The sequence below is a fragment of the Jaculus jaculus genome, chromosome 6, assembly GCF_020740685.1.
Source record: "Jaculus jaculus isolate mJacJac1 chromosome 6, mJacJac1.mat.Y.cur, whole genome shotgun sequence".
Taxonomy (NCBI): Eukaryota; Metazoa; Chordata; class Mammalia; order Rodentia; family Dipodidae; genus Jaculus; species Jaculus jaculus.
In genome coordinates, this window is record NC_059107.1 from 161,735,766 (window position 1) to 161,879,514 (window position 143,749).

Here is a 143,749-nt window from a genome sequence, read left to right on the forward strand (position 1 = left end):
AATATTATTTTGGAGAGAACGAGGCATAGATAGAAAGGGAATGGGCACACCAGGGCCTTCAGCCACTGCAAATGAACTCCAGACGCATGCACCACCTTGTGTATCTGGCTAACGTGGGTACTGGGGAATCAAACGTGGGTCCCTAGGTTTTGCAGACAAGTGCCTTAACTACTAAGCCATCTCTCCGGTCTCTGTGTGGTATTTGATTGACCACCTGACCACAGCTGCTGGTGCATGGGTAGACCCGACCCCCAGGCTGCTTTGAAGTGCTCCGCAGGGTTTGAAGCGTGGCCCGGGCATCTGCATCCTAGCAAGGTGCCTATGGAAGCCCCAGGCTAGCAGCCGGGCTTACGTGCCCGAGAAGCAGAACCAACGGGCAATGCGGATGTGCCAAGAAGGAGAAGCTGGAGTGGCTGTCCGTGGGCTCTGCACAGCTACTGGCCCTGGGGCTTCTGCGATTTTCCATCACCTTGTCCCTGACTGGTGTAACTTCCAGGGCTGGGGCGACAGTGTGGAGAGAGAACTGGGGCTCTCTTGCTTCCCTCCTTTCCACGGGGTAAGGTGGGGCAACCCCGACCTTTGGCCTCTTTGACACCCACCTAGCTGTCCCAGGCTCCATGGGGACCTCTCATGGAAGACAAGCACACAGAACCACAGGGCTTTAAAATGGTCAATCGAGTTTTTAATGCATCATACAGAAGGAAAAACTACGTTGGCAGATTTAAGACAAACACTTTCTCTACCCTCACTATCCACTGGACGGTCCTCCTCAGTCCCCAAAAACTAACAGTTTCAAGACACGTCGGCAGCTACCCCTCAGGGTCCAGCCTTCCACATCCTCCCGTGATGTTTCTTAAAAAATTGAATTCAAGCCATCCAAGAAGAAAAGCAAGCCAACAGAAGAGGAACTTGAAGACATGTATATTGCCAGCCATGCACGACTGCATAATCAGCTTGACGTAACCAATATAGAAGACGTGTGCCTCACAAGGTTCACTTTGTTCATCAATAAAAGAATATAAAAATCTTGTTCAACCCAGTGTTACGTGTATTAAAATAGATCTGTATCGTACAGCACAGTTTCTCCCGGAGTCGTGAAAATGACAAAGAGGGACGGTGGCTGGTGGCGGGACCCCTCCCAGCCTCCCCGCTCTGCACCTATGTCTGCATGCACATGTGCGCGTCTGTGGCCACGCTGCCTGCACACGCACATGTGTGCTCAATGCAATTCGGCACCGTGTGATATGCTTGGGTGGAGCCTTACGGCTCCTGGATGCATACGGTTTGTGCTGAGTCCCTCAGGACAGGGAAGTGGGGGGCGGGCAAGATGGGCTGCATGGCTCACAGGGATGCTGGGCCCTGCTAACAGGGAGATGGGGCCAGGAGGGAACTCGAGGATGCACCCTCTCTCCCCGCTTCCCTGGGTAGCTAAAGCCCCTTAGGTGCCCTGTCTGGCCAGCCTCTCAGGGGAGGGTGCCCCTTCGTACCTTGAAGGAGAGACTACCAGACACGGAGGAAGGGCAGCAGAAGCGCTGTTCACATTACGTATCTTACAATAAAAACGCCATACAAAGATGTGAAGCGATTTTTGGCATAGTGTCTGTCACTGGCAAGAGGAGGGCTGGCTGCTTAGTGACTCTTCCAAAGGAGAGCATTGGAGGCTCCATCTTAAGTGGAGACCCACAAGACACGTCCCTTGAACGACAGCAGCTCCATCTCCCCTGGAACTCCATGAGAAAAATACATCGACAGCAAAAGCGTCCCAGAGACTCAACGGAAGGAGGCGGGGGCAACAAGAGTGCCAGGACTCGGGGCGCAGGCCCCACTACAGCGACCTGGGGGAGCTGGCCTCCAGCCTGTCTAAAGAAATGGCTGCAATTCTCACCCTAGTAATACTGATGGAAAGGGGCAGGGGCTGAGAGGGTGCAGGGAGCCCCAAGGCCACTGGAGAACTACCGAAGCTTGCTGTCCCCTCAGTCTCAGAGGCTCCCGCCACACCCATTCCCGAGCCACCTCAGTTCTCACAAGGCTACACAGAGCAGTGGGCCTTGTCTTTCAGAGGCAGCTCTCTTCTACAGGGATGACACAAGCAGAGAGCTGGCCACAGAGACCGCAGAACTTCAAGGCAGCCCCATGACAGCTGAGGGTGAGGACGGCCTGTGCCCTGGCCAGTCACAGCACCATTGCCCTCCAGGCATCCTCTAAGGCCAGGAAGGGTACAGGATTCCACCTCCAGTGGGTTTTGGCTCTGGGATGTTCACCCTACTCTTCCTCCCTTCCTCCTTCCTCCTCTGTCTGGTTTATTTTTTGTCTAAAATTCATAGAGTTTATGAATTAAGGCCAACAGAACCCCCAGGTTGAGAAACAGGGTCCTAATAACTTTTCATGGTATGACACAGGTCCCTGGGGTCAGTTGTGGCCCTGGGGATGCTGGAGGGTAGAGCAAATGGTTGTGGCTGAAGGCTTGGTCCAGGGCCCAGCCAGCAGTGGGGAAGGGCTGGTAGTTGCCATGGCGACCTGGAGCATCTGCTCGCCCTGGATCAGTCTCAGCAGAGTCCGGAGGCGGTCCAGCGACGACTGGGTGCCTCTCTGGCGGGCTAGGAGACTTGTCTTTAGCTCCAGGCATTTCTGTCAGGGGGAAAGGGGTAGGAGAGTGTCTTAGCTAGGCATGCATCCTGGGCAACCATCCCCATGTACCTGTCCTCCCAGAGCCTTTTCCCTTCATAGCAGAAACTGAAATAGGTCCAAAGCCTCACCACAACACAGCAGCCATGGAAAGTGAAACCAATCAGCGGCCAACCTACAGGAGACATCTGCCCTGGAATGTGCCGCTGTCCACAATGAGTAAAATTAATAATGTGCAGGGATGATCAAATCACCCTTGTTTATCCTCACCATCACCTCCAAGGTCACGACATCACAATTCACATCATCATCTCATTACCATGTGTTATCACCGTCACCACCACTGCCACCACCATCACACCATCATCTCATTATCACTGACTGTATCAGCGTCACCTCCACTGTCACCACCATCACACCATCATCTTATTATCACTGACTGTATCACCATCACCTCCACTGTCACCACCATCACACCATCATCTCATTATCACTGACTGTATCACCGTCACCTCCCCTGCCACCACCATCACACCATCATCTCATTATCACTGACTGTATCATCACCGTCACCTCCCCTGCCAACACCATCACTCCATCATCTCATTATCACTGACTGTATCACCGTCACCTCCACTGTCACCACCATCACACCATCATCTCATTATCACTGACTGTATCAGCGTCACCTCCACTGTCACCACCATCACACCACCATCTCATTATCACTGACTGTATCACCGTCACCTCCCCTGCCACCACCATCACACCATCATCTCATTATCACTGACTGTATCACCGTCACCTCCACTGCCAACACCATCACACCATCATCTCATTATCACTGACTGTATCATCACCGTCACCTCCACTGTCACCACCATCACACCATCATCTCATTATCACTGACTGTATCATCACTGTCACCTCCACTGTCACCACCATCACACCATCAACTCATTATCACTGACTGTATCACCGTCACCTCCACTGTCACCACCATCAAACCATCATCTCATTATCATGGACTGTATCATCACCGTCACCTCCACTGTCACCACCATCACACCATCATCTCATTATCACTGACTGTATCATCACCGTCACCTCCACTGTCACCACCATCACACCATCATCTCATTATCACTGACTGTATCACCGTCACCTCCACTGCCACCACCATCATCACACCATCATCTCATTATCACTGACTGTATCACCATCACTTCCCCTGTCACCACCATCACACCATCATCTCATCATCATCACTGACTGTATCACCATCACCTCCACTGCCACCATCATCACACCATCATCTCATTATCACTGACTGTATCATCACCATCACCTCCACTGCCACCACCATCACACCATCATCTCATTATCACTGACTGTATCACCTTCACCTCAACTGTCACCATTATCACACCATCATCTCATTATCACTGACTGTATCACCGTCACCTCCACTGCCACCACCATCACACCATCATCTCATTATCACTGACTGTATCAACGTCACCTCCACTGTCACCACCATCACACCATCATCTCATTATCACTGACTGTATCAACGTCACCTCCACTGTCACCACCATCACACCATCATCTCATTATCACTGACGGTATTATCACCGTCACCTCCACTGCCACCACCATCACACCATCATCACATTATCACTGACGGTATCATCACCGTCACCTCCACTGCCACCACCATCACACCATCATCACATTATCACTGACGGTATCATCACCGTCACCTCCACTGCCACCACCATCACACCATCATCTCATTATCACTGACTGTATTACCGTCACCTCCACTGCCACCACCATCACACCATCATCTCATTATCACTGACTGTATCATCACCGTCACCTCCACTGTCACCACCATCACACCATCATCTCATTATCACTGACTGTATCACCGTCACCTCCATTGTCACCACCATCACACCATCATCTCATTATCACTGACTGTATCACCGTCACCTCCCCTGCCACCACCATCACACCATCATCTCATTATCACTGACTGTATCACCATCACCTCCACTGTCACCACCATCACACCATCATCTCATTATCACTGACTGTATCATCACCGTCACCTCCCCTGCCACCACCATCACACCATCATCTCATTATCACTGACTGTATCATCACCGTCACCTCCACTGTCACCACCATCACACCATCATCTCATTATCACTGACTGTATCACTATCACCTCCACTGTCACCACCATCACACCATCATCTCATTATCACTGACTGTATCACCATCACCTCCACTGTCACCACCATCACACCATCATCTCATTATCACTGACTGTATCACCATCACCTCCACTGTCACCACCATCACACCATCATCTCATTATCACTACTGTATCACCGTCACCTCCACTGTCACCACCATCACACCATCATCTCATTATCACTGACTGTATCACCATCACCTCCACTGTCACCACCATCACACCATCATCTCATTATCACTACTGTATCACCGTCACCTCCACTGCCACCACCATCACACCATCATCTCATTATCACTGACTGTATCACCGTCACCTCCCCTGTCACCACCATCACACCATCATCTCATTATCACTGACTGTATCATCACCTTCACCTCCATCGTCACTTCCATCACACTATCCCCTCCAGCATCACTACCACTACTGCCACCCTCGCCATCACCTCATTGTCACTATCACCACACCATCGCCATCATCACCATCATCTTATTCAATCACCCCAGGTAGGACCATGTTCACTTTACACAGCAGGAAACAGGTGGAGGCTTGGCACCATCCCAGAGCTGACAGGATACCAGTATAGAATGTCCTCAAAGGCTGATAAGTATTTGTGGGTCACGTCAGATCTGCACCCTCGATCTACAGGGCAACGCTGGCAAGACTCTCTCCCCCTGGGCTCACTAAGGGGGTGGTGAGGCTGTGGGCGTCTGGGCAGTGCCCGCCTCGCCCATGCCCACCTTCACCGCCGAGGCCAGCTGCCGGTCCCGCTCCTCCAGCTGCTGGTGCTCACTGTGCAGCTCCCCGCCTCGCCGCAGCAGCTTCTGCTTCTCCTCTTCTTTGACTGGGGGGAGACAGGCCCACCGAGGGCATGTGAGCAGGCTGGGCTGGCATACAGGGGCAGCTCCACCCCTTCCCAGAGCTCCAACGTTTCACCAGCCTCCCAATGATCCCACATGGGGGTGGGGGGTTGGTTCCGTGGTTAAAGGAGCTTGCTTGCAAAACCTGCTAGGCCAGGTTCAAGTCTCCACTATTCATGTAGTGCGCATGCATATAGAGTTCCCTTGCAGCAGCAAAAGGCTCTGGCATACCCATTCTCTCTCTTTCTCTGCCTGTAATAATTGTTTTATTAAAAGAGCCCTCTTGCCAGGCATGGTGGCACATGCCTTTAATCCCAGCACTTGGGGGGGGGGGCTGGTGAGGTAGGAGGAGGATTGCTGTGAGTTTTGAGGCCAGCCTGGGCTAGAGTGAGATCCTACCTCAAAATACAAGCAAACAGGGCTGGAGAGATTGCTGAGTGGTTAAGGCACTTGCCTGCAAAGCCTAACGACCTGGGTTCAGCTCCCCAGTACACATGTAAAGCCAGATACACAAAGTGGTGCAGGCATCTGGCATTCGTCTGCAGCTCCGAGAGGCCCTGATGCGCCCCCCCCCCCCGCCACGTCTGCTTGCAAACAAAGTATTTTCAGAACAAATGAAATAGACCCCATAGGAGTCCAGTGGGGGTGGGGAGGGAGAGCAGGGCCTCTTCCCAGCCCCGGGGCCACCTCACCTGTCTTGTGGCTGACGTAGGAGTGGACGACGGCCAGCACCCCAGTCCAGGGCACCCCCTCTTCCTTCTTGAAGGCCTGGGGAGCAGATGGGAGCTGAGAAAGCAGGGCAGGCCTGGGCCCACCAGGACTAAGTCCCAGGTTCCCAGCTGGGGCTGGGGAACAGTGGCCACACTAGCTGGGGTCACTCAAGCTGCTCAATGAAAAGCTTCCTTGGGGACCCAGAACCTGTTGGGATGCTGCTAAGCACACCTGTAAGTCACAGGACAGAACTATACCACGATGGGTTATGTGTCCCAAGTGTCAACTGTCCTGAAGTTGTCAAAGTCCACTGGATACCCAAGTTTCTTGTCACCCTATGTCCACCCCGCCTCTGCCAATTCTGATCATCACCCAGGATGCTGTCTTAAATATGCTGGAGGGCTGGGTGCAGGGGGGAGGGTACTCCCGCCCACACCTTCTGCTGGCACTTGGGGCACACCCATAAGCCCTTGGGCGCCGTCTTGAGGGGCGGGTCCAGGCAGCTGAGGTGGTAGGCCCCTGAGCAGGTGCCGCAGGGCTGCAGGTTGGCCCCTCGCTTGCAGGCGGCACAGTATTCATCATGGGTGATCTCACCCTGCAAGAGAAGAGAGGGCGGGAGTGGCTCAGGCGAGTCTGGGCAGCGTGAGGGAGACTCCTGCAGCACGTGATCCTGAGGAAACATGCCGGCACCCCAGCAGGAGTTGGGTGCCCAACGGGGCGGGTTCCAGGGCACTGAGCGCAGGAGGGAACGGGCATGGTGGGCTCCAGCATTCTGAGGCTTCCTTGAAGAGGTCTGCTCTCTGGGCATGGCTACTAGGAAGGGCATCTGCTATGGTCCAGGAAACCACCCTGTGGGGCTCTGTCCAGGGAGTGGGACCCAGCAGCTGTGACTCATTCCTCAAGCAGCACCCAAAGTCCTCTCAACTGTGTGTCCATGTAGCCTGGGACCTCCACCCACAGGTGAACCACACACAGGCACATCTGAACAGGAGCTGCCCAGGAGCGCGGGGCAGAACAGCACGCAGCACCGAGGCGCCTCTGCCCAGGCCACCCAGCAGCACCAAGAGACAGGGCTCCTCACTCCCCCAAGGAGGCCTCAGCACAAGCCCAGGGACCGAGTTCCCAATCTCTCCCCCCACCCAATGGCCCGTAGCAAGGACAGCTGTGACTGTCCAAGGGGAGAGGCTCCTGTGACCTGGAACACCTGACCACCTGCCTGCCACCCACCGGGGCCCTTCTCTCTGCAATGTGCACATCGTTCAGACGCAAAGGTGAGGGGACCAGAAGGCTCTCGTCTGGGACACTATAAAGGCCTTGGACACCAGCTCTGTCCCCGAAGCAGTGCACAGCGCCTACAGACAAGGCTCCAGAGCCGCCCACTACACCCTCCATTCAGTGCCTGGAGCCACACAGCAAGTAGGGGCGGGGCTGGGAGCAGCACCCCTGTATCCTGCCTCGAAGCCAAGACCCTGCCAGGAACATGGGCACATGGGGGAAGGGCCTCTGCTCAAGAGTCTCCTGTTCCCTCACCCACATGGGCTGGGTGCCAAGTCACCTGGCACTTGTGATCACCACCACAGGGTGACTTCGTGAGGCATCCAGAGGGGGCGGCAAGCAGTTCTGGGCATGCATGAGCACTAGGGACTATAACATTTTTTTGGAATTAGATAAAACCTTGGGTGAGAAATGGCAAATCCTGAAGCCATGCATGGGAATGTAGTCCTGCCCAGCCAAGGCCAAGGTCACAGGAAGCAGGGATGACATTGTATGGGTGGATGGCGATACAGGGATGTGGACACGTTGGGTGAGACCCAGGAATTCGTACTCCCTTGGGATGGGAAATCAAGAAGCAGAGAGGGCCAGGTGCGCTCAGGGTCACACATGAGGCCAGATGGTGCAGTCTCAGCACTGGCGGCTTCCAGTGAGCCCTTTGTGGCTCCTGGGCCCCTACACCCTGCAGACTGGGCACAGGAGAGCTCCTCTGTCGAACTTGGCCCTCAGGTCTGCACTGATACACAGCTCTGCCTGGCAGCGAGGAAGCAAGCTTGTTGTGCCAAGCTGTGGTCACAGAAGGTAGGGTGGAGTGCTGATATCCACCTCTCCACCCACAGGTAAAGACAGGGCCACGTACCTTCCAGCAGGGGTCCTCATTGGCTGGCACAGGGAGGAAGGGTGGAGACATGTTAGCAGGCAGGAAAGCAGGGCAGGGCAGGGTCCTCGCCCCAGGGCATTGGGGGAAAAGGTCTCCGCCTTGGTCCAGGCAAAGACACCAACCAGGGACAGGTCCATGCCTGGACTCATGAGGATGGTGGTGTAGTGAGCTGGCTGGCAAGGAAGCAGTAACTCAGAGTGGCCTGCTTCCAGCTCTTTCTGGCTACAGACCCCTTGTATTTTAGGCTGTGACCTTAAGCCACATGCTGTAATGACCTTAAGCAGCATTTTCCTTTCAGGTTCTGGGTCAGACCCATCTGCAATGATGCCATCTGGTCAGGAGCTACCTTTCACCACCTCAGAGCAGGCAGACAGCAGCTCAAGGGCCAGGAAGGGGTCCTGAGGTGCTGAACACTACAGTGTCCCAGGAGGCGCCCAATCCTGCTTTCTGGACCTGTGGTGGTTTTCTCTCGTTCTTTCTTTTCTCTCATTTTTTGAGACAAGGTCTCACTATGTAGCCCAGGCTGGCCTTGAACTTGCAGTAATCTGCCTGTTTCAGTCTTTCACATGCCAGGATCACAGGCGTGAGCCACCGTGCCCACACTGGAAGTTTTCTAAGGGGAAGAGACAAGTGGGCCCTGGCTGCTGGTGTTCTCCCGACAGGAGCACAGCTGGCAGAAAGGGGGCTCCACTGAAAACTGGGATGGAGGCCTCAGGCTGTCCCTGTCTGTCAAAGCTGGGCCCAGCACCCCAGGGCTCCTAGACTAGACCAGCTGCCCACAGCTGACCCAGGAGGGAGGGCAGGAATGGGCTGTATGCCCTGCCCAACTGGGAGAACGTGCACACACACCAGGCAGCATGGGCTTGACCAACAGTGTGGGGCACATGCCCAGGCTAGATGGAGCGGCAGGAGGGACTCAGCCTCATCCCCCACGTGGTGGTTTGAACGTAAGATGTCCACCATAGCCTCGCGTGCTGGAGGTTAAGCTTATACTTCAGCCCCAGTTGCTGGGTTGTCTGGGATGCCTGTGGGGCTTTCAGGAGGCAGAACCTTGATGGAGGAGGTGTGTCGCTGGGGGTGTGCCATGGGGTGTTCTAGCCCAGCCCTGCCCGTGGCACAGCTCAGTCTCTCCCCTCCCTCCCTGGCAAGGTGGAGATATGAAGTTAGGTCAGCTGGCCCGGCCATCCTTTCCACTCCGTGGTGAAACGTCCCCTCAACTCTGCAATCTGGCAATAAACCCTTCTCTTCCACAAGGTGCTTCTGGTCAGGTGTTCTGTCCCAGCAAGCTCTAGCTGGCACTTACCTCGTGCTGTGAGGAACAGGGGGTTATTGAGATAGCTGGAGGCCAGTCGCTTCCTCTGCAGGTACAAAAAACACAAGCCCTCGTGTGGAGTCCTCCAGGACCCAGCCCTCCAGCCCCGGTGAGGAGCCCTCCTCCAGGACCCAGCCCTCCGGCCCTGGTATAGATGCTTGTTCGATGCTCAAAAATCATACGGCTTTGGGGCTGGAGAGGTGGTTTAGCGGCTAAGGCACTTGCCTGTGAAGCCAAAGGACCCAGGTCTTATTCCCCAGGATCCATGTAAGCCAGATGCACAAGGAGGCTCATATGTCTGGAGTTCGCTTGCAGTGGCTGGAGACCCTGGAGCACCCACTCTCTGTGTCTCTCCCCTCTCTCTGCCTCTTTCTCTCTCTCAAATAAATAAATAAAAATAAAAATAAATCATAGGACTTTGAGTTGATTGCTGAGTGGCTAAGGAGGTGGTTAGATACTGGCCTTGGACTGTGGGCTCTCTGGGGTAGGCTCTGTGTTCAAAGAGAGGACAGTCTGCCAGTGAACAAATCAGAGGAGCAGAACCTGCGTCCTCGGAGAGCAGTCTAGAACAACTTAAACTTCCCTCAGTGGTCTCCGTGTCTGAGCAGGACTTGCTGGCAGACCTGGGAGGACTCTGATGAGATAAACTCCCAAGTGGGGTCTGCTCGGGAGAGGACCAGAGAGAAAGGAGATGGCAGATGGGCTGACAGACACCCCCTCTCCCCTGGAGAGGCGAGCAGGGAGCTGGAGCTGACCACACTCTCCGGGAGAGCGCGCCCTCCCAGCTAAGTTCAAGATATGGACGTGGGACCCACGTCACGGGGAGGGCACATGGCTTCTCTTCGCCCTTCTCTGGATGCCGCTCTGCAGCCCTATTCCCTCAGGATGTGGTCCTGAGCTCAGAGTCTGAGGAGATGGCCTTTGGGGAGACAATGTCTGGATTTTAGCCTAAGAATCCAGTAATTCAGTGTGGGTTCATGCTTCCTGGGAGAGCCGAGGTGCTCCAAGGACATCTGCTCTGCTCAGTGGGTCTGTGCACCTCCTGAGCTAGAGGCAGGGACCTGGGACCGTGCGTGCTGGGGGCTGGGGGCTGGGGAAGGGGTGGTTTCTCGCCTTGGAAGTTAACGTGGGAGCAGGTGCACAGGCCCCGGTCGGCCTTCCTCATTCATCCCCTTTCCCTTGGGGACGGGAGCTGTCCCTGAACCACAGCTCACTGACTTAGCTAGATGTGCTGATTCCCCAGGGATTCCCTGACCACTTCCGGTGCGGGTGCAAGCACTTTACCCTCTGAGCCATTTCTCCAGGCCCTAGAAGTTAACTTCCCACTCCATTGGTGGTAGGGCTGGGGGTGGGGAACAGGGCCTGACCACTGCCCACCAGCAGCGTCTGGGGGATGAGCTGCGAACCATCATTTGTGCAGCTCGGGTCACCAGATCGTGGGCTTCCAGAAGGCCTGCAGCTAGCCATGAAGGCGAGCTCCTCTCGCATTCTGTCTCCCAGGGAGGAAAACAACATGGTGGGCCTGAAGAGAGGCACACAAGGTCACAGCGACCAGGCCCAACCTAATCCTTTCTGGCCCATTTTCTTTAGGGTTCATTTGTTCCACACTACACACATACTGGGCCGGGAGTGATTGGTTGGAAGCCCGGGGACGCAGCCACATCTCTCTGTGGCCACCAGGTGTGCCCGCTAGCTCATAGCCCAGCGCGCCTGACCTACTGCGCACTCTGCAGGGCAGCTTCTATTAGGAGCACAATGGGCACCTGGACTTGTTTGGTTTGATTTTGGGGCAGGGTCTCACTATGTAATCCAGGCCAGCCTGGAAGTCATGATTCTCCTGCCTCAGCCTCCCTGCCGCTGGGGTTACGGTGTGCTCGTCTTTCTCTTCCAACCGGAAGAGTCATGTGCCGGCAGGCCAGGTGGGGAGGGACCCCAGGGACCCTTCCCATAGCTGAGCACCTCCCTTCCCAGCTCCAGGGTGGCCACGCAAAGGGTCCCACCTCTGTCTCCAGGAGGCCACTGTAGGCAGGATTGGCTGTACTCCTCCTCTTCCGCTCCTGGCGCTTGCTCTGGATTTCTGGAAACAGACACACTGGTCACGGGGTGCCTTGCCCAGCCCAGGGCACACCGAGCCTCCATTAGCACTACAGCCTGTCTGCGCTGCATCCTAGCCCCACAGGCCAGGGTGGCTCACAGCCCCCAGGAATGGCTCACAGCCTGTTCTGGGGGCCTCTCAGCTGAGCATCATGAGGGTGAAAGGGTGGTAGGGACCCACCTCCTTCAGCACAGAGCTCTTTAGCTGTCTCTTGGAACTCCTGGATGGCAGCAGAAGATGCCCATGGCTCAGATGCTGGCCTTGATCTGGCTGTGCCAAGTGTAGCTTTGTGGGGCTCAGCAGCCTCCACCCCGCACACAGTGAGTCTCCACCCTGCACACACTGAGTCTCCACCCTTCACACAGTGGGTCTCCACCCCACACACACTGAGTCTACATCCCACACACAGTGAGTCTCCACGCTGCACACAGTGAGCCTCCACCTTTACACACTGAGCTTGCCTTCTCCCCGCCCCCTTCACTTTCTTTTGCTTTCTGCCATGGGTGGGGGCCAGGGCATGTCTTGCTCTGCCTCTCTGAAATGTTCAGGCTCCCTTTCCCGGTCTCTGTCCGCCATCTTTCTGGCCTCCCAGGTTACCCATGTCTTCCTGTGAGGCACTGCAGACTCCATGGAAGGGTGCAGGGTCTGAGTAAACACCAAGGGGCCCTCCGGGGTCCAGTGGGGTCAAGGGGAGAGGCTTTCCAAATGCAGGCTATTTACTTCCTAGGCAAGTACTTTGCCCTCAGTGCCCACGACCACCCTGCACAGCGCAAGGGTGTGATGCCCTCTGAGCTGGACACGGGTCCTAGTGGGCAAGGAGCCTGACTGGCAAGCAGTGTGGCTGGACCTGGAACTCGGGACTTCAGCCTCGACGGGACTTCAGCCCCGCACGACCTTGGTAAAGACAGCTCAAGTTTCGCACCGACACACAGGAAGCCCCGTTCTCCTTCCAACCCCTGCACAACTGAGCTGCGCAGAGGGCCTTCCCTCAGGGCCAGGGCAGCCCACTGTCCAAGAGGGGCCAGCCTGGCCCTGCCCAGCCACATCGCTGCCTCGGCTGCTGCCAGGGAGCTCTGGGGCCCAGTGATGGTGAAGGCCGTCCCCAGGGGCGCCAGGGGACAAGGTCACCTCCCAAAGTGAAGGGCTCAACTAAGCCCAGGGGAATTTCTCTGACACTGACGTGGCCTCTAGCACCCACGTGACCTTGGCTGTCCCCTTCCATGGGCTCACCAGCTATGTCGGAAAGAAGTCTGCCTAATGTGAAAGTGGCTGTGCCCGCCTCAGGCACTGTGTCCTGCCAGGTCTCGGGACATGCGCTTCCTGCCCGTCTACCCTGTCCAGGTTTACTGAGCATGTTTTCTTTTTCGTTTTTATTTACTTATTTATTCATTTGACAGAGAAAGAGAGAGAGAGAATGGGTGCACCAGGGCCTCCAGCCACTGCAAACGAACTCCAGACACGTGCACTCCCTTGTGCATGTGACTTACGTGGGTCCTGGGGAATCGACCCTAGGTCCTTTGGCTTTGCAGGCAAGCACCCTAACCGCTAAGCCATCCCTCCAGGCCCCGAGCGTGTGTTTTCATTTCATGAAATGTCTTTTGCGGGTGACAGGGGTGTACTGTAGAGGGAATCCCTCAGAATTTAGAGCCCCACGTGGACTGGCTGTGTGACGTGGGGCAAGTGAGTCAGCCTCCGCATTTGTGCAACAGGAGGGGCTGCGTGCCAGGTCACTGGCAACTTCTCTCATCAGCAGGTAAACCGACACCTTCCTAAGAGCCACACTGACCTGTCTGCTCAAATAAACTCATGTCCCCACGTCCCTGGTGCCTCTGGTCTAAACCGAAGTCCCAGAGCCAGCTCCACTGCACTAATGCCCACGCCGTGCGTGGCTGGGTGCTGGGCCCTGCGCCTGGTGCGTCACAGCAGCCCCGCGAGGAAGACTCATTTCACACATAAACAAAGGAGTGAAGAAACGGAAGGGTGAGGGAGTGCTGAGCGAACGGTCTCGTCGCTCGCTGTGCTGCCCAGGGAGCGGGCGGGCAAGGAACAGGACGGCATTACTGTTCCACAGCCTCTGCAGCTGTGTGACACGGAGCCTCTCTGCTTTGCCCTCGACGACCACACCCCTGGTACCTGGGCCAGGGCTGCCAGGAGGCTCCGAGCAGCCATGACTAAGGGCCTCTGTGGCTCTCGGCTTCCGTCTGGACTACACTCTGCTCTCGGACATCACGCAAGCCCAGCCCCGCCCGCCCCGCGCCGTCCTCCCCCTTACCCTCCAGGTGCTCGGTGGTGACCAGCCCTAGTGCCACCATGAAGGCGATTTTCTGCAAAGGAAAGGGATGAAGAGGTGTTAATGTGGCCTGCCGCTCTCCACCAACACCTGCCACAAACTCCTCCATGAGCTGCGGGGCTGGCCCAGGGGTGCCCCAACCAGCAGTAGCTGCCCCAACACTGAGACAGCTTCAAGGACATGCAACGGACTAGGAGGTCCAGAGATGGGGGGCCCGATAGGGCTGAGCAAGTACAAATTTCAAACACACACTACAAAGGCTGCGGTGGAACAGACTGTAATCCCACTCTCAGGAGGTGGAGGCAGTAAGATCAAGAGTTCAAGGCCATTACTTGCCTGAACAGCAAGTATGAGAGCAGCCTGCGGTACCTGAGAAGGTGAAACTGGCAACAGCTCGGACCACTCCCATGGGCCGGCCCCTCCCCACCCCCCCCACACGCCCGCTGCCTCCACCAGCTGCAGACAGACTGCAGATGCCTGTGCCCCTTTGTGCATCTGGCACATGAGGCTGGACTCAGTAGGCTCTGCAAACATCTAGGGTGGTTAGGCTCTACAGGCAAGCGCCTTAACAACTGAACAATCTCTCCAGCCCTACTTTTGTCTTTTGAGCTGATGTTGGGGGCTGGCTTATTTTAGCATTTTAGATTTACAGAAAGTTGCAACCCTAATCAAGAGAGGCTAACCTAACCCTCACCCAAGTCCACTATTAATGACACACATCCTTCACAACTAAACAACTAAAAAACCGATATGGTGGTGGGAGGGATGGCTTAACGGTTAAGGCGCTTGCCTGCAAAGCCAAAGGACCCAGGTTTGATTCCCCAGGACCCACATTAGCCAGATGCACAAAGGAGGGAACACATCTGGAGTTCGTCTGCAGTGGCTGGAGGCCCTGGCGTGCCCATTCTCTCTCTCTCTTTCTCTGTCAAATAAATAAATAATAAAATATTTAAAAGCGGGCATGGGGCTGCTGCCCTCCCCTGGGAGGCGACGGTGCTGCCGCAGCAACTACGCGTATCAAAGCGCTGCCCAGTTCCCAGAGCCCCGCCCCCCGCGGCCCACGAGCCTTTACAAAACCCATGTCCATGGCTGGCCTAGTGGCCTGCGATCCCAGCTATGCTGACAGCTGAAGCAGTAGGATCACAAGTTCAAGGCCAGCCTGGTCAACTTAGGCCTTCATTCAAAATTAAAAAAAAAAATACAAAAAGAGCTGTGGATGGAGCTTAGTGGCAGAGTCTCTGCCTAGCATGCATGAGGTCCTAGGCTCAATCCTCAATACCGCAATGTCCCCAAATCCCATGACTCTTAATGGCCTGGGTTCCTGCCAGGCTCAGCCAGTGAAGTGTTCTAGGAGCATCCAACATTGTCACAACGTCCGCATTAATGGGGTCTATGGACAGCGGGCCTGTACTACCTGACTCCTGACCCGCTTCCAGAGCAACTTCAATAAGCATTGTTATGTCCCAATGCGTGGTAACTTCTATTTAAATCATCACACATATTTATGTTAATTATGTAGTTAGATGTAATTATACTAATTGTAAAAGGGCACAATAAGTGATGAAGACACACTTTGAGAGAATAGGGAGAGGCCACCAGAGAACCTTCCCCAACGTTGAAAGTGTGGAAAAAGCTCAAGGGAGGACGGGCGGGTGCTGGAAAGAGCAGCAGCATCTGGCCAGCAGGGCCTCACCATGAACACAGTCGCCCTGGGCTGACACTGATGGTCCTGCCTGAGGCACTGAGGCTGCGGCCAGAGGAGACATGGCTCGCACTACAGCCTCAGGTTCAACCTGATAGCGTTTTGTATATGTCAAAGGATAATAATAAAATTACTCCTGCTCAAACATTCTGCAGCTCCCATTACTTAAGTATCGAAGTCCCACTCTGGTGGGATGCATTCAGGTCTGGGATTGACCTCTGATGTCTGTCTCAGCCCCCGGGCTTGATACGTTTCATGTACCTTTCCCACTTCTGAGTCACTGCCCACACAGTACCCTGGACCTGACCCCGTCTTCCTGCCTTGAGCCTCTGTTACTTGTTCCACTGGTCTCTGCCAACCCTGGCCCTCTTCTGCACGGCTGTCCTCAGCCCTCCAGGAGGAAGCCTGGAGCCTGGCCGCCCGCGCCTCCCGCCGCCCGCGCCTCCCACCGCCCGCGCCTCCCGCGCCTCTGATGCCACTGCAAGTGCCAAGTCTGCCCTTGCATGCGACCTTCCCGGGGTGAGGACCACATCTGCCCACTGGGCAACTCTGCCCGTAGCACATGGCCAGGCAGGGAACAGACATAGAGGCCTGTGTGAATGGTGGGGGCGCGAGGCCTGGGAGGACGAGTGACTTCCCTGGGGTAACAGCTCTTTGACAGAGTGACCAGGAACTCAGGAGCCAGAGGGCACCTGGAAGGAGCCACGCTGAGCTGACTTTGGAAGGACGGAAGAAGGCTTGGCTGTGAGGGAAGGCTCTGCGTGGCAAGAGCTGCATGTAGTTAGCCAGTGTGTACAGTGGGGGAGTCCAGGGTGCAACTCGAGGATCCGCCTGCCGCAGCCAGGTCCCTAGACACCAGACACCACCCCGTGAACTCCTGTAATTGCATGTGGCTGCATGTCAACCCAGTGTTAGGACGGTTCCCTGAAAACTTGCCTCTCCCCTCTCCTCCAGGTAAGGAGCGGAGGGAGAGGAGGGGTCCTAAGAAGGGACGGGCTCTACGGCCGGGGCTCCTGGAGGTTGGGTGATGTACACTGGGGCTGGGGCTTGACGGCCTCCAGCAACTCTGAGGAAGGACACCGCACTGCCCCAGTGGACGCAAGATTGATTACGAGGGCGTCTGTCCCTGTCATGCTGAGACATGCTGTGGGACAGGGCATTGCTGGCACTCAGCCAGGCAATGCTAACCATGGCATAGCTCTGAGAAGGGAGAATGAAGACCAGCTCGCTGGGCATACTCTGCCCTAGCTCACTGGGCACACCCTGCCCTGGCAGCTCCCACCACACAGGAGCCTGGGTCATTGCCTGTCAGGACCTGTCCAGCGAGGCTGACCCCACCCTGCACAGAGTCACATCCTAGAGGGAGGTCTGGGCCTCCAGCAAGGTGGAGCTACCTCGGGGCTCTCCTGGCTCGGGGGTCGCTCCTCCTTCTTCTTTTTGGTGGCCTGAGATCCCTGAGATGGCTCCTCTGTGGACGGCCGGGACTCCGCTGAGCTCTCGGGCTGCGTCTGCACTTGAGGCTGAATGATGATGACCTGCAGGAGGTGAGGGGTGAGAGGAAGGCAGGTGATCCAGGAAGGGAGCCACGGCACAGAGAAACGGGTGGTGGGCCCCCACTGTGTCCAGGGCCTGTGCTTCCCGACAGTTCTTTCCCCCATGAGAGCATCTGCACAAGAGGCGGCTGGGTTGAGGAAGCACGCGCGCCTGGCTCCAACCCCACCTCACCCGTTCCCAGCTGTGTGACCTGCCGCTCCGAGCCCCAACTTTCTCATCCACTAAGTCTTGGCAGTGCCAGGCTCTGAAGGCTCTGGTAGTGGGCCCTGAGGGGGTGGGGGCTGTCTTGCTCCTCACTCAAATGCAGACAGATTGAACTTGGAGGGCTCAAACAAGTCTTGTGCCGAGACCACTGGGTTAGGAGGCAGAGGGACTGGGAGGCATGCAAGCCGGGCTGACAGAATCACCTGCCACCACCTCCCCTTGGTCCAGTCAGACCACTGCGTCTGTGACACTCAGCCCCTGCCAGAGGGGACAGGGAGGATGATGACCTGCTCCTCCCTCTTCCTCGAGGGGCCCAGCCCAGCCCTAGGGAGTTGGCAGGGAGGGCACTTGGGGCTGACCAGGGACCCCACAAGGTGGCCCCAGGCCAGCTGGTCTTCCAGCTGGGGTACATGTGGTCTGTGGGAACGTGTTCAAGCATAGGCTGGTGCCCGCTGTTCCGCCCTGCCCCTTCCGGGCCTCAGCTGCTTTGCCATGCCAGGGAGCTGGCACACTGGTCACCACTCAAAGGTCAGGGGCGGGAGTTCACCAGGAGCAGCCATCCAGCATCTGCCCTTAGCCAGGAACCACTTAGAGTTGTTTTTGGTTTTGTTTCCCTAAGAACACATGGGGTCTATCATGAATTGAAAGGGTCCAAGCAGGAAGAGAGGACATTGTGTCCTTCAATGGATAGACAGGAAACTCTCTGCACATTGTGTCACAGTGTGTGTGAGAGTGTGTGTGTGTGTGTGTGTGTGTGTGTGTGTTAAACGTGTATGTGCTTCTTTGCATGTGTGGGTGAACGTGTGTCCACCAGCACGCGGACGCATGTATGCCCTCCTCCGTTGTCTTTGTGGTCGTTGCTGTTGTTTTTGAGGCGGGGTCTCATTTTGGCCAAGGCTGACCTGGAACTCATTCTACCCCAGGCTGGCCTCGAACTCACAGTGATTCACCTTTTCTTTCTGCCTCCCAAGTGCTGGGACTAAAGGCATGTGCCCCCCATGCCCGGCTCCATGTGCCCTCTTTGAGTCACATTTTAAAACTCCAAATTCTCTGTGTCGAATTATTTTTATGGTCATAGAAAGCAAAAAACATTGCTAGCTCTAGAACAGGGAAAAAAGGGGCAGCATAGCTCATGCCTCCAACCTTAGCACTTGGAAGGCTGATGCAGAAGGACTGCCGTGACTTTAGACAAGCCTGGACTACATAGCAAGACCAGTTTAAAAAAACACAGAAGAAGAAGGGAGGGAGGGAGACAAAACCCCCTGAGGCCAGGCATAGAGGGTTCAGGAGTCTTTTTTTTTTTTTTTTTTTTTGGTTTTTCAAAGTAGGGTCTCACTCTGGTCCAGGCTGACCTGGAATTAACTCTGTAGTCTCAGGGTGGCCTTGAACTCATGGCGATCCTCCTACCTCTGCCTCCCGAGTGCTGGGATTAAATGCGTGCGCCACCACGCCCGGCTGGTTCAGGATTCTTAAAGAGCAGAGGGAAATAGCCATGCTTAACAGTAACAGAAATTCAACATTAACAACAAGGGATCTATTTCTACATATTATGTAAACAAAAAGTGTTTAACATGCCAACACCAAATGCTGGAGTCCTCCAGCAAATACCCACCAGGCACTCCTTTCCATCAGGCCCCATGGTGAGCAGTACCTGCCACCCAGCCATGGCCCCCACGGACCTTCAGGAGCGGTTGCTTGGGGACACACCCCCAGCCTGGGGAAGTGGAAGGACATCAGCCACAAGCAAGAGGGGGATGGCTTGGCCGAGGGAACTGCGGGAGTCTTAAAGGGAAACAAGGCCACCATCTAGCCCTAAAGGCCTTACGCAGAGCCATCGTGGAAAACTGCAGTGGCCACAGGCAAAACCTATGAGCTTTAGTGTTAAATCCTGACAGGAAACCAGCCATGTTCCACCCAGACACCTGGGGCAGGAAACAGCCTTGACACCAGAGACTGATCACCTCTCAAAGGTCCAGGGGCAGGAATTCACCAGCAGAGATGGAGCACCAGTACTGGACTCTTGCATTTCAGCCACACATTACTACTTAGCTATTCCAAAGCTAATGAACAGTAATTCACTTGGGCTCATTTTTTTTTTAAATCCCACATTCATTCATCTGTACCGTGACTTATTCATTCCTGGAACTCACCCAGTTGGTCACTTATTCTTACCACCACGCGTACTGACATTCACTCCTCATTCATTCTTGCACAGATTCACACCCTTAACCATGTGCGCATGCTCTGTTCATTATTCCTTGGCACGTGACCACTCAGGCACACAGCTGCGCGGGACAACGGCCTCCTGGCCTTCGCGCGCATGCATCACCCACCTTGCTGTCGGCACTGATGAGGAGGGGCTGCACTTTGATGCTGTCACTGGCCACGGGCACGGCGGTGCTGGGGGCGACGGTGGCAGCATTGCTGGGGGAGGTGGAGATGATGGCGTAGGCCACCCCGGCACTGCTCAGGGGAGAGGTGATGGCGGTGGGCTCGGCGAGGGCCTGGGGCTGGCTGCCAGGCGTTGGCACATGGCTGACGGTGTTGTTGGCAGTGGGGAGGGCTGGGCTGGGATTCTTGATGCTGACCACAGTGGCCTTTTGGAAGGTTGGGGGCTGCTTAGGTGGCCGGTCCCTGCCGGGGGTGACAGGGAGGCTGTCTGGAATCAGAGTCTTTGGCCTAACCTAGGAAGAAGGAATGGGCACATGGTCAGAGAGACAGACAGTCATGTGACAGGGACATAACAGAGGGGCAGCCCTGAGTAGACACGATGCAGAGTCCCTCAATACAGGTAAGGGGACAGTACCCCCTAGGGATCTCCCGGAGGGCGTGACCGTTGCCCCTGAGAGTTTGGATGTTCTGTCCACCATTTCCAGGTTCTGCGTATGCACTGACCCTCTGACCTCCACTGGGCTTGGGAGAGTGGGTCTGAGTTCTTCTGATGCACAGGACACAGGCAGGAAGGAGGTGAGAGCCGGAGGGAAAGCCCAGCTATCATTGCTCCATCACATCAAGTCCTCAATCACAAAGCCACTCTGTGCCAAAGGGGCGGTGAGCACTGCCCTGGAGCAGGACCAGGCAGCCCCAGGGCTCCAGCGCCCTGTTCTGCCCCACGATCAGGTAGGGTGGCCCCTGACACTATGCACCTGCCACTCTAAGGCACCTAGTGGGCAACTGGGCTGCAAGCAGCCATCATGCAGTGGAGGCCAGGGTCAACTTGCCTGGAGCCAATCCTGGCTCTAAGGGGACCTCTGTGGTCTCAGAAACGCTGAGGAATGCCACTGGATTCAGGCCCCTAACCTGTGCACTGGAGATTACAGGACCCACCTGTGCTCAGGAGTACGTGAGAAGATGCCCAGTGTGTGCCAGCCGTCACCAGCCTCCTGTTGCCAGACATTCCCATCATGAAGAGCACCACAGAGCAGACCCCGGACCTCAACCTCACAAGTGAGGTCACCCTACGCCCAGGTTGTCTGAGTACCAGAGGCTAAGGAAGCCTGAGAAAGGACACAGTCCCACTGGCCATGAGAAGGACATAGGAAGGGTGTCCTGGCCATTCCATGGTGGGCAAAAGACTGGTGAGGAGAGGATTGCCCAAGAATGGCGGCATGGTAAGTGACATTGTCATGAGGCCCGTGGGGCTCAAAGCAGGACTGCTAGAGGCGTGCGGCATCAGTGAAGGCCACAGAGCACTATGCCAGCCACTTGCCTCCCCTCGCTCTACCCTAGTGACGCCGGGCGGCTCCTGCAGGGTCCTGCCAGTCAGCAGGCCACCAGACTCACTTTGCATCATACCTGCGAGCTCCTCTACTGCCCAACCGGTCCGATGGCCTTCCAGTTTCCGGCTGCAGTGGGCCCTGAGTTACGTGAGTCTGAACTCCCTGCCTCAGGGGCTGCACTGTGTCCAGGTAATGTGGCCAGCCTGCGGCTCTGGCCTTGTCCCGTGTCAGGACTGGTCCACACAGCCCCCACACACTGAGTGCAGCAACTGAGTCTTCCACATTACCTGTGGCCGGGCACAAACTGTATGCATGCAGCATGCACGACCAACTCTATTCTAAGGGCAATCCAGCCAGATTTATTCCATTCAAAAAAAAAAAAAAGCCAGGCGTGGTGGTGCACACCTTGAATCCCAGAACTGGGGAGACAGAGGTAGGAGGATTGCTGTAAAAGTTCAAGGCCACCCTGAGACTCCATAACACACTAAGGATTTCATAATTTCTTAGTTTGGGCTGGGCATGGTGGTGCACGCATTTAATCCCAGCACTTGGGAGGCAGAGGCAGAAGGATCGCCCAGAGTTCAAGACCACCCTCAGACTACATAGTGAATTCCAGGTCATCCCAGGCTGGAACAAGACCCTACCTTGAAACACCCCCCTCAAATAAAATTCTTAGTTTGACAAAACAGATTCCATGAACCCCAAATGTATCTGTGATGAATGAACAGGGGCCATTAGAGGAAGGGCACTGCCTGAGGGAAAGACGCAGCAGCGAGTGCTGGGTGGGGGGGGGGTGCCGGATGGATGGACAGACGCTTACCTGAGGTAGCACTGCCGCTCCTTGCCCGGCCAACCTCTGCAAGGAGCTGACCTGAGGACCCGTGACAGGCACTGCAGTGATGGTTCCCAAAGTCTGGAAGACAGAGAGCCGAACATGGCTGAGGTGGGCAGAGCGCGGAGCCACACCTGGGCAGGGTGCAGGGTCAGGAGAGATCTGACTGGGCGAGCTGAGTCCAGCGACTGAAGCAGGCGGGGCAGGGGGTGGGGGAGGGGAGGGGAGGGGGTAACAGAGATGATAGGCATGGCAAGGGTGTGACACAAGATCCCTCCCTTAAGGGCCGCCCTGCCTCCCAGTGGCTAACCTAGCTTCTCACACTCCATCTCCCAGCAGCGCCATAGGCAGGGGACCACACCTTCAGCTCACAAAGAACATTTCAGACCTCAGCCACAGGAGCCATCGTTTCAACTACACTTTAGCAACACTTCGAACAAACCCCTGCCTGTTCCTCTTCCCCAGTATCTCCCTCCATCCCCAGCAAGCGCCCAGATGACATGGTGGAGGACTAGGGCCCCACAGGTCACAGCCATTTCTCTAGATGACGATGAGATGTTTCCTGCTTCCACTGGCCGCCCACCCTGTATGGTAAGAACACTGACAGGCTCGGGATCAGCCAACCTGCGGTGCCTCTGCTGGAGGGAAATCACCCACATCCACTGGACTCTCCCTCGATACTGGTCAGTAATGAGCTGGGTGTGCAGGGAGGGCCGCACAGGCCTGGTCACAATCTGGGCGGCATCTCGACCCCCACAGCGACCTTCACCGCTCATTGGTGGCACCGCCTGGTAACAGCATGTGAGCCATGTCCTCGGCCCTTCCTACTGACCACTTTCCCAATGCATGGTTTGAAAGACAGGGGAAGCAGAGTGTGGTGGCTTCTGCCTGTATTCCCAGCAAGTAGGGGGCTGAAGCAGGAGGACTGCTTTGAGTTTGAGGCCAACCTGAGCTACAGAGCAAGATTCTGTCTCAAACAAACAAAAGCAAACACAAAAAGATGTGGGGTTGTGAGAACTTTCCTCCTGGGCTGGAGAGATGGCTTAGCAGTTAAGGCGCTTGCCTGTGAAGCCTAAGAGTTCATGCTTGAATCTCCAGGTCCCACGTAAGCCAGACGCATGGTGATGCAAGTGTGCAAGGTCGCACACGTGCACAAGGGGGCGCATGCATCTGGAGTTCGTTTGCAGCAGCTGAAGGCCCTGGCGTGCCCATTTTGTCTCCTTCTCTCCCCACTGCCTCTTTCTCTCAAAATAAAAAAAAAAAAAAACCTGTCTTCCTGCCACCACAGACTCCAGACCCATAGAGTCACTCGCACCTGTAAGGTGATGGGTGTAGAAGGCTGTGACGTCTCTCAGCCCAGATGACAGCTGATGGAACTAAGACAGCTTGGCCACAGTGAAGCCCTGGGCCCAACCCAGGTGGGAACGGGGCAAATGCAGCAGTTTGGCCAACACGCTTGGGGTGATTCCTGGAAGCATAGGCCTGAAGGGGGCGCTGCCCTCCAGTAGGCTCTGCCTCCCCAAGGGCCTTCCTGGAGGGGCCTCCCCACGATTCTCCTGGGAGCAGGAACTCCCACAGAGGTGGGGGGCCAAAGAACAGGGGGAACTGACTTCACCTGGTGCTGCCCACAAGGAGTGGAGCCACCTTTACTCAGAGGGGAGGCTTCTGAGAGCACAGTCCCCGTGGGCCACCGTGCGCGAACTGCTCTGGAGGGCACCACTCGTGCGCTGGGTGGTGGAAGGGCGCGTGTGTCCGTTTCTAGGGTACTTTCGTGCTGTCTCTCTGGGTATGCCCTGCGGCGCATGTGTTCCCTCTTTTCTGGGTATTTCTCTGGCTCTGTGTCAGTGTCCTGTGGCCCCAGGGTCTGGTTCTGAGCCTTTATTTCTGGATAGCGGCAGCTCCCGTCTGTCGCCTTAGGGATTTACACTCAGGAAGGGGAGTCGGGAGAGTGACCAGTGGCCCAGGGCTGCCCCGCAGGAGATGGTGGGGACAGCCTTGTGTCTGCTCGTGTTACAAACACAGCCTGCTGTGAGTGTGCAAGTGTGGGTGTGTACACGTGCGTACTGCGTGCCTGCAGCATCTCCGCAGAACAGTGAGTTGGCTGAATGCTTCCAACCGAGCTAAAGCTGTCTGACTTCTCCCACAGCTGCAGGACCACTGGCTGCATTTGGAGGGCCTGCAGCCAGCAGTCAGGGCTTCCTAAGTATGAGGTGCCTATGAGCACTAAGTCCCCCTGAGGCAGGCCCTTGGGAAGACAGGCTCTGCACCACCAGAATCACTGCCATTTCCATCACAGCCCACCACCCCCCACTCCGGGCATGGCGGGGCTCCTCCTGGGCCGGTCTTGGAGCCTTCCCTGGCCCAACCTTCCATCTCTGGGTGTGCTCTTCTCTGCTTCCAGACCTACCCGGGAGTGCGCTAAACCTCTCATTAACAAGCTGAAAAGACAGCTTGTCTGGCAAGGGCTGACCTTCCTGCTCCACACTGGAATTTATCGAAATGGCAGAAACGATCATCTCAGAGGCCATTTCACCAGCACTGGGTCGTTCATAGCTGCACTTTTGTCAAGATAAATGAGTTGCTGATGACGACATTTATAGCTCTGAGCATTTTAATAGGGAAAAAGGGGCCATAAAAGTCAAAGATAACTTCAACTTTTCCTGGATTTGCAGAGTCCTTTCAGCAGCCTGGGAAGCCAAAGGGGAGCCAACACATGCCCAGGACAGGAGGGAGGAGGGTGCTAGGCAGATCTGGTGGGGCAGAAGCCACAAAGAGCTTTGGCAAACTGTCTTCAGTGGACACTTCCCAGTGCCCAGGGGACTTGACCAGAAGACACGTGGACATTCTGGCTATGACGCCAGTCATGCAGGATCACTCAGCCCTTCAACCCAGTTGTTCCCATTGGCCACAGGAGAGTTCCTGCTGCTTGGGCCATGAGGACTGAAGGGAGTGGTCCCATGGGTGCTACACAGTGCCTGGGACAGGGGCACAGCCATGGAGGGAGGGGACAGTGGGGCAGTATGAGCAGGGCAGCCAGCATAACCCTCTGTCACCCAGAAGTGTACGTGTTAATAGGCTTCATCCCTGGGTGGTGTTTTGAGAAGGAACTAAGGGTCTTTAGGAGGTGGTCCTAGTAGGAGGTCTACAGGTCACTGGAACCCTGTCTCTCCCTCTTCCACATTCGTTTTTGCTTCCTGGCCACGAGGTGAGCAGTTTGCTGTACCATGCACCTTCACATGCCCCGGCACCTCTGCCAGAGACCCAGCGCCACCTTTGACCAGCACCTCCAGAAGTGTGAGCTGCATAAACCCATTCCCCTACCCACTATCTTGGTTATCTCGCAACTAGGACATGAAGCTAGAGAACACGACTCTCTGGTCAGAAAGCTGCAGCCACCTTCAGCCACTGCCTCCTTGTCCCTAAGGGGTTGGGGTCTACACACCTGCCCCAGCCCTCAGTGGCCCCAGCAACATGTGGGTCAGCAGGGTTCCTGCCAGAGGCCCATAGACACCTCTTGGATAGCTGCACGTAAGTCCAGCCTAGGGACTTAGTCCAGCTTGCAGTGTGCACCAGACCAGATGAACCTGCCACAAGAGAGGCTCTCCTGACCCGCCTCTGTCCCTTTTCTACGCCTGACAGCTTCCTGATGCGCAGACGCAGAGGCCTGCATGAGCCTCATCTCCAAGACCCGCAGCATCACGTCCCGTTGCCACCCGTATTCCGTGTGTTCCCACCTCTCACTGCTGCTGCACTCTGGGTCTCCCCTTTCCTAGTGACCCTTTGGGGACCCTCTGCTCTGCTGCTTGGTGGCCTCACCCACTTGTGTGGCTGCAGGTGCCTCTTCGAGCTGGTGGCTCTCCAGACCGTGGACTGCCCCGCAGTGACCTCTCTTTCCAACTCAGCAAGCACTGAGGCGCGTGCACGGTGGTGCGTGGCTCTGCTCAGCTGTTTCCTCCCAGCCCCCGGCTGCGGGATCAACACTGCCTTTCCCCTCTCTGCGCTCCGCAGGGAACTGGGTGAGGTTTCTGATGGACGTCGGTGAATAAGGAGCCCAAGTCTCCTGGGGGTCCCGCGGGTGAAAAGGCAGTACCCATCAACAGTTCCCCAGGACTCCACTCCACTATGGAGCCCACCACCCAGGCCACAGACCTCCAGATCCAGCTCCAAAGCTGCCCAATCCACAGAGCCACCCAGGCATCCTCCTCCCCGGGACCCCAGCCTCAGCTGCCCTCCCACGGGACCCTGCTGTATGTGCGCGTCACAGCGGCCTCCTCTAGAACAGGCAAAATGTCCTGGCTATGGGCGGGGTCAGCAGCTTCAGGGACGGCTCACTCCAGGATGGCCAGAATAATACCCACTCAGCACACACTTGCCACCGTGGCATCCTGGTGGTCAGGCCCAACAGCCAGTGCAGGGACAGCAGGGACCATCGCGAGCCTGCCGTGGGTGGCCACAGGGGGGCTCCTGTCACACCCTGAGCCCCATCCCCAGCCTGCGTTCCACAGGCAGGGGGACTGTCAGCCCCAGCCCAGTGGCATGAAGAGCCACGGAACTGTTTGGGAGGCAGACACCATCCGCCCTCGGTGCTTCAAGCGGGCACCTGCCTCTCCCATGAGCGGCCCTGGGGACAGGGCAAGTGAGAGCTGACTGCCTGCAGTGCCCGGAGAGTCACAGTGTGTCCCTTCGGCACGGCCCAGACCCTGCAGGGAGGAGGTTCTCTTTGGGGAGCTGAGGAGGAAGAACCCCACATGAAGTCAACAGCTGGGGCTGCAGGCAGGGCCTCGTCTGGGATGCCCTTTTCCAGAGCTTTCTCTACCGTGCAGCCCTTGCCTCCACAGATCCTGCGACTCCTGTCCCTGAGCCTCTGACAAGCCCCATGCTTGTGAGGGTGTTCCTGAGGCTTTCTGTGCCTCCGTTCCCACAAGTGTCTAAGGTGGCCCTACCCACCCGGACTATAGTCAGCTTGTACTACGGGTGGGTGGAAAGCATTCTGTTCACTGGGAAGACATAACAAACATCACCTCCCTGAAACAGTGATCTGTCCGTGTGCAAATCATTCTTTCTGTGCGCGCATGTGTGTGGTGTGAATGCGTGTGCAGGTGCACATGAGTGGAGGCCTGATGTCAATGTCACGTGTCTTCCACAGTTGTTCTGCCCTAGATATGTTTTGGTTTTTTGAGGTAGGGTCTTGCTCTAGCCCAGGCCGACCTGGAATTTACTAAGAGTAATCGTCCTACCTCTCCCTCTCAAGTGCTAAGATTAAAAGGCCTGTGCCTCCATGCCCAGCTGCACCTTATATTTTGAGACAAGCTCTCTTGCTGAACCTAGAACTCACATATCTGGCTAGTCTTAACTAGCCAGCAAGACTCAAGTACCCTCCTGATTCCATCTCCCCAGTGCTGGAATTTCAGGCATATGCCACCACATCTGGTATTTTTCTTATGTATTATTTTTTATTGATTTATTTGAGAGAGAGAGAGACAGAGACAGAGAGAATGGGCGTGCCAGGGTCTCCATCCACTGCAAATGAGCTCGACACATGCACCACCTTGGGCATCCAGCTTATGTGGGTACTGGGGGATGGAACCTGGGTCCTTAGGCTTCACAGGCAAGCACTAAGCCATCACTCCAGCCTGCCCACATCTGGTATTTATTTTTATTTCTTCCACATCTGACATTTGATGTGGACACTGGGATCCAAACGTGGGTCCTCGTGCTTGTGCGGCCAGCGCTGGCCTCGCTGGGCCACCATCCCTCCCAGCCCATCTGCAAGTCTCAATGAGAACCCTAACCCTGCACTTGCTGGTGTACAGTGGGTCCCCTCAGGGTAATGGGGTGACTGAGATGCATGTGGTTTGGACGCACCCCCAGACCTCCAAAGGCCTTCTCCTTACCCAGCCCTCCAGACTCAAGCTAGGTGGTGGCTTCCCCTGCCTCAGGTGGCGCACAGGACATCAGCAGCCACACTGGTAAAGCCACCTTGCCAGGAGCTTGCTAATGACAGTAGAAAGGAGGGATATCACCATGGCAACAGCCACCACAGCATCCTAAATGGACTGGGAATGTTGGGGTTGGGGTGAGCACGGGGGTGTTTGCTGTGTGAGTGTCTTTAAGTCACCTCCCAGGAATACCTGGCCCTCACGCCCCCACGGGGTTCCCGTCCATGCCGGTGGCGGGATGAGAGCCACCATTCCGTGAGCCGCAGTAGTCTCGGCGCCTTGAACGCCTCTCGGTAAGTCAGGAGGCGAAAGGACCAAAGCCACAGACGGCAGCTCTGAGGTCGTGAGACATGAACTTCTTGAAAAGTTCTATACTTCAAAATACCTAGAGCCCGGGGGTGAGTGACTTCTAACACAGTGGCTTGGTCGACTTGCAAAATAATTTTGTTCCCTTTCCCTTTAGAGAGGCAAACGAGCGGCCTGCAATTCTGGCTGTGGGGAGTTGGAAACATACCACCTTTCTCACTGGTGGACAGATGGGGAAACTGAGACACGTTCTTAAGGCTTTGTTGGTAAGCCAAAACCTCAGGGCCCTTCTCAGTCTGAGAAGTGACCAGAAGGGCTGTTCTCTGAGTCAAAGCCGGGCTCTGCCAGCCGTGGAGAATGACCCGCTCTGTGGGTGTCACCATTTGGCCAGATGGGCCCAGCGTGAGGCTCAGTCCTGCATGGCACACCACCCACACCTCAACAGAGATACCACATTGCCTGGGGTTGGTGAAATGGCCCAGTCTTGGGTGACTTGAGAATGGAAAATGGTTGTTTCAACAAGAGTCTAAGGGCAGGTGCTGAAGGCCGGCCAGGGGCGGCCTGGTCCAAGAGCTCTGGATGCTCGTCTCTCTGCCCGGCCAGAGCCCTGAGGCCGAACGAGGGAGTCATGGGCAGAGGTGGAGTAAGGGAAGGAGTGGGCAGGGACGGAAGGCAGCATCAGTGAAGGAGCCCCCAGCCTGTTCGGGGGGCTTGAGCGCTGGCTGTGGGGTGCACCGTGGCTGTAGGGACAGTACAGCTCAAACTCATGGCACACGGCAGGCCTTTCTGACCCCGCCGGGCTGTGCAACATGGTTACGACCACTGGGCTCCGAATGAGGATGTGCGCTCTGCAGGGACAGGCTGCGGGAGCAAGGCAGCACTACTGCCAGGAGTAGACGTCCCCTCCATCCCCACCTCCCCGCAAGGAGAGTCTGAGAGTTGATCCTGAGAATCTAGCATTCCAGCATGTTCTATGTTCCCTTGGTGAACCTGTCCCGGACGAGGGTGCCAGGCACTGGGATCTGGTCAGGACAGCTAAGGCCTGCGACGTTCAGTGACCGCGGCTCCCAGGACACCAGGGACAGGACCTCTCCGTGTCTGCTCTCCAGCTGTTCCCTCACCGTCTGAAACAGCACCTGCCAAGATGGCCAGGACCGGGAGAGCAGCTTTTTACGCAGTCTGAGGTGCCTTGGGTGGGGCGGTGAGGAAGGGACCGGAGGACGGTGGCCTTCTCGCCTCCCCCTGCACTGCCCAGCCACAGCGCACATAGCTGCAGAGCACCGAGGGTTACTTGCTCCTGGGCTGTGATTTTCCTGCATCTTTACGGAATGCCTGAGATGTGCTACACAGATAACCAGCGAGCTCCAGCACCAGAAGCTGCTAATAAATATTAATAGAACATAAGCGCCACTTCCCCTGTCGCGCGAACCCAAGTCATTATTCACAGAAGAGTCCAACAGTTGCCTTTCCCGCTGCTGGGCGGGCGGGCGGGCGGCCCACGCTACTGCTGCTGCAGCTCGCTGGAGGCCACCGGGCGGCTCTTTGCGCCTGTCTGATGTTCCCACTCCCGTCCCCCCAGACACTGACCTTCCATCAGGCCTCACCCACCAAAGCCGCCTGAGTCTGCATGAAAACCTGCACCTGGGTGCCAGCCACTCTTCACAGTCTTGCAAGACACAGTGGCAGCCAGGACCAGTGCGGGGAGGACACACTGGCCTGCGGGTGAGACAGCGGCATCGTCACCCTCGCCTCTCCATCTCTGAGGCAGAGTGGTGAGCGCTGTCTTCCTGATACCAGGCCCAGAGGAAAGGGCTGAAGCACCCTGGGCACCCAGCAGTGGGGCGGGCTGCTCCTATGACCCCGCTACCTCTGAGCGCCGTGGCCTCCCGGGACAAGGGCCACACAGCAAGGCCGCGTATGGTGGTCAGTGAGCGAGGGCGGGCCTGCACGGAGTCGCCAACTGGCGGGACGAACACCGCGCGCCCGGGCTGCGCTCTCCACTGAGCATGCTCTCGGGTGCCTCGTGCGGACGGGCCAGACCCGGCAGTCACAGCGCACCCACCAATCTGGGAAGTGTACTACTGTCCTGGGCAGGGGACAGATGACAGAGCATCCAAAACGTGCTGGCGTCCCGGGGCACCGGGCAGACTCGGCCAGGACGGTCTAGTACACATGCCCAGCCCCCAGCACAGCACAGCGCGGGACCGGACAGACGGTGGTGTGCAGCCAGCACAGACCAGGATAAGGGAAGGAGGGAATGGGGAGGACTCCTGCATCTGCTGCCCTCCCAAACACGGAGCAGAGATAAGTCGCCCACTGAGGAGACGGCATGGTCAGGTCTCTCAGGAGCTGGAAGCAAGCCCAGGAGGAAGCAGAGCCGGAAGGCTTCCTGGAGAAGGTGGTGTTGGGGTTGGCCCAGAATGTTCCAAGTGGCAATAAGGGAAACACAGTTGAAATGAGAGGTGGGACAGAGGCAATAGCAGCAGGATCAGCAGGGGCCAGGATGCTATAGTTCCAAGAGCAGGTGAAGGAGGAGATGAGGGACAGGCAGAGGTCCCCTCAGTGGGGCCTCAAATGCCGTACCCAGGAGCTTGGTCCTTCAGGAGGGGACGGAGCTGATGCAGGGTCTTAGCAGGTAGAGCTGGCTAGGTGTGAGGTTGCCAACCTGAGGTTGAGTGAGAGCAGAGCCTCCAGGGCAGGCAGGGCGTAAGAATGGCACACCCCAGGGCTGGAGAGATGGCTTAGTGGTTAAGGCAATTGCCTGCAAAGCCAAAGGACCCTGGTTTGATTCCCTAGGATCCACGTAAGCCAGATGCACAAGAGGCAAATGTGCCTGGAGTTTGTTGGCAGTGAGTAGAGGCCTTGGCGTGCCCATTCTCTCTCTCTCTGGTGAGAGGCCTGTCTGGACCTCCGTGTCCTCTCCTGCTGGGCCTCGGTGTCCTGATCCAGTGAAGTTTCCTCCCTTAAGGGTACTGCGAGTGACCCACAAGAAGAAGACAGTTGCCAAGGTGTGAGCTCTCTCTGGGACTCACAGGGAAATTCAAAGCTAGGACTTTAAAGCCAGAAGCTTTGAGTCCCAGGAAAGGAGTCATTTTCCACATAATCTGGGATACAAGCTACATGGGTCTCACTTGACAGAGAGAGCTAAAGGACAGTGACACCTGGCTACCACGATTTGGCTGTCTGTGCAGGTGGCCTGTGCTCCTGGTGACCCTGACCCCAAGACTTAGCCAGATGGGGCAAGGTGGCCGAGGCCACTCAGAGAACAGAGGAGCCCATGCAGGGGAGCAGTTCTTAACCCACACAGGAACACCAGCGAACACTCTCGGCTGACATTTAAAGCAGCCTTTTGGCAGCCCTCGGGTCATGGAGGAGCTTAATTAACTTGAAAGGATGTAATTTTATGCTATTTAGCACAAACACACAGTCTGAACGGCACCGCAGATTGAAGATGGGAGTGGGCTGGGAGGGTTGAGAGTGGGCAAAAAATGGCCACCGGTACTGGCCACCAGTTATGTGCTCTGCTGCCTGAAAAGGTCCCAGGGAGTAACAAGATGCGGGGTCTATCTTTGAGGGCTTGTGGTGTGGCAAGGGTCACAGGAATGTCCTATGACTGAGTCTGGGAGGTGGCCACTTTGATGGAGAGGCAATTTATGTCAAAATCTGCCAAGCCGCACACTTAGCCCTGCGCCTTCCACTGCGAGTCACTTGCCTCTCACTTGTCAGATTGGGGGCCCCTCCTTTGAGAGCAGGAGTTGATGGACCCTACGCCCCAGTGCTCCAAGCTCATTAGCCTGCAGTGAGTGAGCACTCTGTCCGAACCTTCTGGAAGGCTGGGGGGCTCTAGCCAAAGCCTGGTTTCTGCTGAGAACGCCTGGCTGTTCACTTTCCATGGGAAGCTATAGGACTGCCCTCCCTTCCACGACGCTCCGAGCCACGGAGCCACCAGCAGAGGTTGCACTGAAACTGACTGTGTCACTGTCCATCCACCTGGGCTTCCTGAGCGTAAGACTGTACGTACATGGCTTGTACAAGTGCAGCTGTGGCCCTTGGCGGCACCCACGTGACACACCACGGGCTGACGGAGCACCTGGAGTCAGGGTCGTAGTGGATCTCAGTAACCGTTAACAGGAAGGCAGCACGGTGTAGCTACAAGGCTGGCGGGGGCAGGGGGGGCTATGCTGGTTCGGTTTCCTCCTCTTGGGAAGGGGGGGGACAGCAGCACTTCGCTCCTGCTAAAGATCCTGACAGCCCATGAGGCAAGCGACCTGTGGGAGGAGCTCTGAAGCCCTCCTTACACCCTGGCCCATGTGCACCCTCAGGGCACCCACAAGGCTATGAGAACAATGGGTGTAGGTGTTTAGAAGGGTCTGGCACCCAGCGAGGTGCAGTGGACAGGACCCACTCAACGCTATGAAAGTACGGGCGGGCCTGCAGGGGAGAGGCGACAGCCATCACAGCGTGCTGTGCTGCCCGGAGTCTTCCTCGGAGACTCCACACCCAGCAAGGACAGGGTGGGCCCAGCTGGGCGGCGCACACCGGCAATCCAGGCTGCTTAGGAGGCAGAGGTGCGAGTGTGGAAGGACGGGCAGCCAGGGCCAGAGCGCACACAGCAGAGCCGCCCGCGCACAGTGAACGGTGCCCAAGCTGCCGCCCTCAGAAACATCACGTTCTCCTGTCTCCATGGGGCATCTTCAACAGGTCAGCATTTCCAGCTAGAACTGTGTTGAGAATCGACTTTCTTTTTATTTTTTATTTTGTTTGGTTTTTTTGAAGTAGGGTTTCACACTAGCCTAGGCTGACCTGGAATTAGTCTTAGGGTGGTCTCAAACTGACAGTGATCTTCCTACCTCTGCCTCCCAAGTGCTGGGATTAAAGGCATGCGCCACCACACCTGGTTTTGAAAATGGACTTTAGATCCTGAATAACCTGTGCTGACAGGGGAGAAGAAACCGGTCCAGCAAAGGTGACAGAAGACACCTCAGGAAAGCCCTCAACTCCAGCCGTCTTCCCCACTGGGATAAATGGCCACACCCTCTTCTTGAGAGATAGGGGACAGGGCCCATGAAGCCTCACTGGACCTCTGCCCGCAGGTCTGAGGGGACAGGACTGGGAAGCTGCAGCTTTGGCCAGCCTGGCTCTGGAGGCCAGAGAGCAGCTGGCCGTGGAGGCCCAGTGAGGGGCCGCTCTGCCCTTGCTGGCCTATGACCCTCACAATGTCCTGGCAGCCTCTTGACTTCCTGTCCCAAGTCCTCTCCTTACAAGGTCCCACCTGGATGCCCCAGTTCCCACACCTGTCACTGGTGAGCGCATGAGAGCGTGTGCGCTCCAGGTGTAAGACACACAAATCACAAAGACAGCATGAAAAAAGCAAAAGTCTCATTACTATTTTAAAACATTAATTACATCCTGAAATGATAGTATTTTGGGCATGTTGGGTTACATAAAATATGTTATTAAAGTCAATTTCCCTGTTTCCTTTTACTTTCCTTACTGATGAGGCAGGACAAGAGGGGTCTTCCGAGGTGATGGCAATACATCGCATCCAGATGGGGGTGTGAATTACCTGGATGTCTGCCACAGTCAAAACTCATCAAATGGTGCAATTAAGATCTGTGAATATCAATGCATGTAAATTATATATCAAAGAAGAAACTACATATTAAGGAAGGCAAGAGCTACAGCTCCCTTTTGGAAAGATGGGGGCTCTGGAGGTGCCCCTTGCGGGGAAGCACCACCCTTAGGGGAACTCTGATTCCTCCTCTTTCTGGGCAGCTGTTAAGCATTGGAGTGGACTGGATATTACTGGTTAATCAGTCAGGGCCTAAAACAAGGTGCTGTCTTTTGGAGGAACCAGAATGAGGGCCAGGAGTAGGAATGGGGGAAAAGATTTCGGGGTGGCACAGGATAAAGAGCTGGAGTCTACAAGCATCATTTTGCAAATGGGTCTGCCGCGTCCTCACTGATCGCCAGCACTGCCTTTGGATTCTTATTAAAAGTATGAGAAATTGGGGTGAGGGAGATGGCTCGGGGGATACACCACTTGCTGTGTGAGTACCCGAGTCCAGGTTCCCAGAACCCACATAAAAAGTGAGATGTGGGCTGGACAGATGGCTCAGTGGTTAAGTGTGAGCATGAGGGCCTGAGGCTACCCAAGTTCAAGTCTCATGCCCCACACAAACAGCTGGGCGTGGCCATGCGTGTCTGTAATCCCAGTCCTGCAGAACACAGCCCGGGGAATCATCGGGGCTCATGAAGCAGCAAGCTCCGGGATCGGTAAGCGACTCCAGCTCAGGATACGAACCGGTGGGAGGGGGATGGAGTAAGACACCCACACTGCGCCCGGGTCCCGCAGGCGAGCACACCGCACTGCTGGCCAGCATACGGGCGCCGTACGGAGACGCTTGCAGGCATGCATCACGGTGCGCACGCATGCACGCATGCAAAGCGAAAGTTGGACACAACGGCAGGCATTGGCAACCCCAGCTCTCGCGCAGTGAACTGGGAGCAGAGACGGAGAAATCGTTGCAGGGCAACAGTGAACGAGGTGGAAGGTGAGGAGCATCACCCAAGTTGTTCACGGACGTCCCCAGGTGTGCACACACACACGCACACGCACAAACACATACACAGAGTTCCAGAAACTAAAGAGAACAGAGAGCCGGTGAAGACGAGGCAACGTGAAGGCCTTTAGCAGCCCCCTCGGGCCCCAGTGGGGATATGGGGTGAAGTGTGGCAGTCGACTGTGCGTGCAGCAGTCACGGTGCAAACCTGCTCTGCGTCCTGCAAAATCACCCAGGAACCTTCAGTGGGAAACTCACACAGCTCAGGCAGGGCTGGGGACAAGGCCACCCCTGTGGAGTGAAGCACGGGACAGGCCGGGTGCCCGCAGGTACGGGAGGAGCTGCACCCGGCCACCATGTGGGCAGACTTCTCGACTCCAAGGAGGGGTGGGAAGAGAAGAAAGCACAGGAAGTCTGGGGTCACACGCCGCAGGACCACTGTGAGCAGCTGAGCGACCTGGCCGAGCCCGAGCCCTCCTCAGTCAGGGCTCGAGGTCGCTGCGGGGCTTAGGTAAGAACACGGAGCCATGCATCCAGTCAAGGCGATTCCCTCCCCTCCGTTCCCTCCAGCAGTGTTCCACATGGCACACCGTGGGTGGTGGAGCATTTGTGATATTCATGAGACCAAGAAGGGAATGGGCAGAGACACTGTTGGGACTCAGAGAGATATGGGAAGTCAAGTGGTGGGGACAAAGATACAAAATGAAGTCCCATCTTCAACACGCTCACAACCTGGGGGTCCAGGGTGGAAAACCTAGGCAAGCCCTATCTGAGCCTGGGCCGTCCTGTCTGAAGAGACACCAGGTGCAAATGCAGAAGTGTTTCTGAAAAACCTTACCGGGAGCCGGGCGTGGCGGTGCACGCCCAGGGGGGAGAGCCACAGGAAAGCGCCAGGGGCCCCTTAGCTCTGGGGTTGTCACCTTGCCTCCTTGGGCGGCTCTTATGTCCGCAGCCATCAAGGTGAGCTGCACAGCCCTGAGCAAGTGTCAGTCACTCTCAGTGGTGGCCCTGGGCAGCTGTGTCTTTCCCATGCTAATGCCAGTGACAGGAGGGACAGGCTGGTCAGAAAGCGTCGGTGACTCTGTATCTTGCTCAGTTGTTCCCTGTCAAACAGGCCCTCTGGCTCCGGCTTTACCTCCCCAACTGCCGTGAGGAGAAGCCCGGTCCTGGTGCCCACAGCTCCCCAGCAGAGGCTCAGACCCCACCGTGTGGGGAGTGCTGAGAAGAGGTGGGCAACGGGGGTCAGAAGGAACCAGATGCCAGGCTGGAAAGTGCTGCATGTTGGCCTGTTTCTGTCTTCTGCGGGACCCGCTACGGGCAGGACTGAGTGTGAACCGACCCTAAGGGAGGTGCGGGAGCTCCGCACTTCCTCCGGGGTGCAGCTCGCCCCAAGGACCCCTCAGGCCCCACTGTCCCATCCACAGTCCTGCAGCTCGCCAGCACTTTGGCCATGGTGCCACACTCCAACACTGCCCTCGGTAAGCCAAGGGGCAGCCTTGTGTCCACACACGATGCAAGACGCACAACATTTCCAGGAGCGAGAGGCCCACCTCCCTGCGGCCTGGCCTCCACTTCCACAGTCAAAGCAGCGGTGCAGCTTCTCTTCGCACCAGCACCCAGTCCCGGCCCAGTGGAGCCTCGGGTGGACGCAAACCCTGGGGCCGACACGTGGGGTGCTCAGTAAGGTAATCTTGGCCCCTGAGCTCCACAGCCCCTCCAGACAACATGCTGTGACCCCAAGAAGGTCAGGCCCTGGGGTGAGAAGCTCTGCCTTTAAGCTGGCTCCCGGCCTCCACCGCACCCTCACTGTTTCACCTTCTGTAGGAGGCTGAGCACTCATGGGCCTCAGTTTCCCCATCTGTGAAGTGGTAGTTATGCCACCACTGACTGTCAAGAAGCGAGCTGACTGGAAATGCTGGGCAGGCCGTGAAGGGCTGGGTGCCCAGGCCTGATGTGTCCCGGAGCTCCCGCTCCCAAGCACCTCATCGGGGGTCACACAGCCGGCGTGCCCTGGGCAGAAGCTGAAAACACATCACTTCAGGGAATTTGGGAGGAATCGGCTTTCTTCCCATGTGCAGCTCACTTGTAGGCCCTGAGGGTATTGGGTGTCTCCTGGCCTGGGTACACTCACTCAGAGAGGCCTGTGATGCCCACCGTGACCCGTTTCTCTTCCCTGCCCGTCCACAGCAATCTCCGGATCCTGGGGTGACTGAGATATGACAAGGGGTGGCCCATCGACCATTAGCAGCAGCCAATGGGCAAAGTTAGGGGCTCACCGACGAGGTTCAGCCCTGTCTCAGCCTCCCTGACTAGTGGCTCCTGAGTCGGGCGGCTTGTGCACGATGGGCAGGGTGTGGAGCAGTAGTGGGGTGGACAGGGTGTGGCAGCGGTAGTGGGGTGGGCAGGGTGTGGCAGCGGTAGTGGGGTGGGCAGAATGTGCCATGTGGGGCGCAGGTCTGAAGCAGATGTCAATTTGGAAAGCATCCTCAGAGCCAAGAGGAGAAACAGGCAGACAGCTCCCGAGGAGGCAATGAGCGAGGGAGTGCCCACCTTGCTCTCCCCCTTCCTGGTGACCCTCAGTGATTCCTGAACACAGGAGGGTCCATGCCTGCAGGAGGAAGGCCGCACCCCCAGCGGGTCTGTTTAGGAGGGGCCACCGCTCCCTTTCTTCTGGGGCACCAGGCAGGCGCAGGCGCTCTTCGGTTCCCACCCGCCCTGGTGAGACTTCTTCCGGGGCCCGCTCACCGGGGCCTCCAGCCCCTCAAAGAACCACGCTGCCCTCTCCTCTGGGCCAGGCAGGAGGCGCAGGGCCTCTCCTGAGCCCTCTGCCTGGGTACAGCCTCTGCACACCTCAGGCCTTTGGGTCCAAGAACTACTGGGCTCCTCTCCCTTTCGACGGAACCAATGCCACGACCAGGAGAAGCTCCAGTGAACGGCCACCTTGGAGGAAGGCGCCCCGGGTGCTGTGGGCTGCAGTCCTCCCCGGCAGTCCCTACAGCACGAGGCACTTCTGGGCTTGGCTCAATTTCACCATCTTCTTTTTAAAAATATATCTTATTTTACTTATTGACAACTTCTATAGTTGTAAACAATATCCCATGGTAATGCCCCCTTTCCCCACTTTCCGTTTTGAAACTCCACTCTCCATCATATCCCCTCCCCCTCTCAATCAGTGTCTCTTATTTTAATGTCATGAGCTCTTCCTCCTATTATGATGGTCTTGTGTAGGTAGTGTCAGGCACTGTGAGGTCATGGATCATTTTCACTATCTTCTGTTCCACCGCACCTCATCCTGAAATCACCCCTCCTCCTGAGCAAGTTGGGTCCCGGATCAAGAAGTAATTAGAGCACACGCCCGCCATACCTTAACCAAAGTTTCAGCAGCCACGTAAGCACCAGGCTGGCCAGGCTTGCCAAATCCCACGGCAGGCACAGAGACCCAACTGCACTGTGTGTCCAGGGCTTTAGAAGGGTTCACCATCCAGGGGTTTCCTGGAGTACGCTGGGCCCCAAAGTCAGGCTTGAGGACCAGGCAGATCTTGACAAGTGTTGTGGGTACCCCCTCTCCCACCTCTCCATACTTAGACATCAGAGTCTGCAGGCCCAGGGCTGACCCCAGCAGTCCCTTGGTCTCAGGCCTCGCGACTCTGATCGTACCTTGTGCTTCCTATTTCCTGCTCACAGCCAGCCTGTCCTGGGGTTTCTTCACCTTTGTAACTGCAAGACCAATCAATGCCTGGGACAAACCCCCTCACACTGACACACAGCTCCTGCACCTCCTGGCTCTCTGGGGAGTTAAGCCTGCCTAGTTGATGCTCAATGACTGTGTCAGCGTGACAGGTGTGGGGGACGGACAACCAGGGAGGCCAACTCCTGTGCTTACTTAATAAACACACAATATACCTGGGGTTATGTAAACGCAAAATCCCCCCTCCCAGAGATTACTGTTTGAATACTTAATCCCCGGCTGCTGGCACTGTTTTGCGAAGATTGTGGAACCTTTCGGAGGCGGAGCCTTGCTGGAGGAAGTGTGTTAAAGGGGGGCCGGGGTGGGCCTGGAGCGCTGAAGCCCAGTCAGCTTGCTCTGGCCACTTCCTCCCTGGCCGTGTGACGTGGGCTTCCAGCTCCTGCCGAGTTTCCCCACCACAATGAAAACTCCCCTTGCAACGCTGAGCTGAAGTACACCCTCTTCCTTCCAAGCTGCTCCGGTTGGGTAGATTGTCTCAGAAATGAGAAAGCAACCAATCTAGCCCCCCTGCCCAGGCCTGGCAGTGCCATCACACCACGTTGTGTGAGCCCAGACCAACACCGCAGCCCTCACACGCCACCTCACATGCCACCTCACACGCCACCTCACACGCCACCTCACACGCCACCTCACACGCCACCTCACACGCCACCTCACATGCCACCTCACACGCCACCTCACACGCCACCTCACACGCCACCTCACACGCCACCTCACACGCCACCACGACAGAGCGGACAGAGAAAGGTGTGGACGCGGCTGCTATATCCAGGCTAGCAAGGTCCTGGTGGGCTGGCCTGGGGGAGGGGCAGGATCTGCACGGGAGACCAAGAGTGCCTGGGGTTCCCGGGCCTTCTGCCCCCGACAGGTGTGTCTTTTCCTCATTACTGAGCCCTTAACGGGGTGGTGGTCAGGATTCAATGGTAACTGGTCCTCAACTCCATTATAGCCCCTGAATGATGCGCCAAATTAAATCTAACAGTCAATGACATTGTCGATATTTAATTTCCTTATCGCAGGCGGCAATTCACCCTCGTGACGTGCACCCTGGTGGCGGAAAGATTGGGGTTTACTGGTCACGGCACTGAGGGATGGACGGCCTCCCTCACGGGGTGGCTGAGTGTGGGGGGTGCAAACACCCCCACATACACACACGGTTCTGATGCCAGCTTGACCTTGACCAAGGTCATGGGAAGTCCCAAGGGATCATCTGCTACTGAATACCCAAGGCAGAGACTTCCATTTTGGGAGCTCACTTTGGAAACAGGAAGATTTGAAAGCATTGAGAATGGAGGTCCCACCTGGTGAATAAGGGGTTCCCTTCCCTGACCTCTGGCCTCCCTCATCAGGCTCCTCAGGGTTCAGATGGGGTGCTCCCAGGTACTCTAGATGCTTATGCTGGACACTCAGCAGTTACTAAATAAAGCTCTCCAAGCCAGTGACTCTCAAGTTTGCTGTTTCGTGACTGAAACCAGGCGACAGCAAGCTGGGCAAAGCGAAGCAGAACGCTCTTGGGCTGGGAGGGGCCCAGTGGGTGAGCACTTGGTGATACAAGATGTGAGAGAGATGTGCTGTCTTTTCTGTCAAAGAGTTAAAAAGACAGAGAAATTAAGGCTGGGTGTGGTGGCACACACCTTTAATCCCAGCACTCAGGAGGCAGAGGTAGGAGGATCACTGAGAGTTCGAGGCCACCCTGAGACTACACAGTGAATTTCAGGTCAGCCTGAGCTAGAGTGAGAACCTACCTCAAAAACCAAAAACTGGGCTGGAGGGATGGCCTAGAGGTTAAGGTGCTTGCCTGCAAAGCCAAAGGACCCAGGTTCGATTCCCCAGGACCCAAGTTAGCCAGATGCACAAGGGGGCGCATGCATCTAGAGTTCATTTGCAGTGGCTGGAGGCCCTGGCATGCCCATTCCCTCTCTCTCTCTCCCTCCTTCTCTGTGAAATAAATAAATAAAAATAAAATATTTTAAAATAAAAAGAAAAAAGAAAGAGAGAAATTCTATTTTGTAGGGACACTATTTTGTGGGAGCCCCCTTGAAACAGCTGTCCCTGAGACTAGGAGAGTCAACAATCCTTGAAACCAAACTTTCTAGTTCTGCATTTGGTGAAAGTCCCTAAATCCCCCATTTCTTGAGGCTTACCCTAGAGATGGCATCATTTTTATCTTCTAACCCTGCATGGGGTGTGCGGCTGTGCTCTGACCTGGCGACGCGGCCCTTGCGTTAGGAAGGAGGAGCGCGGCTGGCTTCCCGCTGCTGTGGCTGTCTGTGCTCCTCGAGGCCTGTGTCCTCCTGCGCCAGCCGGCGTTGCCCGTACACTCCAGACTGCACGGTTGTTCTCGGACGCCAGCGACTTGGACCAAGGCTCCTTATACCCGTCTGGGTGTAAGTTAGTCATCAAGTCTGGTTTATTAGATTGATTACTCTGAATGTACATGGGGATTTTCCACCCTTGGGGAATGTAAACTAGGCATCAGGTTCGGGGGTTGGGTTGGTTCCTTTGGATGTACATGGGGGGATCTTGATAAAAGAGGAACGGGGCCTAAGGGCTGGTGGTCAACTGACATCTGGGTGGGTCATGGTGAGTCATTGCCTTTTGCAATTCAGTCCATGGATTCTGCTACCTATATGGAATTATTAGTGATATTCTTTTGGGGCCCATAATCTTGACTACCCACAAAGTGGAGGCTATCTTACCTTTAGTTCCTGTCATTTCCAGGACCCCACCAGAAACCTCCAGCCCAAGCCTGCAGGAGCTCCCCTGAGGCTGCAGGACCCCCTCTCCCACAGGAGCTGCAGAGCCCCCTCCTTCACTTAGATTCTAGATGTTCAGGGTAAAACTCCTTTATTTCAGCACAGCACCTGTTCCAGAGGCTAAGGCAAAGTACGGGGCTGGGAAATTTCACAATGGTTAAAGGCACTTGCCTGCTAAGCCTGGAAGACCAGGTTCAATTCCCAGCCACCCATGTAAAGCCAGACAGGCATCCATTTGCAGCGGCAAGAGAACCTGGCACGCCCATACACATAAATAATAAATAAACAAACAAATAAATAATTTTTTAAAAGAAAGGCAAGATGAGGGGCTGGAGAGATGGCTTAGCAGTTGCCTACAAAGCCTAAGGACCCAGATCCAATTCCCCAGGACCCATGTAAGCCAGATACACAAGGAGGTACATGGGTCTGGAGTTTGTTTGCATTGGCTGGAGGCCCTGCTGTGCCTACTCTTTCTCTCTATCTGCTTCTTTCTCTCTCTCAAATAAATAAATAAACAAGCAAAGTGAAACACATGTTCTAAATTTGTGGCCACACAAATCTGAAAGCAGAACCTGGGTTGCAAGAGCAGCCCTCAGCACTGTGGGCCACAACACCAATGGCTTAGCTTCCACTACTGCGAGATGGCAGGTCCTGAGTCCTTCAGAGCTCATTGTATATTCCCTCTTCCTAGGTGCTTAAGGTCTTCCAAGGTTCTGAGTTCTGTATTTTTGTTTTTTGAGGTGGGGTCTCACTCTAGCCGAGGCTGACCTGGAATTCACTATGTAATCTCAGGGTGGCTTTGAACTCACAGCGATCCTCCTACCTCTGCCCCCCAAGTGCTGGAATTAAACGTGTGCACCACCAAGCCCGGCTCTATTTTGAAACACCATGGTGGGATGGTATCTTTTATAGAGACAGTCAGTCACACTTCCTGGATGGTGTTTCTCAGTCTCTCTGTCTCATCTAGGCTCCTTGCAGACATGGATCTCCCCATTTTCTTGACTTCTAATGGCACCCCTCCATCTACCCCACTCTTTCAGAGACCTCCACAGCCTCCCAGGCCTGCTGAGGATCAGTTATCCCCCATCATGCACCCTCTTTCCTGTGGCTCCTGCCAGCTCTGTGGCTGTCCCCTCATACCTACCTGTTCTGCCTGGGGGGTCACATGCTGCCTGATCCCTTGGAAGACCGCTGAATTTGTAAACCATCCTTGGCTTCCTGCGGCCCCTCCTCCTGCGCCTAGCTCTGTCTGTTCTCTTCCTTGCTGGAAGCCCCCCACAAATGTCCCACGATGCCCAGCCACCTTTGCCCATCGCTGGACGAGGCGCACCGGCCTTCTGGACAAGCCCCTCTTCTGCAAGACGCCAACGTGTTGTGCTGTGCTGACCACCGCGGGCTGCGCTCCAACTGTGCCAGCCGCCAGCACGCCCCGCGCAACCCACACACAGACTCACTGGGAGGAAGCTCCAACCTTCACAGGAGCTCTGCACGCACGCGCACACACACACGCACGCACGCACGCACGCACGCACACACACACACAGCACTGTCAGCAAAAGCTTTTCTAAACAGAACATGGGGGGCGCTCACTGTGGGCCAGGCGGCACCACACGGGCACACCCGCCCAAGCCTCCCTCCTTGTGTCACTGAAGTCCCGCCTTGACCTTGCTAAGTCCTGGGCCCAAGGTGCCTGAAGCTGCTGTCTCCTTCCAGTCACAAGCACCGTCTGCAGTTCAGTGAGCAGCGCAGCCCCGGGGTGGAAGGGGAGCGCAGATGTCAGGGGCTTTGCCAACACAAGGCACTGATCCCACCCTGACTACTACAAGCCTCACCCTGACTCTTGGGCCCCAAGATGTTCCTGATGGTGACCAATGCACAAACACCCCAGTGTGGAGCTCAGGCGGGGGACATTTACAAGAAGAGCCTCTGCTAAAGGCTCCTTTTTGCGTGGGGGACCCAAAGGACTAGCCCCAGGGGCATCTTGTAAACACCGATTTGACAATCACATGTAACCTGCATGCAACTCAAACCAGCCAGACCCTGGTAAGGGACAAGAACCCGGCTCATCAGAGAGCTGGCTCCAGAGCTGCCTGGCTGCCTGCAGAGATGTGTGTTGGGGGGGCTACCCCCCGTGATCTGAAGCCAAAGAGAAGGTGAGCTTCACAGGGATGCTGGGAAGAGAACACGGGTGCACCTGTTTACATAGGCAAATTTGAAGGCTTCATATGGTCGTTACATTACTGTGTGGGGGTGGGACCCCGGGCCTTGTGCATGCTAGGCAGGTGCTCCCCTGTGCAGCTACACCCCAGAAAACAACTTTCTTCTCTCTGTCTTTCCTTCACTTTTCTTCCTTCCTGCCTTCCTTTTCTTTTTTTTTTTTTTAATTTTTTTTGTTTATTTATTTGAGAGCGACAGACAGAGAGAGAAAGACAGATAGAGGGAGAGAGAGGATGGGCGCGCCAGGGCTTCCAGCCTCTGCAAACGAACTCCAGACGCGTGCGCCCCCTTCTGCATCTGGCTAAGGTGGGTCCTGGGGAATCCAGCCTCGAACCAGGGTCCTTAGGCTTCACAGGCGAGCGCTTCACCAGCCCCCTTCCTTTCCTTTTTTACTGGTAACATTTAAGACTCTGTTGCCCCGTGTGTGCCCCTTCCTGCTCCCCGTGTCACCGTCTCTCCATCGTCCTCCCCAGCACGGGTCCACACAGACAACACTGAGCCTTTGCTGATGGAGGGCCTCGGGCCTCGAGGGTGGGGACACTGGTGGTCCATACTTGGACACCTGTACAGTGAACTGACAGGTAAGGCCTGGTCACTTGTCAACCCTCGAAGACCCTTATGCACCTCTGCTCTTTAGCCAACATCAGTAGCCCCAGCTCCAGGGGAGAGATCTACTCATTGTCATGGGACATTTGAAGGAGCAGTTTACAGGAATTCCAGCCACAGCGATTAGTGGCTATGTCTCAGAGGGAGCTCCCCCAGGGTGAGGTCTCTGGGGGAAGACTGGGCTGCAGTAATTGTTCTGATTTGACTCAGCAAGAAGCAGTCCATTCATCCACCCGTCCATCTGTACATACACTTGCCCATTGGTCCATCCATCCAGCTATATATACATCTGTGCATTCACCTATCCACCCATTCACTCTCATCGGTCCATCAATCTGTCCATCCGCTCCCAGCTCCCACTCAACTGTCAAGCAGGCCAGCGTCCATGACGAAAGACTGGCCTGCGCCGGAGGTAGAGGAGAGGCCCAGACACTGCCCCAGGGAGTGCTGGCAGGAAAAGCATGAGGGGCTGAGGAGGGTGCCTGCTCAAGTCCCACCTGCTTGTCTCAGGGTGGGACACTTCTAGTCAGAGTCCCATTCTGAGGCACAGCAGTGAAGATCAAACCATAGTGGTGAGAAATCAAATGGAGAACAGTGAGACGCAGAGTCCAGAAAAGAAAGACGGCATGTGGCCTGGAATCCAGGAAGGAGAGGTGGCATGTTGCTAAGTTTTCTGGAAGAGGAGATGGCCCAGTATGTAGGAAGGAAAGGGGACAAGCGGCCCAGGAAGGAGCGTGGTCGGCAGGGGCGACCCGCACTCTCAAGTGGGCGCTTTATGCAGGTACACAGGCTCAGGTGGGTGTCCACAGAACACTCCCGGTCTCCTGTGAGCACAGTGAGGACAAGCCAGCACGGGCAGCCAGTGTCCACAGAGGGCCACGCAGGCCGTTCTTACCAGCCACCGAGTCCCCTTAGGTTGCACGCTATCCGCTTGCTCAGGGAGACGACCAGCATGCCCACCACAGCAATTAGATCTGTGCCCACCTTCCCTGTGGGGTCTGATCCTCTAGAAGGAAAGGAGTTCCAGTGGGCTTCAGCCATTCACCAAACACACCTTGCGCCCATCACCGGACCCCTCCTGTGATGCACAGCCAGGCAGGAGGCCGAGCCCCGGCCTCTATGAATGAACAAGGCAGCAGCATGGAGAGGCTAAGCTGCTCTGCCCGGCAGGGTGGGGTGTGAACTCCCGTGGGCTGCCCACGCTGCCTACACTGCATGTGTTCAGACTCACAATCACTGAGGACTCCCCTAGTGGAGTCTTGGGGGATCCCTGGCAGCAGGAAACACTAATGAGAGATAAAGGCTTAGCTTTGAAATTCAAATTCCTCTACGTTCCTCCTCAGCCTCTTACTGACACCACGATCCAGATTGTCTTCCCAGGCCCGTCGCTTTGATGCCCATGAAGATATGAAGTGTGATTAGGAACTTTCTTGTGGGAAAGGCGGTAATGAGCTGTGACCTGGGCGTCCTGGCCTGTGAACATTTCCACCAGGCGAGGAAGGAACCCTGCAGAGCCAGAGGTCTGAACCTCCTGAGTGCACCAAGAAAACAGCTGTCCATGTACACATGGACAGAGCCAAGCAGTGCATGGAGGGCTGAAAAGCCCTCGGTCAGCAGATGCCGAGGGGACACCTGCAGGCTGTCGTGGCAGAGCTGACCTGCCAGGGCAAGTACGATCGCACTCTGATCCTTCCAAAACAGGGAGCACAGCATTGATGTCTGTCTGTCTGTCTTCTGCAGATTACTCGGATCCTACCACAGACCTGGTGTCTGGTGGACTAAAGCAAGGGAGGCGAAGGAGACAAGAGGAGAGGAGAGGCAGGGGGCACTGCCTCTTCACCACTCTGGCTGTCCTCAGCTGGGAGAACCACCAGCGATGTGTCACTGCAAGAAGCCCCCACTCCAGGCCAAGGACTGTGGACTTGTCACCAGAGTTAGTGCCAACATTATGACTGGCTAATAATCTCAACCCTCCCAGGTCTGGACACCTGTCCCTAACACACTGCTCCTGGGAACTGCATGCCCCAAGATCCTCAGGTGTCACCAGAGAATAGAAGACCAGGGCCTCCCCTGAGGCAAAGAGCACCCTCCCTTCACTCCCTCCCTTAAGCAAGGGAGATCCTGGAAAACTGAAAACCAACAGCATTTCCCTGATCAGAGAACTGGGCCCAGGACCAACCTCCAGGATGAGGATGGCCGGGTACAGACAGAAGTGCAGCTGCAAAGATGAGGCGCGCAAGCCAGGGACGGCAGGAATACTTAAGGTAACACAACAAAGCACTCAAAATTTGAGTTAAAAATCCCCAGGGGTGGGGGGGAAGGGGCTGGAGATGGCTTAGTGATTAAGAGTTTGCCTGTGAAGCCTAAGGTCCCCAGTTCGAGGCTTGATGCCCCAGGGCCCATGATAGCCAGATGCACAAGGGGCACATGAATCTCAAGTTCATTTGCAGTGCCTTGAGGCCCTGGCGTGCCCATTCTTCTCTCCCTGCCTCTTTCTGTCTGTCACTCTCAAATAAATAAAAATAAACAAAAATGAATTTCACAAAAATCCCCAGGGGGCCCAGCCTAAAGAGAGAGGTGCACTTGCATAGATTTTACCTCAAGAACCCTACTAGATTCGCAGAGTGAAGAACGCATCTCCCTCCCGCTGGGTGGCAGAGGGAAATAGTCACTCACAGCTACACTGACTCTCACGGAGCGCCTGTTGTGCTCTCGGCCCCGGCACAGCGCGTCAGAGGCGAGAGTGGGGCACACGGGGGAGAAGGGTGTTCTCTGCTCCCACAGGCTGGGTGACCAGCTGAGAAAGACCTAGCCCAGCCCCATGAAGTCTGAGAAGACTTCTTGGAGGATGTAGTACCAAACTACTTCTTATAAAAATGTTTGTGTATTTATTTGTGTGGGGGCCTGTGTATAGGCACACCAAAATCTCTTACTACGGCAAACAAATGCCATCTGGCTTTACATGGGTGGCTGGAGGATTGAACATAGACTAACAGGTTTTGCAAACAAGTGCCTTGAACCACTGAACCATCTCCCCAGCCTCCCAAACTGCTTCTTAAGGGCTCAGCAGAAATGGCCCAGGCACAGAGTAGATGTCTGGAGTTTAGGGGTGACAATGTCCCAAGACTCCTGGCTCAGGCTGACCCAACTCACTCAGAAACACTGTGACCTGTGGGCTCGGGTGACAGCATCCGGGAGGCGGGTGGGAGCGTGACATCTAGCGGCCTTTGCCTGGAGGACTCCACGTGTGCTGTAATCACAGACGTTTACATATCTATGTTGACATATAAGGACACAGGACTGATGTGACACACATCTTCACACACAGCAGACTTGCTCATGTGCTGGCACCATGCTGCACAGGGACACACACAACTGTGATCCACTTTGAAGTTAGGTGGACACACCATGCCCAGAGCTGCCTGCTTTCCTGGCCAGAGGTCAAGGATGAGGTAGATGAGTGTACAAATCAAGCAGGAACCAAAGGAGAGAAGAAGCCGGCCTTGGGGGTGGCAGGCATCTCCCCCAGTGCTGGGACCGCAGCTCAGGCCAGAGCCGTGTGTGACTGTGATGTTGATTTAATAAGCCTGGCTGGTGACGGTGATATAGATGTGTCAGTGAAGAGCACAGCACTCTCCGTTATTGAACGTTTCGATCACATAGCATTGCTCGGGACCAGTCAGTGAACAAGTAAATCAAAATGAAGCATTGTCAGGCTTAATGCTGAGAGAATCCTGTCCATCTGGGTCCTTCCCAGCACAGAGCCACAGTGGGACTCCCGTCTCCTCCTCTCTAGCCACACTTCCTGCCCTGACCATTGACATCCTCAGCCTCGGGTCTTTGAGAAGAGAGAATCTTCCAGAGGCTCACATTATGCATCCAGCCCATCTTTTCTCTGGGAACAATCATTAAGAAAAAAACACGCTTGGGGCTTCCCACTTCCTCTCACTCTCAGAGGAAGACTGGCACTGTCCGTGGTTCTGACCCAGTAGGTGCCCCCAGCAATCAGGGGTCTTAGTCCGTGGTGCTGACCCAGCGGGTGTCCTCAGAAGCCTGGGGGTCTTAGTCCGTGGTGGTGTTAACCAAGAGGGTGTCCTCAGAAGCCAGGTGGATCTTATCTGTGGTGCTTACCCAGCAGGCTTCCTTAGAAGAGCCTCCCAGGATCTATCCATGGTGCTGACCCAGCGGGTCCAGCCTCCCAGGGAAGTGGTCCTTTGGAGGCTGGCCCTGGTGTTAGTGAATGAAACCCACCAGGGGCCCTCCCACTAAGGTCAGCCAAGCTCTTCCCTGCTTATCCAGGAGAGGGCGCTCATCCATTGTCCTTCATTTCCAGAGTTTAATCTTAATTAAAAACAAAATTTTAAATGTGGTCATTACGCCAGCCCAGGATGGAAAAGGCAAAATTACACCTTACATTCCACAATTTCCACAGCTGGATTCACACGCTGTTGAACACCCTGCCTTGCTCTGTAACTTACACAGCCTTCTCTGGGAAGCCGGAGGAGACAATCTGGAGACAATTCCTGTGTGGAGCTGCCTGCCCTTGGGCACAGACCCTTACCCAGACACAGCAGCCCACATCCACAGGCCCACATTAAAAATGTGTGCACTGATCTGGAGAGATGGCTTAGTGGTTAAGGTGATTGTCTGTGAAACCTAAGGATCCAGGTTCAACTCCCCAGAACCCACATGGAAAAGGTGATGCATGTGTCTTGAGTTCACTTGCAATAGCTAGAGGCCCTGGTGCACCCACTGTCTCTCAAATAAATAAATACAAACAAAATATTTAAAAATGTGTGCACATCCTATTACATACTGGAGATAGAAATTATAAAGCCATAACACTTGAAGAATAATAATGCCCAATTATGGACGGAAGCTGGCAGGCTTGGGATGAGCAGAACAAAGACACAGCCTTGGTCTGAGGCCGAGGACCTGGGCACTCCTGGGAGTCATGGTGGAAGCCTCTGTTGAAAGGTTAAGAAGTTGGAGTCTATGTTGTGGTGGTTTCAATGAATGGTCCCCAAAGGCTCGCATGTTTTGAGTAATTTGGTCCTCAGCTGCTGACAATTTCGGAAAGCTGCGGGACCTTTGGTAGGTGGACCCTTGCTGGAGGAAGTGTGTTTCTAGTGGGCTTTGGCGTGATATTGCTCAGCTCCATACCCAGTGTTCAGACTACTTCCTTCCTGTGATGTGCAGACCTGACCCCAGGTTCCCTTCTCAGGCCTGTCATGCTTTTCCTGCCATCATGAAACGCCTCCTGACCCTTGAATTTGGAAGCTGAAATAAACCAGTCCCTTCCTTCAGCTGTTTTGGGTGACGTGTTTTGTCCCATCCATGAGAAGGTAATTGCTTCAGATGCCCGTGGGCAAGGGCAGCCACAGGATATGTACTTGCTCAGGAAAGGTCCCATGTGCACTGGCTGGCTTCCTCATTTGACACCCCCCATTTTAAAAATATTTTATTTATTTATTTATGAGACAAAGAGGGGGGAGAGGGAGAGAATGGGCACTCCAGTGCCTCTAGCCACTGCAAATGAACTCCAGGTGCATGCACTACCTTGTTCATGTGGCTTACACGGGACTTGGGGAGTTGAGCATGTCCTTAGGCTTCACAGGCAAGCACCTTAACTGCTAAGCTACCTCTCCAGCCCTCATTTGCCTCCTTTTGTTCCCTCCAGATTCCCAGTCTATTGGACAGCACTGCTCACACTCAAGGCAGTTTCCTCCGTCAGCTGCTGCCCCACACGACAATCCTCTCGGGAAACACATGCAGACCACCCCAGAGGTGTGTTTGACTCGGCCCCCCTCAGTTGGCAGTGAAGACTAACATCACAGCTAACCTCTCAGCACTTTGTTTCTGAGGGAGGCAGAGAGAAAGAGGGGGAGGAAGAAAGAGAGAAAGAAGGGGCACACCAGGGCCCTCCCTTGCTGCAAACAAACTCCAGACGCACGCACCCTGCGGCAATGTGCAGCACGGCGCGTTCGTGTCACCGCGCCTGGCTACTGAGACCTGGAGATTTGAACATGAGTTTTAGGCAACCACTAAGCCTTCTCACCAGCCTATCAGCACTTTTTTTTTTTTTGATTCAAGTGAACTTTGCGTTACAGGAAAGTAACCTTGTGAGTGCACACCACTCAGGGGTATTTAGTATATGCGCAATGCTGTACAGCCACTTCCTCTGCCAGCCCCAATATACTTCCTCCCCTACAAAGAACACTTGGCTCCTTTCAGCACATTTGCACATCTGACCCCATCAAAAGACTACAGCCCCTGGGGAAGCAGGTACAGGGTCCTGTGAGTCTCCCCGTCTTGCTGCTGGCCAGTCACAAGTCTTGTCGGAAGTCAGTGCACCACTGTGCACCCAGCAAATGCACCCGCGGGTGCCCTCATACAGGACTTGCATCAGGAGCGAGCCTCCATTTCACCAGAGCACACAGCGTTTGGAAGTCTGTGATAGGACGGAGCTCTCTAATGAGATCATAGTGCAAAGGAAGCCACTCTCGTTGATGGTGTTAGTTCAGTATGGCTTGGGTGACTGGGGCTCTGCAGACCTCTCCAAACACCAAGAAGTCACTTTAAAAAATATTTTATTTATATTTATTTATTTGAGAGACAGAGGCAGATAGAGAAAGAGAAGGGGCACACCAGAGCCTTCAGCCACTGCAAATGAACTCCAGATGCATGTTCCACCTGTGTACCTGGCTTACAGGGTGTGATGGTTTGATTCAAGTCTCCCTCATAAACTCAGGTTTTCTGAATGCTAGGTCCCCAGCTGATGGTAATTTGGGAATTAAATCCTCCTAGAGGCAGTGTATTGTTGGAGGCGGACTTATGGGTGTGACAGCCAGCTTCCTCTTGCCAGTGTTTGGCGCACTCTCCTCTTGCTGTTGTCCACTTGATGTTGGCGGGGGGTGGGGGCTGGGAGGGGGCGTGATTTCCACCCTCTGTTCATGCTACTGTTTTCCTCTGCCATAAAGGAGCTTCCCCTTGAGTCTGTAAACCAAAATAAACCCTTTCCTCCCACAAGCTGCTCTTGGTCAGGTGCTTTCTGCCAGCAATGTGAACCTGGCTGCAACACATGGGTACTGGGGAATTGAACCTGGGTCTTTAGACTTCACAGGCAAGTGCCTTAACCCCAGCCCAAGAAGTCACTTTGTATTCAAATGGGTGCTGCTCACTGGTCTCCACCAAAGTGACTAATTAGCTGTTACTCAGACTTGACAACAACTGGACCAAAATCTGATACTCCGAAGTCCTTCACGAGGGTGGTGTGCCCTCTCAGCCGAACCCAGAGCCAGGAAGCCAGTCTGTAGCCCACACGGCAACTGGATTCATCAGCACACCTAATTACCCCTGATTGTAATATCGTTTCTGTCTTGCTGATAATACATTTAGACTTGCTAATCAAATCAAACCATTCCATCTTGCAGTGCAGTCTTCAAATAAACATTTCTGCAAAATGAGAACTAAAACACTTCTAGGATTTGCTGGTTTCTCTGTAGCTGCTGTCTGCAAAGACACAGGAGAGGACAGGGCTAGGGGTGACCACTGGTGCTGGGACCAAAGGCATCAAGAGTTCTCTAGGGATCAGGTTTGGTTGTCCAAAGCTTTCTCATTGGGCTGAGAAAGGAAACTGTTGGGAAGAGAGACTTGTAGCCTGAGAGAGAAAGAGGTGAGGAGCAGGTACAATGAGCTGTCCTGTCCAATAGACACCTGTCCTGTGCCACCACATCCTCCTTGGGGACAGCAGCCTCTTGTGATGCTCATAGCTACTTCTCAGAATCCGACCTCTGAGCTCTCCCTCTCAGTATAGTGGGATACTCGGTCTGCCTCTGACCTTGGTGAAGGCCCGGCCGTTCCTCTGAGTTCGCCTGGATAAACAGCCTGAGGGTGAGATGCACACTGAGAGCAGAGCTGCCTAGCACCTCCCATCAGCATGGTCTGGCCCACACCTGTGCTCTCTCAGGAAGGGGCAAGGGACTGTGGCACCTCCATGGCTGTGCACAACATTCACGCAGGGACCAGTGAAATGTGACCAGCGACAGGGACACCTAAGACACTCTTCCTCAAGGGCGTGCTGCAGCGATTCTGAGAATCCTGGAATGGAGACTGACAAGAGGTCGACCATGAATACAACTTAGTGTAAATGCATCAGTTACTATGGCAATCCTGCTGAGGAAGTGACTGGCTCTATCCAGCCAGCCCACTGACCAGTCCGGGCTGTGTAGCACAGGGGCTGAGCGACTCCACACCGTGGCCAACACTGACTCCCGACAGCCCAGGTCTGGAAGGAACAGGAGTGTGCTGGGTGGGTGCAGCGCTGGCCCAGGGGCAGCAGCCTAGGCATAAGTTAGACTGGGTTGCTCCCCACTCTAAGCTTATGGCTTTACCCAAACACCCTCCAACATCCTGGCCATCTCGGTTTCCAGTCAGTGTCTGTCTATCTCCCGGTGGAAGTGAGTGGGTGAGGGAGACAGTCTGAAGAGTGGGAGAAGGCGGAGCGCGGCATCAACGGTGAGCAGCCATGGGCTTTCTACCCCTTCCGCAAGCCGCCATCTGGTGCTGCTAACCCGCTGCAGAGGTGGGGAACCCGAGGCTGGGAGGTCAACTACACTAAGAGGGTGCAAGGTCACTGGGCAGGTGTGGACCTCTCAAGGCAGTGTCCTCACCACTCCTCCGCGAGGCCAAGCAGCTCGAATGTCCTTCTGTAGGCTCCTGGGCCCAGCTTCTCCAGGCCACTGCCACTATCCGCTATCCACGCCTCAGCTCCATAGGCGATCTAAGACAGGGGAGTGAGTCTGGCATCAAACGAGGCCGTCGATTTTAATTAATTCCAGACTTTGTATGTTTCTGGCAATTATTCGTAACAAGGTTTACAATGGGTATTTAAAATTAACTGTGATTTCCATCTAGAAATCAATGTGTATTCTTAAAGTGGCTTGTTAGGGGTGAGTTCCAGAGCATGTGGAAGGGCCGCTTTCAAGCACCAGGCCAAAGAGCGGGAATGGAGGCCTGTGAGGTTATTGGTGCTGTGTTCTGTGTCTGTGTTTTCCTGGGGACTGAGCCTAGGGTCGCACATATGCTAGGCAAGCACTCTAGCACTAAATTGTATCTTTCCCTCCTTTTAAAAGAAAAAAAAAATAATCTAGCCTAAGAAAATCTGCTGCTCCATAGCTTACTCCTAATGAGCCACTTTGACATGGAGAAGCATCTGAATCCCAGTCACTTAGAACACAAGTGAGACCAGAGTGATGTCGCTGACTGTTTGCAAACCGTGTCTTCCTCATGCTGCTGAGCCGCAGGCATGAGAGCAAGTGAGATGCCAGCGCCGAGTGCAGCCTCACCTGGCTTCACTCCACCCGTTCTTTGCCAGTCTCAGGACAGGAAGCACAGCTGGTAAAAGGACACATTCAGTTGCACCAAGAGAAAGTCATGATCAAAACTCAGGCTTTCAGAGCTGAGGAGGTGGCTCAATGGCTAAAGGTACTTGCTTAAAAAGCCTGCAGGCCAGGGTGAGATTCCCCAGGCCCCAGATAGAGCCAGATGTTCAATGTGGCACATGCATCTGGAGTTTGTTTGCAATACCAAGAGGCCTTGCCATGACCATGACCATTCTCATTCTCTCTTTCTCTCTCTCTCTCTTTCAAATAAACAAGTAAAGGGGTTTTATAAAAACTCGGGCTTTGGGCTGGAGAGCTAGCTTAGCAGTTAAGGTGCTTGCCTATGAAGCCTAAGGACCCATGTTTGACTCTCCAGATCCCATGTAAGCCAGATGCACAAGGTGGTGCATGTATGTCGAATTCAACTGCAGTACCTGAAGGCCCTGGTATGCCAATTTATTCCCTCTCTCTCTCTCTCTCATGAAAAAAGAAAAACAAACCAGGCTCTCAGAAACTCACTCAAATGTCTTAAGCTTTTAAATAAATTATTAAAAACAACAAGGAACTGAAGAGATTGCTGAGTAGTTAAGGCACTTGCCTGTGAAGCCTAAGGACCCAGGAAAGATTCCTCAGTATACACATAAGACAGATGCACAAGGTGGCGCAGGTTTCTGGTGTTCATTTGCATGGTAGCTACAGGCCCTGGTATGCTCATTCTCTCCCTTCCGCCCGCCTTCCCTCCCTCCTCCCTTCTTCTTTCTTACATAAATAAAAAAAAATAAAAGATAAGCAAACAAACAAACAAACAGGATCAGGATGGTAGAAGACCCTTTAGATTAAAAGAAATTGAAAAGACATCCAACTTTTTTCTCAGTGAGGTTATACTTTCAGGTGATAAAACTACCTCTAGAAAAATTAAGGAAAACAGTTAAAATAAATGTCAAGGGCTGAAGAGATGGTATCTGGAGCTCAATTGCCCTAGCACACTAATTCTCTCTCTCTCTCTCTTATTAAAAAAAAAAAAAAAAGCCCAGTCTATAGGGCTTGCCTTAAAAAAAAAAAAAAAAAGCCAAGACAGCTGCTTATGTCAACAGAGAGGGGTTATTTTGTGGGGCACATAAAAGAGACTTTGCTAGTAAAGTTCTAGGCCTTGATATAGGTAGTGTTTGTAACATAACTCATTAGTCCATTCTTTGTTGATGTGGTAACTAATACTGGAAAGATTTTTTAACTTGTAAAAACTCAAGTGTGGCCCTCTGAGTAAAATAATAAAACCATTAATATGTGCATAGGCCATTGTTTCTACTTCACAGATCAGGAGGATGAGGTTCAAGAGGGTTTCAGGCCTCACTTAAGTGTGTAAGGAAATATAAGGACCTAGAACTGGAGCCCTCTTCTCTACATAACCTCCTTAGTCTCCCCTTGACATGAGGCAGACAAGGCGGGCATCACTGTCAGTGTCAGTCATCAGTATCATCCGTGCCACTGGCATCTCCACCACCACCATCATCATAACCATCACCATCATCTTTATCCATCATCATCATCACCTTCAACACCATCTCTATCCATCGTCATCACCATCACCATCATCTCCACCCATCATCATCATCACCTTCAACTCCATCTCTATCCATCATCATCACAACAGCACCATCTCCATCCATCATCATCACCATCAGCACCATCTCTATCCATCATCATCAGCAGCAGCACCATCTCTATCCATCATCATCACCATCAGCACCATCTCTATCCACCATCATCACCATCAGCACCATCTCCATCCACCATCATCACCATCAGCACCATCTCCGTCCACCATCATCACCATCAGCACCATCTCCATCCACCATCATCACCATCAGCACCATCTCCGTCCACCATCATCACCATCAGCACCATCTCCGTCCACCAACATCACCATCAGCACCATCTCCGTCCATCATCATCACCATCAGCACCATCTCTATCCATCATCATCACCATCAGCACCATCTCCATCCACCACCATCACCATCAGCATCATCTCCATCCACCAACATCACCATAAGCACCATCTCCGTCCATCATCATCACCATCAGCACCATCTCCATCCATCATCATCACCATCAGCACCATCTCCATCCATCATCATCACAATCAGCACCATCTCCGTCCACCATCATCACCATCATCACCATCTCCATCCATCATCACCACCATCAGCACCATCTCCATCCATCATCATCACCATCAGCACCGTCTCCATCCATCATCATCACCATCAGCACCATCTCCATCCATCATCATCACCATCAGCACCATCTCCGTCCATCATCATCACCATCAGCACCATCTCTGTCCATCACCATCACCATCAGCACCATCTCCATCCATCATCATCACGCACCATCTCTATCCATCATCATCACCATCAGCACCATCTCCGTCCATCATCATCACCATCAGCACCATCTCTGTCCATCATCATCACCATCAGCACCATCTCCATCCATCATCATCACGCACCATCTCTATCCATCATCATCACCATCACCACCATCTCCATCCATCATCATCACCATCAGCACCATCTCTGTCTACCATCATCACCATCAGCACCATCTCCATCCATCATCATCACGCACCATCTCTATCCATCATCATCACCATCACCACCATCTCCATCCATCATCATCACCATCAGCACCATCTCCATCCATCATCATCACGTACCATCTCCATCCATCATCATCACCATCAGCACCATCTCCATCCATCATCATCACCATCACCACCATCTCTATCCATCATCATCACCATCACCACCATCTCTATCCATCATCACCATCACCATCATCTCTATCCATCATCATCACCATCAGCACCATCTCTGTCCATCATCATCACCATCATCTCTGTCCATCATCATCACCATCAGCACCATCTCTATCCATCATCATCACCATCATCTCTATCCATCATCATCACCATCAGCAACATCTCTATCCATCATCACCATCACCATCATCTCTATCCATCATCATCACCATCAGCACCATCTCTGTCCATCATCACCATCACCATCATCTCTATCCATCATCATCACCATCAGCACCATCTCTGTCCATCATCATCACCATCATCTCTGTCCATCATCATCACCATCAGCACCATCTCCATCCATCATCATCACGCACCATCTCTATCCATCATCATCACCATCACCACCATCTCCATCCATCATCATCACCATCAGCACCATCTCCATCCATCATCATCACCATCAGCACCATCTCTGTTCATCATCATCACCATCACCACCATCTCCATCCATCATCAGCACCATCAGCACCATCTCCATCCATCATCATCATGCACCATCTCCATCCATCATTATCACCATCACCACCATCTCCATCCATCATCACCATCACCACCATCTCTATCCATCATCATCACCATCAGTACCATCTCTGTCCATCATCACCACCATCTCTGTCCATCATCATCACCATCAATACTATCTATCAATAATCATCATGATCACCCTCTCTATCAATCAATTATCATGATCATCATCATCTGTGTCACCACCATCTCCCATCCAACACCATCAACACTATCACTGTCACCATCTTCATTATTATATCACAATCTATCACCATCACTACCATCTCTTTCATCACATTATTCACCACTGTCAAGATCCCAAGAGACAAGGGCTGAAGAAGCAGGACCATTTAACCCTATTCACTTTTTTAGGTGTACAAGCAAAAGGCTTACCTGAACTAGAGCCAGAATCTAGTGGACAGCCATTTAGAGAGCCCTACACCCAGTGTAGAGATTGTGACCCCTAGTGGTGGAGAGGCCCTAAGCCCTTACAGGTGCACAGAGCCAACATAATGCAGGCACAGACCTTCATGGGCAGGTGCTAAGGTACCCAGAGTGACACGTCTCTATGGTGAGTGAGGGACACACTGGAGAGTCACTCTATGAGAAGAGATTCTTAGGAGGATGACTCTGCATTTGCTTGGTTGTATGTACATTTTGCTCTAGAATTTATTAATTTAAATTGTGGGGTGGAAAGATTGTTCTAGAGCTTTTTATTTCCCCAAGAAAAATCACATTGAGACATATCCCATTGCTGTTATTTCTGTCTGGAGGCTCAGAGCTCCTGACGGGCAGCCACTAGGGCTGCAGCATCACAGCATCCATGACACTCAGCTGGTATGTGACCCACTAAATGACAGCGAGTGTCATAAAAAACAATGGCAAAAGCTCCAGATGTGCTTGCCAGAAAAATGTCACATAAGCATCTTTAAAGGGATGTGGTGCTTCAGTTATCTTGCCATTAGCTCTGAGGGGTTCTTGGGAGGGCTTCCTTCTGGGAAAACAGCATGCTTTCTTTCTTGGGACTCAGTGACTGTGCAACTCTTAAAAGCTGTTACTTCTGTACAGACACATGGAGTACCACATCCTCGGGGTCTGAGGCACTTCTACCCCAACAGCTCACACAGTGCTTCTGTGTCAGATGCAGCCTACCCCCACCTCACCTCCCTGACAGGACACGGCAGCTCAGTGTGATCCATCACCATCATGGCCACCACACCACCATCACCACCACCACCATCACCACACTACCACCACATCACCATCACAGTCATCACACCACCACCATCACCATCACAGTCACCACTACCACCATCGCCATCATGGTCACCATCAACAGCATCACCACCATACTTGCCAATACCACACAATCCAGTCCAGGTGAACCCAGAGGGCCCTTCTCAGGAGGTAAGAAGATAATTTAAGCTTTGTGCCTTCACATAGATCCTGGGTCTTATTAAAACACCACCACCACCAAAAAGGTCAACTCAAGTGGGAGAACTGCCATGGGCACAAATCCAGTGACTGGAAAACAGCCAACACTTCTGTGTCAGGAGAAGAAGCTGGCTGGGTGTGGAGGCACATGCCTTTAACCCCAGCTCTTGAGAGGCCGTGAGTTTGAAGCCAGCCTGAGACTGTGTAGTGAATTCCAGGTCATCCTGGGCCAGAGTGAGACCTTACCTTGCAAAACCAAAATAACTAAACAAAACCCAGTAGTTAGGAAGAAAGAAGACTGGTAAAGATAAACCTGAGGCCAGATCAGGACAGGCCCATCTGTCCACTGCACACATGCTGAGGTTTGACTACTCAAGTTACTGGCTTCTGAGCTGTGCTCCCCAGAACCCCAAGTGTCTCCAACATGGTCCCACAGGTGAAGGCCAGGTGGACTCCAGGCCCTGGTGCAGCCTCTAGCCTAGCAGCTCTTCCTCTCTGGGACTCACGCCCAAGCAAGAGGGTTAAGAAAGCACTTGGAATGACCACTGCAAGTAGTGGGGAGTTGGCAATGGAGTTTAAACATGAAGGTCACACTAGAAACACAGGAGTGGCAGTGTGGGGACAGATGCTGGAGGAAGAAAGCTTGCTCAAGAGCTGCCACACTCTTCCAGATGAGTACTGCCAGGAGCGGAGAGGGAAGCCGCAGAGGCAGGAAACCGAGACAGGAGATAAAGCAGGCTGAAGTTGGGGGCGGGGCAGAGGTGGGGACGAGCGTGCATGAGATGCTGTCATGGACAGCTGTCTAGCCTGAGGTTGAAGAAGACAATCTCCGGGTCCTTTGAGCCCAGAGCACCGGAGCCTACTACCTGTCACCACCCTGAGAGGCACGGACAGTGCATCCACAGAGCCTTCCAAGCGGCCTTGGTGCTCTGCAGAGATGGTATCCCCAGACGCTGCTTCCAGTTAAGCTTGGCAAGGGCCCAGTAAGTGCTCCGAGAGTTCCTGTGTGCTCATTCCCACCACTTGGGTTCCAAAGCAAGGCCTGGACAACTTTGACCATGAGGGGGGGGGTCCTCCTTATTCTGAGGTTGGCCAGATTCTATTCTTCTATCTATGATCCGTGGACTGATGTCTGATGACGGAGGGAAAGAGGCGGGAGAAAGAGACAGACACACACACAGAGCTCATCAGCCCCTCAACCTTGGTGTTTTCATTCATGAAGTGTGACATTTCAATGGGTGAGCACACATGGAAGCGCCTGTCACCGCCCGAGACACTGCCACACAATTGCTATTGTTTGGGTGAATGAGAGGACGCGGGCGACCAGCTCCACACCTGTGGTGATCATCATGGAGAGAGAACTGGGACATCAATCACATGGGGTCTGAACAAGCACCACAGTCACATCTTCCATGTCAGTGTGGACCTCTACTGGGACGTCAGTAGACATCACCAGACCCCCTCAGTGCACATAAAAGTGGCACCAGTGTGTCCATTTCCTCCCATACCCACACCCACAGGGTGGAGGAGACTTTCCAGAGGAAGCCATTTGGGATGTACACAAATTCCCTAGCAGGCAGTAACTCAAAATTATGGCTCTTGGGCCAGGGAGATGGCTCAGCTATTAAAGGCACTTGCTTGCACACCTGCTGACCTGTGTTCAATCCTCTTCAGTGCCCACAAAAGCCCAAATACAAAGTGGTGCACACATCTGTAATCCCAATGCATCTATGTCAATGGGAGGTGAAACCAGGAGAATCCAAGCAAGTAGCAGCAGGAGAGAGCCTGCCTTAAAGGAGGAGGGAAGGAGAGGACAGTCCTCCCAAGGCTGTCCTCTGCCCTCTACATGTGCACCATGGTGCACACATCCATACACACGTCACACACACCCAGACATATACACATAAAAGTAAATAATAAAAGTAGGAAAAATACGGCTTAGTAACAGAGTGCTAGCTAATGGAAGGTGGCCACTGCTTGGACTTCTCTCCCCTGAGTTTGTCCAGGAGGAAAAGCAAAAGTGCATTGCAGCAATTCTGCCACTGGGCACACACCCAGGACAGGAGACAGACACTCCTATGTCACACTCACAGCCCCGGCCGTCGCAACAGCCAAAAGGCAGATGGAACCTGTATCCACTGATGGCTGTCCACAAGGTAGTCCACCCACACATCCCATTTAGCCTTCAAAAGGAAGGAATTCTAGTGGGTGCTGCAAGGGTGAGCGTGGACGACGTGCTAAGTGAGATAAGCCAAAGGAGTCACGCGTGTGACTCTGTCGCAAGGTCCCTGGAGTAGCCCAGTCACAGGCCGAAGGTAGGCTGGGGCTGCCAGGAGCTGGGAGGGGCCTGGGCAGGTGAACGAGGGCACGGCTCAGCCCTGGCGGGTGCGGGATTCTGAAGGGGGATTGTGATCCTGGTCACACACGATGCGCATGGCCTAACGTCCCTAGACTGTAGACCTAGGAATGGTAAGGTGGCCACGCTGGCACACATGTTACCGCAATAAAAGTTTGTGGGCAATGTTAAAAAAGCTGGGGCATGTCACAAAGGAAAGAGGTCGAAGGCACGTCTGAGGATCAGAGGACAGTAACTGGTCCAGATCCCCAGACTCAGCAGCAGCCCTATGCCAGCTCCCTGTCCACCCTCTCCTCTCGTCCCTGGTGGGACCCCTGCATCTGCTTCATCCAACAGGAACTTCTCCTGCCTCGACTCCCCACTTACAAGCTGATGAGGAGGAGGCAAAAGTTGCACTCGTCCCCACTTCCATTGCCACGTCCACAGAAAACACCCAAGTCCAGGGGAGCACGGGGCGCAGTTCAGCATGAGCCCAGACCACATCCCCACAGTGAGTCTCTCCCCAGCCAGCAAGACCCCGGCCCCCAGGATCATGACTGTCTTTCCCATCGATTAAACAAAGCAGGGAGAAGCAAACACGGGCTTGGGAAAGGGAAATTGGTGGGTACGTTCTTCCCTCGAGTCACAGGAGTGGGGGCTGGAGGGAGGGGGGATAAATTAGTGCGCAGGTCCAGCCGCACGGGGATGTAATAAAATGTGTTGCTAAGATACAAGTACCAAAGAAGTTCATTAAAGACTGCGTCAGCCCTGGCTGCCAGGCTCTCCTTCCTTCCAAGGCGGCTTATTTGGTGCTGTCCCTAGTGTTTGTAATTAGATCCGTAGTACGAGAGGCTAGGCTGCCCATTCACGTCCACTCAGCAGAGCACATTAATAACATAACTTCAGCAAGAAACTGACTTGGGCCACAGCATCGGGTAGGGGTTGGGAGCTGCAGAAATATGTTTATCTAAATGATAGACAAACACCCTGGAAGAACCCTAACAGCTCTCTGGTTATGTGGCTGAATGTGTTCGCCTCATGGACTCTCACCAGGGCAGCGTAATTGTTAAACCTGGGAACTGAGGACACGACGCAGACTGCGTGCATCTTAGAACCCATGGTGGCAGAGCCCCAGCAAACCAGCCCCAGTGCTCTGCGGGGAGCCCCAGGTGAGATGCTATCACAGGACAAGAGGTGAGGGAGGGGGACACTACTGGGCACTTGTCAGCATGGTGGCGCTATCAAGGTACCAAGACCAGAATAACAACACCCTGACCAAGAGGTCAGGCGACTGCCCACACGAGCTAGGCCCGGATGAGGAAGGCCCAGGGAGTGAGGGAGGCTGGAAGTCAGTCACACTCACCTGCAGGAGTATCCCTCCTGGCAGCAGCCTCTGCGTCATTCATACAGCAGGAGGCTTCACTGAGCACACCTGGTGGTGGAGCTCCATGAGGCCATGTCACAGGGCAGTGCTGAGATCCACCCTCCCTGCTTAAGTCTGGGAACCTGGACTGTCATCTGGCCATCAAAGAACCCCAGAGACTTTAGGATTTCAGAACCTAGACTTCCGTATCTGGGAGAAACACCAGGCCTGGTCCCAGTTCTCCTATCAGGGCCACTTCTGCAGGGGTGAAGTGGGGGTCCCCAACTACTCCAATCCAGACAGTGTTCAGTCAGCACCTCCTCTAGCCTCCTACTTTGCACTAACGCTGTCCTCGGCCAGAACTTCCAGGTGTAACCTGTTGAATCAGCAGGTCTGCAGCTTAGTTTCTGTGTCCCTGTTGTATCAAAGGGTGTGCCCTGCACTGTTGGCCTCTCAGCCCATGCATGCATCCGTCTGCATCCAGAGTTTACATTTGGGGGTAAAGGCCTGCCGAGGTTATATGAGGAATGAGTCCCTGGCCAGGTGGTCTGCTTTTGAATTGTGCAAACGGACAGCCAACTGCCCTGGGCATCTAAGAACCTCTTTGAGACTTTCTAGAGGGTCACCTGGGACGCTTCCTTGGAGTCCTTACTGAAAGATAGCACACAAGGACATCCCATGTAGGACCCCACACTTCTGGAAGGGGCCGCCCTCCAGTGCAGGCAGGTTCTGATGGAAAGCTTCAGCAAATCAAATCCCATTGTGGAAATAAACACAGGATGCTTTTTTCCAGGCCACAGTGTAGTGGGTGGGATCTTTCTGCCCACCTCAACCTGTGTCCTCAGTTAGCCCTGTGTAAGGTGAGGTGTCCTCTAACATCTACCTCCCTTTGGTTGCTCACCCCCTTAAGCCACTGACCACATGTAGAGGACTCTGGGGTACACATAACGTCAATTTCTACCAAGTCTAGCCCCACTCCCAGCTCTGAACACATGGGAGTGTGGAGACCCAAAAGCAGCTGGGAGGATTCTGTCCCCACAGAATGCCGCAGCGCCTCTAGGCTCACGGGGCCAGCCAGCTCTGCGCTCCGTGGCAGCTCCTCCACTCAACCGCACAGCCCTGCTGGGAATCGCAGCCGGTATGTGAGACCTGAGGCCCCCCGCATCCTCAGGACCCCGTCTGAGCAGCAACACTCTCCCGTTGAGACCAGAGCCCAGACAGGTGCTTATTTTGGCTGAGGATTCAATTCTATCCTGGACAAAAAAGTATATTCCTGCTGGACATGGTGGCTCATGCCTTTAATCTCGGCAGTTGGGAGGCTGAGGTAGGAGAATTGCTTTGAGCTCAAGGCCAGCCCTGGCCTTGAACAAGAGTGTGTTCTAGATATGCTTTGGCTAGGAGTGAGATCCTGACTCAAAAAAAAAGGCAATCCCCCTCCCACGGGTGGGTAGCTTCCTCCTGTGTCTTAGTAAGACCTGCACCAGGACCAACCCAGAATCCAAGTGCAGTCCATCCGAGAGCCGGGCTGCGTGCTATTGGCCGGCAGAAGGAAGCTGCATCAGCAGTTTCTCCTACACTAGAGTGCTACCTCACGATAAATGCCCGCCAGGAAAACATTCTTAAGAAAGCACATTTGTTCCTTTGGAGAACAGAAGTTATTTCAAAACAAGAAGGTGATCCACCTTAAAGACAAACACTATAAAGTCAGTGATACCATAAAAAAGGAAACAGCAGCACCAAGAGCTCCCAGGGACCTCAGGCCTGAGCCACGGGAACACAAGGAGAGGGAGAGGGCAGGAGGGCAGGAGGGCAGGTGCCGGGGCTCATCACACAGCACAGGGACTGGCTGAGGCTGGTCCACCGCAGGCGGGCTGCCTGCGCCTCCGCACTGCCGTCTCTTTCCTGACCCGGCCTGCCATACGCTCCCCGCCTGCAACCAGGGGGCAGGCAGGTGTCAGGACAAAGAGAGATTCTGCTCAGATCCCCTGAACATTCTAGCGTTTTGTTTTGTTTTTCGAGGTAGGGTCTCACTCTAGCCCAGGCTGACCTGGAACTCACTATGCAGTCTCAGAGTGGCCTTGAACTCATAGCAATCCTACCTCTGCCTCCAGAGTGCTGGGATTAAAGATGTAAGCCACCATGCCTGGCTCCTTGAAAGTTCTAGAACTTTCTATCAAGAAAAATTCCCAGGAGAATCACACAAACGGCCACTTATTAGTAAGGGAATGTTGGGGGAGGGGTCATGTCTGACACAGACTCCACTCGCTTTAATCTGTATCACCTTCCACACTCAGCTTCTCACGTTCTTTGTATAAAGCACTGCCTTTCTGCCCACACAGCCAGCACATGAGTTAAGATCAAAACTCAACAGAGGGCTGAGAAGTGACACTGGAGTGTTCAGCACTGAGAATCTCCATCACACCCTCCAAGGCTCAAGAGCCATTGCAGAAGAGGTGGCGGAAAGAATGCAAGAGAAAAGGAAGGGAAGGAGTGCTTTGCACTGCAAACGTCCAGACACAAAGGGGTGGTGGTACCCATAGACCCCACAGTGAGTGACGGCTACCTACACAAGAGCTACAGCAGAGGAGGAAAAGCGCTGACATCCAAATAGGAGAGAGGAAAGAAGAGATTTAGCGGAGGGAGGATTTGGGACAGGAAAGGGGAAGAGAGAGGGTGGTGGGAGATTATAATCATGTTATATTGTCCATCATATAAAAGTTGTCAATAAAAAGTTAAAAAAAAAAACACATTAGGCAGCTGAGAGCTAAGACCCAAACTTCTCCACTCACTGTGCTGTGTGATCTCCACAGGACACTCAGCCCCTCTGAGCCTTGACTTCTTCCTGAACACAACTGAAATTACCAGCAGGCCTTCTCGGAGGGATGGGAGAGCCTGAAGGGGCACCACAGCACCAGCGTCCAATGGGCACGCCGTGGCTCCTGACCACGCAGCCTGGAAGGATGGCAGAGCCCAGAGCTTACAGCACCGTCACGTTGCCTCTGTAAACCACTTCTTGACTGGTACCCTGCACTCTGCTGTCAGACCTCCAATTTTCCTGTCCAAATGCCCAGCTTGAAAACCGGTGCCTCTCTGGTGCCAGCTTCTCGGAGATGAGTCAGAGGGCTTCAGAGCAGCCCTGCACGGAGAAGAGAGCTGGACTAGCAGAGACCCCACAGACCTCCTGGACCTGCCCCCTCCGGTGACCAGAGACCCTCCACTGCTAAGGAAGGGACCCCAGGACTGCTGCATGCTGCCATGTCAAACACCAGCTCACACAAGTGAAGTAAAGCGGCCGGAGCCCACGACGCTGTTCCCGAAGAGACAGCGATCTGGAGATGGCACTGCTCAGGGGCAGGGGCGAAGCATCATCATCGCCAGCAGCTCTAATGAGGCATCCTGGGATTACCAACATTATGATCGGCGTCATCTCACTGAAAACACCCAGACTTAATTGAAATCAGCGGCACAGCTCTGACAGCAGGTGCCTTAAGCAGCTCAAATATCAAAGCGAATTCTTGGGACTAGTCGAAAAGATGCCGCCATCAGCACCATCACCAGCAACAACCTTTCCCACGTGACAAGACGCCTCCCAGAGAGAAGGATGGCCCCTGAACGGGCCAAGCAGCAATGCACTTCTTGTGGTCCAGGCCAACCTCTCAGCAAAGCAGCAGCTCTCCTCGGCAGTTCGCCTTGACTTGTGGTGTCCCGGCACGCCCACCCAGCCACTGCTTCCCCCACCAGCCGCTGGCCGAGGTCTCGCCGCCCCTTCAGGCTGCGTTAGAGCCAGAAACCCTTTGCTAGGTTTACTTGGCCACAGCAGAAAGCTAGGGCATGAGGATTTGGGGACGAGGTTCTGCTCTTCTGGCTGATTATGTCTGCCCCCGGCGGTGTGACGATACCGGATGCTGGCTGGAGAGGACACCGATGCCTGAGGCTAACAGACAGAAGGGGCAAGTCCTTCGTTGGTGACCCCTTGTGCTCTGACTCTGGGAAACTGCCTTTCTTTGGGTTGTCCAGCAGAGTAGCTTCGCCAGCCCAACAGATCCGAGATCTGGGAGCAGGCTTACATCAGGAAGAATCAGCAGCCGGCCGAGGCTGTGTGCACACCTGCAGGGTGCCTATGGCTCCTCCACTAGTGCAAACATCAGATCTGACCCCAGCCTTCATGACAGCACACTGTCCCCTCTGCAGCTGGGGGCCAAGTGTCTCATGCTGATACCTCACTTGGGCATCAAGGGACAGGTAGACAATGCCTGCTTGACGGTACCAGAACCGCTGTGAGCAGAGATCACACAAGCATCCTGAAAGGTTGCGGATATGATGGGGAAATGGTTCCGGGTTAAGAGTAGGTGCTGTGCAGTCATGAGGACCTGAGTTTGATCCTTGTCGCCCAGGTGACACACGCCTGTGACCCAGTGCTGAGCGGGGTGAAGACAGGATTGCCCCTGGTCGGCCAGTTTAGCTGAAAAAACAGGAGCTCCACGCAACCTCGCTGAACAAGAGACTGTGTCATAGGGAAATAAGGCACAGAAATGATAGGGGACAGAACCTGTGTCTTCCCCTGGCCTCCACGGGCACGCATACACCACACACGGGTGCATACAACACACATACCATACACACCAAAAAAGGTGCATTCTTATAAAATAAACATCACTGTTGCTAAAACCATAGCACCCCATGACCTTCACATCCCCAGTGACAGGTGAGAGCCCCTTAAGTGACCATAGCATGAACTGGAGTTATTTCTAGCAGAGGTCCACAGTTCTCTGCCAAGCTGAGAACCAAGTTTAGGGACAGTAAAAATGGCACATCTACCTGTGTCTGAGAAAGATGTTAATGCATACGACAGTCATGTGCATGCACAGAACTATGACCAAACATGCCTCAGGACTAGCACTGACTGGCTCTTGGGATGGGTACACATGAGCTTCAGAGGGTTCAGACCTGTCCCACCCCACAGGCTCTGCTGCTGCTGAAGTAGAATTGCCAGTGATGTGGACTTTGCACATATGACCCCAGCACTCAGGAGGCTGAGGCAAAAGGAGCGCAAGAGTTTGAGGCCAGCCTGGACTATAGAGGAAGAGTCTTTCTCAAAAAAAAAAGATAAAAACAGGTGAAATTCTCCTTTATCCCTTAGCGGTTACTTCACAGAAGAGTAGTAACTATTTTCCTGATTTCAAAATCAGATCTTTCCTCTCATTTTAGAAACAATCTTGAGATGGTTTTACACGTATCGTTCTTCACATTGCCTTCACATTATCAACACAAAGATATTTTATCACTTTATACATTACAGTCAATAAAATAACAAAAGTGTAACTGGTAAGTACAGCTATGTATAAACATGTACGATACACATACTTATTTCTTTTTAACTGAGCAGTTACCCAGAGTTCCCCGGAGGCCTCAGTAACATCTCAGCTTTAAGCAAGAGGCAGGTCCTGCTGGCACCTCACCCTCCCAACTGTGCTGATCACCCAGGCTCTTGGTCCCCAGGAGATGCACAGGCCATGTGGCCACCGCAGGAACTTCCCACATGGACAAACATCGACTAGTTCACCCACCCAAGGAGCTCAGCCACACACACCCCCCCAGCAACTGCCCTCACACTACCGGACACACCCTTCTGCCCCACCGCAGGGGACACAGGCACCAAGTGCAGCCCTTTGGCCCGCAATGGGCGTTTTCCTTGCTCTTGCCCCAGCTGTCCCTCGCTCCTCTCTTGGAATTTTAACTGCCGGCAGCCTGCCTCCCCGCAGCAGGTTCTACTTGGGCCCTTCTCCTCCAGCAAGTGTGGCCACCAGCTTCACCTGGTCACATCTCAGTCCTGAGACGACACATCATCCAGGCAACCTCATCCAGAAGCCATCCTCAGGACAGAAACAATACAGGTGTTCCCACACCACCTTGGAAGGTCCATGATTCACCCTCTCTGGTGTTCGTGGGGATGAAGAGCTGGTCTCATTCATCTCTGTAGTAACTCACTTCAAAGACATAGTTCTTACATCCACCACTCGTTCCCTGCCCACCATAGCTAGTGCCCTTTGGGACCATCAGATCATCACTGCTAATCCCCTCCCATCCCAGAACATAGGGAAGGGGGGGGTGAGTGGACGCCTGCACAGAGCACACAGCCCAGCAAGAAGAGCCAGTGAGATAATGGTGGGCATGTGAGACCACGGCAGATGAGAGCCCCTATACCCCAGAGGCAATGAGGTACTGGGGTGTAAAGAGTTGTTACAAAGAGCCCACTGCCAAGAGGAGGGAGGATGATGGCCCTACAGAGGACTAACAGCAGAGAGTACCCTTAGGTTTTATCCGAGAGCAGTGGGTGGCCATGGAGAGCTGTGTCCAAGTATAACACACTCACTCTACTGAACCTACTAGGATGGGCAGATTTCTGCTGAAAGGGACAGCCCACCCACATACATGTCCACTGGCAGGCAAACAGTTAAAATGTGTCCACATACAGGCTATTTAGCCATCGGTAGAGGAACTGGGATGTGGCTCAGTAGGCAAGAGTGCTTGCCTTGAATGCACAAAGACCTGAGTTCCATCTCCAGCACTGCATCCAGTAAACAGGCTGTGGCAGTGCATCTCTGGTGTAGTCCCATCTCGTGGGAGGTGGAGATAGGAGGATCTGTTGATCCTCATAGTGAACGTCAGCTACATAGTAAGAGTCTGAGCTACATGAGATCCTGTGTCAAAAATAAGAAAGAGGAGGAACGGAGCTGGAGAGATGGCTTAGCGGTTAAGACACATGCCCGCGAAGCCAAAGGACCCAGGTCCCACGTAAGCCAGATGCACATGGTGGCACATGCATCTGGAGTTTGTTTGCAGTGGCTAGAGGCCCTGGCATGCCCATTCTCTCCCTCCCTCTACCTCTCCCCCTCTCTCTCAAATAAATAAAAATAAAATCTTTTAAAAACAAAAGAAAGAGGAGGAACAAAGCAGTGATACACACTGCAGTATGGTGACCCTAATGGGGAACGAAAGCAGGCAAGCACAGGAGGAAATGTATGCACACATAGTAGTTACATCATCATGTGATGGGCACACCCATAGTTACATCATGTGATGGGGACACCCATACTTATATCATGTGAGTTCAGAACAAGCCACTCCACATAACAGAAAGCAGATGAAAAGTGGCTTGAAGCTAGAGGAGCAGTGACAGCAGAACAGCTTCAAGGTAATGAAAATGCTCTCAAATGGATGGCAGCAGTGACTTGGGAAAGCCATCAAACATTGCACAGGTGACTGGAATGTGTTAGTTGTATCTCAATGGTGTGGGGGCGGGGGGCATCTCCTACAGTCCTCTAGGGAAGAACAACACTGAGTAAGTCCAGGGTGCTGGACAGTGGAAAGTAGGTCTCTGGGAAGGGCTCAGGTCATAGTGTAGGTCTAGGTGCTGACCAGTCCCAATCTCTTGTTTCAAGAACAAGGACCAGCACTCCCAGGAAGAGGATGGACGTTTGCTCTTGGAAGTGAGCAGGCTGACACGACCTTCCTGTGGCCGGAAGCTGACCACCTTGGGGTTGGGTACTCCTGGAATGAAGCCAGTACTCACCTTCAGGTGGAAACCTCCCAGCAGAGTCTCCGTGCCTTACACGGCGAGTAACTCTCAGAACATAACTCAGGGCCTGGGTGAGGGCCTCGTATGTATCTCTTTCAAAAAGACGGATTTTTATTGCTGCACTTAAGCACAGCCCCTTGATATCCACAGTCCATCAAATCACGGATCGGGCACTGCACCGGGCCCAAGTTCATCTCCAGGGTCTCTCTACCAGCCTAGCCCAGCATGAATGGCAAGTGAGAGGCCCTTCTAACTCCGGGGGACTGCAAGAAGCCAGAAGAGACCATGCACAGCATCTGAACACTGCAGAAATTCCAAGGGTGGGGAATGGAGCTTCCAGAAGTGTGGTGGGTCTATTACACCGAGTGCTTGTTGCTTGACAATTCAGGTGAAAATGTTGCTGCCTCTCTGCCCGTGCTGCAAATTTATGGCAGGAAGCCGCTGGGACCACTAATCAAGGTTTCCCACGATGTCTTGTTTAAAAAAGAGGGGTCTCTCCTCCTCTAAGCTGCTCCCAACAGCTCCCGATGCCAGCCCCCCCCCCCCAACACACACACCAAAGGAAAAAAGAGAACTCCCTTTTCAAAATGCAAGGTCCCGAACAGGTAGTTAGTTCTGTTTAACCCCTAGATCCCCATGTGGGAGGAAAATGACATAAAATAAAATAAAAACCTACTTCTGACCAACCATCTACTTTACTTCCACGAGTCCTTGCCACATTTGTCTCGGTTTCTAGAAGTGACTGGAGAAAAAAAAGAAAGAAAAACCTTGCCAAGGGCACGAACGGGAAATTGATGGCTGGGCCCTGATATCCTGCTATTGTAGCCTATGGGAGATGGATAACGGGGCCATCGTTCATTTTACTATCTAGTTTGCCATCTGAATGTGCGCTTTTAATTGAAACTTAACCTTTATATCTGGTGTTCCAAATGGGGGCAGCACCGAAAGACATCTCCTAAGGTGGAGACGTTTTCCTAAGTAACTCTACTGAAGAATCGTATCTTCAATTTTTTTTTTTTTTGCTGAACTAAAAAGAAAAAGTTATCTCTGACACACAAATTTTGTGGGGTTTTTTAATCCTCCCTCCTGCACTGCAGCTCCTCCTAGGGCAAGTTTTGGGGTGTCCAAGCTGAGACTCCTGAAAGCCCTGGCTCAGTCACCTCGGTCCCGTTCGATGACTTGGCCGCAGCCAAGCCAAGCCTCCAGTGAGCACCAGCGTCGCCCTAGGACAGCAGAGCAGGGAAAGTGAGATGCACCCAGCTCGCCGCAGGGGAGCCGCGGAGGCGTCCCCAGCCCGCGGGACCCGGGCACGTCCACCAGCAAGCTGAAGCCGGCCGCTGGGCCCCCTCCCCTCCCTCTTTATGAGCCCTTGTTACATAAAATGCCACAAAGGGGAACGGAAAACCAACACAGTTGCAGTCACAAACACAAGTTCCGAGGGCCAAACCCCGGCTGCGGACCAGATGTTATTTTTAGCCATCTAAGAGAAACATGTTTTAAAGGCCAGAGAACAAAAGTTTTCTTGTCCCCTTTCTTTTCAAGCACTCACACGCCGAAAAGATGGAGGGGGACAGACAGTTCCTTCGCAGGGACGGGTGGGAGAGCTCCTTCCCCCAGCGGCACCTCCACTTTCCAGCCATCGGGATGCTCAAAGGTTCCTTTCCACCCTGATCTAAATTCCGGCAGGCCGGATAATAAACACCTACTCATCTGCTGTGGTCGTGAAAATGCAAACGGCCGGGAAACAGTTGCCACAATACAGAAGAAACGAGCACGCCGAAGCCTGAAAGAGCCTCTCCGGAGTCAAACTCCGCCACCGAGCGCTTTCATAAAGGACATTGTCGCCGGGAGCCGCGGGCGACGGGCTCTTCTCCGCCGTCTACTCGGAGCCCCGGAGTCGTCAACTTCCCGGGAAGCGCTCAGCGCCCCGCGCCCCGGGCTCCAGCCCGCCGCGCCGCTGTGCTGGTGGTGGTGCCTTCCCTTCCTTCTCTCCCTCTCTCTCTTTTTTCTTTCTCTCTCTCTTTCTTCCTTCCTTCCTTCCTTTCTTTCTATCTATCTCTGTCTCTCTCCCTCTCTTCTTTCGGTCTTTCTTTCTTTTCTAGGAAAGTATCTGATTTGATTCCCCACAGTGATTAAACATCTTTGTGCTCCACCGAGAAGGGTCTCCCAACCCCTCCCCCTCCAAAAATGGCATCGAAGCAATCAAAATGGTAATGGCGAGCCTGGGGCCCCTCCCCCCGCGAACTCCCCGACTCCACTCGACTCGACTCGACTCGGCCGGGGCCGCGCCGGCCCCCCTCCGGCGGGAATGGAAGCTTCCACTCCGGGCCGGGGGGCGCGCAGCCGGCGGGGAGGGGGGAGGGGGGGCGGCACCGGCGGGAAGGACTTGACGCCTTGGTCCCCAGCCGGGCGCCCCGAGCAGGCGTCGACCCTCGGGAGCAGCCATCCTGCCCGCGGCCCCCTCCTTCCACTTCTCAACTTTAAAGACTCGGCGGGAGCGCGGAGGTCGCCGAGCCCCCTCCCGGGGCGGAGGGGGGGGGGTTGGAGCGGCGGCGCGCGCCGGGGCCGCGGGGGCGGCGTGGGGGAGGGGCGGCGGGGGGGCGCTCCGAGCTGCCCAAGTTTGGTGCGGGCGGGCGGGCGGGCGGCATTCCGAAGGAAGCGCGATCGATGCCGGGGGGCGCGGGCGGGGGGCGGAGGCGGGGCGCGCGGGGGGAGGGGCGGGACGGGGCACCGCCCCCCCTTCCCCGCCGTCTCGGAGCCCCGGGCGCGCGATTGGCTGCGCGGCTCAAAGTTCTCGGCTCGGCGGCGGGGAAGGCGCGGGGGCGCGCGGGGGGCGCGGAGGGGGAGGGGCGCGGGGGCGCGCGGCCGGCCGGGCTCCGGCATCTGTTCGTGGTGCTGAAACCCAGAGCGCTGAGCTCAGCGCAACTAAGTCACAATGGACAACTTTTCCTCCCAGAGGGGGCCGAGTCCTCTCCCCACCCACACACACCCGGCAGGACACTCTCGGGACTCCCCCATCTACCCCGAAAGCGCCCAAAGATCAAAGTTGGAGCAGAAGCGGGGTGTCCCGGGGGCGCCTTTCTTTTGTTCCCCGGGAGCTGGCTTCAGGTTCCAAGAATAAAAAGTGAAGCCGGCCGAGGAGAGGGAAAGGGAGGGGGCGGCCCCGTTTCAAAACCAGGTTTGTCATGCAGCCCAGAAATGGCTTCCAAGTAGTTTGGGGTGCAGGCCCAAATGACTGGGCTCCCTCTCCTACCGCAGTGGGGAGTGGGAACACTGAGCCGGGGGAATGTCCACGTTCCAAAAACATGTCTGTCCACCACTCAAAATGGACGCCGAGCTGCCGGCGCCTCGGAGGTGCAGCTCGGCTCTTTTCGGCCACTACCCGGGCCTGGCAGTCCCCCCTGGTCACCGCGACCCGGCTCTTTCTTTCCAGAAAGGGGGTGGGGGCCCGCAACTTTGAGAGCTGGCGACAGGCTCCTGCGAGAGTCGATAAGCGTGGCACCCACGCTGGCACTTTTCAGGGTGCTGCCAAAGTGCCCGGCGGCCCTCCCTGGTCCCTGGCCTGGGGTGTTTAGGGGGGGAGCCAGGCCCCCTGGCTTACTTGTTTGTCGCTGAGCGCTGCGATCCGCGGCTGCTTCTTCAGGTCGCCGTTCTGCGGAAACACGGAGGGAGGAGCGGGCTCAGCATCTGGTGCGCCCCGAACGCCGCGGGCCGCGCCCCCCACCCGGTGGCCCAGGCCGGGCCCGACCGCAGCTCTCCCCAAGTTTCCCGGGCCGCGTCCCGCACACGCGGCGAGGCAGTGCCGCTTACCTGTGGCAGCCGCCTCATCGGGGCAGCTCGCGGGGCGGGGCGGGGGCCCAGGCCACCCGGCGGCGCGCCCCGAGCCGTGCAAGTTTGCAGGCCGGGGTGCATGTGCGAGTGAGTGTGAGTGCGTGTGCCGGGGGAGGGGGGAGGAACAAAGAGCCAAGTAAACACTGCGAGTCCGTGTCGAGCAAAGCTCATAAATATTCAAGTCGCGTCCTAATCTCCCCAACACACACACACACACACACACACACACACACACACACATACACGCGCGCACGCCGCAACAGCGCCCGGCCACCGGCCGCCACGCCACCCGCTCGTCCGAGCGACAATCGCCAAAACTACTTTTGCGAACGTTGCAAGGCTGGAGCCGGCGGGGGAGCCCGGGAGGGGCCTGTCCGCGCTCCCCGAACCCCGAGGCCGTCTCTAGCAGGGGGTCCCTTCCCGACGCCCGAAGTCTGCAGACCTGCAGATGCCGGGCTCGGGTCCCACGCGCCCTTGACCTCCTAACGGTGCAGGATCGCGGGGGAACGGGGTGAAGAGGAGGGAACCCCGGAGGGGCCCGTGCTGGGCACTCTTCCCCAGCCCTGGGGCAGGCTGCAGGAGGCGGCCAGCTCCCGGCACCCCAGCCCGAGCGAAGGGCCCTTGTGACCAAGAGAGAGAGGACGCCAGGTTCGGGTCCCAGGAGCCCCAACTCCGCAGTGCCCCCTCCTTCCCTCCCTCCCCGGCCACCTACCTGGTGGCGAGCGAGTTCCACGGCGAGCGCCTCGGGCCGGCTCTGCAGCTCCATCCCGGCAACTTGGGCAGCACTTTGCGCTCACTTTGGCCCGGACTCCCGGGAAGTTGTGCGGGTTTGGCTGCAGCCGGACCGGGGCGAGGGTCCTCCGGGCCTCCAGGAAAAGAGGAACACAGCCGATCAAGAGCGGAACTGGCGAGGGGGAAGAAAGGCGACAACTCCTAGGGCTGCCCGCTAAGTTGTGCCGGGTCCCCGGGCTGCCGGCGAGGCCCGGAGCATGGTCCCCCCCGGGCGTCCGGAGCCCCGCCGCAGCCCCGCAGGCGCGCCCCGCCACCGCCCGCACCCGCCGCCCGCCGGCAGGGACTATATTTCCTCCGGCGCGCGCGCCTGGATCTCGCTGGGCCTCGGCAAAGTTGTGCCTCGGCACGATGCTAATTCGGTAGTGCCCGGATGGAACGGGCCGGGGCGGTAGTGGGGGCGTGGCCGGGACCCGCCGGCAGCCCCGCCCCCGCCCCGCCCCGCGCGTGCGCACTGCCGCCCCGCCGCCGCCGCCGGGCGCCCCGAGCCGAGAACAAAAGTGGCGGCGGGCGGAGCGCAGACTCGGGCTCTCGAAGTGGGGTGACGGGAGGTCCTCCGTGTTTCCCCAGCGGAATTCGAGGGGAACGGGGCGCCGGCCCTTGCTGCTGGAGTGCCCAGCCTGACTCCGAGCCGAGGACACTCCGGCGGGAGGGGACGCCCTTGCCCTGCGTCCCTGGGGCTCCGGCGGCGCTTTCTTCTCTCCGTCTTCTTTCCTCGCTCTCCCGGTTCACTTAAGTCACCTCCATCCTCTCCGCTCCTAAATTAGGCTTGTCGCCGTAGTCCCCACCGCCCGATGGCCCCTCTGTTGTTGTTAACAGTTTGAAAATTGATTAACTTTCTTTTTTCCTTTTTTTGAGACAGGGTCTCGTTCAGAAGCCCAGGCTGTTCTTGAACTCACTGTGTAGACAGGTTGGCCTTGAACTCATGGCGATCTGCTTGCTACCTCACCCTCAGAGTGCTGGGAGGAGTGCCACCAGGTCGGGCTTGAAAATTGACCTCTTGATTCTTCTTCTAATGATTTTTTTTTTTTTACACTCACAATTAAACTCTCAGCAGATGTCACTCGACTTTTAAAGACATTGTTAAAAGTCGTAAACATGCCAGGTCAATGTGGCATAAAACAATTATAACAACTACTGCTGCCCGGATCGCATTTCAAAACTCCCAGACCCTCAGCCAGGAGGTTAATGTCTCTGAGACAATGTTAACCCTGGCGGAGTTACTGTCTTCATCAATTAATGTCGTATGCCCTGTGTCTGTATTTGGAAAATGCTGGGAGAAAGGGGGCCGCCATATCTCAAATTAAGTGTTGGAACAAGTCACTGGTCATAATTTCCTCTTCCCACAGAGTACCAAAAAATACTCAGGCTCACCCTGTCACCAAATGCCCAGAAAGGGCCGTGCACCCCCCAGTTCCAGGGCAGGCTCCAGGTGCCAGGATGGCAACGCCTCTCGCATTTCTTCTGTTGTCAATCCCCACGAGCCCCCTCCAAGGGTCCAGTGTTATTAGGGTCTGTCAGAGGCATTTGCCATAAATGACTCACACTTCTGGGAGGAACCCATCCCAGGACAATGTCTCCTACTCGCTCTTGCTTACATCCAGGTGTGCTGGAGACAGAGGCCTGGCCTGGGCTAAGTGCATTTGTTGGGCTGGACACCAGCCTGATAAAGTGAGTGGCATTGTGGAGGGCATTCAGAGGCCCAGAGAGAGAGTGTCCATGCCAAGAAGATCCTTCTTGTTTTCTCTATAAATGTTACTGACATTTTGATGAAAATCCAAGGTAACACATTTTTGGGGGTAGGGGCTTCAAGGTAGGACCCGTTCTAGCCGAGGCTGACCTGGAGTTCACTATGTAGCGTCAGGCTGGCCACAAACTGACAGCGATCGTCCTACCTCAGCCTCCTGAGCACTGAGATTAATGGCATGTGTCACCATGCCCAGCTCCCAGGTAACTTTAAAATTTATTCATATGCTTATTTCTGGAAGGATGGTGCGCATGCGCAGGCCCATGCACACCAACGGGATCTCTTGCCACTGCAAATGAGCAGCAGACACTTCCACTACTTTTTTGCATCCAGCTTAGGTAGGCAGCTTGGCATTGAACGCCAGCCAACAGGCTTTGCAAGCTAGTGACTTTCATTGGCCATTTGTGGACCTTAAATCAACAGGGTGAACGTTCAGGCTGCCCTTGACTGGCACAAGCTCAGGCAGACGCCGGCCAGCCAGAGGAGTGTGCTTCGGTGGTGGAGACAAGGCTTGCTGGCTGCTGTTCACTGACCCTGGCGTCAGTGACCATCACCCAACACCCACAAGCCCCCTTGAGATTTCTTTTTCAAACATCTTATGTATTTGTTTGAGAGGGTAGGCATACCAGGGCCTTTTGCCCCTGCAAGCAAACTCCAGACAAGTGTACCACTTTATGCATCTGGCTTTATGTAGGTACTGGGGAAATGAACCAGACCAGTAGGTTTTGCACGCAAGTACTTTAAACCACTGAGCTGTTTCCTCAAGCCCCCTGTTTTCTGAAGTCACCTACTCCCCATGTAAACATGCCACAGGGTAGAAACTCTCCCAGAGTATCCAGGGCCTCATGCATGCTAGGCAAGCATCCTATTACTGACCTATATCCTTAGACCTCTCTCTCACACTCTCTCCCTCTCTCTCTCTCTTTTCTGAGATAGGGTCTCACTCTAGCCCAACCTGTATCACCATGCCTGGCTAGATCTATCTATCTATCTTTCTTTCTTTCTTTTGGCAAGCCCAACAGACTGGCCTTTTTTTTCAAATATTTTTTTATTTTTTTATTTATTTGAGAGACAGAGATAGAGGCAGACAGAGAGAGAGAAAGAGGCAGATAGAGAGAGAATGTGCACACGAGGGCCTCCAGCCATTGCAAACGAACTCCAGATGCTTGTGCCCCCTTGTGCATCTGGCTAACATGGGTCCTGGGGAATGGAGCCTTGAACCAGTGTCCTTAGGCTTCACAGGCAAGCGCTTAACCGCCAAGTCATCTCTCCAGCCCTAGACCTGTCTTTTTGAGACAGGATTTCACTGAGTTGCTTGGGCAGGCCCTGAATTCTCCTGCCAGCCTTCCAAGTAGCTATAAAGGCCTGTACCAAGTCTGGCAACAGCAGACAATCTTGTAAACTCAGAGGAAGTCCTGTGGCACTGGCTCTGCTTCCAGGAACGTGTCCTGCTGGCTCACACAGCCCACCTTTCTCGACTCCTGTTCATCAGCAGACAATCTTGTAAACTCAGAGGAAGTCCTGTGGCACTGGCTCTGCTTCCAGGAACGTGTCCTGCTGGCTCACACAGCCCACCTTTCTCGACTCCTGTTCATCCCGACATTCATTTCAGATGCCATTTCTGGGAGTACTGTCACTTCTGCAAAGGGTATGAGCCAGGATGAGGTCTCAGTGAGAACCAGGGGCTGATGCCAAGGACACGGGAGAAACTGAAGTACAGGTCAGTGGGGATGGGGCCCAATACACAAAGGAGGTGCCTGGCCTTGAGGAGGAGACCTTGAGATTCTGAGGACTGCGGCCCCAGCACAGAAGAAATGGGATGGGAGGTGGGAGGGGCTTGACTAAGCAATGTGTGGCACACCCACGTGAGAGAGTTCCTGGTAGGAATGGTAGTTTGAATGGATTACCCCCAATGGATACAGGAGTTTTATTCAAGCTTGTAACATAGGTCTCCAGCTGCCTGACTGGAGGAGGTGTCAACTGTGGGCTGATCCTAGGCTCCAGCCCTAAGGTGCATTTGAGGAATTCCAGTCTAAAGACATGCAAAGTGTTCGAGCTTTGCGTGGGGCTCTTGGAGTGTGCCAGCCTGTGTGTTGGTGGTGACTTTTCTCTCTGTGTGGACCTGTGAAAGGGGGCCAACTTCTTCTGCCATTATGGATCTTCCCCTCGATCTGTAAGCATCAATAAATCCCGATCCTCCCATAACTGCCTGGTCTGGAAGCTCCCCCCAGCCATGTGAAGCTGTCTACTGCAGAAGGGTATGTATGAATTTGACTCCATGATACTGCGGAAGGTGTCATTGATTGCCATCCTCCCACCCCCCAAGGCATCCTTTATGTGGTTTGGTCCTATGGAGGTAGATTCAACTATCCCCACTTTACAGGTGAGAAAACTGAGGCTCAGAGTGGTTCAGTAACCTGCCCAAACATCCATTCACATCAGGGACTCAGGGGCAGCCCCACCTATGCTTTCGTCATGGAGATGGACAGGCTTGTCGGGAACGGTTACAGAGCTTCCCCCCACCACCACCACTACCACCTGCCTCTTCCCCCCGTTTTCTTTGGCTCACTTTATGCCCTTTATCTCCACGGTGGCTGTAATCAGCAATGGCACTGTCTGGGGCCTGGGATGGCAGAGACTGGGTCCCACTGGAGTCCAGTCAGAGGGTCATCTGTGGCATCAGACTGTCACTCTCCCTCCTCTGGGCCCTGCCCTGCCCCTGATGCACAGTTTACCTGGGTGCTGCACAGACGATATAGACAGGCAACATAGACCAGGTTCACTCGGCAGCCCGGCTGCCCCGCACACTACCTTGCATGTCCCAGCAGCTCCACTGCACTGATACGCCTCTGGCTAAGCTCAGGGCCCCATGGCACCTGCACCTCCAGCTCACCTCCCGGGAATCTCTGAGACTCCTCTATCAGTGCCCGGAGTCCTCCTGTGCATAGAGGAGAATGCGTCTGGGCTTCACCGCTGGCTCCTGACATTTCTTGATGGGAGCGATGTCTGTTAGTCACTGGGCGTGCTGCTGGGTCCCTCCTGAGCCTGGGTTAAAGAGCAGGAAGAGAGGACTTGTTTTGGCTCACAGTCTCAAAGGGATGCTTCATGATGTCAGGGGAAAGAAACATGGCATGAGCAGAGGATGGGTGTCACTGCTGCCACACAGATGGAAAATAGTAAAAAGAAAGTGAGCTAGCTAACGCTGGCCAGCTAGGGGCTCACAAACCCCCAGCCCCAGCAACACGGCTCCTCCAGCAAGTCTTCCCCCTCCCCCAAGCTGCCATCAGCTGGGACCAAGCATTCAAAAACGCATGAATTTGGGCCGCAGAGATGGCTTAGCAGTTAAAGTCCATGCCTGCGAAGTCAAAGGACCTGTGTTTGATTCTCCAGGTCCCACACAAGCCACATGCACATGTGGTACAAGCGTCTGGAGTTCGTTTGCAGTGGCTAGAGGCCCTGGTGTGCCCATTCTCATCTCACACTCTCTCCCCGTCTTTGTCTCTAATAAATAAAAATAAATCTTAAAAAAAGAAATAAGGGGCATCTAATTCAAACTACCACACTCCACCCCTGGCCCCATCACTCATGTCCATCCATGCTGTCAAATGCATTCAGTCCAACTTTAAACATCCCCACGGTTTTTATCAAACATCCCCACAGTCCAAAGCCTCTTCGCTGAGGCTGTAAAACCACAATGCATGTTACATGCACACAAGGGCACGGAGTAAACATTCAAACTGCCAAAGATGGCACAGTAAGGAAAGATAAAACCAATGCAAGACCAAGAACAAGCAGGCGGCATGATAAATCCTGCAGATGCATGTCCATCTGCAACTCACAGCAAAGTCCCTGGGGTTCCGGTCCCACCCACATTCAGCCAGGCTCCACTTGCCCAGTGGAAATGCTGGGAACAAACACATGAGTCTATGGGGGACATCTGACTCAAGCCCCCACGGGGGCAATGCCACAGAGGAGGCCCCTGAGGTTGAGGGTAGAAGACCAGGGAGCCAGGCTCTGTACCACACCACATCGCAGCTCAGCACACCTCCACTTAGCTCACTTAACATGATGATCTCCAGCTCTTCCTGGTTTCCTGAAAATGACATAATTGCATTCTTACGTGTACCCAAATAAAACTCCATTGTTGGGCTAGAGAGATGGCTTAGCGGTTAAGCGCTTGCCTGTCACTCTCAAATAAATAAATAAATATAAACAAAAAAAGAAAAAAAACTCCATTGTTTTTATTTACCATGCTTTCTTTGTTCGTTTGTGCATTGATGGGCATGTAGGTTAATTCTTAAATTTGGCTATTGACTGCAAAGGGTTCCACAGTCAGCATGGGTGGGCAGGTGCCTTACCATAGCTGACCTTGACTCCTTTCAGTGTACATCCCAGAGTAACAGAGCTGAGTAATATGGCAGGCTTATTTTTCCTTATTTTGGTCATGGTCCCTTCCTGTTACTGTCCCTTGTCTCCTTTTTAATGCTTTGAGGGAACCTCCATACTGGTTTCCATAGTCAGCAGTACAAGTTTAAAACACAAAATTTAAACACTGGAGAATCTTCCTCCAGTCTCCAGGGATGTGTGGGGGAAAATCCAGCGGCTAATGGCAGACGAGTGTCTGTCCCAGCCAGCCAGCCGCCCATAGGTTCCCTGAAACTGTGGCTGTCTTGGGAAGATCCCCCCAGGCCTGCTCTGTGCTTCTGCGTGTGAGTGAGTTCCGTGCGGCCAGAGGCGACCTTCCGTGCTTATACAAAGTGCCCAGTGTCCTCCTCTGGGACCCCTGTTCTTTCTGCAGCCTCAGTCTTACAGCTTCAGATGGGGAGATTAGACATGGGATTAGGTATGTGAAAATGAAAGTCACAGCCAACACTACACACTGGTCACTAAGCGCCAGGTCCAGCTGCCTCTGCAGTGTCTAATCCTTCCAGCTGCCCCATTTGCAGATGAGCAAAAAGGCTGTAACGGGCTCAGCGACCTACCAGGCACACTTCACGTGCCCGAGTCCGGCTCAGCCCCACCCTTTCTGTGTAGACATCTGAGCAGAGAGGGGAGGACACACTGTCCTGAAATGGCAGAGGTGACCCTAGCGATGGAGCCCAACCTCGGATAGCAGGTGCTATCAGGATCCCTGTTATACCAATGTGGGTGCTGAGGCACAGGCCGCGCCCTGTACCAGCCGCTCAGCAGCAGAATGATGTCCAAGCCCTGGCTGCCCCTCCACTCCTGCACATGTGATGCACAGATGAGAGGTGGCTCTGAGCCGCGCAGGGGCCTGCTGCCCCGCAATTCCTGTTCCTAAAGGGGACAGCATGAGGAGCTCAGACAGCGGTGGGCAGGGAGAGAAGACCAGAGGCGGTGGCAGGCAAGGGACTAACGTTGACGGAGAGGACGGGGGGGGGGGGGGGGCAGGTGGAGCATATATGTGAAATGACAGTCAGCTCATCATAGCCCAATGTTACGCCCCTTTACAGATGGGGAAACTGAGGCCCCCCCAGCCTACATGTTGGGACCCCCTTATCTGAATTTAGATGAGATCCTCTAAAACATGTTCACCAAAATGTAAGAGATCTGTGAGAAAGAGCGGTGAAGCAGGAGGAAGGTTCTGCCCAGCCCAGCATGGGGTAGGCAGCGCACACCTGGAGCTCAGCCTCTGGGGAGTGCGGGGGGCCCCCGGGGGCTTCGGGCAGGCACCCCCGTGTAGCCTCCCCGCTTCTCCTCAGGGGAGGCAAAGACCGGAAGTGGGGGAGCCTCCATCCTTTCTGGAGTGCCTGAGGAACCTTGGAGAGAGACGCTGGGCTCGGAGGGCCGGCTGCAGGCCCTTTGCTTCACCTCAGGAGTCTGGGGTTCCTCCCAGCAGCAAAGTGCGCCACGGATGAGCCGAAGGAAGAGAATGCCGAGGAAGGCAGGGACCATGCAGCCACCAGCGCCCAGGCATTTCTCTGCAAGAGCCATGAAGACCTCGGGGCCCCAGGGGAGCCCCACCCTTAGTGCCACCTGGGGGTGCTTTGTTCCCAGGCTTCTATTATGGGAAGAGCCATCCTAATTAGTGCATTCACACCCACGTCACCAGAGATTCCAAATCAGCCGCCCAACTGGCTTCTGAGAATGAGTCAATGCGTCGCATATGGATGCAGGATGCACTTTGAAAGGAGAGAGGGCTCCTCCCGAACATGCGGAGGTAAGTCCTCCTTCCTCTCTCGCCTCTACCCAGAGCCCCTCTGAGCAGAACTTCTGCACATTTTCCTTCCCACGCTGGCTGACTTTTTTTTCTCCCCCACTTCTGGCCAAGCGGCAGTTTAGAAACGGAGGCTTTTTTTTTCCACAGTGAAGTAGTGGAAATCCTTTTCCCTCCTCCGTCCCCGAGCTGCTGCCTGGATCTCCCTTCACAGAAGCGGCCACGCTGCTCCTGCAGTGATCGCTGGGGAACTCAGTGGGGGGAAGTGGTTTCTGCTTCACCACCAGCCTTATCCTGGGTCCCCCGGTGCCCACTGAAGCTGCCCCTGAGCAGCAAGGGCAGACGGGCATCAGCTTCCTCCTCACAGACCACAGTCCCGACGTGAAGAGGGGCTGAGGAGGCGACACCCCGGGGGGAGGCCTCACCTCTTCTGCTCTGCACTGCAGCCCCTTAGGGCGGGCCTGGAGGGTGCCGGCACCATCAGCACCCTGCGTCTTGGAAAACCGAGGTTCAGAGTTGGTGGGTTGCTTCCAGCCACTTGCCTGGTTGTTGTCAGCAAGAACTTAGACCCTGATGACGTGGGCTTGAGTCGGAGCACTGCTTTCTGCAGAATTCCAGGCCCAGGAGCCAGGGCCACTCAGGACACGGGGACATTAAGCCTGGTCGAGTGACAGGAATGTATGGGTGGGCGGGGACACAGGATGACTGGACAGGAGGCAGTGTGGTGGCTCAGTCTGGACTGAGTGTGGCCAGGAGGCAGGCCTGGGAAGTCCTGGAGGAGGTGAGAATCCACTGAGAAACCGGGCGTGGCGGCGCGCGCCTTTAATCCCAGCACTCGGGAGGCAGAGGTAGGAGGATCGCCGTGAGTTCGAGGCCACCCTGACACTCCATAGTGAATTTCAGGTCAGCCTGGGCTACAGTGAGACCCTACCTCGAAAAACCAAAAAAAGAAGAAGAATCCACTGAGAAGGGCTGTGAGGTGGGTGCTTTGTGGACCAGACGCGGTAGGCAGTAGGGGGAGTGGGTTTGTGACAAGCCTCTTGACCGGTTCTCAGCCTGCCTTCTCTATACTGGGCTGCACAGTGTTTCCTCAGAACTCACGTCCTGCCAGGCTTAGTAGCACACACCTGTAATCGCAGCACTCAAGAGGCAGAGGCAGGAGGCTTGCCGTGAGTTTCAGGCCAGCTTGGGCTACAGAGTAAGATTCGATCTCAAAATAGAAAACAAAAGCAGAAGCTGGGGAGATGGCTCAGTGAGGAAAGTGCTTGCTACACAGGCCTGAGTTCTGGTGTCTGTAGCCCTGTCGCACCTGTGGCAAGACAGGAGGTTGAGGCGGGAGAATTTTCTGGAAGCTTGAAGGCCAGCTAGCTCGGTGAATGCAGTGGTGAACAACGAGAAACTCTGCCTCAAGTGGAGCGGGAGCTGAGGACCAATACCTAACGGTGTCCTCTAATTTCTACAAGTGTGCCATGGCACGCACACACGGGCCCACACTCACATACAGGCCCACGATCACACACATGAATGTGTATTACACACACACAATCTGCTCAGAGAACCTCGGATTGAGGCCTGGGTTGGAAATAGACTACGGCTGAACTGAGCTAAGATGGGGTCTTCCTGAGTTAAGGTGGGCTCTGTCCTGTAACAGGGTTAGCTGGGAGTTCAGGAATAGTCCTTGAACTCCAACCCCTGAGTTCATGTCTTCTTTTTAGCCATAGAATTGGATAAAACAAGACTGAGAAAGATAGTTATTAAATTATTACACTTATTGAGGGAAGTATAAAGCCAAGGGAAGGGAAATGGATACCTCCATGTGATCTGAGAGAGGCCATGTGAAGGGCCTAAAGGAAGCATGAAAAGGGATTTAGAGAGGATGGAGAAGAAAGTACAGCAAGCTCCGGCCATGTGGGGGGGCGGGGGGCAGCAGAGAGGTTAGGAGAGACTTAACAGGACTTAGAAGTTCAGGAGAGATGATCTGGCAGCCAAGAGACCTTCCCACCCCCCTCCCAGCGCCCATAAGCATCTCTTTATAACCTTATTGTGGTGGGCTCTACCTTCAGGCTGAGGTATTCCTAAGAGAGATCTGACTGGGCTGGGCTAGGGGCTAGCTCAAGAAGGAGCCAGCCATGATGCTAAGTTTGGGGCTGAGCTTAACCAACCACAATGTCAGGATCAGATTTAAATTCTAGGAAAGGGGAACTCTCTCCTAGGAGGGGTTCAGGGTGTTCATTGAAAAACAGATCTAGGTAACTTTTTTTTAAAAACTTCTTCTTCTCCTTCTTCTCCTCCTCCTCCTTCTTCTTATTATTATTAGTGAGAAGGAGAGACAGAATGAGAGAGAATTGGGACATCAGGGCCTCAGCCACTGAAATTGAGCTCCAGATGCTCAGGGCATCCACCTACAGGGCATGTGTGACCTTGCACTTTGCCTTACCTTTATGCGGCTGGCTAACATGGGATCTCGAGAGTTGAACATGGGTCCTTACACTTCTCAGGCAAGCGCCCTAACCATGAAGCCATCTCTCCAGCCCTAGGTTACTTCTTTAGTCAAGACATAAGGAGCGGAGAGATCCTTTTCTGGATCTCTAGTAAAGGAGAAATTTTCAGGGCACACTTAAGGACATTTCTGCCTTTGGGGCCCAGTCACCCTAAACTACCTAACAAAGCTTCCTGATTCTCTCAGACCCACAGGATACAGAAGACAGCAACGCGAGGACAAGGTCCTATGATGACAGCTGCCAAGAAGCTAAGGACTGTAGAGACAACAGAAGGTGAGAGTGACTTGGCGCACCCCCAAACCCTCGCCAGAGCAGCCCTGCCGATGCCTGGACTTTGGGCTTTGGCTTCCGGCTTCTGGAACCACTGCTGTGGGAAGCTGGCCAGCTTGTGGTAGACCTTTGTTATGCGGCCCTCGATAGCTAAGGGCTCTTTTACACTTGACCATCTCCAGCAGACCGGAGCCATAACCCCCTCTTGCCACGATGATGGGAGACGCCACTTTCCAACCAGACGAGCAGTAGTTCTCCGTTCCTGGGCACTTCTCCCTCCGTGCTGTGTGTGCTGCTGGTGCAGAAAGCCGGGTGCAAATGTTTATTTGTAGGCTCAGACCCGTTTTGTCCATAGTTAGTTGAAAACTTCTGAGGATTTGGGGGAATTAAAAATAAAAAACAAGAACAACAACTTCTGTTCTCTTCCAGTTACAAGGAGCCACATGCAGAAGCCCGGGGACAGAACCACAGCTAGCTTCCTGCTTCCCTTCCCCACATCCTGCCTCATGCCAGGCATGTGGATTCCAAGTAGAGAGCATTCACTAGGCACTGCCTGTGCCCACCACACGTCAGGCACCACGGAAGCATCTATCACCACCACCAACACCACTGTCTAACTCACTAATGCTTACTGAATGACAGCATTAAGAATACAAGGGGTTTCTGCGTTTTGTCGTGTTTCCCACCTTTCACAAAACCCCTCAAGGTAGGTGTTGCAGTTAGTTTCTCATGGCTGGGGCAAACACCCAACCAGAAACAGCTTATGGGAAGAAAGAGTTGATTTGGGGCTTACAAATTCCAGGGAAACATCATCAATGGCAGAAGAGGCTGGCTCACTGCCATAGATCCATGCAGAGAGACACCACCAAACACCAAACAGACAGGGCTCCAGCTGCTCTCCACACACCTTAGGGCTGGACTCAAGATTCACCCCGAAACACACCTGAGGAATGGACTCCAAAATCTGCCCCCAGTGACACCTCCTCTAGCCAGGCTGCTGGAGACTCAAGGTACAAACTCAGAGGGCCGGGTATGGTGACACACACTTTGAATCCCAGCACTGGAGAGGCAGAGGTAGGAGGATCACTGTGAGTTTGAGGCCAGCTTGAGACCTAGTGAATTCCAGGTCAGCCTAGACTAGAGCACGACCCTATCTCTAAAAGCCAAAAATAAAAAGAAACTCTGAGCTTATGGGACCACACATTCAAGCTGCCAGAGTAGGTATCACTGACCCCTGCATTACATGAGAACACAGAGGATGATGTGTGCTGGGTGACGTGTCTAAGTGAACACAGCAGCACTCTCACTTCCAGAGTGAAACCCAGGTCCTGCCTGGGCTATACCCTAATACCTACATTGTGCTATTACAGACGCTGGCCTGGGCAGTCTGGGGACAACGCTGGAGACTGGAGGCTGACCTTGGGATGACTCAGAAGGCACCACGGTGCTGAGAAGTGACAGAGGAGTGCTCAGCACTGAAATATCTCAATCACACTTTCCATGGCTCAGGGTCCATTACGGAAGATGTGGCAGAAAGAACGTTGGAGCCAAAAGAAGGGTAGACTCCTTACATGTACTCCTCCATACACAAAATGGGAAGAAAAGATAATGAATCAAAACAAAAGAGAGACTGATTGAGAGGGGGAGGGGATACAATGGAGAGTGGAGTTTCAAAGGAGAAAGTGGGGGAGGGAATTACCATGGGATATTGTTTATAATTATGGAAGTTTTCAACAAAAAATATTTAAAAAATAACACGCCCACAAAGTAATTTACAAATCACTCTGCAAAATCCCAGAGCAGAACATGTCCGGAGAGGGTGTGGGGTGTGTCTGGGGCAGGGAGTGAACGGTTTCTGCTAAATCCGGCTTGTGCTTCTGGGTGGCCAAGAGGCATGGCTCTGTTCTGTCACCTTTGATCACCCCAACGAGGAAAAAGAAACATTTCCTAGTATATCGGTGCATGGTCTTTTCAGCTATATTTTTATCCTTCAGACTCTATTTATAAAGCCAGTACTGCTCGGTGCTGAGCCCTGAAAATAAGCCCCACTCTGGTTCATTCACCCTCCCCAGCTCAGCCAGCCTAGCAAGGAACGGAAGGGACCTTCACACAGGGGCTCAGTCTGAGGTCTATGGAGATCAGCACACTGCCGTATACTCCCCAGAGAGCTCTCTGTGGTGGGCAGACAGGCAGACCGACATATAGCCTATATGTCCGAGCACTCAGTGGGTGGGGGTGTGGAGCTCGAGGCAGGGCCTTCTGTGAGGTGGAGCTGGAAGTGGGCAGGGCTGGTGGGGAGGATCCATGGCCCTGCAGTGTGGGTTTAGCATTCCATCATGCAGGTAAGGTTGGGGACGGCGTAGGTGTCGGGGCAGACAGAACCAAGGCCAGCACTTAGCCCCACTCGGGACATACGAACAAGGAGCAGGAGGAGCGTGGAGAGGGGCCTTCGGGGTCCTGCTCACTCACGTCCTCCCATCACTTGGTTATGAGAGCACATGACGCTCTGCAGCCAGGCTACTGTTTCCAGGCCTCAGTTTCCCCCACCCCAGACAGGCTGCATTTTCTGCTAGCACGCATGACAAGCACCACAGGCTGGTGACTTAACAGCACAAGGCTATTTTCTCACGGTTCTGAAGGCTGGAGGTTCAAGGTCAAGGTACCATCAGGATCAGATTCTTCAGAGTTTAGACAGCCCCCTCCCCCCGTGTCCTCACCTGGCCTTTCCTCTAGAAACGAGGAGCAAGCAGAGACAGAGAGAGTAGACATTGCGTCGCTATTTCTGTTGGCATGTGTATGTGTTATGTGTGTGCGTGTGTTCACATGTGTGGGGTGTATGTGTGTGTTCATGAGTGTGGAGACCAGAGGTTCATGTCGGGTGTCTTCTTGTTTGCATTCCACAGTTTTCTTTTCTTTTTAAAAGAATATTTTTATTTATTTATTTGAGAGAGAGAGAGAGAATAGGCACCCCTGGGTCCTCCACTCAGTGCAAACAAACTCCAGAAGCATGTGCCATTTGTGCATCTGGCTTATGAGTGTCCTGGGGAATCGAACCTGGATCCTTAGGCTTTGCACACAAGCACCTTAACTGCTAAGCCATATCTCTTGCCACATTCCACAGTTTTATTTTCTCTTTTTAAAAAATATTTTTATTGACAACTTCCATAATTATAAACAATATCCCATGATAATTCCCTCCCTCCCCCCACTTTCCCCTTTGAAACTCCACTCTCCATCATATCCCCTCCCCCTTTCAATCATTCTCTTTTATTTTGATGTCATGATCTTTTCTTCCTACTATGATGGTCTTATGTAGGTAGTGTCAGGCACTGTGAGGTCATGGATATCCAGGCCATTTTGTGTCTGGGGGGAGCACGTTGTAAGGAATCCTACCCTTCCTTTGGCTCTTGCATTCTTCCCGCCACCTCTTCCACAATGGACCCTGAGCCTTGGAAGGTGGGATAGATAGTTCAGTGCTGAGCACTCCTCCCCACAGTTTTCTTGAGACAGGGTCTCTTGCTGGAAGCCAGAGCTTGTTAATTCAGCTAGTCTAGCTGGCCAGCATGCCCTGGGGACTTCCTGTCTCCATCTGCCAAGTGCTGGGTTACAGGAGGGCAGCCACACCTGTGTGGCATTTATGTGAATGCTAGGGATCTGAACTCAGGTCTGCATGCTTGTGCAGAAAACACCTTACCAACTGAGCCACTGGCCCTGGCCTCTTCCTAGAACGTCACTGGATCTTAATTAGGTGCTCCACAGCCCAGCACCCATGCAGTTATACTTAGAGTTGAGGCTCAACACAGGAATCTTGGAGAGACACCTTCAGCCTATCGCATTCTGCCCACTGGCCACTGACATTCCTGATTCTTCTAGAGCAGCATAAAGCTGTGGACAGGACTTTGGTGTGAGTGCCTCATGGCTGCCACAACAACAGACCACAAACTGGTGGCTCCAAACAACACACTGTGGAGGTGAGAGGCTCAACCTCCAGGAGCCAGCAGGCCTATGGCCCCTGTATTCCCTCAGAAGGCTCAAGATAAGAAGCCATTCTCATCTCATCTAGCTTCTGGGGTCCCTACCAGCTTTGGGGTTCTCTGGCTTGAAACAACTCCTCTCCAGTTTCCCCTCTGTCTTCACACAGCCTCTCTCTTCTGCACCTGTCTCAACCTTCCAAGGAGCCAGTCATTGGATTCAGGACTCAGGTCCAGCCTGCTTCACCATTACTTCATCTTACCTCATCCTGTTTCTACCTTTCACTTTCTGAGGCTCTGGTTAGGCATGAATTGCTTCATCTCAGAAATCTCCTTAGAAAGACGGCCTGGAGCCAGGCACGGTGGTGCACGCCTTTAATCCCAGCACTGGGGAGGCACAGATAGGAAGATCACTGTGAGTCTGAGGCCACCCTGAGACTATACAGTGAATTTGAGGTCAGCCTGGGCTAGAGCAAGACCCTACCTCCTATATTAACATATCAAAACCTTTGGGACACAATGAAGGCAGTCCTAAGAGAGAAATTTATACCTTTAAATGCCTATATTAACAAATTAGAAAGGTGTCAAGTAAACAACCTAATGCTTCACCTTAAAGCCTTGGAAAAAGAAGACAGCTGGCTTGGAAGCCATTATTCCCATTGCGTGAGGCAGGCAGGTCTACAGAGCAGACGGTCCAGGCAGGGCTGTGAGGGTCTGTGTGCTGTCTAGAATGATGAGGGTGGTCCCTTGGGCCTGGCCTCCTGTGATTTGTGCATTATACCTTTGTTACTTGTGATGACCAAAAATACCTCCCAGCCAGGACAAGGAAGGGAATGCCTCCACACATGCCATATTGGTTGCTTCTGGAACTAATGGATTCAATCTTGCAGCTGGATCCTGAAGTTTGAGACCTCAGGGGCTTTGAGGGATGATAATGAGGAAGAGTTTGCATGCATATGAGGCCAGAGGGGAACCTTGGTGCTGCTCCTCAGGAATGCTATTTGCCTTTTTTTTTTAAAAGAAATGTTTATTTTTATTTATTTATTTATCTGAGAGTGACAGACAAAGAGAGAAAGAGGCAGATAGAGAGAATGGGCATGCCAGGGCTTCCAACCACTGCAGACAACTCCAGATGCATGTGCCCCCTTGTGCATCTGGCTTACATGGGTCCTGGGGAATTGAGCCTCAAATTGGGGTTCGTAGGCTTCACAGACAAGCACTTAACCGCTAAGCCATCTCTCCAGCCCCTATTTGCCTTTTTTAATACAAGGTCTTTTATTGGCCTAGAGTTCACTGATCAGGCTAGGCTGGTGCCCTGGCCAGCAGGGAGTTAAACAAGGACCCGAGGGGAAGTTAACCTGAATGGGAGAAGGCAAACAGACACAAGAAGGAGACCATGCTAGGTGTTTGTCAAGGTCTCGAGATTTTATTTTTACATGTAGGTTTATATAAGGTTGTAGGGGGAAGGGGACATAATCAGGCCAAAGATCTAAAGAACTAAACAATACACTACTAAATGATGAATGGGTCAATGAAGAAATGAAGAAGGAAATCAAAAAATTCATAGAGTCAAATGATAATGAGAACACAACATACCAAAACCTTTGGGACACAATGAAGGCAGTCCTAAGAGAGAAATTTATACCTTTAAATGCCTATATTAACAAATTAGAAAGGTGTCAAGTAAACAACCTAATGCTTCACCTTAAAGCCTTGGAAAAAGAAGAACAAGACAAACCAAAAATTAGTAGATGGGAAGAAATAATAAAGATTAGGGCAGAAATTAATAAAATGGAAACCAAGAAAACAATACCAAGAATCAATGAAACAAAGAGTTGGTACTTTGAAAGGATAAACAAGATTGATAAACCCTTAGCAAATCTGACCAAAACAAAGAGAGAATAGACATAAATTAATAAAAGTAGAGATGAAAAAGCAGCATCACAACAGATACCAGAGAAATTCAAACAATCATAAGGACTTACTATAAGAACATATACTCCACTAAGTTTGAAAATCTGAAAGAAATGGATGTTTTCCTTGATTTATATGACCTACCTAAATTAAGTCAAGATGAGATTAACCACTTAAATAGACCTATAACAAATATGGAGCTCCAAGTGGTTATCAAAAATCTCCCAACTAAAAAAAGTCCAGGCCCAGATGGATTCACTGGTGAATTTTACCCCTAGCTACAGATAACTGTGGGTATGTTCTAAGCAGGTGTCCTGGAGTATACAGTAGTTATCCAATAGGTGCTGGTCTGTGGTTCCCTCTGAGCAGAGCCTGAGAGTTGCCCTCAGGTGCATGTCGCCAGCCCTTGCTTGCCCATGCCTGATATCCCATGGCATCTCTGTGCCCTCTGTCCTCAGAGAGGTACCATTTTCAAGCCATACTCAGTATGTCCAGAGTGGAAGGACTCCTCTCTCTATCTCTGTGCATATATGAACACACATGCATGCACAGGCGCACACATCCTGACTCTAGATCAAATCAATTGGTGGTTGTGATGGTTAATTCCACTTGTCAACTTGAATGAATTTGAATTACCTAGGAGAAATATCCCTGGGCATTAGGGGCTTTCCAGGAGAGGATTAACTGAGCAGGAAGAACCACCTGGAATGTGGATAGCACCACCCTGCAGGCTAAGGTCATGGGCTGAAGAAAAAGGAAGTAATTGGGATCTGCAGGGGGAACCATGGAAGAGGTTGGAACATTTGGCTAGAAAAGCCCTACAGAGCTGTGAGCAGAGCTCCATAAGCCATTCTGGTGGGAGCTGTAATGTGGGCAGTGGAGGCCAGGCCCATGAGGTTTCCAGGAGAGCAAGGGTTCTGTCAGGAACTAGGCTACAGGCCATCCATGTAACCTGGCAAAGAATTTGGCTACACTCTACCTGTCAGTGAGGCTGAATTCACAAGCAATGAACTAGGGGCTGAAGAGATGGCTCAGAGGTGGAGACACTTGCTTGCAAAGCCTGATAACCCTGATTTGATTCCCTAGATCACATGTAAAGCCAGAGTCACAAAGTAGCACGTGCATCTGGAGTTTGTTTGCAGTGGCAAGGAACCCTGGTATTCCTCTCTCTCTGTCTCTCTCTCTCCCTATCTAATTGCAAATAAATAAATAATACACAATACCATCCTATTAAGTACCCCTCCCTTCCTTTCTCTTCCCTTTATATCTCTTTTCTAGCTTACTGGCCTCTGCTACTGAGTTTTCTTCCTACTCACACAGAAGTCCAATCATCTGTAGCTAGGATCCACATATGAGAGAGGACATGTGACACTTGGCTTTCTGGCCCTGGGTTACCTCAGCTAGCATAATCCTTTGTAGATCCATCCATTTTCCTACAAATTTCATAACTTCATTTTTCTTTACCGCTGAGTAGAACTCCATTGTATTAATGTGCCATATCTTCATTATCCAGTCATCAGTTAAGGGACATCTAGGTTGGTGCCCTTTCCCAGCTATTGTGAATTAAGTGGCAATATACATGGTTGAGCATGTACTTCTAAGGTAATGAGATGAGTCCTTGGGATATGTGCCTAGGAGTGCTATAGCTGGGTCATATGGTAGCTCTATCTTTACCTGTTTTAGGAACCTCCACACTGATTTCCACAATGGCTGGACTTGATTGCATTCCCACCAACAGTGTAGAAGGGTTCCTCTTTTTCCACTTCCTCACCAGAATTTATAGTCATTTGTTTTCATGTTGGTAGCCAATCTGACAGGAGTGAAATGGAAGCTCAACGTAGTTTTAATCTGCATTTGCCTGATGACTAAGGATGTAAAACTTTTTTTTTTCAGATGCTTATATGCCATCTGTATTTCTTCTTTTGAGAACTATTTAGTTCCATAGCCCATTTTTAATTGGCTTGTTAATGATTTATTATTATTTAATTTTTTGAGTTCTTTGTATATCCTAGATTTTAATCCTCTATCAGAGGTATAGCTGGCAAAGATTTTTTCCTATTCTGTAGGTTGCCTCTTTGGTTTACTCACAGTGTCCTTTGCCATACAAAATCTTTGTAATTTCATGAGGTCCCAGAGGTTAATCTGTGGTTTTATTGCCTGAGAAACTGGGGCTATATTCAGAAAGTCTTTGCCAAGACCAATATGTTGAAGGGTTTCCCCTACTTTTTCCTCTAGCAGTTTCAGAGTTTCAGGTCTGATGTTAAGGTCTTTAATCCATTTGGACTTAATTCTTGTGCATGGAGAGAGAGAAGAATCTATTTTCATCCTTCTACAGATACATATCCAGCTTTCCAAGCACCATTTGCTAAAGAGGCTGTCTTTTCTCCAATGAGTATTTTGGGCATTTCTATCAAATATCAGGTGGCTATAGCTACCTGGGTTTACATCTGGGTCCTCTATTCTGTTCCATTGATCTACATGTTTGCTTTTGTGCCAGTACCATGCTGTTTTTGTTACTATGGCTCTGTAGTATAGGTTAAAATCAGGTATGGTGATACCACCAGCCTTATTTTTGTTGCTCAATATTGTTTTAGATATTCAAGATTTTATATGATTCCAAATGAATTTTTGGATTGTTTTTCTATTTCCGTGAAGAATGCCATTGGAATTTTGATGGGGATTGCATTAAATGTGTAGATTGCTTTTAGTAAGATTGCCATGTTCACAATATTGATTCTTCCAATCTAGGAACAATGGATGTTTTTCCATTTCCTACTGTATTCTGCGATTTCTTGCTTGAGAGTTTTAAAGTTTTCATTGTAGAAATCCTACAGTTCTTTGGTTAGGTTTATTCCAAGGTACTTTATTTTTTTTTTTTTTTTTTTGATGCAATTGTGAATGGGAGTGATTCTCTGATTTCATCCTCTGTGTGTTTATTGTTAGCATATAGGAAGGCTACTGATTTCTTTGTATTTATTTTGTATCCTGCTACATGGCTATAGGTGTTTATCAGCTCTAACAGTTTTCTGATAGACTCTTTAGGTTCCTTTATGTATAGAATCATGTCATCTGCAAATCATGGTAACTTTATCTCTTCCTTTCCAATTTGTATCCCTTTTATGTGTGTCTCTTGCCTTATTGCTATGGCTAAGACTTCCAGAACTATATTAAATAAAAGTGGGACAGTGGATACCCTTGTCTTGTTCCTGATTTTAGTTGAAAAAAAAAAAGCTTCCAGTTTTTTCCCCATTTAGTAATATGTTGGCTGTAGGCTTGTCATAAATAGCCCTTATTATGTTGAGATATGTTCCTTCTATTCCCAGTCTCTATAAGACTTTTATCATGAAGGGATGTTAGATTTTGTCAAATGCTTTCTCTGCATCTAATGAGATGATCATGTGATTTTTGTCCTTCAATCCATGTATATAATGTATTACATTTATTGATTTTCATATGTTGAACCATCCCTGCATCTCTGGGATAAAGCCTACTTGGTCGGGGTGAATGATCTTTCTGATATATTGTATTCTGTTTGCCAATATTTTTTTTGAGAATTTTTGCATTCATGTTCATGAGGGAGATTGGTCTTTAATTTTCTTTTTTTGTTCTATCTTTGCCTGGTTTTGGTATCAGGGTGATGCTGGTTTCTTAGAAGGAGTTTGGTAGGATTCCTTCTTTTTCAATATTATGGAAAAGCTTAAGAAGCGATGGTGCTAGTTCTTCCCTGAAGGTCCGGCGAAATTTACCAGTGCATCCATCTGGACCTGGACTTTTTTTTTAATTAGGAGATTTTTGATAACTGCTTGGATCTCCATACTCATTATAAGTCTATTTAAGTGATTAATCTCATCTTTATTTAATTTAGGTAGGTCATATAAATCAAGGAAATCATCCATTTCTTTCAGATTTTCATACTTAGTGAAGTATATGTTTTTATAGTATGTCCCTATGATTTTTTGAATTTCTCTGATATCTGCTGTGATAGAGCAGTTTTCATCTCCAATTTTATTAATTTGTGTCTCTTCTCTCTTTCTTTTGGTCAGATTTGCTAAGGATTTATCAATCTTGTTTATCCTCTCAAAGAACCAACTCTTTGTTTTAATTGTTTTTTTGTTGTTGTTTGTTTGTTTCTATTTCATTAATTTCTGCCCTAATCTTTATTATATCTTCCCGTCTACTAATTTTTGGTTTGCCTTATTCTTCTTTTTCCAAGGTTTTAAGGCGAAGCATTAGGTCATTTACTTGAGAGCTTTCTAATTTCTTAATATAGGCACTTACAGCTATAAATTTACCTCTTAGGACTGCCTTCATTGTGTCTCAAAGGTTTTGGTATGTTGTGTTCTCATTATCATTTGACTCTATGATTTTTTTTAATTTCCTTCTTGATTTCTTCATTGACTCATTCATCATTTAGTAGTGTATTGTTTAGTTTCCATGATTTTGTGAATTCTCTATGGTTTTACTTGCTATTGATTTATAATTTGATTCCATTGTGGTAAGATAGAATGTAAGGAGTTATTTCAATTTTCCAGTATTTGTTAAGATTTGCTTTGTGTCCTAAAATATGGTCTATTTTAGAGAATGTTCCATGTACTGCTTAAAAGAATGTATATGCTGCAGCATTTGGATGAAATGTCCTGTAGATATCTGTTAGGTCCATTTCTTCTATGACCTCATTTAATCCAGATGCCTCTCTGTTTATTTTTTGCCGGGATGACCTGTTAATTGATGAGAATGGGGTGTTGAAGTCACCCACCACCACTGTGTTTGGTGTTATCTGTGACCTTAGGTCTAATAGCATTTGTTTGATGAAATTGGGAGCCCCCATGTTAGTTGCATATATGTTTAGGATTGTAACGTCCATCTGTTGTTGTGTGCCTTTAACCAATATAAAGTGACCTTCCTTATCTTTCCTAACTAATGTTGGACTGATATTAGGATATCAATCCTGCTTGTTTTCTTGGCCCATTTTCTTGAAACACTGTTTTCCAACCTTTCACCCTAAGATAGTGTCCATTCTTTGTAGAAAGGTGAGTTTCTTGGAGACAGAAAATTGAAGGATCCTGCTTTTTAACCCAGTCTGCAAACCTATGTCTTTTGGTTGGGGTATTGAGGCTGTTGATATTAAGAGATATTATTGAAAGGTGTGTATTTATTTTTGCCATTTTTGTTTTGCTGTTCTTCTGGTTTTACCTTTGCTCTCTTGTGTTAACTGGTATTTGAGTATTGTTTGTTTGTTTTTTTTGTGTCTTATATGTTTGTTTTTCTTTCTCTTCAGCATGGAGGATTCTTTCAAGTATTTTCTGTAGAGTTGGTTTTGTCTTCAAATTTTCATTTAGCCTGCTTTTGTTGTGGAATGTCCTTATTTCTCTGTCTATTTGAATGGACAGCTTTGCATGATAAAGTAATCTTGCTTGACAATTGTTATCTTTCAGAACTTGGAATACATCACTCCAAGCCCTTCTGGCATTTAAAGTTTGTGTTGATTAATCTGCTATGATCCTGGTGGGCTTACCTTTGTAGATAACTTGATTTTTCTTTCTGCTTTCAATATTTTTTCTTTGGTTTGTGTGTTTGGTAGTTTGATTATAATATGGCGAGGAGAGTTTCTTTCCAGGTTTTGTCTGGCTGGTATTCTAAAGGATTCCTTTATGTGCATTGGCACCTCTTTCCCAATTTGGGGGAAGTTTTCTTCTATGATTTTGTTGAAGATGCCTACTGTGCCTTTGGAGTGAAGTTCTTCTCCTCCTACTATGCCCTGAATTCTTATGTTTGATCTTTTCATAATGTCCCAAATATCTTGAAATTCCCATTCATACATTCCTATTAGTTTGTCTTTCTCTTGGTTGGACTATATTAGATCTACCACCTGACCTTCTAGCTTAGATATTCTGTCCTTCATCCATTCTACTGGTTAGATTTTCTACAGAGTTTTTTATTTCATTAACTGTGTTCCTCATTGCTGATAATTCTGACTGGTTTTTCTTTATTATTTCCATTTCCTTATTTATGTCTAGTATTGACCACTTTATTTCATTAAATTTATGTCCTGTGTCTTCTTTGATTCCTTTGATTTCCTCTTTGACTTCTTTTAGTATATTTACAATCATTCTTTTGAAATCTTTCTCAGGCATTTCCTCTGACTCATTCTCACTGGATGTTATTTCTGATGCATTAGTACTTTTTGGTGGATTTATATTGTCTTGATTATTGGTGTTTATTGTGTTATAATGTACATATTTTGGCATCTTGGATTAATGTAATGCTTGGATTTTCGAGTTAGCTGCAGTATTATTAAATGTATCAATCAATCTGATGTTATATATCTTCAGGGTAGGAGCTTAAGGTGGTAGGTTTGGCTTTCAAAACTCTCAGAGTATCTACAAAAGTGACCTTAGGTGTGTGTTTCTCTGCTATGAGAGTATTCAAGTAGGCTGAGTGGAACAAAATACAGGCAGATTCTAAAATTTAACTAAACAATGCACACTTTCAATGAAAAAGAGCACAGAGTATGCAAGAGTAGATATTATGACAACCAGATCCTCTAACAATATCACGGTCCCTTAGGGTTTGTGGTAGCCCACACCCTTAATCCTGTCAAGGAGATTAAGATTTCTGGTCTGTTGAGGGTTCCAAGTCAGCTTGTGACCAAGTGAGACCCTTCCTTAATGTACAACAGAAGAGGAAGCAAAGCCACTATAAATCAAGAAGCAACAAATAACAAACCCCAAATATAGCTTATTTAAGCATGGCAAATCTGACCATCCATCAGATTTAACATATAGTTTATTCTGATATGGAAGGTGCAATTAGCACTTCCTGTTCAGGCCTATATACCAGGTATATTAGGCGGGTGCTGAACTGGTGTAATCCCAGTTACCTTTTGGGATGATTTTGGTCTCAGTTATGCTGCGCTCCTGCTTGGGCCCCTCTTTGCTGCACTGTGGGTTCAAGTAGGCTGGCTGGGTTGTTGGATCTATGCTCTGGTCGCCGGTGCTGGGTGCTGTGAGCTCCCTTCCCCTGGTTTCTGGTGCTTGCTGGCGCTTGCGCTGGCAGTGGGTGAAGGGAAGCTGTGGATGGTGGCTCTAGTTTTCCCTCGGGTCCATGTGAACTTCTACCTCGTGATCTGCTCCTCCATTGTTCACTGTGGTTCTACACATTTATTGAATTTGTGAAGCGCTCCAGTGTGAGTGGAAAATCCCCTCCCCTGGCTTTTCCTGCACCTCAAGCTGAGCCTGGCAGCTGTGGCCCCGCAAGACCTGGTGCCACCGCTGCGGGAGCCGCTCCTGCCCGCCTGTGTGGCTCTGCGTGCTCTGCATCTCTCCCACTTCTCTGCTGCTGTTGGTAATTTCTTATACACCTCACTTTTTAGTAGAAGAGTGTATTTTGCTGGTTTTATTTATTTATTTATTTATTTTTTGGCTTTTTCTCCCCTAAGCTGCTTTGGCGTGGTTCCTATGCCACCATCTTAACCAGAAGTTCCCTATTCTGCTTTTTAATGTTATTCTTAACCACTGCATTAGCTTGAAACTGCGCATGAAACCAGTGGTGCAAAAGCCTCAGCTCTCAGCGATCTGCCCCTGGTGACCCCATAGCCCTGGAGTGTCACACATCTGCTCAGAAGTCTGCCCTCGGTGGTGGGAAAAGAGGAGGTGCAGGCTTGTCCACTTCGACCTCCTTGGCTTCGAAGACTCTGTGACAGGTAGGTCAAGAATGCCACACTCAAGGGCTGGGGTCCCTCACTGCAGTGGAGTACTTGCTTAGCGTGCTCAAGTCCCTAGGGTCCGTCCAACCCCAGCACTGGGAAGCACTGGCAGCCTTCCCTGCCAGCTAAGAGAGGCAAACTTCATAATTTGTCCTCAAAATGTGGGGAGTAGTTCCAAAGCATGAGGCAATATATTCTAGAAGGAGAATTATATGACCAGATTGTTGGTTTTCTTCCTCTCTCTCTCTCTCTCTTGAAGTAGGGTCTCACTCTAGTCCACACTGACCTAGAATTCACGGTATAGTCAGAAGCTCGCCTCGAACTCATAGCTATCCTCCTACCCTTGCCTCCTGAGAGCTAGAGATAAAGGCTTTGTGCACCACTATGCCCACACCCAGCCTCTTTCTTGCTAGCTCTCTCTCTCTCTCTTTTTTTTTTTTTTTTAATTTTGGTTTTTCAAGGTAGGGTCTGACTTTAGCCCGGGCTGACCTGGAATTCACTATGTATTCTCAGGGTGACCTCCAACTCATGGTGATCCTCCTACCTCTGCGTCCCAAGAGCTGGGATTAAGGAGTGCTGGGGTTAAAAGTATGCGCCACCATGCCTGGCACTTTCTCTCTCTCTCTCTTAAATATATTTGATTGTTTCATTTGTGGAGTGGGGAGAGAGAGAGAATGGGCACACTAGGGCCTCTTGTCACTGCTCATAAATGCCAGACACAAGTGGCATCTTGAACATCTGGTTTTACATGGGTACTGGGAAATCGAACCAGCAGCCTTTGTCAGCAAGTGCCTTTAACTGCTGAGCCAGTTCCCCAGACTGTTCTTTCTTTTCTTTCTTAAAAAATATTTTATTTACTTATTCATTTGAGAGAAAGTGAGAGAGAGAGAGAGAAAGAATGGGTACACAAGGGCCTTTAGCCAGTGCAGATGAACTCCAGGCACATGCACCACCTCGTGCATCTGGCTTACGTGGGTACCGGGGAACTGAACCTAGGTCCTTTGGCTTTGCAGTCAAGCACCTTAATCGCTAAGGCATCTCTCCTGCCCCTCTTCTTTCTTTTTTTGTGAATTTTAATACATGAATGTACGTACGTTGTTCATAATCCCTTCCCATTACCCTCTCCTGCCTTCCCACCACACTGCTAAGCCACTGAACCTCCTTCTCTTTCCAAGTAGTCCTACTTTGACGCCTCATTCTTTCCTGTCCTCCATCTTCTCTGTCAGAACGTTGATGGGCTCAGTATGGTGGAGGCAACAGCATCCACTGTGACGTCATGGATGTACCTGTCAGTTCATGTCTGGAGGACAGTGCCCTGAGCCCCCCACCCTGTGCTCTTACATTCTTTTGGCACCTCTTTCCACAGTATCCCCAGAGCCTTGGAGGAGATAGCATGCTTCTATTAGCGTGGAGCCTCACAGGGTCCTTCATGGGTGAAGGTACCTTCACTCCCTAGCCCTTTCCCAGTGACATCTGACTTCTTTTAGGAGTTATAAGCATTAAATAAGTTGGTAAGGTGTAATTCTGAGCACATGGCAGCAATCAGGAAGAAAGGGAGGATGAAAGGAAGTTAGGAGGCCAGGAAGGAGCGAGGGCAGACAGAAGAAACGCAGCAGACACCCTCCTCCTGGCCTGAGGTCTGTTGGCCTGTCAGGCTGCCTGATGGGCAACTTTGCGTGTCAGCTTCATTTCATCAGGACACACCACTAGCTAGATGTAGCTTTGACGAATGGCGACAGTGGGGTTCTTGGAGAGTTTTAACTGAGAGGGAAGACTGCCCTGACTGTGGGTGACACCAACCATCCCACACGCTGGGAACCTGAGCTGAATGAAAAGGGAGGAAGGTGCTGAGCACCTCCATTCCTCTCTCCCTGCTTCCTGGTCCCCCGAGATGTGAAGGCGAGAAGTCCTGGCCACAGGCTCCCGCCATGCATGCCGCCACGCCTCCGCGCCTTCCTCTCAACCCATGAGCCCAGAGCAGTCCTCCAAAGGGAAGACATAAATAATTTGTTCCAAAGCATTCATGCTCATACTGTCTTGCAAAGGGCAGCTGTTTTAGTCAGCTCCACGTTGCTGGGATGGACTTCCAAACAGACCCAGTTTATGGAAAGAATGGGATTTATTTCAAGCTTACAGAATCCAGGGGCCGTTCCGTCGATGGTGGATGAAGCTGGCTCCATTCACAAATGCAAGCAGAGAGTAACCACCGGCAGTCAGCAAAACATCAAAGTGCAACAAACATGAACCGGCAACAACCCAGACTCCAGCCTTTCTGCACACCTTTGCACCGAAATTCAGATCTGCCCCAGCGACACCCCCTCCAGCCAGGAGGCTGGAGATCCAAGTTACAAGTTTAATTTTAATGCCTAAGTCAATGGTGGACATACATTCAAAGTACCATATCAGCCAAATGTTTTTTTTTCTTTTCTTTTTCCTAGGCAAGCACTCTACCACTGAGCTAAAACCACAGTGCTTTATTTAAAAAAAAAAAAAAAATTAAAGTTGCCCAGTCTGGCTTTGAACTCACTCTATAGTCTAGGTGGGCCTTGAACTTGCAATCTTACTGCTTCAGCTTCCCTAGTAACTGAGATTAGCGGCCTGCACCATCAGCCCAGCTCCAAATGTTATTAAGAGAACACAGCCACCTGCTGGGCCCAGGGTGGGGCTCTACTCATCGCTCTTCATGACCCCGCATCAGGCTGGAGACACATGGAGAAAGGGTCTACCTGGCTTACCATTTGGAGGACTGAGTCCATCGCAGCAGGGAAACATGGCAAAGGTCAGGCTCACGTAGCAGGACTCCTCGCATCTCACAGGCCCAAAGCTCAGAGAAGCCACTTCAGTCACAAAGGAGTCCATGGTGCCATTAGAAACTGGACAATTAAGCCGGGCGTGGTGGCGCACGCCTTTAATCCCAGCACTTGGGAGGCAGAGGTAGGAGGATCGCCGTGAGTTCGAGGCCACCCTGAGACTCCATAGTGAATTCCAGGTCAGCCTTACCTCAAAAAATCAAAAAAAAAAGAAAAAAAAAAGAAAAAGAAAGAAAGAAACTGGACAATTAGAAACAGCAATGTAGGGTTTGGGAGAGAGTTCTGGCCCAGGGGACCCAATTGTGTAGGCTGAGGGCATAGGAGGGAGGTACCCAATGGTCCCATGAATGTCATGACTAGACCACACTTGGAGTGTGAAGCAGGGGAACTCACTTTCTTTGGGGGGCAGGAAGGACTGCTAAATCCTGGGGCTGACACTGAACTCACTTCGTGCTGCCCTGTGGGAGGGAGCCAAGCCCTGAGCCGGAGTCCTGTCATGGTCTGGATAGGAGACATCTCCCTGGCTCCTGTGTTGACCACTTGGTCTCATCTGATGGTGCTTTTTTAGGAGGCGGTGGACACTTTAGGAGATGGGACCTAGATGCAGGAAGTAGGCTATACTTTTTCCTTGGTCCCTTCCTCTCTGTTTCTCTACTTCCTGTCCACCATGAGGTGAGCAGCCTCCTCCTGCACAGGTCCTGTTGCCAAGGTGTTCTGCCTCCGCAGGCCCCGGATCAATAGCACAAAGGACCCACATCTCTAAAACTATGCGCTGGAGTACATCCTGTGTCCCCGTAAGTTGTCTGCCAGGCATTCTGTCACAGTGGTGTGAAAGGAACCAGTGCTGTCCCTAAGCAGCTCTGTGTTTATAGGCAGTTGTAAGGCGTTTGTCCTGACCAAACCCTGCAGGCCCTCTTGAGCAGACACCAACTCTACCCTGTGCCCAGAGCCACACCGCCAACCTGCCCAGGCTCAGCCTGTACCTGGGACAGACACCCTGCTCCAACTCCAAGTCCAACACTCTTCCTGCTCTGCACACAGAAGAAAAGGAAGCTCTGGAAGTCAGTTCTCCCGGCCACACTCACCCATCTTCCAGATGGCGATCAGAGCGTTTCCTCAGGCCCTATCTCTCCAGTCACCCTGGCAACTTGGTGGAACAACCAGGCGGTTCAGCAACACATGCTGGCCCTGGTCCAGGGCCTCTCACAAGCAGCCTTGACCTTGGGGGCTGTTAAGAACATTTTCCTCCCCAGCCATAGATGCGTGTCACCCCAGCAAGCCTCTAAGTCTCCCAGGTCTCCTTGACCTGGTAGGTGTGAAAACAGGAGAGAAGGCTGCCATCTGCCAGGGAGCCCGTTTCCCTGGAGAACAAACACTGTGTTGGAACCATCCTCTTCTCTGTGTAGTGCTCAGTAACCCAGAGAGCAACCAGGCCCAGGTTCTGTCCAGGACAGCCAGGGGACAAACCCCACCTGTGCAGAACCCGGCTGCTCATGGAGGACACCCCCTGGCCCAAGTGGCCATGTGCCTCCTGTGGGTCAGTGAAGAAGGTAGAGTGGGTCTGTGATCTGTGCACCCCAAGTAAGGATGCCAAGACTCCCAGAGGTGAAGGATTTGCAAAGATGCCAGCAGGGAAGAGGTGCAGCTAGGAGCCACAGCCAACTTCTGCCATGCAAGGCCATGCACACATCCAAATCAGAACATGCCTGAGGCAAGAAAGACTGATCCTAAGTTCGAACATGCTGTTGTCCCTATGTCTGCCTTGCTGGGAGACTCTGGAGATGTTCCTGTCCTCAGAGTCTTGGGCTTCACATCTGTAAAATCAGGGGCACTTGGTCACTGCAAGCTATTATATCAACTCAGGCTCCACACCTGTAAAATCAGGGGCACTTGGCCACTGCAAGCTATTATATCAACTCAGGCTCCACATCTGTAAAATCAGGGGCTCTTGGCCACTGCAAGCTATTATATCAACTCTGGCTCCACATCTGTAAAATCAGGGGCTCTTGGCCACTGCAAGCTATTATATCAACTCAGGCTCCACATCTGTAAAATCAGGGGCTCTTGGCCACTGCAAGCTATTATATCAACTTGGGCTCCACATCTGTAAAATCAGGGGCTCTTGGCCACTGCAAGCTATTATATCAACTTGGGCTCCACATCTGTAAAATCAGGGGCTCTTGGCCACTGCAAGCTATTATATCAACTTGGGCTCCACATCTGTAAAATCAGGGGCACTTGGCCACTGCAAGCTATTATATCAACTCTGGCTTCGCATCTGTAAAATCAGGGGCTCTTGGCCACTGCAAGCTATTATATCAACTCTGGCTTTGCATCTGTAAAATCAGGGGCTCTTGGCCACTGCAAGCTATTATATCAACTTGGGCTCCACATCTGTAAAATCAGGGCTCTTGGCCACTGCAAGCTATTATATCAACTCTGGCTTCGCATCTGTAAAATCAGGGGCTCTTGGCCACTGCAAGCTATTATATCAACTCTGGCTTTGCATCTGTAAAATCAGGGGCTCTTGGCCACTGCAAGCTATTATATCAACTCAGGCTCCACATCTGTAAAATCAGGGGCTCTTGGCCACTGCAAACTATTATATCAACTCAGGCTCCACTTCTGTAAAATCAGGGGCTCTGGACCACTGCAAGCTACTACATCAACTCCCCTTTGTCTATAGCCACTCTTGCCTCATTTCCTCAGACCAACCTTCCTGGCCTCCCCAGACCCGCCTGCACCCCTCCTCTCTGACGACACCCCACCCCTCACTCCTTGTTCGGGTGAGAATGCACCAGTAGAGCTTTGGAGCTGAGGAGGGACGCTCTGCCCAGTGCAGCGCAGACACACAGCACACAGGAACGGACAGGAGGACACACCACCTACCCACTGTCCCCCGGGCCAGGAAGGGCAAGGAGGCCGTAGACCCTGCCAGCTTCTGACAGTATGAAGATGGAGCCCTGCTTAGCCCTGTGCTCCTTTCCCTTGGCTGCGAGTGTGGCTTAGTGGTAGAGCATTTGCCGAGCATTTGCCAAGCATTTGTGAGGCCCTGGATTCCACCGCCAGCCCCACAAAACAGAACAAGACGTGCCCTCACACACACCACTGTGTCTGCCTAGCACGGGCACGGGGGGGAGGGCCCTCACGCGTGCGGGGAGAACACTCTACTACCTGAGCCATCGTCCCCGACCCACACCGCCCTCTATCCATGGTTTGCACACTAGCACCTCTCTCTGTACAGAAGGGCCAGCCTTGGCCCTCAGTGCTGAGAGAAAGAGGAGGTAGAGAAATAGGAAGTGTGTCTGCTGAGTGTGAATTAGTGTAGAGAGCCAAAGACATCCATTTGTCACGTGGCCAGTGGTCGTCATGGGTGGTCTTTGGGAAGGCAGTGAGAGCCAAGAAGGTCTTGACCAAGACTGTTGGTGGGATATTTGAGGCATGGAAGGGGGACAGCTCTGTGTGACTACATAGACAGTGACTCCAATGACGGGCAAGACACAAGGTCTAGATCAGAGCTACCAAATTAAAGACAAAACCCAATGGAGGAGCTGGAAAGATTGCTTAGTGCTTAAGGCGCTTGCCTGCAACTTGGGTTCATTTCCCCAGTACCCATGTAAAGCCAGATGCAGAAGGTGGTACAATCAACTGGAGTTCATTTATAGTGGCAGAAGGCCCTGGTGTGCCCATTTTCTCTCTCTCCCTCTCTTTCTCTCTAATAAATAAATATATTTTTAAAAAATCCAACGGAGGGCCAGGTGTGGCAGCACACACCTTTAATCCCAGCACTCGGGAGGCAGAGGTAGGAGGATCACCATGAGTTTGAGGCCACCCTGAGACTACTTAGTGAATTCCAGGTCAGCCTGAGCTAGTGTGAAACCCTACCTCAAAAAAAAAAAAAAAAAAAATCCAATGGAGGACTGGAGGGATGGCTTAGCAGTTAAGGTGCTCACCTGAAAAGCCTAAGGACCCATGTTTGACTCGCCAGATCCCATGCAAGCCAGACACACAAGGTGACACAAGGTCTCACATGCACACAGGGTGGCACCCGCATCTGGAGTTTGATTACAGTGGTTGGAGGCCCTGGTGTACCAATTCTATCCCTTGTTCTCACTCTCTTGCATAAAAAAGGCATCTGTTGGGCTTGCCTCAAAAAAGAAATCCAATGATAATGATGGGTGAACAGTTCCTAGTGTATGCACTCATTTGGAGACCCCAAGAACCGGAGAGGCCGGCAGGGGATGGCACTGAGCCCCTGTGCCATGATCCCCCTATAGGATGAGCTGCAAGCACTAGCAACATCTTTGCAAGTAGAGGTCACAGGTGACCTGCAGGGGCCTGGCGAGACAGTCGAAGCTGTGTGAAGGACACCTGGTGACCTGGCCAGCCTGCTCTTTCTCCTGACCTGAGCCAGACGAGTCTCCTCCCTCTGGCTGCCCCCTGCTCATTTGTGTTGTTCGTCCTGTGCCTACCACTCCACACAGGGGAAAGCAGCCATCACAACACGCTGAAACTGTGCTCACTTCCTGTAGCCTCCTGTCATGGTGGGCACGGTCACCTGCAGAGCCAGGGGGATCCTGGCAGGCCGCCCTGGTATTATGATCTTAGGTCAAATCTGAGTGGCTGTGCCATCTTAAGGAAGCTACTTAACCTCTGTTCTCTCTCTCTTTCTCTGTCTGTTTTTTTTTTTTTTTTTTTTTTGAGAGCGACAGAGAGAGAGAGTGAGAGAAAGAGAAAGAAAAAAACAGGCAGAGAGCGAGAGAGAGAATGGGCACGCCAGGGCTTCCAGCCACTGCAAACGAACTCCAGACGCGTGCGCCCCCTTGTGCATCTGGCTAACGTGGGTTCTGGGGAATCGAGCCTCGAACCAGGGTCCTTAGGATTCACAGGCAAGCGTTTAACCACTAAGCCATCTCTCCAGCCCTTTCTCTGTCTTTTTTATCCTCCCACCTACTAACTCCTGGCGTTCAGAGGTTTGTCAGGCAGTGTCAGGTACCTCAGTGGTACTAACAAAACGACAGCGGCAATTATAATTATGACCACTGCAAGAGTCCTGGACGATCGCAGCCCCACAGTGAAAGGGGGGACATTTCCAAAGTTCAAAGCCATTTAAGGAAAGTCAGGTATTACTCACACTGCCACTGCCTCCCTGAAAGAAACACTTGCCCTGAAAGGAGTGATCGATGGCCATTCACTAGCGGAGGGAAGTGGGTTTCAAAAGATGTCAAAGGCACTTCCTACCCTTAATGAGATCCCATTTTCCTTGGTTCTTCTAGAAAGAGCTTCCCTGGGCTTGCAGGGGCGGGGGCTCATCACAAAGGGGACGGAACAGCTTAGAAGACCTTGCAGGTCAGGATAAAGGACAAGCTATCCAAGAGGAAAGATGTGAGAAAATGGTGCTCTTCCCTGAGAGATGGAAGTCCAGACTGTGAGCAGCTCTGCCCTTTCCCAACCCCCATCACCTCCAGACATTTGCCCCCTCAAAACTGATGGCCCCTCAACAACAGCATGTCAGAAGTGCAGCCTATAAGCTTTTTTGTTTCTGCTGACTGGTGCCTCAAGACTCGACTCAGCACTGTGCCCTGAGCTTGGGGGCAAGGATCCAAAGCCCAGGCCCACCTGCTGCTGGGAGCCACCAGGGGAGCCACACGTTCCTTTGAGGCATGTGCTGTCATGGGTTTTACACCCACGTCTCCTGTCACTGGTGGTTTTTCTGCTTCTGCTCAGGACTCAGCTGGGGAGGATCCCAGACTCCAGGGACCCCTCTCTGTGTTCTAGGGGAATTGTCCCAATGTCTCTGTGACTCAGTTTCTCCATTGCAAAATGGAGATGGGGCCCCCACCTTGAGGAGGTAGTGAAATGGGAAACGGGTAATCAACAAGTGCCACCAGCTCTTGTCAGCCACCATCTCCTATCTACCCTGTCCCCACACACCCTGCTCAGGAACACTCAGTCGCAAATGAACAGGAAACTTCATGGGCAGCCACTGAGGAGGATTTGGGCAGCAGGTGGAGTCCATGTAGAAAGTGGCCTGGAGAGCAAGTGGGGCAAGGGTCCCCACAAACCCGAATGTTCCCCCCTTCCAATGCCCTGGCTCAGCATCTTCCACTCCTGCCCCCCCCCACAACTCCACCCGCCTAAAGCCCAATGCTTGTCCTCCCTTGGGCGTTCAGCCACTCTGACTACTCGGTTTGAGTCATTTCGCCTCCCTGCTGCAGCCCTCAGCAGCCCCATGAGAGGGCAAGAAGGCAGGCTAGTCCCTGCTCCCCCCCCCCAGGCTGTGGTGGTTTCTCCCCAGAGCCTCATGTGTTTCAAAGGCAGGAAGAACTGTGCACTGGGCGGGCTCGGCTTACGAGGGAAGAACCTGGCTGGGACCCGGGCTCGAGGAAGTTGATGTGAAAAGAAATCTGGTTGTGCCTTTCCCATGTCGGAGATTTTCCTCAAGCCAAAATAAAGATTTCCTCCCATCAGCTGCTTTTGGTCAGGAGTTTTGTAACTATAACACCTCTTCCCCGATCCCATCCCATCTGCCCAGCTCCTGGTGGCTCTGTCCACCGCACGCACAGTCAAAGCACAGTGACCACTGGTACACACCCAGGGTCCCCTCCTGTGCTCAGCCATGTCAGCACCTGGACACCTCACGTCTCCTTCTGGCTCCGTTGCTGGTGGCCCCCCAGCCATCACGAGAATCCCCTTCCTACTGGATTGCCACGCAGGACCATGCTGTGACTCAGAATTCTCCAGCCCCTCCACCCAGCTCTGGGGTTGTCCCTTTGTCCAGCTCTGGGCTGTCTAGGAGGATCTCTGTGTCCCTATCACTTCCCCAGCCCTCGGCAGTGGTCTCCCACAGAGGTCTCTCTCATGTCTAGGGACATATACTGTGGATTTCTGGGCACCGGCCCAGTCTCCCTGGGAGATCTCCTGTGTCCAGCTCTTCTGAGCTCCCTGTGCCATCTCCTCTTTCTGCCAGGTGTGCGCTGGGCACCATTCGACCACTGCCTTGGAGTGTGTAACCATTCAAGCTAACCTGCTTCCACCTAAAAGCCACAAGGACTGGGACAGCACAGTGCCCTGCCCCGAACACAGGCTTGTGTGTTAGTTACTTAGAGCGTCTTTGTGACCGGAACACGTGACAACTTGCAAGGAGGAAAGATTCAATTTGGCCCTCTATTTTGGAGGGTTCTGAGTGAAGCAGAAGCCATGGCAGCTGGAGCACGTGGTGGACACTGCTCTTCCCTTCTAGGTGGACGGAAAGCCAAGAAGGGAGGCACGCTAGCGTCCAGCTGTTTTTATCTTTTCCCTCTTTATCCCATGGAGGCCCCAGCCCACGGAAATGGTGCTACCCCCACTCTGGGAGATCTCTCCTCAACACTCTCTGGAAATTCCCTCACAGACACCCAGAAGTGCGATCTCCTTGGTGGTCCTAAATCTATTGACAATGAAGACTGACCACCACACACTGTTGCAGCCCGGGCCCTTGGTAAGGACAATTGCCCCTCAGTATCCATGGGGACCTTCGATGAGACCATGATCCTCAGCTGCTCAAGTCCTTCAATAAAATAGTGGGGTGTTTTCAGGGAACCTCTACAAACCCTCCTGTGCACTTTATTTAATTGGCGTGGGGGGTGGAGGGCACATGTGGGTGTGCTGGTCAGAAGACAGCCCTGCTTCCCACCGCACGTCAGATGGGGGTCCCTCATTGCTCGCTGCTCCGTTCACGTGCTTCCGGGAGCTCCACCTCCCTTCTTGTGCAGGTACGCTGGGATTTCAGGGGCCCAGCAAAGCTGTGGGCCTTCCGTGGGGTCCAACAACGCAAAGTCAGGTACTCGGGGTCATATAGCAAGAACTGCATCCACCGAGCCCCAGCCCACTCCTGGGGATGCCGAATCACCCACAGATGACCGAACCCTAGACCAATGTCAGGAGACATTTTGAAAAAAATATTATTTATTTATTTATGTATGTATGTATTTGAGAGAGAGGCAGAGACAGAGAAAGAATGGGTATGGCAGGATTTCCTGCTGCTACAAACAAACTCCAGATGTATGTGCCACTTTGTGCATTTGCTTTTACGTGGGCCCTGGGGAATGGAACCCAGGCCATCAGACTTTGTAAGTAAACACCTTTAACCGCTGAGTCACCTCTCCAGCTCATACTAGAAGTTTTTTGTTTTTTTTTATTGTTGTTTGTTTTATTTTGATTTGTTTTTCAAGATAGGGTCTCACTCTAGCCCAGGCTGACCTGAAACTCCCTCTGTAGGCCCAGGCTGGCCTCAAACTCACAGCGAACAATCCTCTCATCCCTGCCTCCGAAGTACTGGGATTAAAGGTGTGTGCGTCACCACACCCGGTGGAGACATTTTTGATTGTCAGGGTCTCTTCTACGTAGAGACCAGAGCGGCTGTCAACACCCCATACCACCCAGTCTGACCCACAGCATAGTGACCCAGCCCCAGGAGCCAAGATGCCCTCAGTTGCACTCAGCTGGAAAACCGTATTTTGAATGCAAAAGCCAAGCACTGAGTGAGTCTTTTTGTGACTGTCCTCTGGGTGAAGGACACCTGGCTGAATAGAGGGGGCAAAAAACAAAAGGTAGGGGGAGGGGCATTCTTACATAGTCTCTTCATAGCGGCTGCAGCCAGGAAACCTTGGCATTATGGGACATAACTGGCCCCTAGAATCTGATGATCAGAGAGGGTCTCCTGGGGGCATGGCATGTTAATTGATGTTGTGAACTGAAAGAGAAGGGGAGTGAAGTTCTGAGCAGAAGGACAGAAAGGCCTGGAAGGGAAACTGAGAAAGTGTTGGAGATGCTGACAAGGAAAGGCCCGCCAGACCTGAGGGCCAGCCTTCCTCCGAACAGAGGCGGAAGCCACTGGGGCTGGATGCAGGGTGTCCAGGGACAGGAAAGCTGGAAGCAGCTATGGATGCCAGGCTGGCTCCTGGCTGGTCCCAGGTTGGTTTCTGGCTGGTCCAGGTTGGCTCCAGGCTGGTTCCTGGCTAGTCCCCTCTCCCTGGCTGAGCACTGTGGTGGAGGAGCTGGTCTTTAAGCAGTCAGCAGACATGACCATATCTGTACCCTGAGCCTCAGATCCACCACAGACTCCCCACTAGGCTCCCAACATGGTGAATGGTAGGAGAGCTCCAGGGTTTATTTGCCTGGGAGGGAGGCTTCCAGGCCAGCCCCAGGGAGCAGACATCGCATGACTGCCTGTCTGTCCCCATACCCCCTCCCACTCCCAAAGCATCCCCCTGCCGCATCTCACTTGTATCGCCGTGTGTCCAATCAAGTGTGACCCCGCTTTCTCCCCTGGTACCCACTCACTGCAGTAACCCTCAGCTGTCTGGTCCTCAACCGAAGCAAGCTCTACGCCATGCTGAAAAGAAATGAGATTGGTTTTTAAGTGACACATTCACGGGTCTTATGAGGACTGCACGCAGAGGACGAGAACACAGATTAAGCCAGCGAGCTTCCAGGAAAAGTGGAAACACCAAGTCCCACGCCTGCATTGCCAGGGGCCGTGAGCAGCAGAAGGGATGGCAGAGGACAGAGGCTGGGAAAACGAGCTGGCCATGACTTGCTGGGCACACTGTGGGCAGATAGCATTCAGGGGCCTCACTGTGTGCCCCTGCAGAGAAACTTAAACCCCCTCCCCCGGAGGCTCGGGATAAGTGTGCCAGAGCACCAGGCAGGAGGGGGGTCAACAGGAGAAAGGTGCTGGCTCGGTGACCCCAGCCCTCTTGGGAGCCAGGCAGAATGTTCTCTGCTTGAAGGAGAAAGAGATGGGGGCTGTGGGCAATGTTAGGGGACAGAAAATTACTTTTAGTGACCTTGAGTGGGCCCAGATATGAGTGATGGCTTGGGACAAAGTCCCCGGGTCCCAAGATGCAACTAGAGTTCAGACTCTTCCCTGATGGAAAATTCTTCCCGACTGATGGGGTCCCAGAATGGAGCCAAACTCCACTTGATAGGAAGCGAGCTCTGTAGGATGCCTCCCCTGCTTCCAAAGGGGCAGGCGCTCGGGGAGGGGAGAGCTAGCAGCGGGGCTCAGAAGGGCCCTGGTTCTAAGACAGCCCTTCCAGCTTGGTGGGCCGGAGCTCTAACTTTGAGGCTCACATTCAGAGATCCAGTAGTAAAGGCCTGGGTCCAACTGCCAGGAACTGTCGCTGGCCTGCAAGGGACCCCTGACCACCCGAGCCCACTGCATAGACCAGAACAGGCTCTCCAAACTTTCCATCCCGGCTCCTGGCTATGTATCCTGCTTTCCCCCAGTGAACTTCCAGGCCTCAGGGCCTTCTCCCAAACACTCGGTCAGGCCTCACTCGCCCCACTGGTCCTGGATCATCTCTGTCCTGCTTCTCCCTAAGTCCGGGTGGGCTCAAAGTCTTTCTTTCAAACAATTTCTAAAAGTATTTTATTTATTTGCAAGCAGACACTGAGAAAGAGAGAGAAAGAAAATGAAAGAAAGAGGGAACAGGCACACCAAGGCCTCTCGCCACTGCAAACAAACTCCAGATGCATGTACCACTTTATGATCTGGTTTTACATGGGCGCTGGGGAATTGAATCCCAGATTGTGAGGCTTTGCAAGAAAGCACCTTTAACCACTGAGCCATCTCTCCAGCCCCTTAAATTTTTTGCGATGGGGTCTTACTATATAATCTGGGTTCATGATCCTTCTGCCTCAGCCTTCCTAATGCTGGGATTACAGACATGCACCACCATGCCCAAATTTATATATATATTTGGTTTTTCAAGGTAGGGTCTCACTCTAGCCCAGGCTGACCTGAAATTCACTATGTATTCTCAGGGTGGCCTTGAACTCACGGCAATCCTCCTACCTCTGCCTCTTGAGTGCTGGGATTACAGGCATGCGCCACCACGCCTGGCTAAATAAAATATTTTTTTGAAGTATTAAAAAAAAAAAGACTTCCTATGTCCTAGGGTTGTCATGCAGCCATATAGACAATGCCATTCTAACATGCAGAACCCATACAGAGAGGTTTAGCAACTCCCCAAGGATAACCAGCCAACAAATGAGTGGCAGGCACCAGAGTCAAACTTCAGCCTCTCTCCCCTTCTCTGCCCTGTTCATCACGATTGGAGGTGTTCTGCTGGGAGGGAGGAGGAAGGGGGAGGAAAGGGGATATAATTAAAAGCACACGCAGTGGAGGCCATGTAAGAATATGCTTTTCTGATCAACAACAGAAATATTCTGCCGACGCATGCAGGCAAGAAAATAGAGCCGGCACCAGCCTTGCTCTCTTCATCTCCTAAAGAAATTACCTGGAGGGCTGTCCCCAGGGAAATTCAGACAAAGAAATAAAAAGAAAACATCGAGGAAGACACAAGTTTGCTGAATTTATCATTGTGTCATCCCGGAGGCTGAGAAAATGTGGTATTTATATGACTGAGTAATAAACTGTGGTTTTTATTAACCAAAGAAAAACACACAGATTGGAACGGCTGCCTATGAAACAATTCTTGCATATGGAGCACCAAAAATAATACGACTAATGAAGTAGAGAGACTTGCATCTCTGCTGGGGGGGGGGCTGACTCCCCCGTAAAGAGGCACAAGGCTGGGGTTCCTCCTTCCTCGCATGAATGGGATCTTTATAAAGAGGCAGTGCTTTTCAGAATCAAAGGCGAGCTGGCCATGGAGGCGCACGCCTTTAATCCCAGCACCCAGGAGGCCGAAGTGTTATGCCCAGTTCTTGGCACCCCCAGTGACCACCAAGGAGAACCAAACATGTATGCAAAGGCAAGGAGCTTTATTTTGGGCTTAAGCTCGGACTCTTGACTTCACCAATGCAGTAGATTCGTACAAGAGCCCTGAGTAGCAAGGGGGCAGGTTCTTTATAGGGATTTGAACAAAGAAGTAGGGGAATGGTTACATGATTGGTAGATTTAAGTAGTAACTGCACTTGTATTTTTCTGATAGGCTTAGGATGCTGGGGGGCAGAGCTGGTGGGCAGGGGGCTAGGGGAAGTTCAAGCAGATTAGGTAACCTTCATTGTGATTGGCTGTGTGTGTTTGAGGAACTCAAGCAATTTGTCTTATGACTATAGAAATGTATGGCATAAGCAATTTGTGATCTTTTCTCAGTAACTGTTAAATTCTTATTTAAACCTTGCTGGGAAACAGAAACTTAGGCCTACTGGTGACTCTGAAGACTGTCATGGCGTTCCTCTGGTTCCTGAGTCCTTCAGAAGTAGGAGGATTGCTGTGAGCTTGAGACCAGCCTAAGAGTACACAGGGAACTCCAGGTCAGCCTGGGCTGGAGTGAGACCCTACCTAGAGGAAAAAGAAAAAAAAGTCAAAGACGGGTTTTGTTTTGGTTGTTTGTGGAACTGGGGACTGAACCTAGCGCCTTGCACATGCTAGGCAATTGCTTTACTGAACTACTTCCCCTGCCCCTTTTTTGCCTTGTTTAGTGCATATACAAGAAAATATGAGCATCAGGGCCCCCTTTGGATTTTTTTTCTGCATGTGCTCAATATGTATGTGGCTGCGTGTGTGTGTGCGCGCACGCACCCTGTGCATGTGTGTGGACGGAGGCCAGAGAGAAACACCACGTGTTCCCCCTGCATCACTCACTGCGTGTTTCCTTGAGACACCGTCTCTCACTGATTCTGGAGCTTGTGGGCTTCACAAGGCCCAGCAATCCTCCATCTCTGCTCCTCATGGCGCTGGAGTTATGGGGAGCATGACCATGCCCAGCTCTCTAGGTAGGAACTGGAGAAATGAACTTTTCTTACTTGCCAAGCCACCTTCCCAGCCCCTCCTCCCTTTGGATTTTTCTCATTTGTTTTGGGCTTGAGATGTTTTGAGACAAGGCTGCGATGCATCGCCCAGGCTGACCTGGACCTCATGACCCTTGTGCATCAGCCTTCCTAGTGCTTGGCTTATAGGTGTGCACCACCACACCCAGCTGCCATGCCTGCCTTTTTTAGAATGGTAATGAACTTGTACTAGCAGCCTTAGCAGCTTAAAATAACACACATGCTTGGTCTCATGGCTTCTGTGGGCCAGAAACATACTGGGTCCAGCTGGTGCTCTGTGTAGGAGTCAGCAGGCTGTCTATGAGAGACCAGGTGTCCAGCAGTTGAGGCCATGGTGTAACTTGGAGCTCTGGGAGCCTCACCCAGGTTCATCTGCCAGTTGGCAGGATTCAGCTCACTGTGACTGTGGGGCCGAGGTCTGGGTTCCCGTCGATTGTCAGCGCCAGGATGATCGCAACCCCGAGGGATCTCTGGAGTCCTTACAAGGTGCTTCTCTGGCCCTCAGGAAATGGGTGCCTCGGACTCCCAGTGTCAGCTGAGAGTTAGATCTGAATCGGGACCAAAACCAACTGGGGTGTCGTGAACAGAGAAACGAAACCAAACGTCAGACAACCGGAGACTACTTTTATTAGAACAAAGCAGAGAAGGACTGCAAAATCCTCTCCCAGACTAGAGGCTGCAGGACCGCAGTTACGGATGAGCCGAGCGGTATTCAAAGAGGGCCAGGAAGAGACGATTGCAACGAGGCCGTTTCCCTCACTGACTTGTTTTTCTCGGTGGTCTGGCTCTCTGTTTAGATTATGAGTTTGTTATTGTGTTCTTGGAACAGTGGTTTCCCATTAAGCAGATGTTCCTCTTTGGGGGCTCAAGGTCTGGGGAAGTGCTTTCATTACCAAGAAATCCATCTTTCATTCCCAAGCCCTCTTCAGGGCTGGCTTGCCTCAGCAACTTTAGAACTGTATTAACCCTTCAGAGAGGGAATCTTGTATGACAGGGTGTAACTAAGAGACACACATCTGTCAACTTTTCCAGACACAGCAGTGCCACCTGTCATGATCCACCGATGAGAAGCAGCTCCAGGACTGGGGCTTTCGCAGGGTGTCCCGCGGTCTGCCATTGTCCGGAGCACCCTTCCACCCTGCTGGAGGCTCAAGCGCTCTCTTCCGGCTCTGCCCCAAGGCCAGCTCTCCTCTGAAAAGAACGCTGTGACTGCTGCGGAGACAGCCACGCATGGCACAGATTGCGTGTGCCTTCTGAGCTAGAATGACCCCAGGGAGACAGCAGCGCCCAAAAGAGAGGCACAGTGCAGGGCTCTGGCAGTGGGCACAGGGCACACGTGACGCTCACACCATGGTGGCTGCGGCGAGGGCAGGAAGCCTTGGTCCACAGTGCGCTTCCTATGCCGAAGCCTCCGTGAATTAGCGGAGGCACCAAGGCAACAGGCCTGTAATGTGACAAGCCTCTGAGGAAGTGGCAGGGGGTAGTGACTGCTTTCAGGAGGCCACAGTTGCACCTGAGCCGGACCTCCGGTGACCAAAGCTCTGTGGCCTCTGGGGGACAGCAAGGTGCAGGAACCAGTGCTTGCTAACCTGGGGCCAAGCCGGCCCTGTCTCAGCCCTGCGGCGTGGACCACGCATTTCATTCCGCGCAGCCCTCACTTCTGAAAGATGGAGCCACAGCCCTGAGGCCACCTTCCCTGCGTTTGAGAGACCCAAAAGGACAATTGCTGTGGCGGTTTGGATATGACATGTCCCCCATAGCCTCAATGTGTTTGTGATTAAGCCTCACGCTCAAACCCTAGCTAGTGGAACCTTCGCGAGGTAGACCTTGCTGGAGGAGGTGGGTCCCTTGGATGGGCCATGGGGTTTTACAGTTCAGCCCCTGGCCAATGCCAGCTCAGGTCGCCCTCTCTGTTAACTCCCGGGCGATATGCGAGGCTGTAAGCCAGCCTCCTACTTGTGCCATACATTCCCTGCTGTGACGAAACGTCCCCCTCAAAACTGGAAGCTGAAATAAACCCTTTCACAAGCTGCTTCTGGTCAGGTGTTTGGTCCCAGCCACGAGGTCACCGCCACCCTTCCCGGCACACAAGCCGAGCCCCCGTGGGCAGGGTGCCGCTCTGTTTATGGAGCTGACCTGAAGGCGCCCTTCTCCTCCCGTCGCGGACATCAAGGCCCCCCCCCCCACACGCGAGCGTGAGTATGTGTGCAAGTGAGGAGCTCGGTGACCCCAAGTTCCAATGCAGAAATTGCACTTCGGTTCGAACCTGGGTGTGACGACAGCCCCCCTTCCTGCCCCGCGCGCAGAGCAGTTTAAATGCCATGCTTTGTGTTCTGAAGACGGTGACGTGTTGAAGAAGAAGGCATGAATCACAACAGGGGAGGTGTCAGGCGCTATGAATAGTGAGTGCCGCGCCGTTAACACAGCGAGAACGGCATCCTCAGCTCACCCCCAGACCCACAGCCTCCGCTGCCGTTACCCTCTCTGCTGGCCCCGCGTCCACCTGGCAGCCCTGGGACTCCTGTCCCCCAGGGCCAGGATGGGCGGTGGTGCAGGAGGCCCAGGGACTCTCTTGTCACCAGGATGCATCTTGTGAGGGCCGCAGTGGCTTCCCCATGGGACATGCTTAAACAGGGGTTCCCTAGAACGTGTCCTCTTCGTGTTTTTCGTAAAGGGACTGGTAAAGGGAGAGCAACCTGGCCCAAAAGAGGCACCGAGACAGGTTGCCTTTTAGAATTGGAGGTAATTATTAACATCATGTCACAGATAGCATGACAGGGTCCCAAAGTGTGTGAGTGTGTGTGTGCACGCATGTGTGTATTCACATATGTGTATGTATGGGAGAGACTGAGACTCCAGAATCCCAAGGAGGGTGGGTCGTGAGCGTGACAGGGTCGCCTCAGCTAGAGGGAGAAAGAAGTGTCTTGTTTTCATGGAGCTTTGACGACAGAGGAAAGTTTCACACCACTTGACCCACCCACATCCTAGAAGCCATGGAGGTTAATAAGGAGTCATGAAAGCACTACATGTGATTCAAGTGGCCTTGTTTGTGTATTGCTGGGTCATAGGGCATCGTGCATGCTAGGCAGATGCTCTACCACTAAACTAATCGCCATCTCTCAGCATCTTGTCTTTTTTTTAAGCGTTTGAAATTTATTTTATTTTATTTACTTCAGAGAGAGAGGCAGAGGCAGACAGAGAGGGAGAGAGAGAATGGGCACACCAGGGCCTCCAGCCACTGCAAACGAACTCCAGATGCATCCACTACCTTGTGCATCTGGTTTACATGGGAATTGAACCTGGGTCCTTTGGCTTTGCAGGTAAATGCCTTAACCGCTAAGCCATCTCTCCAGCCCCTCATCTTGTCTTTTAAAGTGAAGGCACCTGTGTTCTACTGTGCAGTAAGATGTACAGATTGATGAGCACCATTCAAGACGCACCTGCCTATGAAATCTATGCTCTACAGAGGTCTAGAGAAACCCATCACCCCAGGAGGGTCCTCGTGCTCCTGTCAGCACCCCACCCCCCAAGAAACTGCTGCTCTGAGCTCTTTCCCTTTCTCCTTCGCACACTGAAGGCCCTGTGTGGCTGCTCCAGTGTAGAAAAGCAGTTCTGCCTATGCCGCTGGCCGGACCTGCACCTTCGGGGTCAGCACGGCCCTGGGCGTCCGCGTCATGGAGCTCATGACACGCCCCCGCCAGGCTTCTGCTCTGCCCTGCTTCTGGGGCAGCCACTCATGTCGTGAGTGTATTTAGGTCTTTTCTTCGCCACTTGAAAACATCATGATCTCTTGGGTCTCATGTTCTAGAATCGCATGCTTCTGTGAGCTGAGTATCAGGGTGTGAGCAGCCTTGTGCTCCTCCCGCCAACAGTGAATCTGTAGCCGGGGGGCTCCAGGACTCTGGAAATCTAGGTGTCCACACCGAATTCACTCTGCCAGGGAACTGCACGTACAAGAATAGTGCTGTCAGGCTGCAGAGATGGCTCAGGAGTTAAGGCACTTGCCTCCAAAGCCTAAGGACCTGGGTTTGATTCCCCATTACCCATGTAAAGCCATATGCACAAAACGGAGCAGACCCCTGGAGTTTGTTTGCAATGAGCCCTGGCGTGCCCATTCTTTCCCTCCCCCCCCCCTTTTCTCCCCGCTCCTTTCTGTCTGCCAAATAAACAAATAAAATATTTTTTTTTTTAAAAAAAAAGGGATAGTGGGCTGGAGAGATGGCTCAACAGTTAAGCGCTTGCCTGTGAAGCCTAAGGACCCTCATTGGAGGCTCCAGATGCACAAAGGGGTGCATGCGTCTGGAGTTCGTTTGCAGTGGCTGGAGGCCCCGGCGCGCCTATTCTCCCTCTCTCTCTCACTCTGCCTCTTTCTCTCTCTGTATGTCGCTCTCAAATAAATAAATAAAAATAATAATAATAAAAAGGATAGTGTTGTCACTACTGGTGCTACTTTCTTGGGGGACTCTATTTCTATCACCCCAGATAGAAGAGGCAGTAACAGACCGAAGAAGCCATTCGCTCCGAGTCCAGCTTGGTGGAGAAAGGAGTTTACTGGGGTTACTTACAGAAGTGGAAGGGAGGAGTTCCTTACATAGGTGATTTGGGGAGCTGCCTCACCAGAAGGCCCACTGTAGCGTGTGTGATGGCCTCCATCCCTGGGCCCCCCTGCCCAACACGGGAAGTCTCCTTTCCCCTGGAAATCTTGACTGCTTATCTAACCTTGGGTGGGGGAGGGGCTGGTAAATTTTTTTGAGCTTCCAGGGAATCTTGTGATCTTCATGTTTCTTGTGAGTTTCATAAGCCTCCTCCCTTCCTTCAAGAGGATATGCCTCAGCCAGGAGGACAGGCTGAACCTCAGCCTCCCAGCTGGGGGGCTTCAGATTAGACCCACCAGGATGACCCTCTTACACTCTCATGCACACACATGCACACACACACACACACACACACACTCAGATTCACGCTCTCACACACAAACACACACAAAACCGGGTACTTACAAGCCCCCGGGAGTTCTGTCATCAGTGTTACATGCTGTCCACTGCTCTCCAGGAACGGTCACCCCACCACTTCTGGCAGGGAGCAAAAAGTCAGAGTGGTCCACAAGACCAGGAACCAATGTGACCTGAGCACAGGGACTGCGTGTGGCGGGTGATCGCCACAGCTACCGCAGGTCTGAATCTCCATGTCTGTAGAATTTTCAATCTGTGTGACTTTTTCCCCAAAAAATTTAGTCTCACTCCAGCAAAGTGGGAAAAGATCAAATTTAAAACAATCCACTATTGCCATGAGTCAAGCCCAGCTAGGCTACAGAGTGAGATCCTGTCTCAAAATAAATAAATAAATAAATAAATAAGCCAGGCCTGGTGGCACGCGCCTTTAATCTCAGCACTTGGGGGCAGAGGTAAGTGGATCACCATGAGTTCGAGGCCATCCTGAGACTACATCCTGAATTCCAGGAACGTGTAGGCTAGAGCGGGACCCTACCTTGAAAAAACAAAAATAAATAAATACTATATAAAAGGTGAATTTTCTAGAAATCTAGAATTATAGGATCTCTCTCTCTCTCTTTTTCAGTTTTTCCTCTGAGACAGTGTCTCTCATTTTAGCCCAGATTGACCTAGGAATCACTCTATTTCCAGGCTGGCCTCAAATTTATGGAGATCCTCCTACCTCCTAAGGGCTGGGATTAAAGGTGTTTGCCAACACACCTGGTCTTCTCTCTTTCTCAGACTCTTTTTTTCTTTTCTTTTTTCTTTTTCTTTTTCTTTCTTTCTTTTTTTTTTTTTTTTCTTTTTGAGATAGGGTCTCATGTAGCCCAGGCTGCCCGGCTGAACTCTAACTTGCTCTGTAGCTGAGGATGACCTTGAACTTCTGACCTTCCTGAATCCATCTCCCTAGTGTTGGGATTACAGGCACGCATCCCCACACCTGGTTTATGCGGTGCTGAGAACTTCACGCAGGACCTCCTGTATGCGAGGCAAGCCCTTTAGCAGTAACTACATCCCTGCCCCTCCCCCTGCACACACTTTCTATCACAACTCGGCCACTCGCAGAGTGATCTCGGAGAGCTAACTTACTCTCTCTGGGCCTCAGTTTCCCCATGAGCAAACTCTAGATGGGACGCAGATCACATAGCTGTTGTAATGAGACTAGGTGAATGGATGGAGGAGACGCTTATCCCTGACCAGGCTCCAGTTGCTCTCACCAGAACTAGACCCACCTGCGCAGCTCTGTGAGGCACTTTCCACCACGCTACGCTCTGCCCACCCTGCCTTGTGTGGTCCTCACCTCCCAGCAGCCTTGGCCCCTGCTAGATTACTCTAGGGAGCGGTAGAATGGACTTTGCAGACTCACTATTCCTGATTAGGGCTTGAATGTGATCCCTTTGAGTAAGGCAAAAGCCAGGTCTTCCACAGTGCATGAGAGAAGGAGGGACAATGCAGGTTTTCTCTAGGAAAGACATGGAGCTGCTGGGTAGACTGGGCCAAGCTCTCCATCTCCAGCTCTCTGGATTGGGGGATGATCTGCCTGTCACCAAGAACAAAGGTGGATGGAATGCCTTTGAACTCTTTTCCAGTTCTAAGGTCACTCACTGCATGAGTCCCTTATTTCTTCTTTTTTGGTGACTCACTTGACTATGACTCAGGGCCATGCTGGGGAGGGGCTGTGTCTCCCACAGCCCTGTACACTGAGAAGAATCCCCTTGATTTTACATGAAGACGGTGATGGATCCCAGAGAGGTCCTTGCTTCCAGTCACTGACTAAGACCTGGAGAAGGACAGGCCACTGTGATTTAGGGAAGCTGTTCAGAATAGCTGACAGAATGTCTCATGCACCCTGGAAGACAGTGCGAGCAGACGTGGACTCCCCTTCATTAGGGAGGAGTCCAAGGCAGGCAGATGTTTTTTTATCATGTGTGCATGTACACATACCTGTTCATGTGGAAGCCAGAGGACCATCTTGAGTGTTGTTCCTTGGGAGTGTTGTTCCACCTTTTTTTAATTAATTAGTTTTTTTTTTTTTTTTTTTTTTGGTTTTTCAAGATAGGGTTTGACTCTAGCCCAGGCTGACCTAGAACTCACTTTATAGTCTCAGGGTAGCCTGGAACTCAAAGCGATCCTCCTACCTCTGCCTTCCAAATGCTGGGATTAAAGGTATGTGCCACCATGCCCGGCACTTAATTTTTTTTAATATTTCATTTTATTTATTTATTTGAGAGAGAAAGAGGCAGATAGAGAATGGGCGCATCAGCGCCTCTAGCCATTATAAACAAACTACAGATGCATGCACCACCTTGTACCTCTGGCTTTATTTGGGTGCTGGGGAATTGAACCTGAGTCCATTGGCTTTGCAGACAAGCACTAAACCATCTCTCCATCCCCCACCTTTATTTTGTCTTGAGACAGATTCTTTGACCTGGACTTCACCAATTAGGCTAGACTGACTGGCCAGTGTCCAACACAGACCCTCCTGTCCCCATTTCCCCAGCTCTGGGATTCCAGCACATGCCACCATGCTCAGCATTTCGTGTGGTTCTGGGAATGGAACGCAGGTCTTCATGTTTAAGAGCTGAGTGCTCTGTCGACTAAGACCTCTCCCCAGCCCCTGGGAGATGCTGTGCCCTCAGTTGACTTGCCTGGCAAGTGTACCAGCAGGGTGCAGGTGGGAGCCCGCTGAGGAGAAATGACTGAGCCTTAGCCACAGAAACTCACTTGTTGGTGTGCAGCAGACACAATGGCAGGGAAGCCAGCGCCTAGGGAAGCCTGGGCTCCGGCCACAGGTGAAGGGCTGTTCTTCCATCTTCCTAGCAGGCTGCATCCCCCTGGGCCAGTGTTTCAGGTTTTCTTCTTGGGAATTTTGGGAGGTGGGTGGTGACATTTTCAGCTGCTCTTTTCATGCGTCATTCTTACTCACTGTGGGCAGCTGGAAGCCAACAAAAAGCCCTCCTACCACCTGGGGCTGGTTATTCCCACCAGAAAGTGACAGGCGCCCGTCCCTCCCTCAGAATCCCATGAAGGCGGGGCCATGACAGCTTCCAAATCAAAGACAGAGAAAAGTAGGCTCTGTGACTGACGGAGCCCAACTAACCCCGGGGTGACGTCTGACCACCTTGAAAATGCATCATCGACCTCTCTAGACCATCCGGAACATTCTCAAGACTGGAAGTAGTAGGCAGATCGGAGGGTAGAAGAGCCTGCCGCACAAGCGCCACACGAAAGCCAAGCGGGCTGCATACAACTGTTGTCCCGATGCTAAGGGGGCGGCAATGCTAAGGGGGTGCTAAGAGGGTTCACTGGGGTTGGCCAGCGAAATCTATCCAAACAACAGTGAGCTCCAAGTTCATTGAGAAACTCTGTCTCAGAAAAATGACATGGACAAGAAGTAGGGAAGGATATCTGATATCCTCCTATGACCTTTGCGCATGCACATACATCAGAGAGAATGGAAATAGCAAAGGCAGACTCCTAAGCATTCAAAATAGACGCCTCGCACACCCCCCCCCCAAGGCTCACGCACAGCCTCATGAGAGGCCTCAGGGTCCCGCTCTGTGGCATTCATTTGTATCTTAGATCTAATTTACCAGCCTATCTGCACACATATTGCAGATTAAAAGCAACAAATGCCTAACGTGCTCTCCGGCACACCTGCTGTGGAAGAAATTAAAGCATCACGTGGCAAGGATGCAGCTGAACCTGGCGGTACCTCCCGCCCCAGTGGCCCAGATTGTCCCAGGTTATCAGAAAGGAATTTACACAATGCATGTAGTTTCATATTTCGCTTCTAAGCTTATGAACACCCTCATCGTACTTCTCCCTTTTTTCTTCTTTGTCTCTCTTTTCTTTTTCAAAAAGTATTTTATTTTGATGTATGTATGAGAAAGTGAGAGTGAGTACGGGTATGCCAAGGCCTCTTGCCACTGCAAATAAACTCCAGACGCAGGAACCACTTTGTGCATCTGGCTTTATGTGGGCCTTGGAGAACCACAGTCAGGCCAGCAGTCTAAACAAGCAAGTGTCTTTAACTGTTGAACCATCTCTCTGACTCTTCTTTGTCTTTCCAAGGTGCAATTTAGTCCCAGACAGGAGCCTGGACTGAGATGCCAAATATGACATAACAGACTGTGAATGAATCTGACATTTAACTTCTCTGGGTTTGTTGTCTGTGAAACAAAGACTCCTCATTCATCAACTCTTACTGAGCAGTACGGTATGCACGGAGCCAGTCTAGACCCCAAGGACAAAGAGAACGGATCCAGACAGTCCACACCTCATTGTGTTGCAGTTTGGGCCAAGAAGAGGGACAGTGTCGAAGTAAAGAAATGTAGAGGCTGGAGAGATGGCTCTTTGGTTAAGGCATTTGCTTGCAAAGCCTAAGGACCCAGGTTCAATTTCCCAGTACCCACATAAGCCAGTCACACAAGATGATGCATGCATCTGGAGTTCATTTGCAGTGCCTATAGAGGCCCTGGCATGCCCCATCTATCTACCTACCTCACTCTCTGGGCTCTCTCTCAAATAAATAAGTATAATTTATTTTAAATAAACTCGAAAGCTGGGTGTGGTGGTACACACCTTTAATCCCAGCACTTGGGAGGCAGAAGCAGGAAGATTACCACTGGCCAAGAGTTCGAGGCCACTCTGAGACTACATAGTGAATTCCAGGTCAGCCTGGGCCAGAGCAAGACCCTACCTTGAAAAACCAAATAAAATAAAATAAAAAAAGAAACTCAGGAAGAGAACTTTGAACAGAGAAATAATGCAGGTCATGACAATTCAGACAATTATTCTGTTTAGTTCTTGTCTCCCCACCCTGAAGAATGAGGTGGACAGCGAGGTGAACAAACGAGGATGTCTTTATAGGTGAGGTGGGGACACAGCTCGAAGCGACAGCCCCGAGGTCTCAGTAGTGGCAGCGTACCAACTGAGAGGGGTCTGCAGAGCCGAAGCAGGCCTGAGCGCCAGGAGCAGAGCGGGGAGCGGCTCTGGCAGGGTGTGGAGCCAGCAGCAGGCCCAGCGGCCAGAGTACAAGTGGCCCTAGTCACCAGGAATGGAAGCCCATCTCCACCCAAGGTAGGGTAGGTCTTCTCCTAAGTGCCTACAGAGAGCAATGGCAAAGAGGCTGTGTGCCAGGGCTTCCATAGACCCAGGTGGGCCCTGACTGGTTGTACACATGGTGAGAATGGACAAGGGCCAATTGGAAGAGAGCGTGTCAGTCCAAGAAAGGAAAGTGTGGGCCTATCAGAAAGGTTCCCCCTCAGGCGTGTCTCTGTTTTCCTTGTCACTAGGGAAGTGACGCTGGCTGTCAAAAAAGGTGGCAGGGGCCTTCAGGCTCTGCATGCCACCCTGTCTCTGATCACCACCGGGACTCTTTTTACTCCATTAATGAGGTCAGAGTGAGGGGAGGGAGCTGCTGTTGACTTGGAAGCAAGGCACTTGGACCGTTTAGGATCTTCGGACACCAGATGGACAGTTGACCAGGCTGCAGGACACCATGTAACCGAGGATCGACCACACGAGCCATAGAGGAAAACCTTTGTCCCATTTAAAGCTCTCAGGCAGCCTGTCAGAGCAGACCCAGGCTCCTTTCTAATGACTCTCTGTCCCATGATGTTACAGAGTACCGTGCAGCAATTTTACTCTGGAAGTAAATACAACTTACAAGGCTCGGAGAGTGGACAACTCACAATTCTCAGCAAGTTCCTGAAACTTGCAGGATTTACAAGCTCTCCCCAGGGTTCTGTGAGCAGTGACAGTTGCTCGGGAGAGGGACACTTCTAGATGCCTACAGGCTGTGCCGGGACTTCCAAGGTGCAGCTTTACAACTTGTCACCCCCGCTGGCGTGGACTTTCTGGTGAGTCACCTCCCTTGGTGTCATCATCTTCCCTAAGTAATCCCTCCCCCGTATGTCTGTAGGAAACCCCTGTAAACTTGCTGGTTCACTAAGCTAGGCTTAGGTGGAATCATTACCTTTTACTTTAAAAAAAAATTTTTTTTGGTTTTTCGAGGTAGGGTCTCACTCCAGCCCAGGCTGACCTGGAATTCTCTATGTAGTCTCAGGGTGGCCTCGAGCTCACGGCGATCCTCCCACCTCTGCCTCCCGAGTGCTGGGATTAAAGGCATGCCCTACCATACCCAGCTCCTAATTTTTTTTTTTAATTGACAACTTCCATAATTGTAAATAATATCCCATGGTAATTCTCTCCCTCCCCCCACTTTCTCCTTTGAAACTCCACTCTCCAACATATCTCTTCCCCCTCTCAATCAGCCTCTCTTTTATTTTAGTATCATCATCTTTCCCTCCTATTAAGATAGTCTTACATAGGTATCGTCAGGCTCTGTTAGGTCATGGATATCCAGGAGGAGCACGTTGTAAGGAGTCCTACCCTTCCTTTCGGCCACCTCTTCCACATCGTTGCCTTTTTCTGTCATTGGTGCCCTATCTGAGGTGAAGAAATGTTTGCTCACGTGTCCCCAGAAAAAGACACACAAGCACAGCAGAAAACCTGGGTCAGCCTCCCAGCTTCACTCGCTCTTGCTGGACTTGGAGGTCACCAGTGTGGGCGTCGCAGAGTCTGAGAATACGTTATAAGCTTCTCAGCAGCTCTGCTGTAGCAGGAACCTCTGACTGTGAGTTATGATGACAGCACCTTCGCTAGGTTGCTTTTTAGGAAACTAGGGGCCCCTTCGGGTGACAACAATGCCTCTTTACTTGGTTTGTAGGTGTCTGATGCGTGAAGAATGAGGTGAGAAAATTTAGCATCTCTGCCTTCATGTCACAGGTCGCCTTCTGTGCCTGAACTCTACTCAGCTTCTACATGTGGGCCTGCCAATCATTAGGAAATGGTTGAAGGCTGGAGAGATTGCTCAGTGGTTAAGGTACTTGCCTGCAAACCCTAACGACCTGGGTTTGATTCCCCAGTACCCACGTAAAGCCAGATGCACAAAGTGGCGCATGCATCTTGAGTTCATTGGCAGCAGCTAGAGGCCCTGGTGTTCTCTCTCTCTCCTGGCACTTATGGCTGGTGAAGTGGAGATTGAGCCAGAACTGCCTGGATAATGGACCTCAACTACTGGGCATGCTGCCAGGTGCTCCTTGGAAGGCAGGACACTCTAACCCATTGAGGTCACTTAGCTGTACTCACTCACATTTGCATAGCGTTTATCTCTTTATTGGGCACTTCTGTCTTTCTACAGATAAGAAAAATACCTTTGTTCTTAGCAGATAATCATAGTATGCCCATGAATGTTGGGGTGGTATGCGGCAGGGGTGTGATGAGGGGGTGACGGGGGAGTGGTAGGGACAGAAAGAGCAGGAACTGTTCTTGTACCACTTATAGTTAGCAGAGCCGGAGACATTGCCAACAAAACACCGCAGCTGTCCCCGGAGCCAGGAACATCGAACAGTTGTAAGAGAGCATAGCAGTCGGAAGAGCTTTGATGTGGGCACAGGAAGGCCCCAACGTGGAGCAGCCCTGATGACCAGAGGGGGCCATCTGGAGGAAGAGCATGCCTGGGCAAGGGCCCAGCTTGGCACTCTAAGAGGACAGACAGGGAGTCACAGATTCTGGGTGGAGAGGAAGGGTATTATGGGTGAATTTAGGGAAGGGGGGTAAATGAGGTCTCAGGGACCATGTGAAAGGAAACCAGGAGCAAAAATAAATCCTCCTTTTAAATTGTTCTGTCAGGTGTTTTGGTCACAGAGAAAAGACAGCTGACAAATAAGGGGGTCAGCTGGAGAGATGGCTTAGCAGTTAAGGCACATGCCTGCAAAGCCTAAGGACCCAGGTTCAATTTTCCAGGTCCTACGTAAGCCAGATGCACATGGTGGCGCATGTGTCTGTAGTTTGTTTGCAGTGGCTAGGAGCCGTGGAGCACCCATTCTCTCTCTTTCTCTCTCCATCTCTCTTTCTTGAATAAATACATAAAAATTTTTCAAAAAGTTAGAAAAAAAGCTGAAGAATAGGATGGTGGTCATTTGCAATTCAGGTTCTCCATGTTGTAGCTATGACCTTAACCAAGCCTTTTTTTAAAAAATGTTTTTAGAGCCGGGCGTGGTGGCGCACACCTTTAATCCCAGCGCTCGGGAGGCAGAGGTAGGAGGATCACCGTGAGTTCGAGGCCACCCTGAGACTACATAGTGAATTCCAGGTCAGCCTGAGCTAGAATGAGACCCTACCTCAAAAAACCAAAAAAAAAAAAAAAAAAAAAAAAAGTTTTTATTGACAACCTCCATAAGCATAAAAATGTGACCTGAGTGGCGAAGTCTCAGAGCCTCTGTGAGCCTGCAACGCCTGCGGCCTGAGGTTGCGTGGGGATGAGTGAAGCGGCTTTACAGCAAGCCCAGCCCTGCCTCGCAGCCTCCGGAAGCCGAGCGGAGAGTCTACGTGCAGGTGAGCAGAGACCGGCTCCTCCAGTTTCCCTTGATGCTTCGCTCTTGGTCTTCCACAGCTGTCGCCCAGGGAATTCAAAAATTACTAGTCACATGGGTACCGGGCACCTTCGCAGCCGGCACACATCCGAAGCAGGCAGCGCACAGTGTGGGAGCTGCCCAAGGCTGCCATGGAGCTGCGGGCCCAGCTCAGGCTGGGAGCCACTCCTCACTGGCAGCTGTGACTCAGCGGGCACTGCCACGCCGAGCTCTTTCCAGGAGGGTGAGCGCCTTCTGTTCTAAGCATGGACTCATAGGCCAGGGTGGACTGGCCTCTGTAGCTCTTTCTTTTGTTCCTTTGCCGTGTGTGTGTGTGTGTGTGTGTGTGTGTGTGTGTGTGTGTGTGTGTTTTATTTATTTAAAAGTAGAGAGATACAGAGAGAGAGAGAGAGAGAAATGGGCATGCCCAGGCCTCTAGTCACTAGCAGACAAACTCCAGTCACATGCACCAATTTGTGCATCTGGCTTCATGTGGGTATTGGGGAATTGAACCTGGGTCGTCAGGCTTTGTAGGCAAGCACCTTAACTGCTGAGCCATCCCTTCAGTCCTTCCTTTTCTTAAATTTATTTTTACTGTTTTGGTGTTTTTTTAAGACAAGATTTCATTCCCAAGGGCTGGGATTAAAGGCATGAGCCATCACACCTGGCCAAAATGCATCATTTCTGCTCCCACATAAACCAGACTCACAAGGTGGCACAAACATGTAAGTTTGTACATGCACACAAGGTGGCACAGGTGTCTGGAGTTCCATCGCAATGGCTGGAGGTTCTGGCTCACCAATTCTCCCTCTCTCTCTCATAAAAATTATTTTAAAAAAGAAGTATGGAGGCAACAGGAGAATTACCACACTTTTGTGGCCAGCACGGGCTACATAGTTGAGTTCCAAGATACACTGGACAAAAAAAAGAAGTCAGGGCATGGTGGCATCTGCCTTTAATCCCAGCACTTGGGCGGCAGAGGTGGGAGGACTGGCTGTGAGTTAGAGGCTAGCCTGGGACTATAGAGTGAGTTCCAGATCAGTGTGGGCTACAGTGAGACCCTACTTCAAAAAACAAAAAAGGGGGAGCTGGAGAGATGGCTTAGTGGTCAAGGTGGTTGCCTACAAAGCCTAAGAACTCATGTTCAAATCTCCAGGTCCCACATAGCCAGACACACAGAGATGCAAGCGCACAATGTCATACATGTGCACAAGGGGGTGTACATGTCTGGAGTTCGTTTGCAGAAGGCTGAAGGCCCTGGTGCTCCCATTCTCTCTTTCTCTCTCCCTCCCTCTTTCTCTCTCTCAAAATAAACAAAATGATGGGGCTGAGGAGATGGATCAGTGGATAAAGCACCTTCTGATCAAGCCATAGCACGAGTTTAATCCCTAGACTCCATGTAAAAAGCCCAGGCAGCACGCCAACATGCCGACAGTGAAATAGACAGGGGACTTTCTTGGATGCTTATGGTGAGTGCAGCAAAGAACAGTGAGAATCCAGAGAGATAAACCTTGCCTCAAATGAGGTGCGATAGACAGGACAGATCCAGAATTGTCCTCTGACCCCCACACACAAAAGATCACACACACACACACACACACACACACACACACACAAAACATCTCTCTCACACATACCCTCCTCCCACCAAAGATCATGTGTGTGTGTGTGTGTGTGTGTGTGTGTGTGTAAAATAAGGGCCAGGAACAGTGGCTAACATATATAATCCCAGCACTTTGGAGGCTGAGGCAGGTGGATAACCATGATGCCAGACAGCTTGTGCTACAATGAGACCCTGCTTCAAATAATAATAAGATGGACTGGAGAGAGGGCTTAGTGGTTAAGACACATGCCTGTGAAACCTAAGGACTCAGGTTCAATTCCCCACTACCCATATAAACCAGATGCACATGGTGGCACATGTGTCTGGAGTTCATTTGCAGAGGCTGAAGGCCCTGGCGCACTTGTTCTCTCTATCTGCCTGTTTCTCTCACTGTCTCTCAAATAATTAAATTAAAAAATACTTAGAAAAGGTCTGGAAAGATTGTTCAGTGGTTAAAAGCACTTGCTTGAAAAAGCTAATGGCTGCATTTAATTCCTCAGTACCCATGTAAAGCCAGATGCACAAAGCGGCACATGCATCTGGAGGTGGTATGCAGAGCAAGAGGACCTTTCTCTCCCTCTCCCTTTCTCTCTGCTTGCAAATAAATAATTTAAACTATTTTTAAGTAAATAAAATAGAATAAAATAAATGAGCCGGGCGTGGTGGCACACACCACTAATCCCAGCACTCGGGAGGCAGAGGTAGGAGGATCGCCGTGAGTTTGAGGCCACCCTGACACTCCATAGTGAATTTCAGGTCAGCCTGGGCTACAGTGAGACCCTACCTTGAACAAACCAAAAACTAAATAAATAAATAAAAATAAAATAAAATAAATGACTTATACAGTTTTCCATTTGCACTGAGACAATGCTATTCTTCCTGCTGAGAGAGAAAATCTATTTGCCACCCCTTCCCTTGGGTTTGGCAGCCACCTGACTCTAGAAGTGATGGTGCCAATGCTGAGCCTCTGTCGCCGTCATGAGAACAAGCCATGGCGTGGACACCTGACTCTGTCAGGACCTCACAGAGCAAAGGCCTTGTCCAAAATCGCACAGCAGGGCAATGGGAGAGCTCATGGAACAGACGTGGCCCGGCCTAGTCCAGGCTCATGGTACAAGGGACCAGAAAATGCCCTCCGAGTTCATCGCAGCTCAGGCTGTGGCGCACTTGTCCCCAGAGTGAGGAGTAGACTCGTGGGGCCTGCAGCTCACAGCTGGGTGGGGACTCATCCCTGGATTCCTGTCTCACTCACTCGGCACAGTCATGAGCCACGTAATGTCTTGATCACATATGTGATGGATGTCCCATAGATGATCTCACTTTGCCACATGCCGCTGTCTCAGTTGGTGTAAGCACACACTCTGATGTGATCTTCTTACAAAACACCTGACAGTCTGTTTCTCAGAAGGGGTCCCTGTCACTAAGGGTCACATATCTGTATCTACCGAGCACTGTCCATGCCACGCCCTTGTGGGAACATCTCACTGACAGCACTCCCTGCTACTTGGCTCTTGCTTTTTTGTAAATTTGGAGCCTTTCAGCCTTGTCTTTTTGCCCTTTCAGCACTAAGAGAATCCCAGTACTTGGCTTTGAACCTGACTGCTTCCAGCTGCTAGAGACAGAGGCCTCAGCTGGAGAGGCGAAGAGGCTCCTCCTTCCTCACACTGAGCAAGAAACTTTATTAAGAGCAAAATGATAGCAAAGGTTTGACTCCCTGCCAAAGGCCCAGTGGGCCCTTGAGACAAGTCAAGGACCTGGAACTCTCTTTTCCAAATACTTTCTGCAGTTAGTCGAATCTGTGGCCATATTTTGGGGCTGGGGGATGGCTTAGTGGTTAAGGCATTTGCCTGAAAAGCCAAAGGACCAGGTTCAATTCCCCAGGACCCACGTTAGCCAGATGCATAAGGGGGTGCATGCGTTTGGAGTTTGTTTGCAATGGCTGGAGGCCCTCACATGCCCATTCCCTCCATCCCTCCCTCCCTCTCTCTCTCTCTCCCCCTCGTTCTCTGTCAAATAAAAAATATATTTTTAAAATATATTTTATTTGGGCTGGAGAGATGGCTTAACAGCTAAGGCACTTGCCTACGAAGCCTAAGAACCCAGGTTTGATTCTCCAGGACCCATGTAAACCAGATGCACATGGTGGTGCATGCATCTGGAATTCATTTCCAGTGGCTAGAGGCCCTGGTGTGCCCATTCTCTCTCTCCCTCTCTCTTTCTCTCTGTCTCAAATAAAAATAAATGAGTAAATAATTTTTTAAAAATTAATTTGTTAGTTTATTTGAGAGAGAAAGAAGAGAGAGAGAGAAAGGGAAAGAGAAAGAGAGAATGGGTGCACCAGGGCCTCCAGCCATTACAGACTCCAGACACATGTTCTGAAAGACCCCCAGAGGGAGACCTTCACTCAAGTCTCAAGATAGCACGCACCCAAGGACACACGGGAGACCCAACTTGCTGCAAAAGCATGAGGCTTTATTCGGGAAACCAGAGCTCTGGGGCAGACACGTATCTCATTCAGGAGACAGAGGAGTCAACCCCGAGCCCTATTGGGTGTTTCTTTTTATAGGGTTTTTAGCAAGGAAGGGAAAGGGGAGGGGGTTTCACAAGGGTATTTGCAAAGCTTGTACAGTTATGTCTACATATCTTATTTGTGCATAACCAGAGTTTAAGTCCTTGGTCAGGCTGTCTTGGGAAACTATTTTTTTCCTCTTCCCGGGACATAAAGTTTAGGTTGACCCGACCAACCCATATCTTGGGCCACCCGCAGCCTATCTTTTAGCCTATTTTTGATTTACTTCTTTTTGAATAAACAGTTCAGGCTGTCCCCTAGCTGTAGCAACCAGCTGTTTCTTCACTAAGTTTACTTTGAATTTTCTATCCTGCCTTTCAGTTCCACCTTGTGCGTCTAGTTTATATGAGCACTGGGGACTCGAACCTGGGTCCTTCCTTAGACTTCGCAGGTAAATGCTTTAACTGCTGAGCCATCTCTCCAGCCCGCAGCCTGTGTTTTGACCAATCACAGCCTTGCCTTTCAGCACCTAGTATAGTCCCTCTACCAGTGGGCATGCACCCCCTCTGGCTAAAGTGGAAATTACAAAAAAGCCCTGTACAGACTGTTTCAAACAGCCCTGTGGAGGTTCGCCTTTGGGAACTGGGGCAATCAGCTGCATGAAGTCTTTTGCATCATTGTCTCGGAGTGTTCAAGATGGCTGGCAAGCCTGAGGATGGTCCAGCTGACTGTCAGACTGATGGTCTTTTGCCCAAGAAAGCTTAGGCAGCAAGAAAGAGTTCAATGGCTGTTAATGAGGGTGTCATTGTGCATCCCCAGGGCTTAGAACAATGAAGATCAGAAAGAGCCTAAAATATACACATATACAGCTCATCATTAGTGCTTTAGGAATGCTTGGCACCTGTTCAGTCATGCTGTGGGCCAGAGTGTTGTCACATGCATCTGGGGACTGGGGAGACAGCTTCGTAGGTAAAGCACTTGCCTTTCAAGGAGGAGGACCTGAGTTCCATTCTCACAATCCACATACAAAAAGGTAGATTGATGGATTAGTAGTTCAGGTGTTTACTTGTGAAGTCTAAAGACCCAGGTTCGATCCCCCAGTATCCACATAAGCCAGATGCACAGGGTGGCGCATGCTGATGGAGTTCTTTTGCAGTGTAGAGGCCCCAGCAAGCCCATTTTCCCTATCTGCCTCTTTCTCTCTCAAATAAATAAATAAATAAACTTTAAAAAGCTGAGTGTGGTAACACATGCTTGTAATACCAGCACTGGGGAGACAGACAGATGGATCCCTGGGACTCGCTGGACAGCCAGTCTAGCCTGATTTGTTAAGTTCCAGGCCAGCAAGACACCCTGTCTCACAGAACAAAAGGCAGATAATGACTGGGGACCAAGGCCTAAGGTTGTCCTCTGGTCTCTACATGCACACACACATGTGTGCACACACACACACATAAAACATGCTAAAATGTAAGCCGGGTGTGGTGGCGCACACCTTTAATCCCAGCACTCGGGAGGCAGAAGTAGGAGGATCGCTGCTGGAGAGATGGCTTAGCAGTTAAGGCATTTGCCTGCAAAGACAAAGGACCTCGGTTCAATTCCCCAGGATCTGCATAAGCCAGATGCACAAGGTGGCACATGTATCTGAAGTTCGTTTGCAGTGGCTGGAGGCCTTGGCATGCCTAGTTTCTCACTCTCTCTCTCTCTCTGTCTGCCTCTTTCTCTCTCACTCTAATACATAAATAAATGATTAATTAATTTTTAAAAATAAAAAATAGCACTTTATGCAAAGTATATGACACCACAATTTCCAAGCACTTGGAGCACTTAGGCAGGAGGATTGCTATGAGTTCAAGGCCATAGCACTGGGCTACAGAGTGAGTACCAGGCCAGCCAGGACTGCATAGTGAGACCCCCATCACATAAACACAAACAATAAACCCAGAAAGTATGTAATCTACTTTATAAAAATCTCCAGCTGCAGCTAAAAAGTTAAAATGAAAAGAAAATGGTTTCAGCCTGCAAAGGAGTAATTAATCCTCTTGTGGGGAATGCAGCCTGTCCTCTGGGTGTTGGATGGTGGCCAACATCATCCACTTTTACTGTAACTGGATTAGCTCCATTAAAAGTGTTTTTAAAAATTAATCATAGAAATCTATTTGTACTCAGGACACCAGTCTCATCATCTCAGAATCCTCATAAATGAATATACTCCGAGCTTACTAGATACTGTGACTATAAGAACAAGCAGCCCATGTTCCCCTCAGATCCCACACAATTTTCCACATTCCTTACTCTCCTCGCTCCCAGTCCTTTCCACACGCATACTCGCTCACCTCAGTGGAAAGACAGATTTCTTCTAATGGTCATTATGTAGAGTGGTGAGCTTCTCCCTCCGACAGACACACAGTTCAGGTGGCCCCACTGTACCAGGGGCAGGTGAAGTCACAGTGTGTGGCTGAGGAGCCTCTCACAGAGCTAAAGGGATCCCACTAAATTCTCACTGGCCACTGTGCTGCGCAAACAGAGATGAGAAAAAGTTTGCTCCTTCCCCTGAGAAAACTCCAGACTGGTGGTGGAGAGGACCCACAGGCAACTAACACTTAAGCTTGGAAAAATGTCTTGCTAGACTGGAAAGATGGCTTAATGGTTAAGGCACTTGCCTGCAAAGCCAAAGGACCCTGGTTCAATTCCCCAGGACCCACATAGGCAAGGTACACAAGGTGGCGCATGTGTCTGGAGTTCATTTGCAGCAACTGAAGGCCCTGGCATGCCCATTCTCTCTCTCTTTCTCTCTCTCTCAAATAAATAAAATAAAATAATGTCTTGTCTATCGCTATGGTGGGACAGAAGGAAGGCCACCCAGAACCCAGAATGAGGAAGGCGCACCTCCACAATAAAGTGTGTGTGCACGTGTTGTAGGAAACTTTCCCCTGGGGAGGCATAAACACATCTTCACCCCGGGGACAGGGCTCAGATGACAGGGCAAAGCATGACTGCCCCAGTGCCAATTTGGCGAACCCGTGACTGTACTGGGTTACTTACAGAGCAGGGTGAGGAGGCATTTCTGGAAACATGGAGCTGCCACAGCAGTACACCACCCATTCTGGATGGTGACTTCTCTGTGGCCGTGTCATAAGGCTCCTTGTCCCCAGGAAGGTGGAGGCCCCAGAGCAGCCACACCACCGATGTCTCATCCCATGGTGGAAGAAGCCCTCCTCCCTGTACCACTTGGTGGGGCTCACTGTGTCAGGAGTGTCAGGCTCTTCCTTCAGCCTTGGGGTGAGGGCTTACTTACAGAGCATGGACACCCCAAAGCAGCCACTTTGATGGGGCTCATTGTCCCTTGGTCTTCTACTCACTATGTACTCTATCTCCTGCGGCACAAGACCTCATGTGTCATTGCATACAACTGGCACAGGAGGTGCCTGAGATCTGAGGTGGAGAATTTGACGACCCTCTCCATGAGTTGTCCCAACTGATCTTTTAAAATATTTTGTTCAGGGATGGAGAGATGGCTTAGTGGTTAAGCACTTGCCTGTGAAGCCTAAGGACCCCGGTTCAAGGCTCGTTTCCCCAGGACCCACGTTAGGTAGATGCACAAGGGGGCGCACGCGTCTGGAGTTCATTTGCAGTGGCTGAAGGCCCTGGCGCGCCCATTCTTTCTCTCTCTCTCTTTCTCTCTCTCTCTCTCTCTCTGTTGCTCTCAAATAAATAAATAAAAATAAACAAAAAAAATTTTTAAAAATATATTTTATTCATTTGAGAGAGGGGCAAGGGGCATGTCAGGGCTGCCAGCTACTACAAATGAACTCCAGATGCATGTACCACCTCTTGCATCTGGTTTATATGTACTGGGGAGTAGAACCTGGGTTCTTAGATTCTCAGGTAAGCGCCTTAACCACTAAGCAATCTCTCCAGTCCCAAACTGTTTTTGATAAAACTGGCAATAGTTGTTTACTGCTTTTAATGTGAAGGAATCATCATGAGCCGGGTGTGGTGGCCCATGCCTTTAATCCCAGCACTTGGGAGGCAGAGGTATGAAGATCGCTGTACGTTTGAAGCCATCCTGAGACTACATAGTCAATTCCAGGTCAGGTCAGCCTGGGCTAGAGCAAGACCCTATCTTGAAAAACCAAAAAAAAAAAAAAAAAGCTCATCATGTCTAATCTTGACTTGACTCAACTGAAGGACACCAAGATTAGTAAAGCCCACCTTTGGGTGTATCTGTGAGGACATTTCTGACCTAACTGATGCGTCTGTGAGTTAATGGGTTCAAATCTTGAATAGGAGGTAGCAATGCTGTGTAATGCTGGGTCTAGTTGGAGGAAGTAGTTGAGGGTGTGCCTTTGAGGGGCATGGCATGCCTTGACCGTTCCGGTTTCTCCTCTCTGCTTCCTAGCTGCCGTGACATATAGCTCTGTTCCTCACACGACCGCGACAATGCCACCTCAACGACATTCTGCGATACCTCACACCCAAAGCAACAGGGCTAAAGGGCCATGGACCAAAGTGTCTGAAACTATGGGCCAAAATAAATCCCTCCTCCTTTTAAATTGTTTCTTGCAAGGGTCAGGCACAGCAATGGGAAGTCTGACTAACACAGTTACACATACCCCTTGACCCGGCCCAGGAGTTTCTCTCCTAGAGAAAGGAGAGAATGTCTCCTTGCACACAAACACGTATAGTGGCCTTATTCTTATTAGCTCCAAACTGAAGAGAACCCAACAGTCCATGGACAGGCAGATAAATAAGAAACATATACTTTTTTCTAAGATACTACACTGCGTATTATCACACACTTTACTTGTGATGGGTTTTAACATAGTGATAAAAAGGGGAACCATGGGGCTGGGGAGATGGCTTAGTGGTCAAGGTATTTGCCTGCAAAGCCTAAGGACCTATGTTCTACTCTCCAGATCCCACGTAAGCCAGACACACAAGGCGATGCACGCATGAAAGGTTGCACATGTGTCTGGAGTTTGAGTACAGTGGCTAGAGGCCCTGGCATGCCCATTCTCTCCTTCTCTCTCTCTCTCTTTCTCTCTCATATATAAAAAAAGGTCAGTACGTTGGGTTTGCCTCAAATTAAAAAAAAAAAAAGAGGAACCATGGTGATAAACACTACTATAATTTACAATTTATTAAATTCCTCAACAATAAATATTTTTTCAAAATTGTAAAAAGAAAAAAAAATCCTCTCTAACCCTATCACCCAAGTGGCAAGCACTATTAAATAACTGTTTTAGGAATAGCTCAGTGGGTAAAGTACTTGCTGTACAAGCATGAGGACCTGAGTGGGGACCCCCAGAACCCACAAAAATACCGGGTGTGACAGTGGTGAGATCCAGGTTCAGTGAGAGAGCTTGTCTCAAAGAATAAAGTGGAAAATGATTGTGAAAGACATCAATCTTTGTGTGTGTGTGTGTGTGTGTGTGTGTGTGTGTGTGTGTCAAGCCCAACAGGCTTTTTTTTTTTTTAATGACAGAGAGACACACACAGAGAGAATTGGTGTTCCAGGGCCTCTAGCCACTGCATTCAAACTCCAGACATCTGTGCCCCCTTGTGCTCCTGCGAAACATTGTGTGTTTGCGTCACTGTGCAAATAAACTCCAGATGCATGTGCCACCTTGTGCATCTAGCTTATGTGGGTCCTGGGGAACTGAACCTGGGTTCTTTGGCTTTGCAGGCAAGCACCTTAACCACTAAACCATCTTTCCAGTGCCCCCATTGTAGTGTGACCCCCTCACTGGGACACTGAACAGCAGCCCCACCCTACCTGGCCTGAGGGCCCGCCCCTGGCCCAGAAGAGGACTTTCTCCAGGAACACCAAACCAAGCTGCTCTCCAGCGCCATCTAGTGACCTGGAGTTGCAAGGCTCAGGACTTCACAGTGGGAAAGATAAAATGACCCAAGTCGTGGGAAAACGGGGATAAGTCCTCAGATAAGAGGTGCCACACACAGAAGAGATGGCCACAGCATTGTCACCAAGGAGATGAATCCTGGGAAGCGTAGGAATTTACATGAAAACAAAGCATCTTACTGAGAAGGAAAGAATAGGCATTCCTCAATAAATAAATAAATAAACAGACATAATTACTATGCAATCCAACAACTCTACTTCTGGGCATATAACCAATAGAATTAGGGACTCACACACATGTCCATGTTCCGAGCAGTATTAATCATAATGGCCAAAAGATGTAAGTAGTCCAGTATCCAACTCAGGTGACTGACTGAACAAACTGGGCTGTCTAAACAACGGGATATTATTCAACCTTAAAAAGGAAGCAAATTATGACACATGCTTTACAATGGGTGGCCACACAAGGACCAACATTACATGATTTTTACGTACATAAGGTACAGAAATCTAGGGTATAGCTCAGTGGCATAGCATTTACCCAGAATGTATGAGCCTTGGAATCAATTCTCAGCACCACACTGAAATCAAACTAGGGGCTGGGAGATGGCTGAGTGAATCAAACACTTGCCACACAAGTCTGAGGGCCTGAACTTAGATCTCAAGCACCCACAAAGAAGCTGGATGCTGTAGAGGGTGTTTGCAATCCCAGCATGCCTATGAGGGAGAGGGAAGCAGACAGATGAAACCACTGGACACCCACAGGCCGGCCAGCCTGGTGAATGGAGTGGTGAACAGGAGAACCTGTCTCCCGGTGACCACGGGGTGACTCAAGACTCATTATAGTTCTGAGAAGTGACAGTGGAGCGTTCAGCACTGAGACAACTCTAGCACACCCTGCAAGGCTCAGGGACCACTGTGGAAGAGGTGGTGGAAAGAATGGAGAGCCAAAAGCCAAAGGAAGGGGAAGAATTCTTACAATACTGTCTTCCAGATACAAAGTGGCCTTGATATCCATGACCTCACTGTGGCTGATGCTATCTACATCACACCTGCAAAATAGGAGAGAAAAATGATAGCATCAAAGTAGAAGAAAGACTCCTTGGAAAGAAAAATAGCTTCAGTGGAGGGGGGACTAGGTGGGGGAGAAGAGAGGGTGGTGGGAGCAAATTGTGATCATGGTTTATTGTCGATATTTATGGAAGTTGTCAATAAGTCGTTTTTAAAAAGGGGTCCTGCCTCACATGAGGTGGAAGGTGGAATCAACACCTGAAAGCTGTCCTCTGACCTCCACTCATGCGCTGTGGCTCAGGCATGCCACCACTGCCATATCCAAACACACCTACGCACCAAAAGCAACACAAACAAAGCTCTTAAAGTAGTAAAATGGAGGCATAGTGGCATTGAGACTTGCCAGGGCTGAGAGGGGAACTGTGGGGAGTTGGTGTTTGCTGGGTGTAGGTTTCAGTGTGGGGAGAGGAAATGATTCTAGAGGTGGATGGTGGCAAGGGTTACACAAACACTGAACGGTGCACTTGAAATGGTCAAAATAATGATTTTATTTATTTATTTATTTGAGAAAGAGAGAGTACGTGGTGGTTTGATTCAGGTGTCCCCCATAAACTTAGGTTTTCTGAATGCTAGGTCCCCAGCTGATGGCAATTTGGGAATTAAAGCCTCCTGGAGGGAGTGTATTGTTGGGAGTGAGCTTATAGGTGTTATAACCAGCTTGCCCTTGCCAGTGTTTGACACACTTGCCTGTTGCTATTGTCCTTTTGATGTTGGCCAGGAGGTGATGTCCATCCTCTGCTTATGCCATCATTTTCCCTGCCATCATGGAGCTTCCCCTTGAGCCTATAAGCCAAAATAAACCCTTTTCTCCCACAAGCTGCTCTTGGTTGGGTGTTTTCTGCCAGCAATGTGAACCTGACTTCAACAGAAAGAAAGAGAGAGAGAGAATGGGCACATTAGGACCTCTGGCTACTGCAACTGCAAATGAACTCCAGACGCATGCAACACCTGGTGAATCTGGCTTACGTGGGTACTGGGGAATTGAACCTGGGTCCCTAGGCTTCACAGGCAAGTGCCTTAACTGCTAAGCCATTTCTCCAATCCAAAACAGTGAGTTTTATTTTAAGAAGAGAATGAGATACAATACCAGAAGCACAGCATCAGACTGAGCTGAGCACTGCTCAGAACAAGACGTATTCATTCCTCACTCATGCATTTACTCATTCATGAGCCAGTACTCACGCTTTCACATGCCAAGGACTGTTCCACTCCCTCCAACCTGGTATCTAAGTAAATGTGCTACCCTGATGGAGCCTACAGTCCAAGAACCATCAATGAAGCATGAAGTGGGGAAGCCTGCTAGAGGGAGAAGTGGTGGGACCAGGGGAGAGGGCTACTATTTAAGAAGGAAGGCTTGGGCTGGAGAGATGGCTTAGCAGTTAAGGCGCTTGCCTGCAAAGCCTAAGAACTCATGTTCGAATCTCCAGATCCCATGTAGCCAGACACATGGACTCAAAGTGCACAATGTTGTGCATGTGCACCAGGGGGCGCACATGCCTCTTGAGTTCATTTGCAGCTGAATGAAGGCCCTGGAACACCTGTCCCCTCTCTGCCCCTTTCTCTCTCTCTCTTTTTCTCAAAAAAAATTAGCAATTTAAAAAAATTTTAAAAAGGAGGAATGCTTCTGGCATGGTGGCATTGGCAAGGGATCCTGCAAAGAGTGAAGGAATGAGTCCCAAAGGTGCGAGGGACCCTGGTCAGCTCTCATGGAAGCCTGACCCTGCCCAGCCTCTTCCGTTTTTTGTTCGAGAGGTGACAGCTTCCTTTGGCACACACTCCTGCCTTGTCATCACTCAGTGGATGGTGCAGCCAAGGGGCAGTCCTCACCACAGCCCGCACCATGTTGTCCGGATTTCTAGACTCCAAAACTGTGAGTTCAACAGGTCACTCTGATTCATAAGTTAGCCTGCCTTGGGTATTTCGCTATGGTAATGAAAGCTGACTAGTGCACATGTGGACTCTAAAAGGAGTTCAGGAAAATTGCAGGGTCTTGAGTAACTTTTGAGGATGGACACAGCCCAATCCTGGCTGGTTAAAAAAGTTATAGACACTGATAAATCAAACCAGGACACAAAACATCTTTCATACCTAGACTGAGGTCTTGATTCATTTTCTGCTTTAAGAAAAAAATGGGAATTTGAGCTGGAGAGATGGCTTAGCAGTTAAGGTGCTTGCCTGTGAAGCCTAAAGACCCAGGTTTGATTCTCCGGGTCCCACATAAGCCAGATGCACAATGGTGGCACATGCATCTGGAGTTTGTTTGCAGTGGCTAGAGGCCCTGGCATGCCCACTCTTTCTCTCCCTCTCTCTGTCTCTAATAAATAAATAAAAATAAATATTAGACAATTATATAGGAATTCTCAGAAGCTGGGCATGGTAGCCCACACCTTTAATTTCAGCAATCAGTAGGCAGAGGTAGGAGGATCGCCATGAGCTCAAGGCTACCCTGAGACTGCATAGTGAATTCCAGGTCAGCATGGGCCAGAGCGAGGTCCTGCCTTTAAAAAAAACTTATATATGGTGGTGGGGGCTTGTGGAGGAGGAGGTGTTCCCTCCCTCATGGCAGACAGGAAGCTAAGTGGAGCAGCAACAGGAAGGTCCAGAGCAAGACAGCGCCGAGGATCTGCTTTCTCTAAGCAATCCCACTCCCTCCTGATAGTCTATTCAAATCTGGAACACATCAGTACATGAGCAGAGCCCTCATGGTCTAATTATCTCTGGAAATGCCCTCACAGACACTCCGAGGTGTGGCTAATCTCCTAGACATTTCTCAAGTCAATCAAGGTTGCAGTCGGATTTACCCATCATACTGGTTTCATCTTCTGCCTACGAACCACCTATGGTTTGCGAAGAGCCCTCCCAGTGTTGAGGCAGGCAGCTCATGTCTCTCCCAGACTTCCTGCTCTGCTTTAGGCAACCGACCGCTGCACTGCGTTCGGGAGCTCTCACTCCTCTACAGAATGCCTGCCGGCCCTGGGGCTGCTGGGATGGGGCTGCCGGGACCTCTAACTCCACGCGCCTGACCACTCACTCACACACACATACACACATGCGTTCCGTAGTTCGTGCTTTCATTCATCCATACATGCTCTGTGCCTAGGCTGCCTCCTGCAGCCAATCAAAGGGCAGAGGTCAGGACCCCATCTCTACCTTCCTAAATCCAGCAACATTCAGTATTAGTTATCTGTGTCCTGCCCAAAGTCAGACACGTCAAAGCGTTTCTGGGTGTAATCGACGCAGCATGTTCCTATCAGCCTGTGGGTGTGAGTGGCTTCTTCCCTTCTTCCAGCCACTCTACCTGGACCACGTTGCTGAGGCCTGCCAAGAAGTCTGGCCAATGTCCCCTGGAAGATGACCCAGGACCAGGGTCAGCGTTGGTCCTGCCAGGCCCTCAGCTTCCATCCCAAACTCTGGGAAACAGGATCTTGCCACATGCCCATCCCAGAGCTCCCTGCCCGAGCTTCTCCATACCCACCCAGCCAAACCCCTTCCCTTGGAAACATGTCTCTTTCTTGTTCCTCCCAGTGAAGTATCTCCAAATTTCCAATACTCCGCAAGCACCTGAGATGAGACCACGATGTTTCCATTAAGCTGAGGGGACCCAAAGACAGGCCTGTCACTGTGAAATGAAAGCAGAGTCTCTGCCAAGCGATCAGAGCTAACTGAGCACTCACAATGTACACGCGGCGGCGAGGGAGGTGGCTTAGCTCCAACGTACAGAGATATTTATCAGTGGAGCGGAAGCAAAGATTCCCAGTGGGGTTACAGGTGCCCAACAAATTGCCACGATCTCTGGACAGGCCCCATAATGCAAGTTGCATTGGTAAATTGTCATGAGCGGTTTCAGCTTGCCGAGAGCTGACTCTGGGAATAGGGTAAGTCATTCCCCGAGACACAGGCATGTTTACAGCCCAGGGGTTGAAAACATCAAGCTCTGAGGACAGCCAGGGGTAAGCCATTTCCCAGACTGTCCAGCCCCTCCGCCGAATCTTCAGCGTTGAGCAGGGTCACTGCGGTTTATCCCATGTTGTAGCATGCCCGTGGTAGTAGCTAGCGGGAAGCCTCACACCAGGAGACTTCTGTCTGGGGAACCGCCCCCCCCCCCCCCCCCCCCCCGCCACCACCACTGGTAGTCCAGCTGGCTTTTTCTTTTCCTTTGGTCTCCCTCTAGCTCAGGCTGACCTGGAATTCACTATGTGGTCCCAGACTGGCCTCAAAGTCAGAGCAATTCTCCTACCTCTGCCTCCCCAGGGCTGGGCTTAAAGGCATGTGCCACCACGCCCGGCTTCCAGCTGACTTTTTATTTTTTTATTTTTGCTTTTTCAAGGTAGGGTCTCACTCTAGCCCAGGCTGACCTGGAATTCACTCTCTAGTCTCAGGGTGGCCTTGAACTCACAGCAATCCTCCTACCTCTGCCTCCCTAGTGCTGGGATTAAAGGCGTGCGCCACCACGCCTGGCTCCAGCTGACTTTGTAGAGGCCCTCCCCAGTCGTTTCTCCTGGATGTGCTGGAATGCCTGAAGGTGACATTTTGCTATTTATGACACACTTGTCATCCGCCGCTTGCACCCTTCAGCGGACTACCCGTCATTTCTGCTGGAGGTCGTGCATGTCCAGCAGGACAATCATCGTTCCTCAGCTGTTCACTGCCGTTTCCTTCACTGTGATCCCGTAAACTCACTCATTCAAACCATAGGTCAGACGAGTGTGGATCATTTTCTTCTGGACAGAACAGTGCCCTCATCTTCAGGGTACCAGGCTAGACTCTTGAGGCCCATGGCCAATTCTAGATTCTGGCTCTGCTTCTGACTAACCTTGGGGACAGCGTGGACCACTCAGTCCACCTTCCTGGTTTACATAATGATGG

At 52.0% G+C, this 143,749-nt stretch overlaps 1 protein-coding gene across 1 annotated transcript; it reads right to left on the minus strand.

Moving 5' to 3' along the window:
• Positions 1-660: 660 nt before the first annotated feature.
• Positions 661-74,772, minus strand: Phf21b (PHD finger protein 21B). The gene is made up of 13 exons (XM_045153179.1): positions 74,471-74,772; positions 73,529-73,579; positions 22,311-22,403; positions 20,105-20,455; positions 17,408-17,548; positions 14,294-14,345; positions 11,927-12,003; positions 9,918-9,972; positions 8,594-8,616; positions 6,899-7,057; positions 6,444-6,519; positions 5,632-5,735; positions 661-2,628 (listed from the first exon to the last, which is right to left on the minus strand). Exons 1-13 carry the CDS (start codon positions 74,522-74,524, stop codon positions 2,410-2,412), a joined length of 1,455 nt encoding a protein of 484 aa, XP_045009114.1. The 5' UTR covers positions 74,525-74,772; the 3' UTR covers positions 661-2,409.
• Positions 74,773-143,749: the final 68,977 nt, after the last annotated feature.

What these genes read in the sequence shown, in the direction of transcription:
- Phf21b (XM_045153179.1), bottom strand. Translation starts at nt 74,524, where the DNA reads ATGGAGCTGCAGAGCCGGCCCGAGGCGCTCGCCGTGGAACTCGCTCGC. An exon ending in CAGCGCTCAGCGACAAACAA is followed by an intron (nt 22,404 to 73,528) that starts GTAAGCCAGGGG and finishes TCTGTCTTCCAG; the next exon opens with ACTTTGGGAACCATCACTGC. An exon ending in CCTGTTCCTCACAGCACGAG is followed by an intron (nt 8,617 to 9,917) that starts GTAAGTGCCAGC and finishes TCCCTGTGCCAG; the next exon opens with CCAATGAGGACCCCTGCTGG.